The sequence below is a fragment of the Odontesthes bonariensis genome, chromosome 14, assembly GCF_027942865.1.
Source record: "Odontesthes bonariensis isolate fOdoBon6 chromosome 14, fOdoBon6.hap1, whole genome shotgun sequence".
Taxonomy (NCBI): domain Eukaryota; kingdom Metazoa; phylum Chordata; class Actinopteri; order Atheriniformes; family Atherinopsidae; genus Odontesthes; species Odontesthes bonariensis.
The window spans coordinates 27,403-168,493 of record NC_134519.1 but is presented as its reverse complement, the minus strand read 5'-3'; the positions used below and the strand labels follow the sequence as shown (position 1 = coordinate 168,493).

At 42.9% G+C, this 141,091-nt stretch overlaps 3 protein-coding genes and 1 pseudogene across 8 annotated transcripts; 2 read left to right on the top strand and 2 right to left on the bottom strand.

The window, feature by feature from the left end:
• Window positions 1-5,076: 5,076 nt before the first annotated feature.
• On the bottom strand, window positions 5,077-12,331 carry inhbab (inhibin subunit beta Ab). The gene is made up of 4 exons (XM_075482741.1): window positions 12,172-12,331; window positions 11,083-11,210; window positions 8,530-9,475; window positions 5,077-5,855 (listed from the first exon to the last, which is right to left on the bottom strand). Exons 1-4 carry the CDS (start codon window positions 12,329-12,331, stop codon window positions 5,077-5,079), a joined length of 2,013 nt encoding a protein of 670 aa, XP_075338856.1.
• A 12,949-nt stretch (window positions 12,332-25,280) lies between these two features.
• Window positions 25,281-33,544, top strand: LOC142398169 (polyunsaturated fatty acid lipoxygenase ALOX15B-like; annotated as a pseudogene).
• Window positions 33,545-39,178: 5,634 nt separating this feature from the next.
• On the top strand, window positions 39,179-106,371 carry amph (amphiphysin). 6 transcript variants are annotated; one of them, XM_075482439.1, is made up of 22 exons: window positions 39,179-39,296; window positions 82,320-82,400; window positions 82,616-82,670; window positions 82,748-82,842; window positions 83,456-83,551; window positions 83,628-83,735; window positions 83,875-83,960; window positions 85,936-86,011; window positions 86,176-86,258; window positions 86,755-86,893; window positions 92,749-92,859; window positions 92,940-93,023; window positions 95,318-95,344; window positions 95,636-95,659; window positions 96,421-96,663; window positions 99,099-99,140; window positions 99,393-99,893; window positions 100,247-100,291; window positions 102,096-102,146; window positions 104,838-105,026; window positions 105,107-105,208; window positions 105,304-106,371. In XM_075482439.1, exons 1-22 carry the CDS (start codon window positions 39,228-39,230, stop codon window positions 105,406-105,408), a joined length of 2,412 nt encoding a protein of 803 aa, XP_075338554.1. In that variant the 5' UTR covers window positions 39,179-39,227; the 3' UTR covers window positions 105,409-106,371. The 6 variants fall into 6 exon arrangements, with proteins under 6 accessions (XP_075338554.1, XP_075338553.1, XP_075338552.1 ...); XM_075482438.1 differs by having other exon boundaries at window positions 92,740-92,859; window positions 96,424-96,663; XM_075482437.1 differs by having other exon boundaries at window positions 92,740-92,859.
• A 657-nt stretch (window positions 106,372-107,028) lies between these two features.
• On the bottom strand, window positions 107,029-124,518 carry LOC142398658 (rho GTPase-activating protein 15-like). Its single transcript, XM_075482740.1, has 8 exons — window positions 124,425-124,518; window positions 112,595-112,806; window positions 112,456-112,527; window positions 109,597-109,737; window positions 109,059-109,145; window positions 108,491-108,589; window positions 108,237-108,372; window positions 107,029-107,234 (listed from the first exon to the last, which is right to left on the bottom strand). Exons 1-8 carry the CDS (start codon window positions 124,516-124,518, stop codon window positions 107,029-107,031), a joined length of 1,047 nt encoding a protein of 348 aa, XP_075338855.1.
• Window positions 124,519-141,091: the final 16,573 nt, after the last annotated feature.

The following is a 141,091-nucleotide window of genomic DNA, read 5'->3' as shown; positions in this document are numbered from 1 at the left end:
GGAACACGTTGGCTCTGAATGGAACTCTGTCATCCATCATGACTGTGAAAATGGCTGACATTGAGCCACAGTGCTTTAAATGGGAGCCCCCAATATCAGTCATCAAGCATCAACATCTGCCACAAACACTTACAACAACACATACATTTTTGTTTGTTTGTTAAGACTTTGCATACCTAAAACAATTTATTTTAAAATATAGCTGAATTTAGTGTAAAAGAGAAGATTTGTGATTTTGGTATAAATAAAACAATTTATTTGTTCTTTAAGTAGCTTGTTTATGGCGTTGGGATTCTGTAAGGGACCAGCCCCCCCCCCCAAAAAAACCCGAAAGAAACCCCCCGCGCACACGGCCCGGCCCCTGCCCCGCCCGAATCTCACTCCAAGCAAACTTGAAAACTTGAGAGCCCTGTTATGACCATGAAAAAGTTGCATAGTGACGCTTTAAACCAGTTTAGTGAGTGTCTGTCCACTGCTTAAACCAGTTAAACCAGTTTAGTGAGTCTCTGTCCACTGCTTAAACCAGTTCAGTGAGTGTCTGTCCACTGCTTAAACCAGTTAAACCAGTTTAGTGAGTCTCTGTCCACTGCTTAAACCAGTTCAGTGAGTGTCTGTCCACTGCTTAAACCAGTTAAACCAGTTCAGTGAGTGTCTCTCCACTGCTTACACCAGTTAAACCAGTTCAGTGAGTCTCTGTCCACTGCTTAAACCAGTTTAGTGAGTCTCTGCCCACTGCTTAAACCAGTTAAACCAGTGGTTTACACCAGTGTGAAGCTGCTGGGTGTGCTGGACAAACATTGCCTCAGAGTTTGAACGTTTCCGGCTGCAGTGAACTCTGATTGTTTGTTCAGTCCTTGAACAAACAGATCTGATTCCAGGTCAGTGAACTCCAAGTCGATCATCGGTCGGTTCACCGCCGGTCACTCGTACCGTCCTCATGTAGTTCACACGAAACTTTAACGGCAGAGAAGAGTGTGAGGATGTAGGTGATAATAATGATGAAGAACTTGGTTTTAGTGATGATGAGGATGATGATCATAAAGGCCACTGTGATCAGCAGAGACAGATCGGACCGTCATGGACCTTTATTAACTAACTGTGATGTGCATTAATTCGGAGGAGCGATGGTATCATGACCCCACAGGAAAATGCACCACATTCTACTCTGTCAAAGCTCAGTGGCTGGCACTTTCTCATCATACAGACTGCATTTAGAAGCAGGTGGAGGGGCCATCAGCAGGAGTTTAGATCATGTCACAGTTCCAACAGATGACCTGACGTAGCCCACCCTGGCACACCAGCTAACCTCCTCTGGAGTGAAATACAACAGACTGACCGTTATTCCAGGTTTGTTAAGATGCCCTTTAATAAAGAAAATAACACGAATGATCCAAAAACCTAATGAGCAACATGCAAAGTGTCCTGTTGAGCTGATGCTTTGGAAGTAAACTGTCCAGATGAGTCAAGGCGGTAGCATGGTTGCCGCGTCTGTCACGGCGGTGTCGCACCGTGACATCAAAATGACGTTTCAGGCATGGCGCTTCCCTTGAAAAGACGGCGCAGCGCGTTGTCGTGCACCAGTCGATTTTTGTAACTTGGCGGCGCCGAGCACAACGAACCGGATGGACCGATGTGAGACCGGCTCAGTCAGGAGGTGCGTTTGTACAGACAGCTGTACGAACCTGCAGTGAAACAGCACAGGGAGCATGTAAACTCCCAAAATTGGTTCACAGAGATGGGCAGAACTTTGGGGAAAGAGGGAGAGTTCTGTAAGAATGTGTGGAAGAAGCTACGGGACAGATACCTGAAGGCAAAGAAGAGGGCAGAGACTCTGTTGATGCCGGGGGCTTCAGACCTTTACCTCTATTAACTGAATTAAAAAATTAAAATGATCTGAAAACTGCAGCAGTATCATTAATTACAGTATTCCTGCTCTTGACAGCGGCATTGTTTTCTTCTCCACTTTCCTGGTTGTAGAGTAGAGGTAACCTTCACGTAGCAGCGCCACCTCTGTGACGGAGAAAATTGCAACTACTCGCGCAACGACTTGCGCCACTATATAGGGTCCTATGGCGGGCACGAACTCGTGACGTCATCAACACCGCTCGCGCGAGCAGATGCGGCAACCATGCTAGAGCCTTTAGGCTTCAGAGCTGTGCACAGCAGTTTAGCTGCTGCCCCTTTGGTCCTGACTGACATTATCGCAGCTTCAGATAAGACAAAAACATGTGCCACCATCTTTATGGACCTGTCCAAGACTTCTGACCCATTTTACTTTGGTTTCAGCTCATCGTGGGTACTGCTCAGTCAGAAAAGTTATCAATAACCAAAGGTGATCCAAAAGGTTTAGATTTAGGTCCGCTTACATTAAAAATGCACTTTAATAAGTCTGAATAGCTTTTTAATGACATGTAGATGATACAATCCTTCGCTGCCACCCCAGCAGTGGAAACACTACAGCAATCCTTTAATGTTCTTCAAACTGGGCTTAACAGTCAGAGTTCATGTTGTTCTCCAGAGACAGAGGAATGCAATAATTCTACCTCGGCTACCGACAGTCTGGTGTAGTAAATATGAGGGAGGGTCGCCGAGCCGATGTGGAGATGAGTGATGAAGAACTCTGCTGACACGGACTTAGTCGAACATAGAAATCTTTATTTCTGTCATCAGGTCCGTCTCGAATTTACAGAAAAGATGCATCTGATCTGGAGAGCGTCTCAGTTAGCAGATGGAAGACCCTCTGCCTTTTCGGGGGGGGGGGACATGCTTTTTAAAGGCAGAAACTCAACAGCCTGGGTCTTGTCCAGGCATCTAGCCAAGAGATAGTGTATGCGTACTCAAGGCCATACGTACAATTAGCCAATGAAATGTCTTTTCCTTCAAATCTTCCCTGATTTGGCTATGTGTTAACTGTTTACTTAAAACCTCTGCACTCCGTGACCGGTACGGCCCAGCGGATATGTACTCAGTGAACTCAAAAGAAGGCCCTTTCTCCATTTTCTCCACTGAGTCTCAGACACCTCACTGGTTTACAAACTAAGACCAAAACTTCAGAGTTAACCCTAACCCTAAGCCTAACTCTGGAGTAGCAGGGAGCCCGAAGCAAACACTCAGACTGTATGAGGAGAGCGGCTGATAAACAGAAAGAGGAAACCAGGAATCTGTGATGAAGCAGGAAACCAAAGATGAACCCAACAAACACCAGAAACATTGGTCCAGAATCTTATTATCGTAGTATTTTAATGACACTAAAACAGAACCAGAACCCTTCCTACCCCGGCCCGTCTTCCCAAAGTGGGTCAAAGTATGTTTGTGTTTCTGCTGTTTTATTTCTGAAACATTTGAGAGTTTAAAACTCTTCAGACATTTTCTGGTCAGATTTTAGCTCCAAACGTGTCACTGACCCCTGAGCAGAGGCCGGTCCCTGCCCAGAGTTTCATCACTGTGATAAGGGTTAGGGTATCAGCTCAGGGTATCAGCTCAGGGTTAGGGTAGGGTATCAGCTCAGGGTATCAGCTCAGGGTATCAGCTCAGGGTTAGGGTAGGGTATCAGCTCAGGGTATCAGCTCAGGGTATCAGCTCAGGGTTAGGGTAGGGTATCAGCTCAGGGTATCAGCTCAGGGTATCAGCTCAGGGTTAGGGTATCAGCTCAGGGTATCAGCTCAGGGTATCAGCTCAGGGTTAGGGTATCAACTCAGGGTATCAGCTCAGGGTATCAGCTCAGGGTATCAGCTCAGGGTTAGGGTAGGGTATCAGCTCAGGGTATCAGCTCAGGGTATCAGCTCAGGGTTAGGGTATCAGCTCAGGGTATCAGCTCAGGGTATCAGCTCAGGGTATCAGCTCAGGGTATCAGCTCAGGGTATCTCAGCACGTTCTCACTGAGTTCAGCTGGCCGGCTGTCAACAGGTCACAGCTCAAACATGCAGATCACACTTTGCTCTGAGCTCACGTTTTAGGCTGATTTCATGTTTCTGTTGGTGTGTAACTACCCAGAATTCCCTGTGTTAGGCTCAGGGGTTGTTTTTGAGTTTCTTAAATCCACTTGTTGTCTTGGCAGTGAGTTTGTAGGTCAGCGAACGGACAGAGAGTCTCTGAGCCAACGGACTGTGACTGCCCTGCCAAGGTCTAACTTTACCAACATCCCTTATCACCATGGGGAGCTCCAACAGCCAATCGGAGGGCAGAAAGGGTCCGAGGAGAAAATGGAGGAGCCTCTTAGTCTGACTCTTGTCCAGTTTTTACCTGTAAACAAAGAGGAGAGTGTCAGGTTCCTACATCACCGGGACTGCCTTTGTGAAAGTGTGAAAGCTCAGACCTGATCCTGGTCTCCAGAAAGCAAAGAGACAGAAGCTGTCCTCACTCTGGCTCTGAGAAGTCAGGCAGACATGTGCGACCCAGTCAGAACGGGACGTCTGGGATCAAACATGGACATGAAAACATGCCCAGAGGTTCATTTTGAACGCTTCGTCTTGTTGTAGTTCAGCTCCAAACAACATGAAGTCCCGTTGATCCCAAACATCCCAACGATTCATGCTTTAAAATGAGTTCAGGTGGTGGAATTCAACAGAAACAGACTTCAGTCCAAACACAGTTTGTTTAATAAAGAAACAAATAAATGATAGAAAGTTCACAATGAAGCATTTAAATAATTTAATTTAAATAAGTTGATTTTGTCTCAGTTCATTTAGATGTAACCAAACTTAAGCAAACTTTCATCATCAGAGTCGTTTTTGGCTCCTTCTTCTGAGCTCAAAAGTTTGAAAGTTTGTTAACTGAGCTTTTATATTTGCATTTACCTTATTTACTATTGCTGCTACACCAATAATAGTATTATTATTAATAATAATAAAAATAATGATAAGGTTTGGCTACGGTGCTGGATGAACATCAGAGCTTTTTACACAAGTTGAACCTCCAGAGAAGCTTTGTTAGCTCAGCCTGAAGCTTTTCGTGAGAACTGAAAATCCACCGATGATGAGGGATGAAGGGTCTGCTGCATAGTTTGTTCTCAGCTGGTTCCAATGTGGAAAAGCCCCCTCCCCATCAGAAACCCAACGGTCTGTAGCTGATGCGTGTTCAGGAGCAGCCGCACTCCTCCACCACCATGTCCCGGATGTCCTTCTTGATGACCTTCTGCTCCTGGTCGTAGTACAGCATGGACATGGCGCGCAGCCTGGTGGGCACGCAGCACGCCTTGCTGTCCTGAAACGGGCCGTAGCCCCTCATACGGTAATGGCTGATAACCGCCGAGTGAAAGGACAGCGACGAGCCGCCCATGTTCGCCATGTGGCTGGGACAGTCGCCCTCACAGTAGTTGGCATGGTAACCAGATGGGGCAATAATCCAGTCACTCCAGCCGATGTCTTTAAAGTTGACGTAAAACTGATGTTTGCAGCATATGTGAATATTCCCGTCGCACTCCAGACCGCGTTTAACGCGCCGCTGAGGCTCCTCCAGCGTATGTTGCAGCACCAGCTCCAGGAAAGTCCGGTGGGACTGGTTTGGTCCTTCTCCGCCGGCAGGGGGGAGGACGGGGGAGGCTCCCAGCTCAGCACACAGCGGGCAGGAGATGCGCAGTCTGAGCAGACTGCCTCCACCATCCAGCAGGCCCTGAACAGTGTGAGCGAGGCCAAGCGTGTGCCAGCCACTCCGACGGGTGTCCACTATCTTCTCTGAAACGCACTCCTCACCCTCAGCCTCTCCGTGGGGATGATGCAGCAGCCGCAGCATCACTTTGCTCTTTCCCCGGTTCACCTTTGACCTCTGCAGGAAGAGCCAAAGGTTTGCCTGTTCCACCACAGCAGAGACACCATCCTCCTTTAGAATGTCAAAGTCCACCGTGTCCGGGGAGTCTCCTGCAGCCCAGCAAAGCAGATGGTTAATGTTATACATACTCCACACAACACAACTCTGCTTCTGCCAGCTGAAGCTGTCAATCATCTGAGTTTAATGTAGAAATCCACCAGAAAAAGAAGAACTGATGGAGAACAACATGGAGGCTCTCCACAGTGATGAATAATTATAGAAATAATGATGAATTCTCGCTGACTCGCCCCATCAGACCCTCTGTGTTGCTGTTATTTGAATTAATGAACAAAGGAAATGGCTGACAGTGACAGCATGAATGGACCTTCTGCCTCTAAATATACTTCATATGCACATAGACACTAAAAAAAGAACAGGCCTGATTTCAGGGAATGTCATTAACGAGGTAGCCTTTATAGACCCCCCCCCCCCCCCCCCCCCCCCTCTGTCCTGTGCTTCCCTCTTTCAGAATAATTAAAGAGGCCCACATTGGTCTGAATGAAGACATTATTTACGGCCTGGGACCAGTTGGTATGCCCTCCACCACCCCACCACTTTGCCTTGTTAATCTTCGCTAATTTGGATGATTCACTCAGAGGCCTTTTTAATGACAGATTTCTCAGAAAAAAGACTGAAAACTATTTATAGCACAATGCTATTATACTCATTTCTGTAAGGAACCCAGAGTTAAGGGCCAGTCACAAGTCGATTCACATTAACACAAACAGACCAAGGGGTAAACTTTGAATACTTTCCAATCATCATCAACTTTCCATAATTAAACTGAAGCATTCAGAGACTCAGGCTGATCTCTGATGCCATCGATTGTTCAGGTGAAAATCTCAAACGTTAAAATGTATTTTCCTTTTCACCAGCGGAGACAAAGACAGAGGTTAGAATACAAAGCTGCAGCATTGGTCCCTGCAGGTGGGTCCCAGGTGGTGGAACTCAGGAATAACTTCAGAGGTTGTACAGGAGGTACAATACAAACACACAGTTTCAACTTCTCTGAGTCACTTCAGTAGATTTTGATATTTTTGTAACATTTAGACGAGTTGGACCTCATCATTACTTATCTGTTCAGTCTTTGGTCACCAGGAATGATTAAGTATGAAAGTTTGTCCACATGTTCAATATGTAATAGTTTCAGAATCCAGGCTTCAAAAGAAGAAGCAACCCAGCGAAACTGGGCTCATAAACTAAACCACGTATATTTAACTGCTAACTGTAACCATCAGAGGACACGAGTGAAGTAGAAAAGAAGAAGAAAAGCAAACGGAGGAAGTGTCACTATGTTCTAAGTTTTATGTTTTAGGTTACATTTTGGTTTCAGTTCATGTCTTAGATTTTAGTTCTGCCATGTTTTAGGCCACATTTACACATAGCCGGGTATTTAGAGAAACGAATATTTCCCCCCCTCCGTTTTCAATAATAACATCGTGCACACAACATCGTTTTCAAAAAACTTGTCATTTACTTCAACCCGCATAAATACGCCGTCAAGCGCAATTATAACTATGCCAAACCAGTGTAGGGAAAGGAATAAAGCCATGCAAGCCAATCAAAATCCTCAGAATCGACTGGGAATCTTGCCAATCTAAGTATGTGGACATATTGGCCCAATTCTTGGAGCAATGCCCGTCCGAGACCAACCAGGACTTTCCTCATGTGAAGGAGGAGATAACGCGAGCAAATATCACAACAAAACTGAAGGCAATAAGAGGGAAATATAGACAGTCAGTGGATACTGGACGCAGGAGCGGCCACGGAAGAGTGGTGCTCCTCTGTTTTGAACTGTGCGAGCAGGTTTGGGCTGGCAAATGCAATAAGGCCACAAACGTAAAAATTAGTAGAACTTTAACATCATCCATGATAATCCTGATCAGTAGCCAAACAAACTGTAAACATAAGGCGCTCGCATGACGTTAAGCATTTTCTGGCGCATAATGTGACGTTTAAGAACCTAAAACGCCGTTTCTCCCAGCTGACACGGCAACACATAACCGGCGTTATCAGAAAACTCCACTTTGGGCGGAGGTTTTAGAAATAATCGTTTTCTGTGATAAAAACGGGGTTTTGGTGTAAATGAGAGGCCAAACCGCAGGAAAATATCTGCGTCTTCCTATCGTGTAAACGGGGCCTCAGTTTCCCTTCACTTAGTTCATTCCCCACCAGCTGCACCCACTCACTAATCACTCAGTCCCTGTTTAGTTTCCAGGCTCCCCTGTCTTGTTGTTGGATCTTTTCGTTGTTTGCCATACCTTCCTGACCTGCTTGCCTTGTCTTCGTCCCCCCCTTCCAAGTTAAGTATTTATTCCATGCCATGCCTAGTTCTTTGTTTATTTTGTCATAATTGTTTTTTGAATCCGGCTCAGCCGCACCTTTGGTTTGCACTTTGTTTTTTGTGAATAAATCCAGTTTCCTTTTTTGAAAAGTCCACATCCGTGTCCTATCTTCACCTCACCACCCCCACCCTGACAGGAAGAAAGATTGAACTAATTCTCTTTCAACTCTAGTAGAGAACAGCGGAGCATTCTTCAGACCCCATTACTGATGTTAACCTCCTTTGGGGAGTTTTTCAATAAGTCAACCTTTAAATTGTGTTTTGTCTTATGAAAGTTTCACTTTTTAAACATTTTCAGTGACTGTTTAGAAGCTCAGACATTTGCCTTGTTTCACAGCTGACTGTACAAAATGTAGACAGACAAGTTAAATATTTCTTACCTGCCTCTCCAAAGGTAATTATTTCAGTCGGTGGTTCGGATGAAGTTGAGTCCCCGGAGCTCTTCTCCTGGATCTCTACGCTGCCATCTTCAGCCACTCGACCAAAGTGCAGCTTCTTGATCACATTAAGCAGAGCTGCACGAGGAACTGTTTGGGTCAGGTTGGGCCGGGCACTCAGGTGCAGCATGCTGAGAATGTGTCGCTTCACCGCCTCCACCATGTCACCCTGAGCTTCAGAGAAAGATGTGTTCCTCCTCAACTGAGAAAGAGAGCAAGATGGACACTCAGAAGATGGGGCCCCCTCCTGGAGCTGTGGGGCCCCCTCCTGGAGCTGTGGTGCCCCCTCCTGGAGCTGTGGGGCCCCCTCCTGGAGCTGTAGTGCCCCCTCCTGGAGCTGTGGGGCCCCCTCCAGCGGTGAAGAGACAGTCGGAGAGATGTCTCCGAGAAGCAGGAGAGGAACAAGGAAGAACGCAGCAAACCGAGGGAACATAATGATGTCTGTGGGAGGCTGACGCTTCAGCCGACAGTAGAGCCTCTCTGACTGTAGAATCGGCCGACGGTAGAGCCTCTCTCTGACTGTAGAATCGGCCGACAGTAGAGCCTCTCTGACTGTAGAATCGGCCGACGGTAGAGCCTCTCTGACTGTAGAATCGGCCGACGGTAGAGCCTCTCTGACTGTAGAATCGGCCGACGGTAGAGCCTCTCTGACTGTAGAATCGGCCGACGGTAGAGCCTCTCTGACTGTAGAATCAGCCGATGGTAGAGCCTCTCTGACTGTCCGATGGTAGAGCCTCTCTGACTGTAGAATCAGCCGATGGTAGAGCCTCTCTCTGACTGTAGAATCGGCCGACAGTAGAGCCTCTCTGACTGTCCGATGGTAGAGCCTCTCTGACTGTAGAATCAGCCGATGGTAGAGCCTCTCTGACTGTCCGATGGTAGAGCCTCTCTGACTGTAGAATCAGCCGATGGTAGAGCCTCTCTGACTGTCCGATGGTAGAGCCTCTCTGACTGTAGAATCAGCCGATGGTAGAGCCTCTCTCTGACTGTAGAATCGGCCGACGGTAGAGCCTCTCTGACTGTCCGATGGTAGAGCCTCTCTGACTGTAGAATCAGCCGATGGTAGAGCCTCTCTGACTGTCCGATGGTAGAGCCTCTCTGACTGTAGAATCAGCCGATGGTAGAGCCTCTCTGACTGTCCGACGGTAGAGCCTCTCTGACTGTAGAATCAGCCGATGGTAGAGCCTCTCTGACTGTCCGACGGTAGAGCCTCTCTGACTGTAGAATCGGCCGACGGTAGAGCCTCTCTGACTGTCCGACGGTAGAGCCTCTCTGACTGTAGAATCGGCCGACGGTAGAGCCTCTCTGACTGTAGAATCGGCCGACGGTAGAGCCTCTCTGACTGTAGAATCGGCCGACGGTAGAGCCTCTCTGACTGTAGAATCGGCCGACGGTAGAGCCTCTCTGACTGTAGAATCCGCTGATGGTAGAGCCTCTCTGACTGTCCGATGGTAGAGCCTCTCTGACTGTAGAATCGGCCGACGGTAGAGCCTCTCTGACTGTCGGATGGTAGAGCCTCTCTGACTGTAGAATCGGCCGACGGTAGAGCCTCTCTGACTGTAGAATCCGCTGATGGTAGAGCCTCTCTGACTGTCCGATGGTAGAGCCTCTCTGACTGTAGAATCGGCCGACGGTAGAGCCTCTCTGACTGAAGGTCAGAGTCTGACAGATGAAACTCTTTCTGGTGTTTGAGGAGATGGAACAGAACCAACAGGCAGCAGAAACTGAGCAGCAAGTGAAAGATCGTGTCCAGATGATGTGGTTGTGATGAGTTGAGGCCTTTTGGTGTGAAATGCTGGTCCTCTCTGGTCCTCTGTCTCTGCTGGTGCTGAAGGTCTGAGTTGAATGAACACTGTGTCAGGTCACTCTGCTCTCTCTCTGCTCCCTGACAGCAATTATACCTCTCTGCCCGTTTAATCCCTCCCTCCGTCCACAGAGGTATTTCCCTGTGAGTCACACACACTGTAACTCATGCACACACACACACGGAGTAAAATCTCAGAATATCTCAGGACTGTTTGTGGTGTTTCCTCCTGAATGAATGTCACGACAGAAGAGGAGGAAGGAGGGAAGAAGAGGAAGTGTCCCTGATTCATTCACACCACACAGATGAATCAGAGCAGCATCACCTCACGTGGAGGAGAAACTCTGTCGGTGTGAAATGAATTCATAGTTTGATGTTACAACCAGAATCCTGTGCAAGGCAGATGGAGAGCGTGCACGTGGCATCAGACCTTCTTCCTCTCACTCAGTGACATCAGCACGCCCTCTGCTGCTGAGAGGCAGGCGTTACAGCGTCCTCAGCACCTGGAACTGATTCACCCTTTCCACAGAGTTGGTTGGTGCGTCATCCTGAGCTCAAATATCTTTCAATCACTCAGCCAATCTTTATATGGAAATCTATTTTCATATAAAAAAAATATGCAGCAGAAAGGGCTTTACATAGGTAATAAAACGGCAAATACATCACCCAGATAGTCAAGTCCCCAAACCCACCAACAGGCCCCGGCGTCTGGGCCCCGGCGTCTGGGCCCCGGCGTCTGGGCCCCGGCGTCTGGGCCCCGGCGTCTGGGCCCCGGCGTCTGGGCCCCGGCGTCTGGGCCCCGGCGTCTGGGCCCCGGCGTCTGGGCCCCGGGGGTGTCAGGGTGAGATTGGGAAGGTAGGACACGGATGCGGACTTCAAAAGAAAACTGGGTTTATTCACAAAAAACAAAGTACAAACAAAAAGCGCGGCTGAGTCGGATTAAAAAAACCTAGCTGTGAAAAACAAACACAAAACTTAGCAAGGCATGGGATAAATAATTACTTAACTTAAGGTAGGTGACGAAGAACATGGAGTGGCACAGGAAACATGGCAGGTCAGGAAGGTATGACAAACAACAAAAAGATCCAACAACAAGACAGGGGAGACTGGAAACTAAACAGGGACTGAGTGATTAGTGAGTGGGTGCAGCTGGATGGGAATGAACTGAGTGAAGGGAAACTAAAACATGGCAGAACTAAAATTTAACACATTAACTGAAACCAAAATGTAACCTAAAACTTAAAACATAGTCCCATGGGCGTGACAGGGGGTGCCCTCTCTGTGCCTGGGGGTCTGGGTTTCCCTGGCCACGCCACGGCGTGGGTGGGTTGGTGTCGGGCCGGTTGCTCGGGGACCTCTGATGTGTCTGCAGGTTGTTTTGTTTTCAGGGGGTTGTGGGGGTGCTTTTCCCCGGCTGGGGGCAGCTTAGGTGGGCTTGGGTGATGGTGGGTCTCAGGTCCAGGCTGCTGCGACTGTTGTGACTGCGTCTTTTTAGTTTTTTTTCTTGTTTTCTTTATTTGTAGGGGCCCTCTGGCCCTGGACCTGGTGGACATCAGGACATATATCCCCCTCCCCCTCTCCCGTCTGGCTCCTGTACACAGCACACACTCAATACCTAGGGTTTGGGGGCAGGTGTGTTCTGTGGGGGGTAGTGGATGGGACCATGAAGGTGGTCCGCTTTGCTGCACTCTGCAGCCCCCCCGCCCCTGTTTTAATTACACCTTAGACATCACTCATTATCAGACACGGTGCCTCTCCCCGCTGCTCACGGCTTCACCCACCTGTGGGCACGTCTTGACTCCCGGGACACCTTGCCAGGGGCACTGGCCCACTACCCACAGTATGGGGCGGGGCCTCTGCTGGGGGGATTTGGGGATGCTTGGGCTCGTGGGGCCCTGGCTCATATCTGGGTGGATGCGTGGTTGTCCCTGTGGTGGGCATCCGGGGAACTGCACGCCACATCAGATTAAACAAACACTCTTAACTGGGGAAAAAGTGTGTAAATAACCTGAGTAAATGATGAATGCCACCCGTGCGTATTTAAGTGCACATGCACGAGGATAGTAGATTTGCATACTCCATGCCCAAATTGATACCATATAAGGCTGTGCTTCCTCTCTGCTGTGCCAGGAAGTGTTGAGTCATGAAAATGGCATCAAGGCGCAGAAAGAACAACTTTAGGGGCTCTGAGACTGAAGTTCTGCTTTCAGAGATCCAGAAAGAGCAACTTTAGGGGCTCTTAGACTGAAGTTCTACTTTCAGAGATCCAGAAAGAACAACTTTAGGGGCTCTGAGACTGAAGTTCTGCTTTCAGAGATCCAGAAAGAACAACTTTAGGGGCTCTGAGACTGAAGTTCTGCTTTCAGAGATCCAGAAAGAACAACTTTAGGGGCTCTGAGACTGAAGTTCTACTTTAAGAGATCCAGAAAGAACAACTTTAGGGGCTCTTAGACTTAAGTTCTGCTTTCAGAGATCCAGAAAGAACAACTTTAGGGGCTCTGAGATTGAAGTTCTGGTTTCAGAGATCCAGAAAGGACAACTTTAGGGGCTCTGAGACTGAAGTTCTGCTTTCAGAGATCCAGAAAGAACAACTTTAGGAGCTTTGAGACTGAAGTTCTGCTTTCAGAGTGCGAATGGATGATTGTCTCTGTGTGGCAAAAGTATATTTTGATGTTTCACTTTATACATGCTTCCATTAGGTAACATTATTAGACAGCATGGCATAAATTTCCATTGCTATGCTGATGATACTCAGCTGTACTTATCTATAAAACCAGATGAACCCAATAGGTTGGTCAGACTACAAGCATGTCTTAAAGACATAAAGACCTGGATGACTCAGAACTGTCTGCTGCTAAATTCAGACAAAACTGAAGTCGTTATCTTTGGACCTGAGCGCTTCAGGGAGAAATTGTCTAGCTATATAGTTACTCTAGATGGTATTTCCTTGGCTTCTAGTTCTACAGTGAGGAACCTTGGAGTTATTTTTGACCAGAACTTATCATTTGACTCGCATATAAAACAGGTTTCTAGGACTGCCTTCTTTCACCTTCGTAATATTGTTAAAATCAGGAACATCTTGTCTCAGAGTGATGCAGAAAAACTAATTCATGCATTTGTTACTTCAAGATTGGACTACTGTAATTCTTTATTATTGGGCTGTCCCACATATTCTCTGAAAAGCCTTCAGCTGATCCAAAATGCTGCAGCCAGAGTTCTGATGAGAACTAACAGGAGAGATCATATTTCTCCAGTTTTAGCTTCTCTTCATTGGCTCCCTGTTAAATTCAGAATAGAATTTAAGATTCTTCTCCTCACATATAAAGCTCTTAATGACCGAGCTCCATCATATCTTAAAGATCTCATTGTAAGATATTTTCCTAACAGAGCACTTCGTTCCCAAACTGCAGGTTTACTTGAGGTTCCCAGAGTTTCTAAAAGTAGAATGGGAGGCAGAGCCTTCAGTTATCAGGCCCCTCTCTGTGGAACCAGCTGCCAGTTTGGGAGGCAGAGCCTTCAGTTATCAGGCCCCTCTCTGTGGAACCAGCTGCCAGTTTGGGAGGCAGAGCCTTCAGTTATCAGGCCCCTCTATTGTGGAATAAGCTGCCAGTAAATGTCCGGGAAGCAGACACCCTTTCCACTTTTAAGACCAGGCTTAAAACTTTCCTTTCTGATAAAGCTTATAGTTAGGGATGGCTCAGGTGATCCTGAAACATCCCATAGTTAAGCTGCTATAGGCCTAGACTGCTGGGGGGCCTCATCTGACACACCTTTCCTCACTTTACTCTCTTTATGTATATGTGATATTATTGTGGTCATTAACTCGTGTTTCCCTGTTCCAACAGATATCCTTTGAATGGTGTTACAGTGCCCCCCCCCCCCCCTTTCTGTCTTCTCAAACCCCAGCTGGTCGAGGCGGATGGCCACCCTTCCTGAGTCTGGTTCTGCCAGAGGTTTCTTCCTGTTGTTATAAATTGGCTTTATTCTTAGACTTTATGTATTCATATTCTGTAGTTCTCTAGATAATCTATGTTCCTAGTTTGTACGGTACACTCTGCTCATACACCAACACTTTAAGATGACGTAGCGGGATAAAATAACTGGGTCAGATAAAGCGGCTCTTAGGACAGATAGGTCTGGTGCAGTAGATGCACGCCTGAAACAACTCACACACACACATCGTTTATCACATCCAAAGAACATGATGAAGACGGTGGATGGCCTGCTCACAGCATGAGTAAATATTCAATGATACGTTGTCAAGTGTAGGTACAACCTCTGAGATAAGGGTGAACATAAATATGAAATGTTTCCGGATTGCGGGACTTGGTCGGACGGATTTCATGCGAGAACTCTGTCTCTCCAAGTCCAGCGCTGATACTTGACCTGTGACCTCTAATAAATACTTTGTTTAACTTAAGACTGCTCCAACTTGTTCTTGGGCTTCCAATAAAAGAATCAGGCTAACAGCTGGTGCCGCGACCCCGTGAATTGGACTGACTCCGAGGGAGGACTGCCGGAGCTGATTGAGGGGGTCACTTTGTTCAGACAATTCGAGGCGCCCGAGAAAAAAAGGTGAGCAGAAAAACCTCTTATATATGAATATATGTGAAATTTCTGCACATTGGACAAACTAAATTAAGTTGTCTGAATTAAGATGTCCCCTGATCAGTAAAAATCAAAGCATAAATTTACTGTTTGTTTGTTTTATTGAGGGGTCACACGTAAAAGTATAAAACACATATTCTCACATAGGGAAAGAAAATAAGTGTCCTGCAAAAAGTTTAATTCGAACAAATAAAAGAAACCGTGTGAGAGGTTTTCTTCTAAATTGTTATCCTCATGGGAAGGGTCCGTAAACTTATCCACAGTGGTGGTCAGACTGACAAATCATAAAGGACACAGGGAAAGAGTTTTTAATGAAACTGTGGGGGTGGTTCGCCATTTGAAGAGATTTTTGCTGTGACAGAAAACAGATCTCAAGTGGTTTGTGCATTTTGGGGTTGGAATAGAAAAAGGGGGGAAGTAAGATAGGGTGTTTCAGAAATTGGTGAAGTAAAACGAGTGGTGGACTGGGAAATGACCCCGAGCGAATCAAGCGCACAGGAGTTTTAGAACTTGTGTAGAAGCTTCTTGATACGGGTCCTACCACTCGGGCACTGAGCCCTTCACCCATTCTGACTAACACGTGTAATAATATCTACATATGTCACAAATAATGATCAATGAGTGGAAAACATGTGAACCCGGCTCTTTGGGGTCGGTACTATTTGACACCTTGACGAGATGGAAAAAAAAGGTCCCAAAAGAAGAAGAAAAAAAGGGGACTGATAGGTTTGTAGATTGGACTAGAGAGATGCAAAAAAGAGGAATGTTTGGAGGATGCTGGGAAGGGGCTTCGCCGAAGCTGAGTGAGTTCAGTATCTTCTTAAAACAAGCAACCGGAAGTAAAGAACAAGCAGTAATACAGCTAAAAGAGGCAGGCATACTGCAAAGAGCGAGAGCAGATAGAGAAGAAAAAAAGGCATCAATATTTCTCGCGGACTGTCAGTGTTTTTTAGGTGAAGTCAAATTCTCCTGTCAGACACAGTCCTCTGCACAAATACAGCACCTCATACCAGCAGGGCCGCAATCTTCTCCAGGGACACATCCTGACACACAAAAAGATAAGACACCTCTACACAACATAACTGCAACCGAGGAAGATAAGACAACACTGTCTCCTCCTCCTTATGCTGAGGCCCGCAGGCTATTGGACGCTCTCCAGAAACAGATGCCTCAAACTGAACCAATTAAGTCAGAGGCACTAACCAACACTACACCTCCCACGATGGGTAATTTAGTGGTTGTTAAAAATGGCATACTGCAAACAGCTCCATTCCCAGGAGATACTAACTCTCAAACACAAGCAAAAGAGTATCTGAACACAACGACGCGACAGAGCACTAATCCATTCACCACCAGAACTCTGGAACCTCCGGCCTCAGAACATTCAAGTGATTCATTTGTAACGCGAACATGGGCTACACCATCTGAACCTGTCTACATAAATAGATCAGGGGATGCACATGGTGGTCCCACAGTACGTGATCTGACTTCCATATTCGAGCAAAGAAAACCGCTTGAACAGGTAAATCAGATTGACCGGTCACAAAGTCAGAATCTGCCACATGTCCCTGCTCAGAAACTGAGTAGTGGCAATATTCACTCTTGCTCAGACATCCGTCGGAATTATCATCAGATGCCATTGATAACGGCGACTACTAGTGATAGTCGCATTACCACCACATATAATCCATTCTCCTTGCAGGACACTGCAATGATTAAATCCCAGTTACCAGACATAAATAAAGGGGGGGCACCATGGATTAAGGCATTCTTGGGAGCATGTGCTGGAATAGTCCCAGCCCTGGGTGATTTCAGACGAGTATTTGCCTCATGCACGTCATTGGGCATGTTGACAGAAATTGAACGACACTGCCGAACTGATCTGGACCCAGACAGTACGCCCCTCCAGCAGCTTGTATATTTACTCTGGCCACAGATACGAGAGAAGTTCCCTATACATATGAGATCAGCGTAACTGTGCCGAATTCCACCTAATAGAAATGAGAGAGGGACAGCTTATTTGCTCCGGGTAAGAGAATTATGGCAGGATAGAACTGGCGAGGTTCCAGCCACAAGTGACTGGTGAGTTGCCACCCTAAAACATGACAACCCAGGGCTCAGACCAGGATGCAGAGTTGTAGTCTTACACACTTCTCTGCAGCTTCCCACCTGCTGCTACCCACCCAATCGATTAACACAAAAGGAGCAAATCCTCTTGTGCAAAAAGAAATTATTAAAACAAAAACTTTAACTGAACAAAAACATCAAACTATTAAATGTGGTTTGCTGAATATCAGATCTCTCCTTTCGAAGTCTCTGTTAGTGAATGAGTTGATGTGTGATCATCATATCGATATATTTTGTCTTACAGAAACCTGGCTGCAGCAGGAGGATCATGTTAGCATCATGTTAGCATCATGTTAGCATTAATGAATCATCTGACTGTTTAAATGTTCACGTTCCTGGAACCACAGGCAGAGGAGGAGTGGCAGCTATCTTCAGATCAGGGTTACTCATCAGTCCCAGACCCAAGATTAGTTTGAGCTCTTTTGAATCTCTGATTCTCAGTTTTTCCCAAAGTGGAAATCCCAGAAACCTCTTGTGTTTGTTGTTGTGTATCGTCCACCTGGCCCTTATTCTGAGTTTCTGTCTGAATTCTCAGAGTTTTTATCCCAGTTAGTGCTGAGTACAGATAAAGTCATTGTAGTGGGTGACTTTAATATTCATGTAGATGTTGAAAATGACAGCCTGAATATGAACTTTAATTCTATATTGGACTCTATTGGATTTTCTCAGAGTGTTCACGGACCGACTCACTGCCTTAATCACACCCTTGATCTTGTGCTGACTTATGGCATTGAGAGTGAACAGTTAACAGTGTTCCCTCATAACCCTGTCTTATCTGACCATTTTCTGATAACCTTTGAGTTTACATTACTTGACTATACAGTTTCTGAGAAGAAATTTACATATAGAAGGTGTCTATCAGAGGATGCTGTAACCAGATTTAAAGAATTAATTCCATCATCCTTTTCTTCACTGCCATGTGCAGATATGACAGAGGACGACTACATAAACTTTACTCCAGCAGCACTTGACTCTCTTGTTGACAGCACTATAGTTTCAATGCGTACAGCACTGGACAATGTTGCCCCTCTGAAAAGGAAGGTAATCAGTCAGAAGAGGCTGGCTCCTTGGTATAATTCACAGCTGCGTGCTTTAAAGCAGACTGCAAGAAAGCTGGAGAGACAGTGGCGTTCCTCTAATTTAGAAGAGTCTCAGTTAGTCTGGAAAGATAGTTTAACAATGTATAAGAAAGCCCTTCGTAAAGCTAGAACTGCTTATTATTCATCATTGATAGAAGAGAATAAGAATAATCCCAGGTTTCTCTTCAGCACTGTAGCCAGTCTGACTAAGAGTCCGAGCTCTGCTGAGCCAGGTATTCCTTTAACTCTCAGCAGTGATGATTTCATGAGCTTCTTTATTAATAAAATTGTTTCTATCAGAGAGAAGATTGATGGAGTCCTTCCCACTATTATCAGTGATGTATCATCAAGTACAGCAGCTTTAGAAGTATCTTTAGAACCTGATTTGTATTTAGACGGCTTCTGCCCAGTTGATCTCTCTGAACTAACAACAGCAATAGTCTCTTCTAAACCATCAACTTGTGTTTTAGACCCAATCCCAACCAGACTGTTCAAGGAGGTTTTCCCATTAATTGACACTTCCATATTGGATTTGATCAATCTGTCTTTGTTGACAGGATATGTTCCTCAGACTTTTAAGGTTGCTGTAATTAAACCTTTACTTAAAAAACCTACTCTTGATTCAGAAGTGTTGGCTCATTATAGACCTATATCCAATCTCCCTTTTATGTCTAAAGTTCTTTATAAAATAGTTGCAGCTCAGCTTTGTGATCACTTACACAGAAATAATCAGTTTGAAGAGTTTCAGTCAGGATTCAGAGTGCATCATAGCACAGAAACTGCACTGCTGAAAGTTACCAATGATCTCCTCTTAGCCTCTGATAGCGGACTTGTGTCTGTGCTTGTCCTGTTGGATCTCAGTGCTGCATTTGATACGGTCGATCACAGTATCTTATTACACAGACTTGAACATGTTATTGGGATTAAAGGAACTGCATTAGGCTGGTTTAAGTCATATTTATCTGATAGATTTCAGTTTGTTCTTGTAAATGAAGAATCTTCCTCACACACCAGAGTAAGTCATGGAGTTCCCCAGGGTTCTGTGCTTGGACCGATTCTTTTTACTTTATACATGCTTCCATTAGGTAACATTATTAGACAGCATGGCATAAATTTCCATTGCTATGCTGATGATACTCAGCTGTACTTATCTATAAAACCAGATGAACCCAATAGGTTGGTCAGACTACAAGCATGTCTTAAAGACATAAAGACCTGGATGACTCAGAACTGTCTGCTGCTAAATTCAGACAAAACTGAAGTCGTTATCTTTGGACCTGAGCGTTTCAGGGAGAAATTGTCTAGCTATATAGTTACTCTAGATGGTATTTCCTTGGCTTCTAGTTCTACAGTGAGGAACCTTGGAGTTATTTTTGACCAGAACTTATCATTTGACTCGCATATAAAACAGGTTTCTAGGACTGCCTTCTTTCACCTTCGTAATATTGTTAAAATCAGGAACATCTTGTCTCAGAGTGATGCAGAAAAACTAATTCATGCATTTGTTACTTCAAGATTGGACTACTGTAATTCTTTATTATTGGGCTGTCCTACATATTCTCTGAAAAGCCTTCAGCTGATCCAAAATGCTGCAGCCAGAGTTCTGATGAGAACTAACAGCAGAGATCATATTTCTCCAGTTTTAGCTTCTCTTCATTGGCTCCCTGTTAAATTCAGAATAGAATTTAAGATTCTTCTCCTTACATATAAAGCTCTTAATGACCGAGCTCCATCATATCTTAAAGATCTCATTGTAAGATATTTTCCTAACAGAGCACTTCGTTCCCAAACTGCAGGTTTACTTGAGGTTCCCAGAGTTTCTAAAAGTAGAATGGGAGGCAGAGCCTTCAGTTATCAGGCCCCTCTATTGTGGAATAAGCTGCCAGTAAATGTCCGGGAAGCAGACACCCTTTCCACTTTTAAGACCAGGCTTAAAACTTTCCTTTTTTATAAAGCTTATAGTTAGGTCTGTTGAATCTGATAGTGTGTCTGCTAGTGTGTCTTGTTCTGCCTCCACCTCTGGCACCCTCTATACTTTCATTACCCCCTACCCGAACCAGGGTTTGAATCCCATTCCCGCTTCTCTTACCTCTTTTATTTCTCCCCCTACCCGAACCAGGGTTTGAATCCCATTCCCGCTTCTCTTACCTCTTTTATTTCTCCCCCTACCCGAACCAGGGTTTGCATCCCCACCCCGCTGTGACTGGTGTGCAGTTGGTGAGAGGCTGAGGTAGCTTGTGGCTGTAAAAAGATGGTTGTTGTGGTGTGAGGAGCAGATCTATATAGGGAGTATAGGGAATTACTCACTGAGTCTGGTCCTTTATTTTATTATTTATTTTTTCGTTAGCACAAGTTTCTTGTGTTTACCTTGAATAGGGATGGCTCATGTGATCCTGAAACATCCCATAGTTAAGCTGCTATAGGCCCAGACTGCTGGGGGGCCTCATCTGACACACCTTTCCTCACTTTACTCTCTTTATGTATATGTGATATTATTGTGGTCATTAACTCGTGTTTCCCTGTTCCAACAGATATCCTTTGAATGGTGTTACAGTGCCGCCGTCGCGGTGGCCCCCTGCCCCCCTCCCCCCCCCCACCTCCCCCCCCTTTTTCTGTCTTCTCAAACCCCAGCTGGTGGAGGCGGATGGCCACCCTTCCTGAGTCTGGTTCTGCCAGAGGTTTCTTCCTGTTCAAAGGGAGTCGTTTCTCTCCACAGTCGCCTCAGGCACGCTCAGGCCGGGAGATTGGACCGAAAAACAAAAAGTTTTCAGTGCAATCTGTTGGTTTTCTTAGCTAGGAAATTGTTTTTGAATTGGCTCTATATGAACGAATTGGATTATTTTATGAATTATGATTATTATTAATTAATTGAATTCCAATTGGCTTGAATTGGACTTACTATCTAAGTGCCTTGAGATGACATTTGTTGTATTTGGCGCTATATAAATAAAAATGAATTGAATTGAATTGAAGTGACACCATTGAGATGCTGTTTAGAGGAGCAGTGGAAGCTTCACTCACTCCCTCTGTGCAATCTACGCTGAAAAAGGTGGTTGGACTAGCAAGCTTGACATATGCATTATGGGCTGCCCACGTCACTCAATACATTGATAATGAAATGGAAGAGCAGGAACAGGACAGAATGGATTTGGCTTCCCTTCAGGCACAAGTGGCAAAATCACAACTTAGAGACAAAATAGAAAAAGAAAAAAATCAACAGAGTTGGAGGCTGGGCCTAAGGTTTCTAACTAAAGATTGGCTAAATAATGAATCACACAGATTAAAAGCTCCAAACACTTTTTCAGATAACTGATAACCTCCAAGCTGCTCCATAATGTTCGGTTATCATCTTAAAGCAGTAAAGGTTAGCCGTTATTATTTTAGAGATCATATTAACATAACTCCAAAAATTTAGCTGATCTAAATAGGCCTCCTCTGCCTCTCTTCACCAATTCTGAGTTAATAGTGATCAATATCCATATACCATTTAACTATTTAACTGCAGCAGATCTATGAAACAATTAAAATGCTCTCTTAACAAAGCAGCAAAGTGCTTTATAGAGAGGTTTAAAATAGGTTAGATTATTAGGATATTAACAAAAACACAACAAAAGGCGCTACAGGCAGATATCACCAATAGCTTTCTTAAAGAGGAAAACTCTGAAAGACATTTAAAGACAGCTGCAGTGAGACCGATTCATAACAAGACAAGATAAGGTTTGTTTTTATGACGCATTTAAAAACAGCCACAGTGACCAGAGAGCCATACAAGAGAAACAATATATCAACACGATTAGCAGTTTCTAACCCTGCAGATAAATGATAATTGAATTAAACAGTATAGCATTGGATAGAATGGGTGAAATAGAAATAAAATTCTGTTTACAGTTAAAGAGATGCCACTCAACCATAGTAACAAACTGAGAATTTTAGAACATTTAAAATAATTAGAGGTCTGAGCCGCTCTGATTGGAAAAGGAAGATTAATCCGTTTATAAGAAAAGTTTTTGTGAGCTCAGCCGGCGCCCTGTTAAACACCTACATCAACATCAAGCAGCAGCTGCTCCAACTGGAAGGCAAGACAATGAAAAAGAGAAATAAGTCATTAAATGGCTTACAAGAGAAATTATTCCAATATTTGGGGTACCAGAAGTGATAAGATCAGACAATGGTGCTCACTTCTCTGATGAAGAACTAAGAGAAGTGGAACAGATGTTTGGAACTGGACATAAGCTCGGTGAAGTCTATCACCCAGCTTCACAAGGACGAATGGAAAGAGCAAATAAGAACCATCAAAAAGGCCCAACAAACTCTGTGCAGACACACAGTTAACTTGGGCTGAAGCTCTCCCTACGATGTTAATTAACCTGAGATTTACTCCAGATGCCACCATGAATGTTGTCAGGTTGTCCCACATGAGGCCTGGGCAGGGAGAGAAACTCTGTCCATTTACTACTGCACCAACAGGCTCACCCCCTGTTCTACCACAGTATGAAAACGTGTGTGAATAAGTGAAACAACTGAATAACACGGTGATGAGTATATCTCAACAGGTTACAGAAATGCTCACTAAGGAACAGGACCGCCATACTTCACCTGTTGAAGTAGGAAACTGGGTCCTAAAGACAGTCAACAAACGTGACTGGTCCTCTCCTCTGCGGACGGGACCAAACAAGGTAGCTGCAGCTACATCGGATTGTGTAAAGGTATGGTTGATAGGAGACAGACTGAGTAACTGGAGCCACAGGACTCGCTGTACTCATGCTCCAGATCCCACCAAAAGAACACTGACTGAGGAACCTCACCTACTGACAAAGACTGCATCACTGGGACTAAAACTCTGAACAGACCACTGACGATGAAAACAGTAAGAAAACACTGCGTTGGAGATTAGACTGTAGTACCACAGTGGCAGTAACATCAATGGTTACAATCGCTGCAATGCTCATTTTCATTCTCCGCCTGGGGTGGGAGAGTCGAACATGAAAAGCTCAATAGGCAAAGTTTCTGATTCAACTGGAGCCGGAAAAAACTTAATGCTAACCACAAACATTTCTGTCCTGCAGCAGAGAGCAGCACAGGAGCAGAAACTGCAGCGGAGATGTTCGGCAATTAATTACTTCTCAAGGGGTCCCAGAGAATTCTGTGTGGTGTTGTCGTCCGTTGTCTTTGTTTTGTGTTGTTTTGTGTAGTGTCTCTGTGTTGATGTGTTCTCTAAATGATTTGAAGTTTTTTCCACAGCAAAAGGAAATTGATGGTACTGAATTCTGCAGTAATGCTGCACAACACTGAGTTATATGAGCACACAAGGGTTATATCAACTGGCCAGTTGTTTTGTTTTGGGTTATTTTATTTTATTTTACTTTATTTTTATTTTATTTTTATTTGTTGTTTTATTTTATTTTGGTTGTTTTGGTTTTGGTTTGGGGGACATAAGGAAAATGATGAATTGGGCACTAGGACTGAACCTGTTCCCACTAGTGAGAACAGGAAAGACATGTCCTGAGTATAAGATACAGGGCAAATGAAAATTGCTCTGGTGTGCTGCATGATTGGTTCTCCGACTAATTATTAATCCACAGATTCAGAACCACTACAGGACTCACAGCCAAGCAACGGACAGGGAGTCCATCTGAAATTCTGGAAGGCCGTGCCCATCATGCCAAGATGATGGTTGAACAAGCACACAATCCTCAAGCACTGTCAACATAACACAGCGGAAATTCTCTCTTGAAATTGTCCTAAAAACAAGATTGGTTAGGGAAAAAATGTATTTGTTCATATGTTGTATTTCATGTAATCATTAAGCTGATTAATCATTGTGTGGGTATATGTCAACCAATCATTAGTATAACCATTGCCAGCGGGGTGACTCGGCTGTTTGGAGCGGGACCTTAGACACTGAACGGTAATGAGGTGGTCGGTCGCCAAGTGGAAACGGGGCCATTGGAGAATATTTCCTGGTTCAGCCATCGGGTTTTCCCTCCTATTCACTGCGAACGGTGGACGAGCCTGCTGGTAGTGTTAATTGCATATGCACTGTTTGAGTTTCAAGATGTTAGAAATTTTTTGTAGCGTCGTTATTTATTATTATGTGTTATGATGGTACTTATGGGTGAGCAGGGCCTTGACACTGCTCAAACCACATATAGTTTTCCACACAGAAGATGGGTTCGGGGCCACATACACACAGAATAATATAAATATTTATCCTTGCATACACATAGAGACGTGACACTTGTAGTTTTTAAGAAATGTGCTCATTTGCAGAGTTATAATCAGTGAGTTATGAAGGTCTTAACCCTCTCGGAAAGAGTTTCTGTTCCGAGCAAAATGATGAATGATGAATACTCCTGATAGAAAAGGGTTTGCTAACGCATTAGAATTGGTTCTTGGGCTTCCAATATAAAGAATCGGGCTAACACTGTTAAAAGGGAGTCGTTTCTCTCCACAGACATAAAAAAATCCAATTCGTTCATATAGAGCCGGCTCAGGCCGGGAGATTGGACCGAAACAGAAAAAGTTTTCAGTGCAATCTGTTGGTTTTCTTAGCTAGGAAATTGTTTTTGAATTGGCTCTATATGAACGAATTGGATTATTTTATGAATAATTATGATTACAATGAATTAAAGTCCAATTGGCTTGAATTGGACTTTATTATCTAAGTGCCTTGAGATGACATTTGTTGTATTTGGCGCTATATAAATAAAAATGAATTGAATTGATCCATCCATCCATCCATCCATTATCTTCCGCTGGTCCGGGGGTCGGGTCGCGGGGGCAGCAGCTTGAGCAAAGAGACCCAGACGTCCCTGTCCCCGGCCACTTCCTCCAGCTCTTCCGGGGGGACCCCGAGGCGTTCCCAGGCCAGCCGAGAAACATAGTCTCTCCAACGTGTCCTGGGTCTTCCCCGGGGCCTCCTCCCAGTGGGACGGGCCTGGAACACCTCACCGGGAAGGCGTCCAGGAGGCATTCTCACCAGATGCCCGAGCCACCTCATCTGACTCCTCTGGATGCGGAGGAGCAGCGGTTCTACTCCGAGCCCCTCCCGGATGACCGAGCTTCTCACCCTATCTCTAAGGGAGAGCCCAGACACCCTGCGGAGGAAACTCATTTCGGCCGCTTGTATTGGCGATCTCGTTCTTTCGGTCACTACCCACAGCTCGTGACCATAGGTGAGGGTAGGAACATAGATTGACCGGTAAATGGAGAGCTTTGCCTTCTGGCTCAGCTCCTTCTTCACCACGACGGGCCGGTGCAGAGCCCGCATCACTGCAGACGCCGCACCGATCCGTCTGTCAATCTCCTGCTCCATTCGTCCCTCACTCGTGAACAAGACCCCGAGATACTTGAACTCCTCCACTTGAATTGAATTGAATTGAATTTGGTCGTGAGGCAACAGTGATAATGACCGCACCACCATGCAGCCCAGTAAACTACAAAAAAATGATGTAAGATTCCAGGGAATTCCCAGCACATAGCTACAACTGGGTTTCTGGGATGGGAGGCTGCTTTTCAGGTTCACACATTTCAACAAATCATCATTGGAGATGTCCATTGTTCTGGAAGGATACTCCCACAAAACCATGTGTATTTAAAGAGACAGAGACAGAGGTGTTGCACCAAGCCTGAAGATCTCCAGAGGAACTTCTTGGTCTCATTAGCAGAGGTAAGAGAGATGCTTGTTATAAGGATTTCAATGAGCTGTGTTTGTGTCATAAATTCTGTGGCTTTAAACATCTTGGTTAATTTACTGATGACTGGCCTAATCAGTGCTGTTAATGTGTATTTTTACCCCCCCCATCAGGACTGATCAACTTTCGAGAGAGAACATGATGGATTACAAAGTGACTGTGTTCACTGGAAGTCGCTTCCTTTCCTTTACCATTGAACATCTCTACATTAAGCTGGTGGGCACCGATGGGGAAAGTGAGCGCACACAGTTCAAAACAGGCAAATCATTCATCCATGGAGCTGTAAGTCTGGAAGATCAAGCTCAATTTTTAAATGTTTCGAATGTTTCCTCAGTCTTGTACACTCACAAGCTCAGTCTCATGTTTAGCAACAGGATATGTGCAGCATGAGCAAAAATGACCCAAGAAGAAACCTCCAAGAAAATCATATTTGCTTCAGTGTGATCACATTGCAAATACATTTCATGTTCTCCACTGTTCTTGCAGTATGCTGATTGCTGATTACTCGGCTGTCACAGCTCAGCTCTCGCTTTTTAAATACACTTGATGTCTTGTCGTGTTTTCTAACAATGCTTTCACTTTGTTTAGGTCTCATCTTTTACTGTGTCCTGCCCCGCTTCCATTGGAAAACTGGTGCTGATTGAACTGGACAAAAAGCCTCTCTGGGTGTTTCTAGAAAACTCTTGGTTTCCTGACAAAGTGGAAGTGAAATCCCCTGAGGGACACAACTACAAATTTCCCATCTACCGCTGGATCACTGACAGTAAGGTGCACCGCTTCAGAGAGGGAACAGGTTTGTGAAACTGTGCCTGTCATAAAAAAGTACACATTAAAAAAAGAGCAGTTTCTATAAATCAGATAAATTCATCTTAACACACTTGACTTACTGACAGTTTTAAAACCTTGATCAGAAAAGAAATAAGTCCCATGCACTCAAAAGTAGAACAGGAAGAAGGTATTAAATAAAAAGCCTTTATTGACTTTGGCTAATCATTATAAAATGCCAACATGTTTCAACCACTTCCGTGGTCTTCATCAGGGCAAAGCAGAAGACAAAGAATGAACAACGGTTCAAACGGTTTAACCCCACCCCTGGATCAGGTGTATAATTAGTGTGCCACCAATTGTACCACGGAGACCACGGAAGTGGTTGAAACATGCTGGCATTTTATTATGATTAGCCAAAGTCAATAAAGGCTTTTTATTTAATACCTTCTTCCTGTTCTACTTTTGAGTGCCTGGGACTTATTTCTTTTCTGATCGTGGATTTCCCTACCCCAAGAGCACCACTTTGGACTGTTTGTGATACACCTGAGCGCCGGGTTGATTTCTCTCTTTAGTTTTAAAACCTTGTTGTTCTGTTTTTTTCAGCTCTGAGAGTCTTTGAAGATGACCATCATCTTGGCAGATACAGTCGACAACAAGAGCTTCAGGAGCGTAAAGAACACTATCGGTGAGAGCTCAGAGCTTTTACACTTTTCAGTGTTATGCACCCAGAGACAAACAAGAACACAAACCTCCTTAACCCTGGTTGGAGTAACTAAACTATCACATAACATTTTTAATCTGCCAGGATTTATTAAAACACATTCAAATATGTCTAAGAATTCAAGTGATTCATGATTGCATACTCAAAAATTCAACAACAGATACATTCTTTCCTCTTCGCAGCTGGGATGTGTACAAGGCAGGAATGCCACATTGCATGAAGGTAGATGACGTTCATTTGCTGCCTTATGAGGTCCGTTTTTCCTTCACCAAGAATGAAGAGTTTCTGTTGACTGCAGCCACAGGGTGAAATCATTATATTCTCTCCTATATTTTTCTACTCGTTCATCTTTTTACTTACCTATATATTATTTAAAGTGTCACATCAAAGTCACTGTTTTTCTTTTTCTCATTTTTCCAGAATGTTGGAGCTGAAGCTGGCGTTTTTGGCTAAATGTAAGCGCAATTGGACCAATATTGATCACCTTGATCAGGTGTTTTGGTGTAAACACACTCACATTTCAGGTACAATACAATTATTGTATGTTATGTAAATGTATGCATGTATAAACCGGTCAGCAACTACTTTAAAACCACTGAGGCGAAAACAACTGTATAACTTGATAGAAACTATGAAGGAGTTAGTTTCAATTGACAGAAAGTGAATTATACAATATTGAAAAATTGCAAGGGGCAGGAATGTGCATTTACAATCTTTTTTCCCAGATTTATAATTTTGTGCACCCACAGTTAGATACTGTAAATCGAGATCCAAAGACTAAACAAGAACAAAACTTTAAAAAGACAACAATTCTGTCGCCTTATTTCCTATATGAGGCTTAAATTCTTCCAATAATATGTGTGTGCATGGTCGAAAGAATATGTGAGGTGTGTACATTGTAACTGTACATTTTCCCTTTACAAATACCAGTATGTGTGCAGGAAAAGACACAAGTATGGATTTTATTTGTAGATATGATTCATGCATGAGACCCATAATACATGAGGCACACCGCATTCTGGTGTACACAATATTTTTCACACTGTTCAAGTACCTTCGTTGCTGTTTTGTTTATGACCCACCGAGCCAAAACAAGGGGTCAGAGTTTATACACCTACTGAAAAGGTGGTCACAGACTTAAATTGATGCGCGAGTGTAAGGGACAGCCAGCGTGGCGGAACATGTGGCCAAAGATATCTATGCTTTCATTAGTTTTTCCACATCATCATCTGTTGTGTGAATGTTGGCTGCTACAGATAAGCTACTATAGCACAGATTACTGATTAATTACCTCTTAGGTCAGAGCCTATGCTAATCCCTGACCACCGCTGAATGTACATACAAAGACATGTGAGCATCAGATCTAAACTGCACCATTGAGCAGCAAAGTTAAGGTGGTCTGGCTTAAGCACAGGGGCCCTAGTCTGACCCTTACTAAAACAGCACTGCTGACAGCCCTCTGTTTGGACAGGTGGTGCCGAGCAAGTGCTCAACCCCGCCCTTTTGGTGAAGTCAGCAGCTGCCAGTTTCTGTGCACGTAGTATTGCACTGTTAGTTCAGAGCTGCCGTGTTGTTGTTATTGGGGGCTTTCTACACACGCGCCTACTGGGATGATATTATCGACGCGCGCTGCCGCAGCAGCATCTTTACACGGAATTTGCTATTGCTGCTGGTAACATGGTTCGTTATTGCATATTTCAAAATACTAAAATGACATCTTATTCCTTTTGCAGACTATGTCCAAAAACATTGGAAGGAAGAAGCTTTCTTTGGCTACCAGTTTCTAAATGGTCTCAATCCAATGTTGATCCGACGTTGTAAAACCCTGCCCAGTAACTTTCCTGTCACTGATCGCATGGTCTTCCTCCATGGTCAGATTAGTTTGGCTGATGAAATGAAGGTGATGCCTCATACTGAAATGCATTGGACTGGAACTTTCTTTGCATCTAGTTGATACTTTAAATGTGCACTTTGCTAAATGAATGTGCTCACGCTGCAAATGTAATATCCAGATGGTAAAGAGCCAGAGCATTTCTCAATTTTCCATGAAATTCAAACAGAAAGGCAACATATTCCTGTGTGACTACAAGCATCTGGATGGAGTGAAAGCAAACACCATCAATGGAAAGCAGCAGTACTTGATGGCTCCACTCGTCCTGCTCCAAAAAACTCCCGATGATAAGCTGATGCCAATTACTATCTAGGTGAGATTAACACTCGGATACAGTACACTGTGGCTATTACTGATTCAGATTTATTATTATCAGAAATATTCAAGACGAGACATAAATGACAACAGTGTACACTGTCGCAAAGGAAACTGAGATGAAGCAACGTGTAAAGATGTATCAGTGCAACTGTCAGTTTGTCTTTCCAGATGTCAAACACCTGTAGCTTTACACACACACGCACACACACACACACACACACACACACACACACACACACACACACACACACACACACACGCACACGCACACACACACACATAATGATGTGTGTAGGAAAGTAGGACTGATGTTCTGAAGCTGTCAGTACCAAACACAAGCTTACAATAATAAAAGAAACACACAAGCACAGGGAAATCTTCTTCCTTTTTGATGACTATGCTGTATGTATGAATGACCCACATGTTCCCTCCTCCTGCAGCTGAAGCAGAAACCAGCACAGAAAAACCCGATCTTCTTCCCTACGGATTCTGAGTATGACTGGCTGCTGGCAAAGACTTTTGTGAGAAGTGCAGATTTCAGTGAACATCTGCTCAATGTTCACCTGCTGGCTGAGGTCTTTGCAGTCTCACTGCTGCGCAACGTGCCCATGGTGCACCCTCTCTACAAGGTAACTGAAGATGATGGGCCATCATGTCTCAGAATGCAAGTATTAGCAAATGTTTCACGCTGCTGGATGGTGTAGAAGCATGAAGACTTCAGTCGGGGTAAAAACACAGAGCACATGGAATAACAACTCACTGTGTTGCTAACAGAGTTCTCTTTTTCCTCAACTTCTCGTACCTCACACTCGCTACACTTTGCAGATCAACTTCTTGGCCCGAAAGCACCTAATATCAAAGGATGGTGTGTTCACTCAGGTAGGAGATACTTACTAGACAATACTCAACATTGTTTTTTGATTTTTCATTATGACAGAAAGTATTTGTCTTTAACTGTAATGGTACTATTCATTAGTTTTCAGCCTCTGGTGGAAAGAGTTTGGTCCCCATTCTGAGGAGATCATTGTCCTCAGTGACATACAGGTCCCTCTGTATCCCTGAGGACATTGCTGACCGTGGGCTGGAGGATGTGCCAAACTTCTACTACAGGGATGATGGACTCAGGCTTTGGGAGATCATCCACAGGTACTACAGACATCTCCCATTTTGTGTTGCATATAGGATGTGTATGATAGCAAAGACATATCATAGATACTTTATAATGCTAAATTTCCTAACATTCACAGGGATTAGTTATAAAATATATAACTAACCCTTTATCTATAACTAAAGAAAAGAAAAAAAGATATAGAATAGTTTGCTCTCACCACAGTGAATACAAGAACGATTTGATTCTGACCCACTCATACACCTTCATACACACTGTGAGCATCTGACTCCTCAGGCACATTTTGCATATAATTACAGTAAATACATTGAATACAGTTTAGAGTCATGATCAACTATAAAATATGATTGTAACTGCAGATGGTTATTTCTGTCTCTGACTGAAGTGGTCCTGAGTGAACATCATTAAACCTTAAAGTTCATGTTGTTGTCTTGTTATGTTTATGTTCATATTTAATTATTTGTACATTTACATTTACTGTAGCCTGACAAATGTAAATTACACTCAATCCATTATCTGTTTTGCATCTCACCCTGTATTATTTGTCATTAATTTTCTATAACTTTCAACAAAAATGAAACATAAAATTTTTAAATATTTGGTAATATTAAAAAAATTCTTAACACATTACTTTTTACTTAGACAATAATGGCATCTACTGCAAATGTGAAATGTATTTTACAAAATGTTTCCCTATCTCTTTAAGGTTTGTGAAGGGAATCCTCGGCTACTACTACAAGAATGATGATGAAGTCAGACGCGACTCCGAACTACAGAAGTGGATTTCTGACATTTTCGAACATGGATTTCTTTCCAAAGAAGAGACAGGTGGGTTTTTAAGAAAATCTTAAGCTTTGTTATAGTAACGATGCTTTGTGAGTGTATTAAGAAATGAATACACTTTTAAACTATTTAAACTTCAGTTGAGCTGTTTGAATGTCGTTAAGTGGTAAAGTTTATTCTTTCTCGTTTCCAGGAATTCCACAGAGATTTACCACTGTGGCTGAGCTCATACAGTTTGTTACCATGGTGATCTTCACTGGCTCAGCCCAGCATGCTGCTGTGAACTCTGGACAGGTAAAGAAAAAAATTCTTTTAAGAGACAAAAAAGCATGCAATACTGGACTCTTTTTCTTGGCTGATTTATAATGAGGATAATATTTTCTGTGATGTGAGTTTGTTGTACCAACATGCAAGCAGTTTACAAGTAGTGATAAAACTGTATTGCTGATTAAGGTCAAGTGGAGATTCCATTTGTTTGGCAGGCAAGATGAAAAGTCAGTGCATCATGAAATAAGTTTATTGCCAGATCTCTCTTTATTTGTACAAAATTTGAGAGGAAATCATCCAGTAGTTCAAACATTTCCACCTGGAACATGCTTGGCTGACTCACCAAGAGAGGTCAATCACATAAGTGATTGAGAGGATGCTACTAAAGTTAAACATAGCCAACTGTTTGGTCATTTAAGAGCAAAAACGGGTCAATAACACATATTTCTTATTTATTTACTGCAGTATGACTATGCTGGCTGGATGCCAAACCGCCCCAGCTCTCTGCAACTTCCCCCACCGACCGTGAAGGGTGAAGCGACTGAAGCCACAATGTTGAACACATTCCCGAACGTCAGTACAACAGTTCATATCATGGCCATTGTATTGGCTGCTCAGCAAGCAGTCCAGCGACTTCGTAAGTGTGCAAAACTTCAAGACAAATTACACTCTAACATTTACTGTATGTACAAGTTGTATCAAGAAAACTAATAAGATAAAAGCTTTTAGAGCTGCTAAAAGTATACTGCTTACCTTTAACAGCTCTACATTATAATCCAAAGAGCCTGTTTGGTAAATATTTTAATTTTTGTGACAAAAAAGAAAGAAATAAACATGTCACCCATCTCATCAGGTCCCTCTTGGCCATTACCCCGAAGACCACTTCAGTGAAGAGACTCCCCTTCGGGTTATAATGGACTTCCAAAAAGAGCTTAAGGGGCTAAGTGCAAGTATCAAGGACAGAAACAAAGATCTGGAAGTGCCATACACATACATGGATCCAGAGGAGGTAGAAAATAGTGTGGCTTTATAAGCAGAACAGGGTGGGACCACCACAACTGATTTCCGTCTAATCATTGATCACTATAGGTAGTTCACTAACCTATTTTCAAATCACTAGTAAGTCCGATGGTAACAGAAAGAAACAAATTTGTACAAAATTAAATGGGAAATTACTCTGCTTTACAATTTCAACATTTTCTGACAGAACTTTATGGTCTCACACACAGTTAAATATGTTTTACTACGTCAGAATGCTCACTTGTTGGATTAAATAGTTTTGTGTCATTTCTGTGATTTGATTGAATTTTTCTCAGCTGGGGCCTTTCTGTGTGGGGTCTACTCTCTTGTCTTTGTGGATTTTCTCTGGGTAAAGCAGCTTTCTCCCACAGTCCAAAAATATGCATTTTAGATTTAGCTGGTGATTTAAAAATGACTGCAAGAATGCAGGTTGTTTGTTTGAGTTATCCCTGTGATAAACTGGTGAACTGTCCAGGGTGTGCCCTTCCTTTCCCCCGTGCCCCAGCAGCTTAATTGTTTCAATACATTTTGCCGAAAAAAAGTAAATGTCTTGGGTCTGTGAATTTATGGGTGTGTTTATTTTAAAAAGGTACATTTTTGAGGTAGAACATAATGGAACATTACTGTCACTGTGGATGCAGAATTGTTTTCAAAGGAGGAGACAAGAAGGTAGAAAAATGTAAAAAAGTGTAAAAATGATTGTACCTTGGATTAGACAAATAAGCAGTCTCTTCTCCATGTTGTTCTTTGTAAGCACCCTGTGTGTATCGCATGTCACTAAATTGTTTCAATACATTTTGCTGAATAAAAGTAAATGTTTTGGGACAGTGAATATATGGGTGTGTTGTTTTTTTTAAAATTTGAGAACATAATGAGACACTTTGGGTGCAGAATTGTTTTCAACGGTAGAGACAAGAAGGTAGAAAAAGGTTTTTAAAAAAAGGTAGAAAAACTTTTTTTATCTGGGATTAGACAAATAAGCAGTGTCTGGAGTGTATCACATGTCTCACAAGCTTTCTTCACCAAGAAGGTGGTGTTGACTGACTAGGATAGAACTTCTTAAATGAGAACGAGGAATTAAAAAGGACTCCACACACTGAACACACTCCCAGTGAACGTAGAGTATGGCTGGGTCTCAGCCCCACCATTTCCTTTAATCTAATATCAGTTCTTCGGCTATAGTGGTGTTTAAAACAGGTTGTTCTCTGAGCAGTGGACTGACAGTCTCTGTATCTCATCTTTATATGCTGATTCAACTCCAACTGAGATGAGCCTAGCAACAGTTCTTTAGGTCAGCTCAATCATAGCTGCATTGTGCCCCTTTTTCCTTGACCTGAAGGAGACATTGTGAATTTCAAATTTTTCTAGACCTGGTCATTTGGACTTTCTTGTTGAGAAATGTCCAAATGCATTTATTGTTAGCAAAATTATCAGCACAGCATTGAATATTAAAAAATGCACAGTCACTGTGTACTCCTCCAGGTCCCCTTGATCAAATAACTGCCAGCCTGTGTTCCCTTTTAATAGGAAGAAACCTATGGCAGAACCAGACTCAGAAAGAGGGGCCAAAGTTTTAAGCCTTATCTTAAAGTTAGAGAGTGTCTGCTTCCCGGACATTTACTGGTAGCTGGTTCCACAAGAGAGGGGCCTGATAACTGAAGGCTCTGCCTCCCAAACTGGCAGGTGGTCCCACAGAGAGGGGCCTGATAACTGAAGGCTCTGCCTCCCAAACTGGCAGCTGGTTCCACAGAGAGGGGCCTGATAACTGAAGGCTCTGCCTCCCAAACAGGCAGCTGGTTCCACAGAGAGGGGCCTGATAACTGAAGGCTCTGCCTCCCAAACTGGCAGGTGGTCCCACAGAGAGGGGCCTGATAACTGAAGGCTCTGCCTCCCAAACTGGCAGCTGGTTCCACAGAGAGGGGCCTGATAACTGAAGGCTCTGCCTCCCAAACTGGCAGCTGGTTCCACAGAGAGGGGCCTGATAACTGAAGGCTCTGCCTCCCAAACTGGTAGCTGGTTCCTCAGAGAGGGGCCTGATAACTGAAGGCTCTGCCTCCCAAACTGGCAGCTGGTTCCACAGAGAGGGGCCTGATAACTGAAGGCTCTGCCTCCCAAACTGGCAGCTGGTTCCTCAGAGAGGGGCCTGATAACTGAAGGCTCTGCCTCCCATTCTACTTTTAGAAAGTCTGGGAACATCAAGTAAACTTGCAGTTTGGGAGCAAAGTGCTCTGTTAGGAAAATATCTTACAATGAGATCTTTAATCAAATCAAATCAAATCAAATCAAACTTTATTTATATAGCACCTTTCATACTAAAAAGCAGCACAAAGTGCTTTACATAATAAAATCAATAATCAAATCAATTCATGCATAAACTCACACACAACATCACACCGACAACCACACTGCACACATACCACCCCAACATGAGCAACATCAATATCAACAACAATAAACATCAACATCTGGCTTGACGCTGAAGCGAGGAAACGGTATCTTGGGGATCTCTCCACACCGGGAGCCGGCCCACCAATGACCACAGAGCCGCCACCACGGGGAACCGCCCGGATCAGGGCAGGCCGGCATCCACACCACAGCCAGGGCTGCAGTGCAGGATCCCCCAGCCCCCCCGAACCAGGGCGGTCCCCACAGTAATGACCCCACAGACCGAGCTGGCATAGTCCCCGGTGTGGAAGATCCCCATGAGGAAAAACACTGGATAAATAAGTGTATAATAAGTATATCATAAAATAATTTAAATAATAATAATTAATAAATAAATAAATAGATATTTTAAATCATGGATGAATAGATGTAAGTAAACTAAAACCAAACAAACAAAAATAAATAAATAAAATAAAATATATAATGATGATAAATTAATTAATTAATTAAATTCAGCTGTAAGCTAAACTAAAAAGGTAGGTCTTGAGCCTCTTTTTAAAACATCAACATTCTCTGCAGCCTGAGCTTCTCTGGCAGGCTGTTCCACAGATGAGGTCCATAATAGTGGAAAGACGTCTCACCATAAGTTTTTGTTCTAACTTTAGGAACAACTAAAAGGCCGGTACCAGAGGACCTCAGGGTCCGCGAGGGCTCATAATTTAAAAGCAGATCAGATAGATAAGAAGGCCCAAGACCATTAAGACATTTATAAACAACTAAAACAACCTTAAAATCAATCCTGAAATGCACGGGGAGCCAATGCAGCGATTTTAAAACTTGTGTAATGTGTTCCCGCCCTCTGGTCAGCACACGTGCAGCTGAATTTGTATTAATTGTAGGTAATGAATACTTTTTTTGGGAAGACCAGAGAGCAGGGCATTACAATAATCTATTCTACTAGAAATAAAAGCATGCATCAGACAGACTCTGGCAATATTTTTAAGATGATAAAATCCTGTCTGTGTTACATTTCTAATATGTTGGATAAAATCCAGCTCAGAGTCAAAAAGAACACCCAGATTTTTTACATGTTGAGAAGATTTTAAATTTTGTAGTTTGGGTAAAATAATCTCTCTCTTGTCTTCAGGACCAATAATTAAAACTTCAGTCTTCCCCTGGTTGAGCTGTAAGAAATTCTCTGCCATCAATGACTTTATATCTAAAATACAGTTTAAAAGAACGTTAACTGGTTCTAGGTCATCAGGAGACACGGCAATGTAAAGCTGTGTATCATCAGCATAGCTGTGAAAACTAATGCCATGTCTCCTGATGATATCCCCAAGTGGCAACATGTACAGATTAAAAAGCAATGGGCCTAAAATTGATCCTTGTGGAACCCCACACTTGATTTTATGAATTCTTGAGGAGCATGTATCCATACTTATAAAAAACTGTCGATCCGTGAGATAGGAGTAAAACCATTTAAGAACAGTGCCAGAGACACCCACCAGGCTTCTAAGTCTTTTTAATAAAATGTGGTGATCTACTGTATCAAAAGCTGCACTAAGATCCAGCAGCACCAGGACTGAAAGCTTCTGTGAGTCCATGTTACACCTGAGATCATTTACAATCTTTAAAAGGGCTGTCTCTGTACTGTGGTTCTTCCTAAAACCAGACTGATGTTTCTCAAAAATATTGTGTTTGTTTAAAAACTCATTTAATTGGATAAAAAACACTTTTTCTATAATTTTACTTAAAAACGGTAAGTTGGATACAGGTCGGTAATTATCAAGGATCTCGTGATCTAAATTGCTCTTCTTCAGAAGGGGCCTCACCACTGCAGTTTTACAGGCAGATGGGAAAACACCCGTCTGAAGAGAGCAATTTACAATATTTAAAAGCTCAAACTCAGAGAAATCATAAGATGTCTTTAAAAGAGATGTGGGAATGGGATCTAAAAGGCAGGTTGTTGGGTTTAGTTAAGATTTGATGGAGCTCGTTCAGGAAAATAATCTTCAATTCCATTCTGAATTTAACAGGGAGCCAATGAAGAGCAGCTAAAACTGGAAAAATATGATCTCTCCAATCTTGAAGTAACAAATGCATGAACTAGTTTTTCTGCATCACTCTGAGACAAGATGTTCCTGATTTTAACAATATTACGAAGGTGAAAGAAGGCAGTCCTAGAAACCTGTTTTATATGCGAGTCAAATGATAAATTCTGGTCAAAAATAACTCCAAGGTTCCTCACTGTAGAACTAGAAGCCAAGGAAATACCATCTAGAGTAACTATATAGCTAGACAATTTCTCCCTGAAACGCTCAGGTCCAAAGATAACGACTTCAGTTTTGTCTGAATTTAGCAGCAGACAGTTCTGAGTCATCCAGGTCTTTATGTCTTTAAGACATGCTTGTAGTCTGACCAACCTATTGGGTTCATCTGGTTTTATAGATAAGTACAGCTGAGTATCATCAGCATAGCAATGGAAATTTAAGCCATGCTGTCTAATAATGTTACCTAATGGAAGCATGTATAAAGTGAAAAGAATCGGTCCAAGCACAGAACCCTGAGGAACTCCATGCCTTACTCTGGTGCGCGAGGAAGGTTCTGAAACACAAAGTTGAGCTGCAACTACTTTTTCCAGAACTTTGGACAAAAAAGGGAGATTGGATATAGGTCGATGATTCACTTACACTTCTTTTAAGTAAATGTTTAATTAAGTCTGACTGATGATTTTAGTCCTCGGCCCGGGAAACCTCATGATTAAAAAAAAAAACATGACAACCCAGGGTTCAGACCTCTTCTGCTAAGGGTTGTGTTTTTCTGTTTTATTTTGTGTTTTATTTATTTTTTCCCCCCATTTTACTTAGTGTGTTCTTTTCTTGTGTTTTTCCACTTTATTTATGTTTTTTCTGTTTTATACACAGATTTGTCAGTTTTGTTTTGCTGTTTTGTGTTTTATTTATTGTGCTAATTTGTGGTTTTGCCCTTTTATTCTGTAGGTTTGTGTTTTCTCTTTGTGTTTTTTTTGTTTAGTCTTGTTTTTTTCAGTTTTACTATTTAGTTTATCTGTTATATCTTGTGTTGTTTCATTTCCGCTTTATTTAATGTTTTTTTTCTGTTTTATTTATTATTTTCCCGTCTCATTTGGTGTTTTCTTTTTTGTGATCGTTCTATTTCATTTTGTTGTTTTTCAGTTTTATTTATTTATTCATTTTTTGGGTTAGGGTTAGGGTGGTTCTTTGGTTTAATTCTGTGTTTTTTCTGTTTTGGTCGGACTAACTACAGAAAATAAACAGTAGATAATCAAATCATTTGAAGGACAATCCTGTGTTCGGATTATGATGATCTGAGCTGGTGTTTGTTGCATAAACCAGTCGGATCCTTCACCCTGCGACTTGCAGCCATTTGATTTGAGTTTGGAAAAAGAATGGTGGAATGCGTGAGAAGTTTGAATGTTTGAACGACAGTGGTTTCATGGTTAATGCTATGATGCCCCGTGGTGTCCATTTTGGGAAACTGCAATTAGTAGAGCAAATTTTATATGATGCTGTTTTTGAGGTTGTTCTGTGTTTCACATTGCACCATCTGTCTTGTTAAAGTCCTTTCTCTAATTTTCATTGTGTACAGTTGACCTTCAGATAAACTGTCACACAGGCAGCCTACATCTAACCTCAGAACAGAGCCGACAGCTTCAGCCCTCACAATAGGGAAGCAGGACAACAGGAAGGACTGCCTTCCATCACTCAGTATCTTACACTCTGCAGACTAAAGGAGTGAAAGTACTAAGGATGTTTTTGAACACATGTTTACATGTTTACATCCCTTCCTGCTTATTTACTTTGGGAGTGAACTTTAACCACAGCATGTATAATGTGCTCTGAGACATGAAAACTCGGTTTATGTGTTTAAAATTAAACACAGGAAATCAGGAAAAATGTCCAATCATCTGACTGCTGTGCGCTCAGCACCGCCCCTTTCACACACGCGCACCCCTCCCCCTCCAGTTCTCTTCTCTGGTAATCCGCCGCTCTCTGTGCAGTCATCATGGCGGAGATCAAAACGGGAATATTTGCTAAAAACGTGCAGAAGCGGCTGAACAGAGCCCAGGAGAAGGTAGGAGCAGCGGCCGCGGGGGGCCGGGGGCCGCGGGGACGGGGGAGGTGGAGATAGGACGGCGGGAGGTGGATGTGTGGCGGGTGGGAGGCTGTAGGCCTGTGCGTGTGTCTGTGTGTGACCGCATCAGGGTGGATGTTAGCACCAGTTAATCGATGATCGTGTGATAATCCTCAAACGATCGGTCCACAAAAACGGTCAAATACAGTGAAACCTACGGAGGGCGTGTTTAATGGCTGGAGCTTCTTTCAGCAGATTAACGCCTACATTATGTGACGTCACATGCAGGGAAAATGTAACACATGTTTTCAAGTTTTGACCAAACAGCAGAATCCTTCCAGCTGTACTATACAGCAGATGTGGGACATGTGGCTGATGTAGAGTATATTCTGATATTACATTTAGTTCTATTCAGATAAAATTAATTTATTTTTAAATATTTGTGGCAAATGACCGTGGTTCTGAAAGAGTGAGAACTGTCAGTGGTTCTGAAAGAGTGAGAACTGTTAGTGGTTCTGAAACTGTGAGAACTGTCAGTGGTTCTGAAACTGTGAGAACTGTTAGTGGTTCTGAAACTGTGAGAACTGTTAGTGGTTCTGAAACTGTGAGAACTGTCAGTGGTTCTGAAACTGTGAGAACTGTTAGTGGTTCTGAAACTGTGAGAACTGTTAGTGGTTCTGAAACTGTGAGAACTGTCAGTGGTTCTGAAAGTGTGAGAACTGTTAGTGGTTCTGAAACTGTGAGAACTGTTAGTGGTTCTGAAACTGTGAGAACTGTTAGTGGTTCTGAAACTGTGAGAACTGTCAGTGGTTCTGAAACTGTGAGAACTGTTAGTGGTTCTGAAAGAGTGAGAACTGTCGGTGGTTCTGAAAGAGTGAGAACTGTCAGTGGTTCTGAAACTGTGAGAACTGTTAGTGGTTCTGAAACTGTGAGAACTGTTAGTGGTTCTGAAACTGTGAGAACTGTCAGTGGTTCTGAAACTGTGAGAACTGTTAGTGGTTCTGAAACTGTGAGAACTGTTAGTGGTTCTGAAACTGTGAGAACTGTCCGTGGTTCTGAAACTGTGAGAACTGTTAGTGGTTCTGAAACTGTGAGAACTGTCCGTGGTTCTGAAACTGTGAGAACTGTCAGTGGTTCTGAAACTGTGAGAACTGTCAGTGGTTCTGAAAGTGTGAGAACTGTCAGTGGTTCTGAAACTGTGAGAACTGTTAGTGGTTCTGAAACTGTGAGAACTGTCAGTGGTTCTGAATCTGTGAGAACTGTCAGTGGTTCTGAAACTGTGAGAACTGTTAGTGGTTCTGAAACTGTGAGAGCTGTTAGTGGTTCTGAAAGTGTGAGAACTGTCAGTGGTTCTGAAAGTGTGAGAACTGTCAGTGGTTCTGAAAGTGTGAGAACTGTCAGTGGTTCTGAAACTGTGAGAACTGTTAGTGGTTCTGAAACTGTGAGAACTGTCAGTGGTTCTGAATCTGTGAGAACTGTCAGTGGTTCTGAAACTGTGAGAACTGTTAGTGGTTCTGAAACTGTGAGAACTGTCAGTGGTTCTGAAACTGTGAGAACTGTTAGTGGTTCTGAAAGAGTGAGAACTGTTAGTGGTTCTGAAAGAGTGAGAACTGTTAGTGGTTCTGAAAGTGTGAGAACTGTTAGTGGTTCTGAAAGTGTGAGAACTGTTAGTGGTTCTGAAAGAGTGGGAACTGTCAGTGGTTCTGAAAGAATGAGAACTGTTAGTGGTTCTGAAAGAGTGGGAACTGTCAGTGGTTCTGAAAGTGTGAGAACTGTTAGTGGTTCTGAAAGAGTGGGAACTGTCAGTGGTTCTGAAAGTGTGAGAACTGTTAGTGGTTCTGAAAGAGTGGGAACTGTCAGTGGTTCTGAAAGAATGAGAACTGTTAGTGGTTCTGAAAGTGTGAGAACTGTTAGTGGTTCTGAAAGAGTGGGAACTGTCAGTGGTTCTGAAACTGTGAGAACTGTTAGTGGTTCTGAAACTGTGAGAACTGTTAGTGGTTCTGAAACTGTGAGAACTGTTAGTGGTTCTGAAACTGTGAGAACTGTCAGTGGTTCTGAAACTGTGAGAACTGTTAGTGGTTCTGAAACTGTGAGAACTGTTAGTGGTTCTGAAACTGTGAGAACTGTCCGTGGTTCTGAAACTGTGAGAACTGTCCGTGGTTCTGAAACTGTGAGAACTGTCCGTGGTTCTGAAACTGTGAGAACTGTCAGTGGTTCTGAAACTGTGAGAACTGTCAGTGGTTCTGAAAGTGTGAGAACTGTCAGTGGTTCTGAAACTGTGAGAACTGTTAGTGGTTCTGAAACTGTGAGAACTGTCAGTGGTTCTGAATCTGTGAGAACTGTCAGTGGTTCTGAAACTGTGAGAACTGTTAGTGGTTCTGAAACTGTGAGAGCTGTTAGTGGTTCTGAAAGTGTGAGAACTGTCAGTGGTTCTGAAACTGTGAGAACTGTCAGTGGTTCTGAAACTGTGAGAACTGTCAGTGGTTCTGAAACTGTGAGAACTGTTAGTGGTTCTGAAACTGTGAGAACTGTCAGTGGTTCTGAATCTGTGAGAACTGTCAGTGGTTCTGAAACTGTGAGAACTGTTAGTGGTTCTGAAACTGTGAGAACTGTCAGTGGTTCTGAAACTGTGAGAACTGTTAGTGGTTCTGAAAGAGTGAGAACTGTTAGTGGTTCTGAAAGAGTGAGAACTGTTAGTGGTTCTGAAAGTGTGAGAACTGTTAGTGGTTCTGAAAGTGTGAGAACTGTTAGTGGTTCTGAAAGAGTGGGAACTGTCAGTGGTTCTGAAAGAATGAGAACTGTTAGTGGTTCTGAAAGAGTGGGAACTGTCAGTGGTTCTGAAAGTGTGAGAACTGTTAGTGGTTCTGAAAGAGTGGGAACTGTCAGTGGTTCTGAAAGTGTGAGAACTGTTAGTGGTTCTGAAAGAGTGGGAACTGTCAGTGGTTCTGAAAGAATGAGAACTGTTAGTGGTTCTGAAAGAGTGAGAACTGTCAGTGGTTCTGAAAGAGTTAGAACTGTCAGTGGTTCTGAATCTGTGAGAACTGTTAGTGGTTCTGAAAGAATGAGAACTGTTAGTGCTTCTGAATCTGTGAGAACTGTTAGTGGTTCTGAAAGTGTGAGAGCTGTTAGTGGTTCTGAATCTGTGAGAACTGTTAGTGGTTCTTAAAGAGTGAGAACTGTCAGTGGTTCTGAAAGAGTTAGAACTGTCAGTGGTTCTGAAAGAATGAGAACTGTTAGTGGTTCTGAAACTGTGAGAACTGTTAGTGGTTCTGAAAGAGTGAGAACTGTTAGTGGTTCTGAAAGAGTGAGAGCTGTTAGTGGTTCTGAATCTGTGAGAACTGTCAGTGGTTCTGAAACTGTGAGAACTGTTAGTGGTTCTGAATCTGTGAGAACTGTCAGTGGTTCTGAAACTGTGAGAACTGTTAGTGGTTCTGAAAGTGTGAGAACTGTTAGTGGTTCTGAAAGAGTGAGAACTGTCGGTGGTTCTGAAAGAGTGAGAACTGTCAGTGGTTCTGAAACTGCGAGAACTGTCAGTGGTTCTGAAACTGCGAGAACTGTTAGTGGTTCTGAAACTGTGAGAACTGTCAGTAGTTCTGAAAGAGTGAGAACTGTTAGTGGTTCTGAAACTGTGAGAACTGTTAGTGGTTCTGAAAGAGTGAGAACTGTTAGTGGTTCTGAAACTGTGAGAACTGTTAGTGGTTCTGAAAGAGTGAGAACTGTTAGTGGTTCTGAAAGAGTGAGAACTGTTAGTGGTTCTGAAAGTGTGAGAACTGTTAGTGGTTCTGAAAGTGTGAGAACTGTTAGTGGTTCTGAAACTGTGAGAACTGTTAGTGGTTCTGAAAGAGTGAGAACTGTTATTGGTTCTGAAACTGTGAGAACTGTCAGTGGTTCTGAATCTGTGAAAACTGTCAGTGGTTCTGAAACTAAGAGAACTGTCAGTTGTTCTGAATCTGTAAGAACTGTCAGTGGTTCTGAAACTGTGAGAACTGTTAGTGGTTCTGAAAGTGTGAGAACTGTTAGTGGTTCTGAAAGAGTGAGAACTGTCGGTGGTTCTGAAAGAGTGAGAACTGTCAGTGGTTCTGAAACTGCGAGAACTGTCAGTGGTTCTGAAACTGCGAGAACTGTTAGTGGTTCTGAAACTGTGAGAACTGTCAGTAGTTCTGAAAGAGTGAGAACTGTTAGTGGTTCTGAAACTGTGAGAACTGTTAGTGGTTCTGAAAGAGTGAGAACTGTTAGTGGTTCTGAAACTGTGAGAACTGTTAGTGGTTCTGAAAGAGTGAGAACTGTTAGTGGTTCTGAAAGAGTGAGAACTGTTAGTGGTTCTGAAAGTGTGAGAACTGTCAGTGGTTCTGAATCTGTGAGAACTGTTTGTGGTTTTGAATGTGTGAGAACTGTTAGTGGTTCTGAAAGAGTGAGAACTGTTAGTGGTTCTGAATGTGTGAGAACTGTTAGTGGTTCTGAAAGTGTGAGAACTGTTATTGGTTCTGAAAGTGTGAGAACTGTCAGTGGTTCTGAATCTGTGAGAACTGTCAGTGGTTCTGAAAGTGTGAGAACTGTCAGTGGTTCTGAATCTGTGAGAACTGTCAGTGGTTCTGAAAGTGTGAGAACTGTCCGTGGTTCTGAATCTGTGAGAACTGTTAGTGGTTCTGAAAGTGTGAGAACTGTTAGTGGTTCTGAAAGTGTGAGAACTGTTAGTGGTTCTGAAAGTTTGAGAACTGTTAGTGGTTCTGAAAGTGTGAGAACTGTTAGTGGTTCTGAATCTGTGAGAATTGTTAGTGGTTCTGAAACTGTGAGAACTGTCAGTGGTTCTGAAACTCTGAGAACTGTCAGTGGTTCTGAAAGTGTGAGAGCTGTTAGTGGTTCTGAAAGTGTGAGAACTGTCAATGGTTCTGAAAGTGTGAGAACTGTCAGTGGTTCTGAAAGTGTGAGAACTGTCAGTGGTTCTGAAAGTGTGAGAACTGTCAGTGGTTCTGAAAGTGTGAGAACTGTCAGTGGTTCTGAAACTGTGAGAGCTGTTAGTGGTTCTGAAAGTGTGAGAACTGTTAGTGGTTCTGAAAGTGTGAGAACTGTCAGTGGTTCTGAATCTTTGAGAACTGTTAGTGGTTCTGAATCTGTGAGAACTGTCAGTGGTTCTGAAACTGCGAGAACTGTTAGTGGTTCTGAAACTGTGAGAACTGTCAGTGGTTCTGAAAGAGTGAGAACTGTTAGTGGTTCTGAATCTGTGAGAACTGTCAGTGGTTCTGAAACTGTGAGAACTGTTAGTGGTTCTGAAAGTGTGAGAACTGTTAGTGGTTCTGAAAGAGTGAGAACTGTCGGTGGTTCTGAAAGAGTGAGAACTGTCAGTGGTTCTGAAACTGCGAGAACTGTCAGTGGTTCTGAAACTGCGAGAACTGTTAGTGGTTCTGAAACTGCGAGAACTGTTAGTGGTTCTGAAACTGTGAGAACTGTCAGTAGTTCTGAAAGAGTGAGAACTGTTAGTGGTTCTGAAACTGTGAGAACTGTTAGTGGTTCTGAAAGAGTTAGAACTGTCAGTGGTTCTGAAAGTGTGAGAACTGTTAGTGGTTCTGAATCTGTGAGAACTGTTAGTGGTTCTGAAAGTGTGAGAGCTGTTAGTGGTTCTGAATCTGTGAGAACTGTTAGTGGTTCTGAAAGAGTGAGAACTGTCAGTGGTTCTGAAAGAGTTAGAACTGTCAGTGGTTCTGAAAGAATGAGAACTGTTAGTGGTTCTGAAACTGTGAGAACTGTTAGTGGTTCTGAAAGAGTGAGAACTGTTAGTGGTTCTGAAAGAGTGAGAGCTGTTAGTGGTTCTGAATCTGTGAGAACTGTCAGTGGTTCTGAAACTGTGAGAACTGTTAGTGGTTCTGAATCTGTGAGAACTGTCAGTGGTTCTGAAAGTGTGAGAACTGTTAGTGGTTCTGAAAGTGTGAGAACTGTTAGTGGTTCTGAAAGAGTGAGAACTGTCAGTGGTTCTGAAAGAGTGAGAACTGTCAGTGGTTCTGAAACTGCGAGAACTGTCAGTGGTTCTTAAACTGCGAGAACTGTTAGTGGTTCTGAAACTGTGAGAACTGTCAGTAGTTCTGAAAGAGTGAGAACTGTTAGTGGTTCTGAAACTGTGAGAACTGTTAGTGGTTCTGAAAGAGTGAGAACTGTTAGTGGTTCTGAAAGAGTGAGAACTGTTAGTGGTTCTGAAAGAGTGAGGACTGTTAGTGGTTCTGAAAGTGTGAGAACTGTTAGTGGTTCTGAAAGAGTGAGGACTGTTAGTGGTTCTGAAAGTGTGAGAACTGTTAGTGGTTCTGAAAGTGTGAGAACTGTTAGTGGTTCTGAAACTGTGAGAACTGTTAGTGGTTCTGAATCTGTGAGAACTGTCAGTGGTTCTGAAACTGTGAGAACTGTTAGTGGTTCTGAAAGTGTGAGAACTGTTAGTGGTTCTGAAAGAGTGAGAACTGTCAGTGGTTCTGAAACTGCGAGAACTGTCAGTGGTTCTGAAACTGCGAGAACTGTTAGTGGTTCTGAAACTGTGAGAACTGTCAGTAGTTCTGAAAGAGTGAGAACTGTTAGTGGTTCTGAAACTGTGAGAACTGTTAGTGGTTCTGAAAGAGTGAGAACTGTTAGTGGTTCTGAAAGTGTGAGAACTGTTAGTGGTTCTGAAACTGTGAGAACTGTCAGTGGTTCTGAAACTGTGAGAACTGTTAGTGGTTCTGAAAGAGTGAGAACTGTTAGTGGTTCTGAAAGAGTGAGAACTGTTAGTGGTTCTGAAAGTGTGAGAACTGTTAGTGGTTCTGAAAGAGTGGGAACTGTCAGTGGTTCTGAAAGTGTGAGAACTGTTAGTGGTTCTGAAAGAGTGGGAACTGTCAGTGGTTCTGAAAGAATGAGAACTGTTAGTGGTTCTGAAAGTGTGAGAACTGTTAGTGGTTCTGAAAGAGTGGGAACTGTCAGTGGTTCTGAAACTGTGAGAACTGTTAGTGGTTCTGAATCTGTGAGAACTGTTAGTGGTTCTGAATCTGTGAGAACTGTCAGTGGTTCTGAAACTGTGAGAACTGTTAGTGGTTCTGAAAGTGTGAGAACTGTTAGTGGTTCTGAAAGAGTGAGAACTGTCAGTGGTTCTGAAACTGCGAGAACTGTCAGTGGTTCTGAAACTGCGAGAACTGTTAGTGGTTCTGAAACTGTGAGAACTGTCAGTAGTTCTGAAAGAGTGAGAACTGTTAGTGGTTCTGAAACTGTGAGAACTGTTAGTGGTTCTGAAAGAGTGAGAACTGTTAGTGGTTCTGAAAGTGTGAGAACTGTTAGTGGTTCTGAAACTGTGAGAACTGTCAGTGGTTCTGAAACTGTGAGAACTGTTAGTGGTTCTGAAAGAGTGAGAACTGTTAGTGGTTCTGAAAGAGTGAGAACTGTTAGTGGTTCTGAAAGTGTGAGAACTGTTAGTGGTTCTGAAAGAGTGAGAACTGTTAGTGGTTCTGAAAGAGTGGGAACTGTCAGTGGTTCTGAAAGTGTGAGAACTGTTAGTGGTTCTGAAAGAGTTGGAACTGTCAGTGGTTCTGAAAGAATGAGAACTGTTAGTGGTTCTGAAAGTGTGAGAACTGTTAGTGGTTCTGAAAGAGTGGGAACTGTCAGTGGTTCTGAAACTGTGAGAACTGTTAGTGGTTCTGAATCTGTGAGAACTGTTAGTGGTTCTGAATCTGTGAGAACTGTCAGTGGTTCTGAAACTGTGAGAACTGTTAGTGGTTCTGAAAGAGTGTGAACTGTCAGTGGTTCTGAAAGAGTTAGAACTGTCAGTGGTTCTGAATCTGTGAGAACTGTTAGTGGTTCTGAAAGAATGAGAACTGTTAGTGCTTCTGAATCTGTGAGAACTGTTAGTGGTTCTGAAAGTGTGAGAGCTGTTAGTGGTTCTGAATCTGTGAGAACTGTTAGTGGTTCTGAAAGAGTGAGAACTGTCAGTGGTTCTGAAAGAGTTAGAACTGTCAGTGGTTCTGAAAGAATGAGAACTGTTAGTGGTTCTGAAACTGTGAGAACTGTTAGTGGTTCTGAAAGAGTGAGAACTGTCAGTGGTTCTGAAACTGTGAGAACTGTTAGTGGTTCTGAATCTGTGAGAACTGTCAGTGGTTCTGAAACTGTGAGAACTGTTAGTGGTTCTGAAAGTGTGAGAACTGTTAGTGGTTCTGAAAGAGTGAGAACTGTCGGTGGTTCTGAAAGAGTGAGAACTGTCAGTGGTTCTGAAACTGCGAGAACTGTCAGTGGTTCTGAAACTGTGAGAACTGTTAGTGGTTCTGAAACTGTGAGAACTGTCAGTAGTTCTGAAAGAGTGAGAACTGTTAGTGGTTCTGAAACTGTGAGAACTGTTAGTGGTTCTGAAAGAGTGAGAACTGTTAGTGGTTCTGAAACTGTGAGAACTGTTAGTGGTTCTGAAAGAGTGAGAACTGTTAGTGGTTCTGAAAGAGTGAGAACTGTTAGTGGTTCTGAATCTGTGAGAACTGTCAGTGGTTCTGAAAGTGTGAGAACTGTCAGTGGTTCTGAATCTGTGAGAACTGTCAGTGGTTCTGAAAGTGTGAGAACTGTCCGTGGTTCTGAATCTGTGAGAACTGTTAGTGGTTCTGAAAGTGTGAGAACTGTTAGTGGTTCTGAAAGTGTGAGAACTGTTAGTGGTTCTGAAAGTTTGAGAACTGTTAGTGGTTCTGAAAGTGTGAGAACTGTTAGTGGTTCTGAATCTGTGAGAATTGTTAGTGGTTCTGAAACTGTGAGAACTGTCAGTGGTTCTGAAACTCTGAGAACTGTCAGTGGTTCTGAAAGTGTGAGAGCTGTTAGTGGTTCTGAAAGTGTGAGAACTGTCAGTGGTTCTGAAAGTGTGAGAACTTTCAGTGGTTCTGAAACTGTGAGAACTGTCAGTGGTTCTGAAAGTGTGAGAACTGTCAGTGGTTCTGAAAGTGTGAGAACTGTCAGTGGTTCTGAAAGTGTGAGAACTGTCAGTGGTTCTGAAACTGTGAGAGCTGTTAGTGGTTCTGAAAGTGTGAGAACTGTCAGTGGTTCTGAATCTGTGAGAACTGTTAGTGGTTCTGAATCTGTGAGAACTGTCAGTGGTTCTGAAACTGCGAGAACTGTTAGTGGTTCTGAAACTGTGAGAACTGTCAGTGGTTCTGAAAGAGTGAGAACTGTTAGTGGTTCTGAATCTGTGAGAACTGTCAGTGGTTCTGAAACTGTGAGAACTGTTAGTGGTTCTGAAAGTGTGAGAACTGTTAGTGGTTCTGAAAGAGTGAGAACTGTCGGTGGTTCTGAAAGAGTGAGAACTGTCAGTGGTTCTGAAACTGCGAGAACTGTCAGTGGTTCTGAAACTGCGAGAACTGTTAGTGGTTCTGAAACTGCGAGAACTGTTAGTGGTTCTGAAAGTGTGAGAACTGTTAGTGGTTCTGAAAGAGTGAGAACTGTCGGTGGTTCTGAAAGAGTGAGAACTGTTAGTGGTTCTGAAACTGTGAGAACTGTTAGTGGTTCTGAAAGAGTTAGAACTGTCAGTGGTTCTGAAAGTGTGAGAACTGTTAGTGGTTCTGAATCTGTGAGAACTGTTAGTGGTTCTGAAAGAGTGAGAACTGTCAGTGGTTCTGAAAGAATGAGAACTGTTAGTGGTTCTGAAACTGTGAGAACTGTTAGTGGTTCTGAAAGAGTGAGAACTGTTAGTGGTTCTGAAAGAGTGAGAGCTGTTAGTGGTTCTGAATCTGTGAGAACTGTCAGTGGTTCTGAAACTGTGAGAACTGTTAGTGGTTCTGAATCTGTGAGAACTGTCAGTGGTTCTGAAACTGTGAGAACTGTTAGTGGTTCTGAAAGAGTGAGAACTGTCGGTGGTTCTGAAAGAGTGAGAACTGTCAGTGGTTCTGAAACTGCGAGAACTGTCAGTGGTTCTGAAACTGCGAGAACTGTTAGTGGTTCTGAAACTGTGAGAACTGTCAGTAGTTCTGAAAGAGTGAGAACTGTTAGTGGTTCTGAAACTGTGAGAACTGTTAGTGGTTCTGAAAGAGTGAGATTTGTTAGTGGTTCTGAAACTGTGAGAACTGTTAGTGGTTCTGAAAGAGTGAGAACTGTCAGTGGTTCTGAAACTGTGAGAACTGTTAGTGGTTCTGAAACTGTGAGAACTGTTAGTGGTTCTGAAACTGTGAGAACTGTTAGTGGTTCTGAAACTGTGAGAACTGTTAGTGGTTCTGAAAGTGTGAGAACTGTCAGTGGTTCTGAAACTGTGAGAACTGTTAGTGGTTCTGAAACTGTGAGAACTGTTAGTGGTTCTGAAAGTGTGAGAACTGTTAGTGGTTCTGAAAGTGTGAGAACTGTTAGTGGTTCTGAAACTGTGAGAACTGTTAGTGGTTCTGAATCTGTGAGAACTGTCAGTGGTTCTGAAACTGTGAGAACTGTCAGTGGTTCTGAAAGTGTGAGAGCTGTTAGTGGTTCTGAAACTGTGAGAACTGTCAGTGGTTCTGAAAGTGTGAGAACTTTCAGTGGTTCTGAAACTGTGAGAACTGTCAGTGGTTCTGAAAGTGTGAGAACTGTCAGTGGTTCTGAAAGTGTGAGAACTGTCAGTGGTTCTGAAAGTGTGAGAACTGTCAGTGGTTCTGAAACTGTGAGAGCTGTTAGTGGTTCTGAAAGTGTGAGAACTGTTAGTGGTTCTGAAAGTGTGAGAACTGTCAGTGGTTCTGAATCTGTGAGAACTGTTAGTGGTTCTGAATCTGTGAGAACTGTCAGTGGTTCTGAAACTGCGAGAACTGTTAGTGGTTCTGAAACTGTGAGAACTGTCAGTGGTTCTGAAAGAGTGAGAACTGTTAGTGGTTCTGAATCTGTGAGAACTGTCAGTGGTTCTGAAACTGTGAGAACTGTTAGTGGTTCTGAAAGTGTGAGAACTGTTAGTGGTTCTGAAAGAGTGAGAACTGTCGGTGGTTCTGAAAGAGTGAGAACTGTCAGTGGTTCTGAAACTGCGAGAACTGTCAGTGGTTCTGAAACTGCGAGAACTGTTAGTGGTTCTGAAACTGCGAGAACTGTTAGTGGTTCTGAAACTGTGAGAACTGTCAGTAGTTCTGAAAGAGTGAGAACTGTTAGTGGTTCTGAAACTGTGAGAACTGTTAGTGGTTCTGAAAGAGTTAGAACTGTCAGTGGTTCTGAAAGTGTGAGAACTGTTAGTGGTTCTGAATCTGTGAGAACTGTTAGTGGTTCTGAAAGTGTGAGAGCTGTTAGTGGTTCTGAATCTGTGAGAACTGTTAGTGGTTCTGAAAGAGTGAGAACTGTCAGTGGTTCTGAAAGAGTTAGAACTGTCAGTGGTTCTGAAAGAATGAGAACTGTTAGTGGTTCTGAAACTGTGAGAACTGTTAGTGGTTCTGAAAGAGTGAGAACTGTTAGTGGTTCTGAAAGAGTGAGAGCTGTTAGTGGTTCTGAATCTGTGAGAACTGTCAGTGGTTCTGAAACTGTGAGAACTGTTAGTGGTTCTGAATCTGTGAGAACTGTCAGTGGTTCTGAAACTGTGAGAACTGTTAGTGGTTCTGAAAGAGTGAGAACTGTCGGTGGTTCTGAAAGAGTGAGAACTGTCAGTGGTTCTGAAACTGCGAGAACTGTCAGTGGTTCTGAAACTGCGAGAACTGTTAGTGGTTCTGAAACTGTGAGAACTGTTAGTGGTTCTGAAAGAGTGAGATTTGTTAGTGGTTCTGAAACTGTGAGAACTGTTAGTGGTTCTGAAAGAGTGAGAACTGTCAGTGGTTCTGAAACTATGAGAACTGTTAGTGGTTCTGAAACTGTGAGAACTGTTAGTGGTTCTGAAAGTGTGAGAACTGTTAGTGGTTCTGAAAGTGTGAGAACTGTTAGTGGTTCTGAAACTGTGAGAACTGTTAGTGGTTCTGAATCTGTGAGAACTGTCAGTGGTTCTGAAACTGTGAGAACTGTTAGTGGTTCTGAAAGTGTGAGAACTGTTAGTGGTTCTGAAAGAGTGAGAACTGTCAGTGGTTCTGAAACTGCGAGAACTGTCAGTGGTTCTGAAACTGCGAGAACTGTTAGTGGTTCTGAAACTGTGAGAACTGTCAGTAGTTCTGAAAGAGTGAGAACTGTCAGTGGTTCTGAAACTGTGAGAACTGTTAGTGGTTCTGAAAGTGTGAGAACTGTTAGTGGTTCTGAAAGAGTGAGAACTGTCAGTGGTTCTGAAACTAAGAGAACTGTCAGTTGTTCTGAATCTGTAAGAACTGTTAGTGGTTCTGAAAGTGTGAGAACTGTCAGTGGTTCTGAATCTGTGAGAACTGTTTGTGGTTTTGAATGTGTGAGAACTGTTAGTGGTTCTGAAAGAGTGAGAACTGTTAGTGGTTCTGAATGTGTGAGAACTGTTAGTGGTTCTGAAAGTGTGAGAACTGTTATTGGTTCTGAAAGTGTGAGAACTGTCAGTGGTTCTGAATCTGTGAGAACTGTTAGTGGTTCTGAATCTGTGAGAACTGTCAGTGGTTCTGAAAGTGTGAGAACTGTCAGTGGTTCTGAAAGTGTGAGAACTGTCAGTGGTTCTGAAAGTGTGAGAACTGTCAGTGGTTCTGAAAGTGTGAGAACAGTTAGTGGTTCTGAAAGTGTGAGAACTGTCAGTGGTTCTGAATCTGTGAGAACTGTTAGTGGTTCTGAATCTGTGAGAACTGTCAGTGGTTCTGAAACTGCGAGAACTGTTAGTGGTTCTGAAACTGTGAGAACTGTCAGTGGTTCTGAAAGAGTGAGAACTGTTAGTGGTTTTGAATCTGTGAGAACTGTCAGTGGTTCTGAAACTGTGAGAACTGTTAGTGGTTCTGAAAGTGTGAGAACTGTTAGTGGTTCTGAAAGAGTGAGAACTGTCGGTGGTTCTGAAAGAGTGAGAACTGTCAGTGGTTCTGAAACTGCGAGAACTGTCAGTGGTTCTGAAACTGCGAGAACTGTTAGTGGTTCTGAAACTGTGAGAACTGTCAGTAGTTCTGAAAGAGTGAGAACTGTTAGTGGTTCTGAAACTGTGAGAACTGTTAGTGGTTCTGAAAGAGTTAGAACTGTCAGTGGTTCTGAAAGTGTGAGAACTGTTAGTGGTTCTGAATCTGTGAGAACTGTTAGTGGTTCTGAAAGTGTGAGAGCTGTTAGTGGTTCTGAATCTGTGAGAACTGTTAGTGGTTCTGAAAGAGTGAGAACTGTCAGTGGTTCTGAAAGAATGAGAACTGTTAGTGGTTCTGAAACTGTGAGAACTGTTAGTGGTTCTGAAAGAGTGAGAACTGTCAGTGGTTCTGAAACTGTGAGAACTGTTAGTGGTTCTGAATCTGTGAGAACTGTCAGTGGTTCTGAAACTGTGAGAACTGTTAGTGGTTCTGAAAGTGTGAGAACTGTTAGTGGTTCTGAAAGAGTGAGAACTGTCGGTGGTTCTGAAAGAGTGAGAACTGTCAGTGGTTCTGAAACTGCGAGAACTGTCAGTGGTTCTGAAACTGCGAGAACTGTTAGTGGTTCTGAAAGAGTGAGAACTGTCAGTGGTTCTGAAAGAGTGAGAACTGTTAGTGGTTCTGAAACTGTGAGAACTGTTAGTGGTTCTGAAAGAGTGAGAACTGTTAGTGGTTCTGAAACTGTGAGAACTGTTAGTGGTTCTGAAAGAGTGAGAACTGTTAGTGGTTCTGAAAGAGTGAGAACTGTTAGTGGTTCTGAAAGTGTGAGAACTGTTAGTGGTTCTGAAAGTGTGAGAACTGTTAGTGGTTCTGAAACTGTGAGAACTGTTAGTGGTTCTGAAACTGTGAGAACTGTTAGTGGTTCTGAATCTGTGAGAACTGTTATTGGTTCTGAAACTGTGAGAACTGTCAGTGGTTCTGAATCTGTGAAAACTGTCAGTGGTTCTGAAACTAAGAGAACTGTCAGTTGTTCTGAATCTGTAAGAACTGTTAGTGGTTCTGAAAGTGTGAGAACTGTCAGTGGTTCTGAATCTGTGAGAACTGTTTGTGGTTTTGAATGTGTGAGAACTGTTAGTGGTTCTGAAAGAGTGAGAACTGTTAGTGGTTCTGAATGTGTGAGAACTGTTAGTGGTTCTGAAAGTGTGAGAACTGTTATTGGTTCTGAAAGTGTGAGAACTGTCAGTGGTTCTGAATCTGTGAGAACTGTCAGTGGTTCTGAAAGTGTGAGAACTGTCAGTGGTTCTGAAAGAGTGAGAACTGTTAGTGGTTCTGAATCTGTGAGAACTGTTAGTGGTTCTGAAAGTGTGAGAACTGTTAGTGCTTCTGAAAGTGTGAGAACTGTTAGTGGTTCTGAAAGTGTGAGAACTGTCAGTGGTTCTGAAAGTGTGAGAACTGTCAGTGGTTCTGAATCTGTGAGAACTGTCAGTGGTTCTGAAAGTGTGAGAACTGTCAGTGGTTCTGAAAGTGTGAGAACTGTCAGTGGTTCTGAAAGTGTGAGAACTGTCAGTGGTTCTGAAAGTGTGAGAGCTGTTAGTGGTTCTGAAAGTGTGAGAACTGTCAGTGGTTCTGAATCTGTGAGAACTGTCAGTGGTTCTGAAACTGCGAGAACTGTTAGTGGTTCTGAAACTGCGAGAACTGTTAGTGGTTCTGAAACTGTGAGAACTGTCAGTGGTTCTGAAAGAGTGAGAACTGTTAGTGGTTCTGAATCTGTGAGAACTGTTAGTGGTTCTGAAAGTGTGAGAGCTGTTAGTGGTTCTGAATCTGTGAGAACTGTCAGTGGTTCTGAAACTGTGAGAACTGTTAGTGGTTCTGAAAGTGTGAGAACTGTCAGTGGTTCTGAAAGTGTGAGAACTGTTAGTGGTTCTGAAAGTGTGAGAACTGTTATTGGTTCTGAAAGTGTGAGAACTGGTAGTGGTTCTGAATCTTTGAGAACTGTCAGTGGTTCTGAAACTGCGAGAACTGTTAGTGGTTCTGAAACTGTGAGAACTGTCAGTGGTTCTGAAAGAGTGAGAGCTGTTAGTGGTTCTGAATCTGTGAGAACTGTTAGTGGTTCTGAAAGTGTGAGAGCTGTTAGTGGTTCTGAATCTGTGAGAACTGTTAGTGGTTCTGAAAGTGTGAGAACTGTTAGTGGTTCTGAAAGAGTGAGAACTGTCGGTGGTTCTGAAAGAGTGAGAACTGTCAGTGTTTCTGAAACTGCGAGAACTGTCAGTGGTTCTGAAACTGCGAGAACTGTTAGTGGTTCTGAAACTGTGAGAACTGTCGGTGGTTCTGAAAGAGTGAGAACTGTCAGTGGTTCTGAAACTGCGAGAACTGTCAGTGGTTCTGAAACTGCGAGAACTGTTAGTGGTTCTGAAACTGTGAGAACTGTCAGTAGTTCTGAAAGAGTGAGAACTGTTAGTGGTTCTGAAACTGTGAGAACTGTTAGTGGTTCTGAAAGAGTTAGAACTGTCAGTGGTTCTGAAAGTGTGAGAACTGTTAGTGGTTCTGAATCTGTGAGAACTGTTAGTGGTTCTGAAAGTGTGAGAGCTGTTAGTGGTTCTGAATCTGTGAGAACTGTTAGTGGTTCTGAAAGAGTGAGAACTGTTAGTGGTTCTGAAAGAGTTAGAACTGTCAGTGGTTCTGAAAGAATGAGAACTGTTAGTGGTTCTGAAACTGTGAGAACTGTTAGTGGTTCTGAAAGAGTGAGAACTGATAGTGGTTCTGAAAGAGTGAGAGCTGTTAGTGGTTCTGAATCTGTGAGAACTGTCAGTGGTTCTGAAACTGTGAGAACTGTTAGTGGTTCTGAATCTGTGAGAACTGTCAGTGGTTCTGAAACTGTGAGAACTGTTAGTGGTTCTGAAAGTGTGAGAACTGTTAGTGGTTCTGAAAGAGTGAGAACTGTCGGTGGTTCTGAAAGAGTGAGAACTGTCAGTGGTTCTGAAACTGTGAGAACTGTTAGTGGTTCTGAATCTGTGAGAACTGTCAGTGGTTCTGAAACTGTGAGAACTGTTAGTGGTTCTGAAAGTGTGAGAACTGTTAGTGGTTCTGAAAGAGTGAGAACTGTCGGTGGTTCTGAAAGAGTGAGAACTGTCAGTGGTTCTGAAACTGCGAGAACTGTCAGTGGTTCTGAAACTGCGAGAACTGTTAGTGGTTCTGAAAGAGTGAGAACTGTCAGTGGTTCTGAAAGAGTGAGAACTGTTAGTGGTTCTGAAACTGTGAGAACTGTTAGTGGTTCTGAAAGAGTGAGAACTGTTAGTGGTTCTGAAACTGTGAGAACTGTTAGTGGTTCTGAAAGAGTGAGAACTGTTAGTGGTTCTGAAAGAGTGAGAACTGTTAGTGGTTCTGAAAGAGTGAGAACTGTTAGTGGTTCTGAAAGTGTGAGAACTGTTAGTGGTTCTGAAAGTGTGAGAACTGTTAGTGGTTCTGAAAGTGTGAGAACTGTTAGTGGTTCTGAAAGAGTGAGAACTGTTAGTGGTTCTGAAACTGTGAGAACTGTTAGTGGTTCTGAAAGTGTGAGAACTGTCAGTGGTTCTGAAAGAGTGAGAACTGTCCGTGGTTCTGAATCTGTGAGAACTGTCAGTGGTTCTGAAACTGCGAGAACTGTTAGTGGTTCTGAAACTGTGAGAACTGTCGGTGGTTCTGAAAGAGTGAGAACTGTCAGTGGTTCTGAAACTGCGAGAACTGTCAGTGGTTCTGAAACTGCGAGAACTGTTAGTGGTTCTGAAACTGTGAGAACTGTCAGTAGTTCTGAAAGAGTGAGAACTGTTAGTGGTTCTGAAACTGTGAGAACTGTTAGTGGTTCTGAAAGAGTTAGAACTGTCAGTGGTTCTGAAAGTGTGAGAACTGTTAGTGGTTCTGAATCTGTGAGAACTGTTAGTGGTTCTGAAAGAGTGAGAACTGTTAGTGGTTCTGAAAGAGTGAGAACTGTCAGTGGTTCTGAAAGAATGAGAACTGTTAGTGGTTCTGAAACTGTGAGAACTGTTAGTGGTTCTGAAAGAGTGAGAACTGTTAGTGGTTCTGAAAGAGTGAGAGCTGTTAGTGGTTCTGAATCTGTGAGAACTGTCAGTGGTTCTGAAACTGTGAGAACTGTTAGTGGTTCTGAAAGTGTGAGAACTGTTAGTGGTTCTGAAAGAGTGAGAACTGTCGGTGGTTCTGAAAGAGTGAGAACTGTCAGTGGTTCTGAAACTGTGAGAACTGTTAGTGGTTCTGAATCTGTGAGAACTGTCAGTGGTTCTGAAACTGTGAGAACTGTTAGTGGTTCTGAAAGTGTGAGAACTGTTAGTGGTTCTGAAAGAGTGAGAACTGTCGGTGGTTCTGAAAGAGTGAGAACTGTCAGTGGTTCTGAAACTGCGAGAACTGTCAGTGGTTCTGAAACTGCGAGAACTGTTAGTGGTTCTGAAAGAGTGAGAACTGTCAGTGGTTCTGAAAGAGTGAGAACTGTTAGTGGTTCTGAAACTGTGAGAACTGTTAGTGGTTCTGAAAGAGTGAGAACTGTTAGTGGTTCTGAAACTGTGAGAACTGTTAGTGGTTCTGAAAGAGTGAGAACTGTTAGTGGTTCTGAAAGTGTGAGAACTGTTAGTGGTTCTGAAAGTGTGAGAACTGTTAGTGGTTCTGAAAGAGTGAGAACTGTTAGTGGTTCTGAAAGTGTGAGAACTGTTAGTGGTTCTGAATCTGTGAGAACTGTTATTGGTTCTGAAACTGTGAGAACTGTCAGTGGTTCTGAATCTGTGAAAACTGTCAGTGGTTCTGAAACTAAGAGAACTGTCAGTTGTTCTGAATCTGTAAGAACTGTTAGTGGTTCTGAAAGTGTGAGAACTGTCAGTGGTTCTGAATCTGTGAGAACTGTTTGTGGTTTTGAATGTGTGAGAACTGTTAGTGGTTCTGAAAGAGTGAGAACTGTTAGTGGTTCTGAATGTGTGAGAACTGTTAGTGGTTCTGAAAGTGTGAGAACTGTTATTGGTTCTGAAAGTGTGAGAACTGTCAGTGGTTCTGAATCTGTGAGAACTGTCAGTGGTTCTGAAAGTGTGAGAACTGTCAGTGGTTCTGAAAGAGTGAGAACTGTCCGTGGTTCTGAATCTGTGAGAACTGTTAGTGGTTCTGAAAGTGTGAGAACTGTTAGTGCTTCTGAAAGTGTGAGAACTGTTAGTGGTTCTGAAAGTGTGAGAACTGTCAGTGGTTCTGAAAGTGTGAGAACTGTCAGTGGTTCTGAATCTGTGAGAACTGTCAGTGGTTCTGAAAGTGTGAGAACTGTCAGTGGTTCTGAAAGTGTGAGAACTGTCAGTGGTTCTGAAAGTGTGAGAACTGTCAGTGGTTCTGAAAGTGTGAGAACTGTCAGTGGTTCTGAAAGTGTGAGAGCTGTTAGTGGTTCTGAAAGTGTGAGAACTGTCAGTGGTTCTGAATCTGTGAGAACTGTTAGTGGTTCTGAATCTGTGAGAACTGTCAGTGGTTCTGAAACTGCGAGAACTGTTAGTGGTTCTGAAACTGTGAGAACTGTCAGTGGTTCTGAAAGAGTGAGAACTGTTAGTGGTTCTGAATCTGTGAGAACTGTTAGTGGTTCTGAAAGTGTGAGAGCTGTTAGTGGTTCTGAATCTGTGAGAACTGTCAGTGGTTCTGAAACTGTGAGAACTGTTATTGGTTCTGAAAGTGTGAGAACTGTCAGTGGTTCTGAAAGTGTGAGAACTGTTAGTGGTTCTGAAAGTGTGAGAACTGTTATTGGTTCTGAAAGTGTGAGAACTGGTAGTGGTTCTGAATCTTTGAGAACTGTCAGTGGTTCTGAAACTGCGAGAACTGTTAGTGGTTCTGAAACTGTGAGAACTGTCAGTGGTTCTGAAAGAGTGAGAGCTGTTAGTGGTTCTGAATCTGTGAGAACTGTTAGTGGTTCTGAAAGTGTGAGAGCTGTTAGTGGTTCTGAATCTGTGAGAACTGTCAGTGGTTCTGAAACTGTGAGAACTGTTAGTGGTTCTGAAAGTGTGAGAACTGTTAGTGGCTCTGAAAGAGTGAGAACTGTCGGTGGTTCTGAAAGAGTGAGAACTGTCAGTGTTTCTGAAACTGCGAGAACTGTCAGTGGTTCTGAAACTGCGAGAACTGTCAGTGGTTCTGAAATTGCGAGAACTGTTAGTGGTTCTGAAACTGTGAGAACTGTCGGTGGTTCTGAAAGAGTGAGAACTGTCAGTGGTTCTGAAACTGCGAGAACTGTCAGTGGTTCTGAAATTGCGAGAACTGTTAGTGGTTCTGAAACTGTGAGAACTGTCAGTAGTTCTGAAAGAGTGAGAACTGTTAGTGGTTCTGAAACTGTGAGAACTGTTAGTGGTTCTGAAAGAGTTAGAACTGTCAGTGGTTCTGAAAGTGTGAGAACTGTTAGTGGTTCTGAATCTGTGAGAACTGTTAGTGGTTCTGAAAGTGTGAGAGCTGTTAGTGGTTCTGAATCTGTGAGAACTGTTAGTGGTTCTGAAAGAGTGAGAACTGTCAGTGGTTCTGAAAGAGTTAGAACTGTCAGTGGTTCTGAAAGAATGAGAACTGTTAGTGGTTCTGAAACTGTGAGAACTGTTAGTGGTTCTGAAAGAGTGAGAACTGTTAGTGGTTCTGAAAGAGTGAGAGCTGTTAGTGGTTCTGAATCTGTGAGAACTGTCAGTGGTTCTGAATCTGTGAGAACTGTTAGTGGTTCTGAAAGAATGAGAACTGTTAGTGGTTCTGAAAGTGTGAGAACTGTTAGTGGTTCTGAAACTGTGAGAACTGTTAGTGGTTCTGAATCTGTGAGAACTGTCAGTGGTTCTGAAACTGTGAGAACTGTTAGTGGTTCTGAAAGTGTGAGAACTGTTAGTGGTTCTGAAAGAGTGAGAACTGTCGGTGGTTCTGAAAGAGTGAGAACTGTCAGTGGTTCTGAAAGAGTGAGAACTGTCGGTGGTTCTGAAAGAGTGAGAACTTTCAGTGGTTCTGAAACTGCGAGAACTGTCAGTGGTTCTGAAACTGCGAGAACTGTTAGTGGTTCTGAAAGAGTGAGAACTGTCAGTGGTTCTGAAAGAGTGAGAACTGTTAGTGGTTCTGAAACTGTGAGAACTGTTAGTGGTTCTGAAAGAGTGAGAACTGTTAGTGGTACTGAAACTGTGAGAACTGTTAGTGGTTCTGAAAGAGTGAGAACTGTTAGTGGTTCTGAATCTGTGAGAACTGTTAGTGGTTCTGAAAGTGTGAGAGCTGTTAGTGGTTCTGAATCTGTGAGAACTGTCAGTGGTTCTGAAACTGTGAGAACTGTTAGTGGTTCTGAAAGTGTGAGAACTGTCAGTGGTTCTGAAAGTGTGAGAACTGTTAGTGGTTCTGAAAGTGTGAGAACTGTTATTGGTTCTGAAAGTGTGAGAACTGGTAGTGGTTCTGAATCTTTGAGAACTGTCAGTGGTTCTGAAACTGCGAGAACTGTTAGTGGTTCTGAAACTGTGAGAACTGTCAGTGGTTCTGAAAGAGTGAGAGCTGTTAGTGGTTCTGAATCTGTGAGAACTGTTAGTGGTTCTGAAAGTGTGAGAGCTGTTAGTGGTTCTGAATCTGTGAGAACTGTCAGTGGTTCTGAAACTGTGAGAACTGTTAGTGGTTCTGAAAGTGTGAGAACTGTTAGTGGCTCTGAAAGAGTGAGAACTGTCGGTGGTTCTGAAAGAGTGAGAACTGTCAGTGTTTCTGAAACTGCGAGAACTGTCAGTGGTTCTGAAACTGCGAGAACTGTTAGTGGTTCTGAAACTGTGAGAACTGTCGGTGGTTCTGAAAGAGTGAGAACTGTCAGTGGTTCTGAAACTGCGAGAACTGTCAGTGGTTCTGAAATTGCGAGAACTGTTAGTGGTTCTGAAACTGTGAGAACTGTCAGTAGTTCTGAAAGAGTGAGAACTGTTAGTGGTTCTGAAACTGTGAGAACTGTTAGTGGTTCTGAAAGAGTTAGAACTGTCAGTGGTTCTGAAAGTGTGAGAACTGTTAGTGGTTCTGAATCTGTGAGAACTGTTAGTGGTTCTGAAAGTGTGAGAGCTGTTAGTGGTTCTGAATCTGTGAGAACTGTTAGTGGTTCTGAAAGAGTGAGAACTGTCAGTGGTTCTGAAAGAGTTAGAACTGTCAGTGGTTCTGAAAGAATGAGAACTGTTAGTGGTTCTGAAACTGTGAGAACTGTTAGTGGTTCTGAAAGAGTGAGAACTGTTAGTGGTTCTGAAAGAGTGAGAGCTGTTAGTGGTTCTGAATCTGTGAGAACTGTCAGTGGTTCTGAATCTGTGAGAACTGTTAGTGGTTCTGAAAGAATGAGAACTGTTAGTGGTTCTGAAAGTGTGAGAACTGTTAGTGGTTCTGAAACTGTGAGAACTGTTAGTGGTTCTGAATCTGTGAGAACTGTCAGTGGTTCTGAAACTGTGAGAACTGTTAGTGGTTCTGAAAGTGTGAGAACTGTTAGTGGTTCTGAAAGAGTGAGAACTGTCGGTGGTTCTGAAAGAGTGAGAACTGTCAGTGGTTCTGAAAGAGTGAGAACTGTCGGTGGTTCTGAAAGAGTGAGAACTTTCAGTGGTTCTGAAACTGCGAGAACTGTCAGTGGTTCTGAAACTGCGAGAACTGTTAGTGGTTCTGAAAGAGTGAGAACTGTCAGTGGTTCTGAAACTGTGAGAACTGTTAGTGGTTCTGAAAGAGTGAGAACTGTTAGTGGTACTGAAACTGTGAGAACTGTTAGTGGTTCTGAAAGAGTGAGAACTGTTAGTGGTTCTGAAAGAGTGAGAACTGTTAGTGGTTCTGAAAGTGTGAGAACTGTTAGTGGTTCTGAAAGTGTGAGAACTGTTAGTGGTTCTGAAACTGTGAGAACTGTTAGTGGTTCTGAAAGAGTGAGAACTGTTAGTGGTTCTGAAACTGTGAGAACTGTTAGTGGTTCTGAATCTGTGAGAACTGTTATTGGTTCTGAAACTGTGAGAACTGTCAGTGGTTCTGAATCTGTGAAAACTGTCAGTGGTTCTGAAACTAAGAGAACTGTCAGTTGTTCTGAATCTGTAAGAACTGTTAGTGGTTCTGAAAGTGTGAGAACTGTCAGTGGTTCTGAATCTGTGAGAACTGTTTGTGGTTTTGAATGTGTGAGAACTGTTAGTGGTTCTGAAAGAGTGAGAACTGTTAGTGGTTCTGAATGTGTGAGAACTGTTAGTGGTTCTGAAAGTGTGAGAACTGTTATTGGTTCTGAAAGTGTGAGAACTGTCAGTGGTTCTGAATCTGTGAAAACTGTCAGTGGTTCTGAAACTAAGAGAACTGTCAGTTGTTCTGAATCTGTAAGAACTGTTAGTGGTTCTGAAAGTGTGAGAACTGTTAGTGGTTCTGAAAGAGTGAGAACTGTTAGTGGTTCTGAATCTGTGAGAACTGTTATTGGTTCTGAAACTGTGAGAACTGTCAGTGGTTCTGAATCTGTGAAAACTGTCAGTGGTTTCTTAAACTGCGAGAACTGTTAGTGGTTCTGAAACTGTGAGAACTGTCGGTGGTTCTGAAAGAGTGAGAACTGTCAGTGGTTCTGAAACTGCGAGAACTGTCAGTGGTTCTGAAATTGCGAGAACTGTTAGTGGTTCTGAAACTGTGAGAACTGTCAGTAGTTCTGAAAGAGTGAGAACTGTTAGTGGTTCTGAAACTGTGAGAACTGTTAGTGGTTCTGAAAGAGTTAGAACTGTCAGTGGTTCTGAAAGTGTGAGAACTGTTAGTGGTTCTGAATCTGTGAGAACTGTTAGTGGTTCTGAAAGTGTGAGAGCTGTTAGTGGTTCTGAATCTGTGAGAACTGTTAGTGGTTCTGAAAGAGTGAGAACTGTCAGTGGTTCTGAAAGAGTTAGAACTGTCAGTGGTTCTGAAAGAATGAGAACTGTTAGTGGTTCTGAAACTGTGAGAACTGTTAGTGGTTCTGAAAGAGTGAGAACTGTTAGTGGTTCTGAAAGAGTGAGAGCTGTTAGTGGTTCTGAATCTGTGAGAACTGTCAGTGGTTCTGAATCTGTGAGAACTGTTAGTGGTTCTGAAAGAATGAGAACTGTTAGTGGTTCTGAAAGTGTGAGAACTGTTAGTGGTTCTGAAACTGTGAGAACTGTTAGTGGTTCTGAATCTGTGAGAACTGTCAGTGGTTCTGAAACTGTGAGAACTGTTAGTGGTTCTGAAAGTGTGAGAACTGTTAGTGGTTCTGAAAGAGTGAGAACTGTCTGTGGTTCTGAAAGAGTGAGAACTGTCAGTGGTTCTGAAAGAGTTAGAACTGTCGGTGGTTCTGAAAGAGTGAGAACTTTCAGTGGTTCTGAAACTGCGAGAACTGTCAGTGGTTCTGAAACTGCGAGAACTGTTAGTGGTTCTGAAAGAGTGAGAACTGTCAGTGGTTCTGAAAGAGTGAGAACTGTTAGTGGTTCTGAAACTGTGAGAACTGTTAGTGGTTCTGAAAGAGTGAGAACTGTTAGTGGTACTGAAACTGTGAGAACTGTTAGTGGTTCTGAAAGAGTGAGAACTGTTAGTGGTTCTGAATCTGTGAGAACTGTTAGTGGTTCTGAAAGTGTGAGAGCTGTTAGTGGTTCTGAATCTGTGAGAACTGTCAGTGGTTCTGAAACTGTGAGAACTGTTAGTGGTTCTGAAAGTGTGAGAACTGTCAGTGGTTCTGAAAGTGTGAGAACTGTTAGTGGTTCTGAAAGTGTGAGAACTGTTATTGGTTCTGAAAGTGTGAGAACTGGTAGTGGTTCTGAATCTTTGAGAACTGTCAGTGGTTCTGAAACTGCGAGAACTGTTAGTGGTTCTGAAACTGTGAGAACTGTCAGTGGTTCTGAAAGAGTGAGAGCTGTTAGTGGTTCTGAATCTGTGAGAACTGTTAGTGGTTCTGAAAGTGTGAGAGCTGTTAGTGGTTCTGAATCTGTGAGAACTGTCAGTGGTTCTGAAACTGTGAGAACTGTTAGTGGTTCTGAATCTGTGAGAACTGTCAGTGGTTCTGAATCTGTGAGAACTGTTTGTGGTTTTGAATGTGTGAGAACTGTTAGTGGTTCTGAAAGAGTGAGAACTGTTAGTGGTTCTGAATGTGTGAGAACTGTTAGTGGTTCTGAAAGTGTGAGAACTGTTATTGGTTCTGAATCTGTGAGAACTGTCAGTGGTTCTGAAAGTGTGAGAACTGTCAGTGGTTCTGAATCTGTGAGAACTGTCAGTGGTTCTGAAAGTGTGAGAACTGTCAGTGGTTCTGAAAGAGTGAGAACTGTCCGTGGTTCTGAATCTGTGAGAACTGTTAGTGGTTCTGAAAGTGTGAGAACTGTTAGTGCTTCTGAAAGTGTGAGAACTGTTAGTGGTTCTGAAAGTGTGAGAACTGTTAGTGGTTCTGAAAGTGTGAGAACTGTCAGTGGTTCTGAAAGTGTGAGAACTGTCAGTGGTTCTGAATCTGTGAGAACTGTCAGTGGTTCTGAAAGTGTGAGAGCTGTTAGTGGTTCTGAATCTGTGAGAACTGTCAGTGGTTCTGAAACTGTGAGAACTGTTAGTGGTTCTGAAAGTGTGAGAACTGTCAGTGGTTCTGAAAGTGTGAGAACTGTTAGTGGTTCTGAAAGTGTGAGAACTGTTATTGGTTCTGAAAGTGTGAGAACTGGTAGTGGTTCTGAATCTTTGAGAACTGTTAGTGGTTCTGAAACTGTGAGAACTGTCAGTGGTTCTGAAAGAGTGAGAGCTGTTAGTGGTTCTGAATCTGTGAGAACTGTTAGTGGTTCTGAAAGTGTGAGAGCTGTTAGTGGTTCTGAATCTGTGAGAACTGTCAGTGGTTCTGAAACTGTGAGAACTGTTAGTGGTTCTGAAAGTGTGAGAACTGTTAGTGGCTCTGAAAGAGTGAGAACTGTCGGTGGTTCTGAAAGAGTGAGAACTGTCAGTGTTTCTGAAACTGCGAGAACTGTCAGTGGTTCTGAAAGTGTGAGAACTGTTAGTGGTTCTGAAACTGTGAGAACTGTCGGTGGTTCTGAAAGAGTGAGAACTGTCAGTGGTTCTGAAACTGCGAGAACTGTCAGTGGTTCTGAAACTGCGAGAACTGTTAGTGGTTCTGAAACTGTGAGAACTGTCAGTAGTTCTGAAAGAGTGAGAACTGTTAGTGGTTCTGAAACTGTGAGAACTGTTAGTGGTTCTGAAAGAGTTAGAACTGTCAGTGGTTCTGAAATTGTGAGAACTGTTAGTGGTTCTGAATCTGTGAGAACTGTTAGTGGTTCTGAAAGTGTGAGAGCTGTTAGTGGTTCTGAATCTGTGAGAACTGTTAGTGGTTCTGAAAGAGTGAGAACTGTCAGTGGTTCTGAAAGAGTTAGAACTGTCAGTGGTTCTGAAAGAATGAGAACTGTTAGTGGTTCTGAAACTGTGAGAACTGTTAGTGGTTCTGAAAGAGTGAGAACTGTTAGTGGTTCTGAAAGAGTGAGAGCTGTTAGTGGTTCTGAATCTGTGAGAACTGTCAGTGGTTCTGAAACTGTGAGAACTGTTAGTGGTTCTGAATCTGTGAGAACTGTCAGTGGTTCTGAAACTGTGAGAACTGTTAGTGGTTCTGAAAGTGTGAGAACTGTTAGTGGTTCTGAAAGAGTGAGAACTGTCGGTGGTTCTGAAAGAGTGAGAACTGTCAGTGGTTCTGAAAGAGTGAGAACTGTCGGTGGTTCTGAAAGAGTGAGAACTGTCAGTGGTTCTGAAACTGCGAGAACTGTCAGTGGTTCTGAAACTGCGAGAACTGTTAGTGGTTCTGAAAGAGTGAGAACTGTCAGTGGTTCTGAAAGAGTGAGAACTGTTAGTGGTTCTGAAACTGTGAGAACTGTTAGTGGTTCTGAAAGAGTGAGAACTGTTAGTGGTTCTGAAACTGTGAGAACTGTTAGTGGTTCTGAAAGAGTGAGAACTGTTAGTGGTTCTGAAAGAGTGAGAACTGTTAGTGGTTCTGAAAGTGTGAGAACTGTTATTGGTTCTGAAACTGTGAGAACTGTCAGTGGTTCTGAATCTGTGAAAACTGTCAGTGGTTCTGAAACTAAGAGAACTGTCAGTTGTTCTGAATCTGTAAGAACTGTTAGTGGTTCTGAAAGTGTGAGAACTGTCAGTGGTTCTGAATCTGTGAGAACTGTTTGTGGTTTTGAATGTGTGAGAACTGTTAGTGGTTCTGAAAGAGTGAGAACTGTTAGTGGTTCTGAATGTGTGAGAACTGTTAGTGGTTCTGAAAGTGTGAGAACTGTTATTGGTTCTGAAAGTGTGAGAACTGTCAGTGGTTCTGAATCTGTGAGAACTGTTAGTGGTTCTGAATCTGTGAGAACTGTCAGTGGTTCTGAAAGTGTGAGAACTGTCAGTGGTTCTGAATCTGTGAGAACTGTCAGTGGTTCTGAAAGTGTGAGAACTGTCAGTGGTTCTGAATCTGTGAGAACTGTTTGTGGTTTTGAATGTGTGAGAACTGTTAGTGGTTCTGAAAGAGTGAGAACTGTTAGTGGTTCTGAATGTGTGAGAACTGTTAGTGGTTCTGAAAGTGTGAGAACTGTTATTGGTTCTGAATGTGTGAGAACTGTCAGTGGTTCTGAAAGTGTGAGAACTGTCAGTGGTTCTGAAAGAGTGAGAACTGTCCGTGGTTCTGAATCTGTGAGAACTGTTAGTGGTTCTGAAAGTGTGAGAACTGTTAGTGCTTCTGAAAGTGTGAGAACTGTTAGTGGTTCTGAAAGTGTGAGAACTGTTAGTGGTTCTGAAAGTGTGAGAACTGTCAGTGGTTCTGAAAGTGTGAGAACTGTCAGTGGTTCTGAATCTGTGAGAACTGTCAGTGGTTCTGAAAGTGTGAGAGCTGTTAGTGGTTCTGAATCTGTGAGAACTGTCAGTGGTTCTGAAACTGTGAGAACTGTTAGTGGTTCTGAAAGTGTGAGAACTGTCAGTGGTTCTGAAAGTGTGAGAACTGTTAGTGGTTCTGAAAGTGTGAGAACTGTTATTGGTTCTGAAAGTGTGAGAACTGGTAGTGGTTCTGAATCTTTGAGAACTGTCAGTGGTTCTGAAACTGCGAGAACTGTTAGTGGTTCTGAAACTGTGAGAACTGTCAGTGGTTCTGAAAGAGTGAGAGCTGTTAGTGGTTCTGAATCTGTGAGAACTGTTAGTGGTTCTGAAAGTGTGAGAGCTGTTAGTGGTTCTGAATCTGTGAGAACTGTCAGTGGTTCTGAAACTGTGAGAACTGTTAGTGGTTCTGAAAGTGTGAGAACTGTTAGTGGCTCTGAAAGAGTGAGAACTGTCGGTGGTTCTGAAAGAGTGAGAACTGTCAGTGTTTCTGAAACTGCGAGAACTGTCAGTGGTTCTGAAAGTGTGAGAACTGTTAGTGGTTCTGAAACTGTGAGAACTGTCGGTGGTTCTGAAAGAGTGAGAACTGTCAGTGGTTCTGAAACTGCGAGAACTGTCAGTGGTTCTGAAACTGCGAGAACTGTTAGTGGTTCTGAAACTGTGAGAACTGTCAGTAGTTCTGAAAGAGTGAGAACTGTTAGTGGTTCTGAAACTGTGAGAACTGTCAGTGGTTCTGAAAGAGTTAGAACTGTCAGTGGTTCTGAAAGAATGAGAACTGTTAGTGGTTCTGAAACTGTTAGAACTGTTAGTGGTTCTGAAAGAGTGAGAACTGTTAGTGGTTCTGAAAGAGTGAGAGCTGTTAGTGGTTCTGAATCTGTGAGAACTGTCAGTGGTTCTGAAACTGTGAGAACTGTTAGTGGTTCTGAATCTGTGAGAACTGTCAGTGGTTCTGAAAGTGTGAGAACTGTTAGTGGTTCTGAAAGTGTGAGAACTGTTAGTGGTTCTGAAAGAGTGAGAACTGTCGGTGGTTCTGAAAGAGTGAGAACTGTCAGTGGTTCTGAAAGAGTGAGAACTGTCGGTGGTTCTGAAAGAGTGAGAACTGTCAGTGGTTCTGAAACTGCGAGAACTGTCAGTGGTTCTGAAACTGCGAGAACTGTTAGTGGTTCTGAAAGAGTGAGAACTGTCAGTGGTTCTGAAAGAGTGAGAACTGTTAGTGGTTCTGAAACTGTGAGAACTGTTAGTGGTTCTGAAAGAGTGAGAACTGTTAGTGGTTCTGAAACTGTGAGAACTGTTAGTGGTTCTGAAAGAGTGAGAACTGTTAGTGGTTCTGAAAGAGTGAGAACTGTTAGTGGTTCTGAAAGTGTGAGAACTGTTAGTGGTTCTGAAACTGTGAGAACTGTTAGTGGTTCTGAAACTGTGAGAACTGTTAGTGGTTCTGAAACTGTGAGAACTGTTAGTGGTTCTGAAACTGTGAGAACTGTTAGTGGTTCTGAATCTGTGAGAACTGTTATTGGTTCTGAAACTGTGAGAACTGTCAGTGGTTCTGAATCTGTGAAAACTGTCAGTGGTTCTGAAACTAAGAGAACTGTCAGTTGTTCTGAATCTGTAAGAACTGTTAGTGGTTCTGAAAGTGTGAGAACTGTCAGTGGTTCTGAATCTGTGAGAACTGTTTGTGGTTTTGAATGTGTGAGAACTGTTAGTGGTTCTGAAAGAGTGAGAACTGTTAGTGGTTCTGAATGTGTGAGAACTGTTAGTGGTTCTGAAAGTGTGAGAACTGTTATTGGTTCTGAAAGTGTGAGAACTGTCAGTGGTTCTGAATCTGTGAGAACTGTTAGTGGTTCTGAATCTGTGAGAACTGTCAGTGGTTCTGAAAGTGTGAGAACTGTCAGTGGTTCTGAATCTGTGAGAACTGTCAGTGGTTCTGAAAGTGTGAGAACTGTCAGTGGTTCTGAATCTGTGAGAACTGTTTGTGGTTTTGAATGTGTGAGAACTGTTAGTGGTTCTGAAAGAGAGAGAACTGTTAGTGGTTCTGAATGTGTGAGAACTGTTAGTGGTTCTGAAAGTGTGAGAACTGTTATTGGTTCTGAATGTGTGAGAACTGTCAGTGGTTCTGAAAGTGTGAGAACTGTCAGTGGTTCTGAATCTGTGAGAACTGTCAGTGGTTCTGAAAGTGTGAGAACTGTCAGTGGTTCTGAAAGAGTGAGAACTGTCCGTGGTTCTGAATCTGTGAGAACTGTTAGTGGTTCTGAAAGTGTGAGAACTGTTAGTGCTTCTGAAAGTGTGAGAACTGTTAGTGGTTCTGAAAGTGTGAGAACTGTTAGTGGTTCTGAAAGTGTGAGAACTGTCAGTGGTTCTGAAAGTGTGAGAACTGTCAGTGGTTCTGAATCTGTGAGAACTGTCAGTGGTTCTGAAAGTGTGAGAGCTGTTAGTGGTTCTGAATCTGTGAGAACTGTCAGTGGTTCTGAAACTGTGAGAACTGTTAGTGGTTCTGAAAGTGTGAGAACTGTCAGTGGTTCTGAAAGTGTGAGAACTGTTAGTGGTTCTGAAAGTGTGAGAACTGTTATTGGTTCTGAAAGTGTGAGAACTGGTAGTGGTTCTGAATCTTTGAGAACTGTCAGTGGTTCTGAAACTGCGAGAACTGTTAGTGGTTCTGAAACTGTGAGAACTGTCAGTGGTTCTGAAAGAGTGAGAGCTGTTAGTGGTTCTGAATCTGTGAGAACTGTTAGTGGTTCTGAAAGTGTGAGAACTGTTAGTGGCTCTGAAAGAGTGAGAACTGTCGGTGGTTCTGAAAGAGTGAGAACTGTCAGTGTTTCTGAAACTGCGAGAACTGTCAGTGGTTCTGAAAGTGTGAGAACTGTTAGTGGTTCTGAAACTGTGAGAACTGTCGGTGGTTCTGAAAGAGTGAGAACTGTCAGTGGTTCTGAAACTGCGAGAACTGTCAGTGGTTCTGAAACTGCGAGAACTGTTAGTGGTTCTGAAACTGTGAGAACTGTCAGTAGTTCTGAAAGAGTGAGAACTGTTAGTGGTTCTGAAACTGTGAGAACTGTTAGTGGTTCTGAAAGAGTTAGAACTGTCAGTGGTTCTGAAATTGTGAGAACTGTTAGTGGTTCTGAATCTGTGAGAACTGTTAGTGGTTCTGAAAGTGTGAGAGCTGTTAGTGGTTCTGAATCTGTGAGAACTGTTAGTGGTTCTGAAAGAGTGAGAACTGTCAGTGGTTCTGAAAGAGTTAGAACTGTCAGTGGTTCTGAAAGAATGAGAACTGTTAGTGGTTCTGAAACTGTGAGAACTGTTAGTGGTTCTGAAAGAGTGAGAACTGTTAGTGGTTCTGAAAGAGTGAGAGCTGTTAGTGGTTCTGAATCTGTGAGAACTGTCAGTGGTTCTGAAACTGTGAGAACTGTTAGTGGTTCTGAATCTGTGAGAACTGTCAGTGGTTCTGAAACTGTGAGAACTGTTAGTGGTTCTGAAAGTGTGAGAACTGTTAGTGGTTCTGAAAGAGTGAGAACTGTCGGTGGTTCTGAAAGAGTGAGAACTGTCAGTGGTTCTGAAAGAGTGAGAACTGTCGGTGGTTCTGAAAGAGTGAGAACTGTCAGTGGTTCTGAAACTGCGAGAACTGTCAGTGGTTCTGAAACTGCGAGAACTGTTAGTGGTTCTGAAAGAGTGAGAACTGTCAGTGGTTCTGAAAGAGTGAGAACTGTTAGTGGTTCTGAAACTGTGAGAACTGTTAGTGGTTCTGAAAGAGTGAGAACTGTTAGTGGTTCTGAAACTGTGAGAACTGTTAGTGGTTCTGAAAGAGTGAGAACTGTTAGTGGTTCTGAAAGAGTGAGAACTGTTAGTGGTTCTGAAAGTGTGAGAACTGTTAGTGGTTCTGAAAGTGTGAGAACTGTTAGTGGTTCTGAAACTGTGAGAACTGTTAGTGGTTCTGAAACTGTGAGAACTGTTAGTGGTTCTGAAACTGTGAGAACTGTTAGTGGTTCTGAATCTGTGAGAACTGTTATTGGTTCTGAAACTGTGAGAACTGTCAGTGGTTCTGAATCTGTGAAAACTGTCAGTGGTTCTGAAACTAAGAGAACTGTCAGTTGTTCTGAATCTGTAAGAACTGTTAGTGGTTCTGAAAGTGTGAGAACTGTCAGTGGTTCTGAATCTGTGAGAACTGTTTGTGGTTTTGAATGTGTGAGAACTGTTAGTGGTTCTGAAAGAGTGAGAACTGTTAGTGGTTCTGAATGTGTGAGAACTGTTAGTGGTTCTGAAAGTGTGAGAACTGTTATTGGTTCTGAAAGTGTGAGAACTGTCAGTGGTTCTGAATCTGTGAGAACTGTTAGTGGTTCTGAATCTGTGAGAACTGTCAGTGGTTCTGAAAGTGTGAGAACTGTCAGTGGTTCTGAATCTGTGAGAACTGTCAGTGGTTCTGAAAGTGTGAGAACTGTCAGTGGTTCTGAAAGAGTGAGAACTGTCCGTGGTTCTGAATCTGTGAGAACTGTTAGTGGTTCTGAAAGTGTGAGAACTGTTAGTGGTTCTGAAAGTGTGAGAACTGTTAGTGGTTCTGAAAGTGTGAGAACTGTTAGTGGTTCTGAAAGTGTGAGAACTGTCAGTGGTTCTGAAAGTGTGAGAACTGTCAGTGGTTCTGAATCTGTGAGAACTGTCAGTGGTTCTGAATCTGTGAGAACTGTCAGTGGTTCTGAAAGTGTGAGAACTGTCAGTGGTTCTGAAAGTGTGAGAACTGTCAGTGGTTCTGAAAGTGTGAGAACTGTCAGTGGTTCTGAAAGTGTGAGAGCTGTTAGTGGTTCTGAAAGTGTGAGAACTGTTAGTGGTTCTGAAAGTGTGAGAACTGTCAGTGGTTCTGAATCTGTGAGAACTGTTAGTGGTTCTGAATCTGTGAGAACTGTCAGTGGTTCTGAAACTGCGAGAACTGTCAGTGGTTCTGAAAGAGTGAGAACTGTTAGTGGTTCTGAATCTGTGAGAACTGTTAGTGGTTCTGAAAGTGTGAGAGCTGTTAGTGGTTCTGAATCTGTGAGAACTGTCAGTGGTTCTGAAACTGTGAGAACTGTCAGTGGTTCTGAAAGTGTGAGAACTGTCAGTGGTTCTGAAAGTGTGAGAACTGTTAGTGGTTCTGAAAGTGTGAGAACTGTTAGTGGTTCTGAAAGTGTGAGAACTGTTAGTGGTTCTGAAAGTGTGAGAACTGTCAGTGGTTCTGAAACTGTGAGAACTGTTAGTGGTTCTGAAAGTGTGAGAACTGTCAGTGGTTCTGAAAGTGTGAGAACTGTTATTGGTTCTGAAAGTGTGAGAACTGGTAGTGGTTCTGAATCTTTGAGAACTGTCAGTGGTTCTGAAACTGCGAGAACTGTTAGTGGTTCTGAAACTGTGAGAACTGTCAGTGGTTCTGAAAGAGTGAGAGCTGTTAGTGGTTCTGAATCTGTGAGAACTGTTAGTGGTTCTGAAAGTGTGAGAGCTGTTAGTGGTTCTGAATCTGTGAGAACTGTCAGTGGTTCTGAAACTGTGAGAACTGTTAGTGGTTCTGAAAGTGTGAGAACTGTTAGTGGCTCTGAAAGAGTGAGAACTGTCGGTGGTTCTGAAAGAGTGAGAACTGTCAGTGTTTCTGAAACTGCGAGAACTGTCAGTGGTTCTGAAAGTGTGAGAACTGTTAGTGGTTCTGAAACTGTGAGAACTGTCGGTGGTTCTGAAAGAGTGAGAACTGTCAGTGGTTCTGAAACTGCGAGAACTGTCAGTGGTTCTGAAACTGCGAGAACTGTTAGTGGTTCTGAAACTGTGAGAACTGTCAGTAGTTCTGAAAGAGTGAGAACTGTTAGTGGTTCTGAAACTGTGAGAACTGTCAGTGGTTCTGAAAGAGTTAGAACTGTCAGTGGTTCTGAAAGAATGAGAACTGTTAGTGGTTCTGAAACTGTTAGAACTGTTAGTGGTTCTGAAAGAGTGAGAACTGTTAGTGGTTCTGAAAGAGTGAGAGCTGTTAGTGGTTCTGAATCTGTGAGAACTGTCAGTGGTTCTGAAACTGTGAGAACTGTTAGTGGTTCTGAATCTGTGAGAACTGTCAGTGGTTCTGAAAGTGTGAGAACTGTTAGTGGTTCTGAAAGTGTGAGAACTGTTAGTGGTTCTGAAAGAGTGAGAACTGTCGGTGGTTCTGAAAGAGTGAGAACTGTCAGTGGTTCTGAAAGAGTGAGAACTGTCGGTGGTTCTGAAAGAGTGAGAACTGTCAGTGGTTCTGAAACTGCGAGAACTGTCAGTGGTTCTGAAACTGCGAGAACTGTTAGTGGTTCTGAAAGAGTGAGAACTGTCAGTGGTTCTGAAAGAGTGAGAACTGTTAGTGGTTCTGAAACTGTGAGAACTGTTAGTGGTTCTGAAAGAGTGAGAACTGTTAGTGGTTCTGAAACTGTGAGAACTGTTAGTGGTTCTGAAAGAGTGAGAACTGTTAGTGGTTCTGAAAGAGTGAGAACTGTTAGTGGTTCTGAAAGTGTGAGAACTGTTAGTGGTTCTGAAACTGTGAGAACTGTTAGTGGTTCTGAAACTGTGAGAACTGTTAGTGGTTCTGAAACTGTGAGAACTGTTAGTGGTTCTGAAACTGTGAGAACTGTTAGTGGTTCTGAATCTGTGAGAACTGTTATTGGTTCTGAAACTGTGAGAACTGTCAGTGGTTCTGAATCTGTGAAAACTGTCAGTGGTTCTGAAACTAAGAGAACTGTCAGTTGTTCTGAATCTGTAAGAACTGTTAGTGGTTCTGAAAGTGTGAGAACTGTCAGTGGTTCTGAATCTGTGAGAACTGTTTGTGGTTTTGAATGTGTGAGAACTGTTAGTGGTTCTGAAAGAGTGAGAACTGTTAGTGGTTCTGAATGTGTGAGAACTGTTAGTGGTTCTGAAAGTGTGAGAACTGTTATTGGTTCTGAAAGTGTGAGAACTGTCAGTGGTTCTGAATCTGTGAGAACTGTTAGTGGTTCTGAATCTGTGAGAACTGTCAGTGGTTCTGAAAGTGTGAGAACTGTCAGTGGTTCTGAATCTGTGAGAACTGTCAGTGGTTCTGAAAGTGTGAGAACTGTCAGTGGTTCTGAATCTGTGAGAACTGTTTGTGGTTTTGAATGTGTGAGAACTGTTAGTGGTTCTGAAAGAGAGAGAACTGTTAGTGGTTCTGAATGTGTGAGAACTGTTAGTGGTTCTGAAAGTGTGAGAACTGTTATTGGTTCTGAATGTGTGAGAACTGTCAGTGGTTCTGAAAGTGTGAGAACTGTCAGTGGTTCTGAATCTGTGAGAACTGTCAGTGGTTCTGAAAGTGTGAGAACTGTCAGTGGTTCTGAAAGAGTGAGAACTGTCCGTGGTTCTGAATCTGTGAGAACTGTTAGTGGTTCTGAAAGTGTGAGAACTGTTAGTGCTTCTGAAAGTGTGAGAACTGTTAGTGGTTCTGAAAGTGTGAGAACTGTTAGTGGTTCTGAAAGTGTGAGAACTGTCAGTGGTTCTGAAAGTGTGAGAACTGTCAGTGGTTCTGAATCTGTGAGAACTGTCAGTGGTTCTGAAAGTGTGAGAGCTGTTAGTGGTTCTGAATCTGTGAGAACTGTCAGTGGTTCTGAAACTGTGAGAACTGTTAGTGGTTCTGAAAGTGTGAGAACTGTCAGTGGTTCTGAAAGTGTGAGAACTGTTAGTGGTTCTGAAAGTGTGAGAACTGTTATTGGTTCTGAAAGTGTGAGAACTGGTAGTGGTTCTGAATCTTTGAGAACTGTCAGTGGTTCTGAAACTGCGAGAACTGTTAGTGGTTCTGAAACTGTGAGAACTGTCAGTGGTTCTGAAAGAGTGAGAGCTGTTAGTGGTTCTGAATCTGTGAGAACTGTTAGTGGTTCTGAAAGTGTGAGAACTGTTAGTGGCTCTGAAAGAGTGAGAACTGTCAGTGTTTCTGAAACTGCGAGAACTGTCAGTGGTTCTGAAAGTGTGAGAACTGTTAGTGGTTCTGAATCTGTGAGAACTGTTAGTGGCTCTGAAAGTGTGAGAACTGTCGGTGGTTCTGAAAGAGTGAGAACTGTCAGTGTTTCTGAAACTGCGAGAACTGTCAGTGGTTCTGAAAGTGTGAGAACTGTTAGTGGTTCTGAAACTGTGAGAACTGTCGGTGGTTCTGAAAGAGTGAGAACTGTCAGTGGTTCTGAAACTGCGAGAACTGTCAGTGGTTCTGAAACTGCGAGAACTGTTAGTGGTTCTGAAACTGTGAGAACTGTCAGTAGTTCTGAAAGAGTGAGAACTGTTAGTGGTTCTGAAACTGTGAGAACTGTTAGTGGTTCTGAAAGAGTTAGAACTGTCAGTGGTTCTGAAATTGTGAGAACTGTTAGTGGTTCTGAATCTGTGAGAACTGTTAGTGGTTCTGAAAGTGTGAGAGCTGTTAGTGGTTCTGAATCTGTGAGAACTGTTAGTGGTTCTGAAAGAGTGAGAACTGTCAGTGGTTCTGAAAGAGTTAGAACTGTCAGTGGTTCTGAAAGAATGAGAACTGTTAGTGGTTCTGAAACTGTGAGAACTGTTAGTGGTTCTGAAAGAGTGAGAACTGTTAGTGGTTCTGAAAGAGTGAGAGCTGTTAGTGGTTCTGAATCTGTGAGAACTGTCAGTGGTTCTGAAACTGTGAGAACTGTTAGTGGTTCTGAATCTGTGAGAACTGTCAGTGGTTCTGAAACTGTGAGAACTGTTAGTGGTTCTGAAAGTGTGAGAACTGTTAGTGGTTCTGAAAGAGTGAGAACTGTCGGTGGTTCTGAAAGAGTGAGAACTGTCAGTGGTTCTGAAAGAGTGAGAACTGTCGGTGGTTCTGAAAGAGTGAGAACTGTCAGTGGTTCTGAAACTGCGAGAACTGTCAGTGGTTCTGAAACTGCGAGAACTGTTAGTGGTTCTGAAAGAGTGAGAACTGTCAGTGGTTCTGAAAGAGTGAGAACTGTTAGTGGTTCTGAAACTGTGAGAACTGTTAGTGGTTCTGAAAGAGTGAGAACTGTTAGTGGTTCTGAAACTGTGAGAACTGTTAGTGGTTCTGAAAGAGTGAGAACTGTTAGTGGTTCTGAAAGAGTGAGAACTGTTAGTGGTTCTGAAAGTGTGAGAACTGTTAGTGGTTCTGAAAGTGTGAGAACTGTTAGTGGTTCTGAAACTGTGAGAACTGTTAGTGGTTCTGAAACTGTGAGAACTGTTAGTGGTTCTGAAACTGTGAGAACTGTTAGTGGTTCTGAATCTGTGAGAACTGTTATTGGTTCTGAAACTGTGAGAACTGTCAGTGGTTCTGAATCTGTGAAAACTGTCAGTGGTTCTGAAACTAAGAGAACTGTCAGTTGTTCTGAATCTGTAAGAACTGTTAGTGGTTCTGAAAGTGTGAGAACTGTCAGTGGTTCTGAATCTGTGAGAACTGTTTGTGGTTTTGAATGTGTGAGAACTGTTAGTGGTTCTGAAAGAGTGAGAACTGTTAGTGGTTCTGAATGTGTGAGAACTGTTAGTGGTTCTGAAAGTGTGAGAACTGTTATTGGTTCTGAAAGTGTGAGAACTGTCAGTGGTTCTGAATCTGTGAGAACTGTTAGTGGTTCTGAATCTGTGAGAACTGTCAGTGGTTCTGAAAGTGTGAGAACTGTCAGTGGTTCTGAATCTGTGAGAACTGTCAGTGGTTCTGAAAGTGTGAGAACTGTCAGTGGTTCTGAAAGAGTGAGAACTGTCCGTGGTTCTGAATCTGTGAGAACTGTTAGTGGTTCTGAAAGTGTGAGAACTGTTAGTGGTTCTGAAAGTGTGAGAACTGTTAGTGGTTCTGAAAGTGTGAGAACTGTTAGTGGTTCTGAAAGTGTGAGAACTGTCAGTGGTTCTGAAAGTGTGAGAACTGTCAGTGGTTCTGAATCTGTGAGAACTGTCAGTGGTTCTGAATCTGTGAGAACTGTCAGTGGTTCTGAAAGTGTGAGAACTGTCAGTGGTTCTGAAAGTGTGAGAACTGTCAGTGGTTCTGAAAGTGTGAGAACTGTCAGTGGTTCTGAAAGTGTGAGAGCTGTTAGTGGTTCTGAAAGTGTGAGAACTGTTAGTGGTTCTGAAAGTGTGAGAACTGTCAGTGGTTCTGAATCTGTGAGAACTGTTAGTGGTTCTGAATCTGTGAGAACTGTCAGTGGTTCTGAAACTGCGAGAACTGTCAGTGGTTCTGAAAGAGTGAGAACTGTTAGTGGTTCTGAATCTGTGAGAACTGTTAGTGGTTCTGAAAGTGTGAGAGCTGTTAGTGGTTCTGAATCTGTGAGAACTGTCAGTGGTTCTGAAACTGTGAGAACTGTCAGTGGTTCTGAAAGTGTGAGAACTGTCAGTGGTTCTGAAAGTGTGAGAACTGTTAGTGGTTCTGAAAGTGTGAGAACTGTTAGTGGTTCTGAAAGTGTGAGAACTGTTAGTGGTTCTGAAAGTGTGAGAACTGTCAGTGGTTCTGAAACTGTGAGAACTGTTAGTGGTTCTGAAAGTGTGAGAACTGTCAGTGGTTCTGAAAGTGTGAGAACTGTTAGTGGTTCTGAAAGTGTGAGAACTGTTAGTGGTTCTGAAAGTGTGAGAACTGTTAGTGGTTCTGAAAGTGTGAGAACTGTTAGTGGTTCTGAAAGTGTGAGAACTGTTATTGGTTCTGAAAGTGTGAGAACTGGTAGTGGTTCTGAATCTTTGAGAACTGTCAGTGGTTCTGAAACTGCGAGAACTGTTAGTGGTTCTGAAACTGTGAGAACTGTCAGTGGTTCTGAAAGAGTGAGAGCTGTTAGTGGTTCTGAATCTGTGAGAACTGTTAGTGGTTCTGAAAGTGTGAGAGCTGTTAGTGGTTCTGAATCTGTGAGAACTGTCAGTGGTTCTGAAACTGTGAGAACTGTTAGTGGTTCTGAAAGTGTGAGAACTGTTAGTGGCTCTGAAAGAGTGAGAACTGTCGGTGGTTCTGAAAGAGTGAGAACTGTCAGTGTTTCTGAAACTGCGAGAACTGTCAGTGGTTCTGAAACTGCGAGAACTGTTAGTGGTTCTGAAACTGTGAGAACTGTCGGTGGTTCTGAAAGAGTGAGAACTGTCAGTGGTTCTGAAACTGCGAGAACTGTCAGTGGTTCTGAAACTGCGAGAACTTTTAGTGGTTCTGAAACTGTGAGAACTGTCAGTAGTTCTGAAAGAGTGAGAACTGTTAGTGGTTCTGAAACTGTGAGAACTGTTAGTGGTTCTGAAAGAGTTAGAACTGTCAGTGGTTCTGAAAGTGTGAGAACTGTTAGTGGTTCTGAATCTGTGAGAACTGTTAGTGGTTCTGAAAGTGTGAGAGCTGTTAGTGGTTCTGAATCTGTGAGAACTGTTAGTGGTTCTGAAAGAGTGAGAACTGTCAGTGGTTCTGAAAGAGTTAGAACTGTCAGTGGTTCTGAAAGAATGAGAACTGTTAGTGGTTCTGAAACTGTGAGAACTGTTAGTGGTTCTGAATCTGTGAGAACTGTCAGTGGTTCTGAAACTGTGAGAACTGTTAGTGGTTCTGAATCTGTGAGAACTGTCAGTGGTTCTGAAACTGTGAGAACTGTTAGTGGTTCTGAAAGTGTGAGAACTGTTAGTGGTTCTGAAAGAGTGAGAACTGTCGGTGGTTCTGAAAGAGTGAGAACTGTCAGTGGTTCTGAAACTGCGAGAACTGTCAGTGGTTTTGAAACTGCGAGAACTGTTAGTGGTTCTGAAACTGTGAGAACTGTCAGTAGTTCTGAAAGAGTGAGAACTGTTAGTGGTTCTGAAACTGTGAGAACTGTTAGTGGTTCTGAAAGAGTGAGAACTGTTAGTGGTTCTGAAACTGTGAGAACTGTTAGTGGTTCTGAAAGAGTGAGAACTGTTAGTGGTTCTGAAAGAGTGAGAACTGTTAGTGGTTCTGAAAGTGTGAGAACTGTTAGTGGTTCTGAAACTGTGAGAACTGTTAGTGGTTCTGAAAGAGTGAGAACTGTTAGTGGTTCTGAAACTGTGAGAACTGTTAGTGGTTCTGAATCTGTGAGAACTGTTATTGGTTCTGAAACTGTGAGAACTGTCAGTGGTTCTGAATCTGTGAAAACTGTCAGTGGTTCTGAAACTAAGAGAACTGTCAGTTGTTCTGAATCTGTAAGAACTGTTAGTGGTTCTGAAAGTGTGAGAACTGTTAGTGGTTCTGAATCTGTGAGAACTGTCAGTGGTTTTGAATGTGTGAGAACTGTTAGTGGTTCTGAAAGAGTGAGAACTGTTAGTGGTTCTGAATGTGTGAGAACTGTTAGTGGTTCTGAAAGTGTGAGAACTGTTATTGGTTCTGAAAGTGTGAGAACTGTCAGTGGTTCTGAATCTGTGAGAACTGTTAGTGGTTCTGAATCTGTGAGAACTGTCAGTGGTTCTGAAAGTGTGAGAACTGTCAGTGGTTCTGAATCTGTGAGAACTGTCAGTGGTTCTGAAAGTGTGAGAACTGTCAGTGGTTCTGAAAGAGTGAGAACTGTCTGTGGTTCTGAATCTGTGAGAACTGTTAGTGGATCTGAAAGTGTGAGAACTGTTAGTGGTTCTGAAAGTGTGAGAACTGTTAGTGGTTCTGAAAGTTTGAGAACTGTTAGTGCTTCTGAAAGTGTGAGAACTGTTAGTGGTTCTGAATCTGTGAGAACTGTTAGTGGTTCTGAAACTGTGAGAACTGTCAGTGGTTCTGAAACTCTGAGAACTGTCAGTGGTTCTGAAACTCTGAGAGCTGTTAGTGGTTCTGAAAGTGTGAGAACTGTCAGTGGTTCTGAAAGTGTGAGAACTGTCAGTGGTTCTGAAAGTGTGAGAACTGTCAGTGGTTCTGAAAGTGTGAGAACTGTCAGTGGTTCTGAAAGTGTGAGAACTGTTAGTGGTTCTGAAAGTGTGAGAACTGTCAGTGGTTTTGAAAGTGTGAGAGCTGTCAGTGGTTCTGAAAGTGTGATAGTTGTCAGTGGTTCTGAATCTGTGAGAACTGTTAGTGGTTCTGAATCTGTGAGAACTGTCAGTGGTTCTGAAACTGCGAGAACTGTTAGTGGTTCTGAAACTGTGAGAACTGTCAGTGGTTCTGAAAGAGTGAGAACTGTTAGTGGTTCTGAATCTGTGAGAACTGTTAGTGGTTCTGAATCTGTGAGAACTGTCAGTGGTTCTGAAACTGTGAGAACTGTTAGTGGTTCTGAAAGTGTGAGAACTGTCAGTGGTTCTGAAAGTGTGAGAACTGTTAGTGGTTCTGAAAGTTTGAGAACTGTTATTGGTTCTGAAAGTGTGAGAACTGTCAGTGGTTCTGAATCTGTGAGAACTGGTAGTGGTTCTGAATCTGTGAGAACTGTCAGTGGTTCTGAAAGTGTGAGAACTGTCAGTGGTTCTGAAAGTGTGAGAACTGTCAGTGGTTCTGAAAGTGTGAGAACTGTCAGTGGTTCTGAAAGTGTGAGAACTGTCAGTGGTTCTGAAAGAGTGAGAACTGTTAGTGGTTCTGAAAGAGTGAGAACTGTTAGTGGTTCTGAAAGAGTGAGAACTGTTAGTGGTTCTGAAACTGTGAGAACTGTCAGTGGTTCTGAAAGTGTGAGAACTGTTAGTGGTTCTGAAACTGTGAGAATTTTCAGTGGTTCTGAAAGTGTGAGAACTGTTAGTGGTTCTGAAAGAGTGAGAACTGTTAGTGGTTCTGAAACTGTGAGAATTGTCAGTGGTTCTGAAAGTGTAAGAACTGTTAGTGGTTCTGAATCTGTTAGAACTGTTAGTGGTTCTGAAACTGTGAGAACTGTTGGTGGTTCTGAATCTGTGAGAACTGTTAGTGGTTCTTAATCTGTGAGAACTGTCAGTGGTTCTTAATCTGTGAGAACTGTCAGTGGTTCTGAAAGAATGAGAACTGTTAGTGGTTCTGAAACTGTGAGAACTGTTAGTGGTTCTGAAAGAGTGAGAACTGTTAATGGTTCTGAAACTGTGAGAACTGTTAGTGGTTCTGAAAGTGTGAGGACTGTCAGTGGTTCTGAAAGTGTGAGAACTGTCAGTGGTTCTGAAAGTGTGAGAACTGTTAGTGGTTCTGAGAGAGTGAGAACTGTTAGTGGTTCTGAAAGAGTGAGAACTGTTAGTGGTTCTGAAAGAGTGAGAACTGTTAGTGGTTCTGAAAGAGTGAGAACTGTTAGTGGTTCTGAAACTGTGAGAACTGTCAGTGGTTCTGAAAGTGTGAGAACTGTTAGTGGTTCTGAAACTGTGAGAACTGTCAGTGGTTCTGAAACTGTGAGAACTGTTAGTGGTTCTGAAACTGTGAGAACTGTTAGTGGTTCTGAATCTGTGAGAACTGTTAGTTGTTCTGAAAGAGTGAGAACTGTTAGTGGTTCTGAAAGAGTGAGAACTGTCAGTGGTTCTGAATCTGTAAGAACTGTTAGTGGTTCTGAATCTGTAAGAACTGTTAGTGGTTCTGAAAGAGTGAGAACTGTTAGTGGTTCTGAAAGAGTGAGAACTGTCAGTGGTTCTGAAAGAGAGAACTCTCAGTGGTTCTGAAAGAGTGAGAACTGTCAGTGGTTCTGAAACTGTGAGAACTGTCAGTGGTTCTGAAAGAGTGAGAACTGTCAGTGGTTCTGAAACTGTGAGAACTGTCAGTCGTTCTGAAAGAGTGAGAACTGTCAGTGGTTCTGAAACTGTGATAACTGTCAGTGGTTCTGAATCTGTGAGAACTGTTATTGGTTCTGAAACTTTGAGAACTGTCAGTGGTTCTGAATCTGTGAGAACTGTCAGTGGTTCTGAATCTGTGAGACCTGTCAGTGGTTCTGAAAGTGTGAGAACTGTCAGTGGTTCTGAAAGAGTGAGAACTGTTAGTGGTTCTGAAAGTGTGAGAACTGTCAGTGGTTCTGAAACTGTGAGAACTGTTAGTGGTTCTGAATCTGTGAGAACTGTTAGTGGTTCTGAAAGTGTGAGAACTGTTAGTGGTTCTGAATCTGTGAGAACTGTTAGTGGTTGTAAAAGTGTGAGAACTGTCAGTGGTTCTGAAAGAGTGAGAACTGTTAGTGGTTCTGAATCTGTGAGAACTGTCAGTGGTTCTGAAAGAATGAGAACTGTTAGTGGTTCTGAAACTGTGAGAACTGTTAGTGGTTCTGAAAGAATGAGAACTGTCAGTGGTTCTGAATCTGTGAGAACTGTTAGTGGTTGTAAAAGTGTGAGAACTGTCAGTGGTTCTGAAAGAGTGAGAACTGTTAGTGGTTCTGAAACTGTGAGAACTGTCAGTGGTTCTGAAACTGTGAGAACTGTCAGTGGTTCTGAAAGTGTGAGAGCTGTTAGTGGTTCTGAATCTGTGAGAACTGTCAGTGGTTCTGAAAGAGTGAGAACTGTCAGTGGTTCTGAAACTGCGAGAACTGTCAGTGGTTCTGAAACTGCGAGAACTGTTAGTGGTTCTGAAAGTGTGAGAACTGTTAGTGGTTCTGAAAGTGTGAGAACTGTCAGTGGTTCTGAAACTGTGAGAACTGTTAGTGGTTCTGAAAGAGTGAGAACTGTTAGTGGTTCTGAAAGTGTGAGAACTGTTAGTGGTTCTGAAAGTGTGAGAACTGTTAGTGGTTCTGAAACTGTGAGAACTGTTAGTGGTTCTGAAAGAGTGAGAACTGTTAGTGGTTCTGAAAGTGTGAGAACTGTTAGTGGTTCTGAAAGTGTGAGAACTGTCAGTGGTTCTGAATCTATAAGAACTGTCCATGGTTCTGAAACTGTAAGAACTGTTAGTGGTTCTGAAAGAGTGAGAACTGTTAGTTGTTCTGAATCTGTGAGAACTGTTAGTGGTTCTGAAAGAGTGAGAACTGTCAGTGGTTCTGAAAGAGTGAGAACTGTCAGTGGTTCTGAAAGAGTGAGAACTGTCAGTGGTTCTGAAAGAGTGAGAACTGTCAGTGGTTCTGAAGCTGTGAGAACTGTTAGTGGTTCTGAATCTGTGAGAACTGTTAGTGGTTCTGAAAGAGTGAGAACTGTCAGTGGTTCTGAAAGAGTGAGAACTGTTAGTGGTTCTGCAAGAGTGAGAACTGTTAGTGGTTCTGAAAGAGTGAGAACTGTCAGTGGTTCTGAAAGTGTGAGAACTGTCAGTGGTTCTGAATGTGTGAGAACTGTTAGTGGTTCTGAAAGAGTGAGAACTGTTAGTGGTTCTGCAAGAGTGAGAACTGTTAGTGGTTCTGAAAGAGTGAGAACTGTTAGTGGTTCTGAAAGTGTGAGAACTGTCCGTGGTTCTGAATGTGTGAGAACTGTTAGTGGTTCTGAATGTGTGAGAACTGTTAGTGGTTCTGAAAGTGTGAGAACTGTCCGTGGTTCTGAAAGAGTGAGAACTGTCCGTGGTTCTGAATGTGTGAGAACTGTTAGTGGTTCCTAAAGTGTGACAACTGTCCGTGGTTCTGAAAGTGTGAGAACTGTCAGTGGTTCTGAATTTATAAGAACTGTCAGTGTTTCTGAAACTGAGAGAACTCTCAGTGGTTCTGAATGTGTGAGAAGTGATCCTGATACCTAAAAAAGCGAAAAACTGATGTGATTAATCCTTCAGGTTCTGCAGAAGCTGGGGAAAGCAGATGAAACCAGAGATGAGCAGTTTGAACAAGTGGTCATCAACTTCAAGAGACAGGAGGTGAGGGATGCTTCACCTCTTTGTTGTTCTTCAGGTTTCAGATGAATGATGACAGAGAAAAGGTTTCAGGAACTTAGTTAGTTTACAGGTCTTATCTTCTGGGATCTTTCTGTCTCAACACTGATGTTCATCTTTGACCAACATGAACTCAGCTGCAGTTAAAAATCCACCCTGTCAAATGCCTCTGTTAACTAACGAGCTGTGTCTCCTGTCAGTCTGAAGGATCCCGGCTGCAGAGGGAGATGAAGGCCTACATGGCGTCCATTAAAGGTGACTCTGTTTGGTCTGCCTGTACATCTTACATCACCCTTTGTCAGTCAGCTGATCGTCTGATGTTCTTTACACAGGGATGCAGCAGGCCTCCATCAACCTGAGCCAGTCTCTGCACGAGGTGTACGAGCCGGACTGGCACGGAAAAGACGACGTCCTGACCATCGGAAAGGTAAGGGTTGGGGTTAGGGTTAGGGTTAGGTGTTAGGGTTTTTACTCAGTGGCTCCCCTCCTACGTAACGTCCCAGTTCAGACTCCTGTTCAGTCACCATGGAGTTTGGTAAAGGTGCCAGGGGGGTGCACTGTCGCTCAGGACCCGGCTGGTGGCTGCTGCGTGTACTGGAATGGTCTTGGAGTAACTCAGGAGGCCGTGGGAAACTTTTCAAGTGGGTGTGATAGACACAGGGTCCATATCGGTGTGTATTATGTGCTGTAAGGGGGGGAGATGAGAGTGGAGTACGGGAAGTCGTGGGTGCAATCGGGATTTTGGATAAAATTATGAAAATTCATATTTGGACATTAATATTTCCTAAATGTGTCTTGGAGGGTTTTGACTTGGGTTTAGGGCCTTAGTCCTGTGACCTTAGGTTTAGGGTAAGTGGCAGAGAAAGGTTATAACCAAGGGAGGTCGTGGGTCTAATTAGGGTTTAGGAAAAAAACTTTGAAAAATGAAAAATATATCTAATACATTTTTTAGGGTCTGGATGGATGTGCTGATGTGTGGGTGGAGCCTCTGTGGTTTTCCTGATGCAAGTCTTTGCTTTATGTGTCTGTGTTTCCTGTAGGACTGCGATGCATTGTGGGAAGACTTCCATAACAAAGTGGTGGACTCCACCCTGCTGAACCTGGATGCGTACTTGCAACAATTTCCAGACCTCAAGGTAAAAACAAAAAGATTTTTTTCTGGTTAAATAATAAACAGGAAAGGATAATAAAACGACGTGTGGGGACTTTCAGACTCGAGTGGCAAAGAGAAGTCGGAAACTCATTGACTTTGACAGCGCTCGTCATCATGTGGAGACTCTGCAGACGTCTGGGCTGAAGAACGACCGCAAAATAATGAAGGTGAGTCTGTGGTTGGACCCCATGGAGAAAAGTAAGAGACATTCTTTCATTCTACCTGTGCTGGTGTTTTTCTTCGTGTTTTTATGCTACCCATTCAGAGACTATGAGTGTTTGTTGAGTTCATAGCTTGTGTGTGCAGGCAGAAGACGAGTTGAAAAAGGCTCAGAGAGTCTTTGATGAGCTGAACGTTGGTCTGCAGGATGAACTGCCGACGCTCTGGGATCGGTGAGTCGGACCAGACACACCTGTTTAAGCTACGCTACAGGTAAACAGGAAGCCATCCCAGCAGTCATCATGATCCGTAAGGCCCTGCCTTTCAGCAAAGGATAAACTCCCGTTCTTACCTGTCGTCAGTTAGTCAGAACAGAATGTGATGTTTTATTTTCCTGAACTCTGCTTTGGCATTAGAGACTCTCCTTTTTAAACCCTGCTGCCTCCTGGTTTGATGAGGCGTTTTAAGCAGCCTGTCTTTATGTTTAACAGCAACAGCAACAGTGAAGGGAAGGATAGGGTTAGGACCAGGGCCCAAATGGAAATCCATTGCATATATATAAAAATATGAAATGTATAATCGGCCATATATCAACAAGCACCTGCACCTCCTCACGACTCCACATCTGCCAACAAGACACTTTCCGACTTTTTCTCCGTTTACCTCTGCTTCTTTAATTTTGTGCTGTTCGCTTGGTTTTCTTATCCCCCAATACACTGCCCTCTATGTCACTTCCTCTATTTATGTTTATGCATTTAGCAGACGCTTTTATCCAAAGCAACTTGCAATTGAAAAAATATATAACATTACAGTTAACACCAAAGCTAACAATAAGCTACATAGAAGGAAACCACCAGTCAGACTCTGTCAGAGGGGACAGAGATAGAGAGCAGACATGGAGGGAAGTTCAGGGTCAGTGCAGGATAGGAGAAGCTCTCTGAAGAGCTGGGTCTCCTACAGTTTCTTGAAGATATTCAGGGACGCTCCTGTTCTGGTAGCACTCGGTAGGTCATTCCACCATCCTGGAACGACACATGAAAAGAGTCTGGATTGTCTTAAAGGGACAGTTCGCCTCTTTAACATGAAGCTGTATAACATCCCATATCAGCAACATCATTTATGAACATCTTCTTACCCCCTGCTGCGCCCTGTGAGCAGAGTTCCAGCCTCGTTTTGGTGTTGATGAAGGTAGTCCGGCTAGTTAGCTGGGGTTTAAAAAATAAAGCGTCTCGCTTCTCAGAACAATATGCGTTCAACAGAGTAATACATTTGCATCACAAAATGGTTCTACAGGAAAAAGTCAGACCTCACAATCGCTTGGCCCTATTTTCTCTCCCTTCGTATCACTGCCTGCGGCCGCACCTGTTACAGTGTTTGCTGCTCGGAACCCGGGACTGCTCGGTCTGCACAGCAGGCAGTGGTTTCTTGTTTCTAGCTACCATTGATGGAGCAAGAGATAGGGATTCAGTTTGGATGCAGATGCTGTGGTGTGTGGTTGGTTTGGCTGGAAAGACAAGCAGTTCAGTTTTAGAGAGGTTTAGTTGGAGGTGATGAGCTTTCATCCATTTTGATATGTCATAGAGACAGTTTGAGATTGGTGCTGAGACCGTGTGGTCGTCAGGTGGGAATGACAGATAGAGCTGGGTATCGTCAGCATAACTTTGGTATGAGAAGCCATGTGATGGGATGATCTGGCCCAGTGAGGTGGTATATATGGCAAAGAGAACAGGTCCCAGTTCTGAACCTTGGGGGACCCCTAGGTATCTCGCTGGATAGTCTGTTTACATTTCCCACTGTAAGCAAACTACACCAGGGTTCACTTGTAAGCGAACTGAAACCCCCGTTTTCGGGTGGACCGTTTTTGGTCCACACCAGAGCTCGGATGAGTGTTCACACTCTGAAGAAACGAACTCTGGTCTGTCGAAAGCCGACCAAACACCTCTGGTGTGAAAGCACCCTAACTCTCATTTTGGCTTCTTCCTCGAGGTAATAACCATCCCAGCTGTTTGAATTCATTACATACAGCATGTTTGGAAGTGCTGTATGACCCTGTGTGCACAGCATTAAAGACTAAAGACGATTATCTCCAGCCCAAAAGATTCCAGCCCCCTGTATTGCTTTGCCTCTTGGTGCTGAAGACATCAGAGCATCTGCCCAAGAAAACCCTCCTAAACGTTTTAAACCAGGTTTTGGTTTTCTGTTCTGCAGTCGGGTTGGCTTCTACATCAGCACCTTTAAGAATGTCACAAGTCTGGAGGCAAAGTTTCACCGGGAGATCTCACTGGTGAGTTTTCTACATTGATCTTCTTTTAAGTAAACCAGAAAATCAATCAGACTGGCCAACAGACTGATCACAGACATCAACAGCGTGACCAATAAGGTTATTACTGGACAACAGAACTCATACTCATGGACTGAAAAGCAATTTGTTTTCGTCTTGTATTCCAGGTGTGCAGGGAGCTGTATGAAGTGATGACCAAACTAGCTGAACAGCACTCTGACAAAATGTTCACGATCCAAGGAGCACCGAGGTAATCACAAGCTTTTACTGCTTTTCATCATAAAACAACGGCATAGTTTTTATGAAGGTGTTCAGGTTTCTGTCGGTGAATTGACTAACCCTAACCCCATTGTGTTGTATTAGATGTGTGTTTGTGAATGTGTTAGTCTGTCTAAAGAGTTGGGCATTCAGTGATAATTTGAGGTGATTTCTTTGACAGAAACCCGCAGTTTATGTTAAACACTAATTTATGTAGTTTATGTATCTTAGAGTTATATAATATTACACTGTGAGGCTGGGAAACAGGTTTATGAAGTCTGTTATTACATTTCTTTTCTTTTCAAAGGACATTTCAGAAACTGTGCTCCCTACATTGTTCATTAAAGATTAAAACAGCAATATGGGATTTTATTTTTAATCACTTGAGATCATTTAAATTGGTAATAAAGACCTGTATGAAGGTGTGTTGATAAAACCTGACACTGGCCAGTCAATCAGAACCGGGTGGTTTCTGTCATGTTCCTCAGTGATTCAGGACCACTGCGTCTCGCAAGAACCCCCTCACCACCAGAAGATGAGAGTCCACCCGAAAGCCCAGATGCTGGCTCGAATCACATGCTCCGCCCCGTCTCACCTGGACCACCACGCCCTAAATCCCCAATACAGGTAGCAGTAGATGTAGCTCAGTCCAGATCCATACAGATGGATCTGATCCAAACTGGATCTATGTCGATCTGAATAAATGTAATTCTCTATTTGATATAAATGTAGACAATCTAATTACATAAGTAATTAATAATGATTATAGATAACAGTGAGGGATGAGTGATAACTGATGAACAGAAACCAAGCACTTGATAGATTATAGCAGAGAATGATAATTATTGACAGTGATTGATGAAATTGATAACTGAAGTGGACATCGTTATTGAAAGGCTGTATGTGTCTTTGACTGAAATTCACGGTAACTCTCTGTTTTCTCTTTTTTGCTCACTTTTATCTGTGATGGGTGAGTGAACCTGTAACTCTGTCTGTGCTGACTGAATGTGCTGTTGTATCAACCCTAACAGTCTGTAGTTAGAACTCTGCCTGCAACCTCCTTAGCTGTTTGTGTGGTGTGTGTGGTTGTGGATCAGTTCACTCAGGTGATGCTGGTTCTGGTTCTGGTGTGTCACAATAACCCAGAGCAGCCTGCAAACTAAAGAAACTGTGAAGCCCCTCCCAGCTGAAGAAACTTTATCTGCAACAAAGACCAGAAGAAACCACAGAAATGTGATGTATTGTTCAGGGTCTGTCAGAAAAACTGTGGACTCAGTCGCATGTAACAAATGTAGTCTTTTTGTAGTTTTGGAGGCGAGGTTATCTGAATTGGAAGCTCGGCTCTGCACTGTTGAAAATTAACCGATAGCGAACCAGGTCCCTTTAGCCAGTGTGGAGCCACCTAGCGCAGCTAGCTCCATTAGCCGCCCCCAAGCAGAACCCGAGCAGCCGGGATTACAGGGTGGCTGGTTCCACAGAGAGGGGCCTGATAACTGAAGGCTCTGCCTCCCAAACTGGCAGCTGGTTCCACAGAGAGGGGCCTGATAACTGAAGGTTCTGCCTCCCAAACTGGCAGCTGGTTCCACAGAGAGGGGCCTGATAACTGAAGGTTCTGCCTCCCAAACTGGCAGCTGGTTCCACAGAGAGGGGCCTGATAACTGAAGGCTCTGCCTCCCAAACTGGCAGCTGGTTCCTCAGAGAGGGGCCTGATAACTGAAGGCTCTGCCTCCCAAACTGGCAGCTGGTTCCACAGAGAGGGGCCTGATAACTGAAGGCTCTGCCTCCCAAACCGGCAGCTGGTTCCTCAGAGAGGGGCCTGATAACTGAAGGCTCTGCCTCCCAAACTGGCAGCTGGTTCCTCAGAGAGGGGCCTGATAACTGAAGGCTCTGCCTCCCAAACCGGCAGCTGGTTCCACAGAGAGGGGCCTGATAACTGAAGGCTCTGCCTCACAAACCGGCAGCTGGTTCCACAGAGAGGGGCCTGATAACTGAAGGCTCTGCCTCCCAAACTGGCAGCTGGTTCCACAGAGAGGGGCCTGATAACTGAAGGCTCTGCCTCCCAAACTGGCAGCTGGTTCCACAGAGAGGGGCCAAAGCGACTTGCAATTGAAAAAATATATAACATTACAGCTAACATCAAAGCTAACAATAAGCTACATAGAAGGAAACCCCCAGTCAGACTCTGTCTGAGGTGACAGGGTAGAAATAGAGTGCAGACATAGAGGGAAGTACAGGGTCAGTGCTTGGATAGGAGATGCTCTCTGAAGAGTTTCTTGAAGATATTCAGGGACGCCCCTGTTCTGGTAGCGCTCTGTAGGTCATTCCTCCATCCTGGAACGAGTCTGGATTGTCTTCAGCATGGTGTAGGCACAATCCTGTGACGGCCAGAGTGACCAAGTCATAATGTAAGCCTTTGCAAGAGCATTCAAGTAGATGGGAGCCGTTCCATCAAGCACTTTGTAGGCTAACATCAGGGACTTGAATCTGATGCGGGCGGCTAAGGGCAGCCAGTGGAGCTCAGTGAACAGAGCGGTGATGTGTGCTCTGTTAGGCTGATCGAAGACCAGACGCGCTGCCGTGTTCTGGACCATCTGCAGAGGTTTCACAGCACAGGCTGGGAGAGCAGTTAGGAGAGCAGTTAGGAGACCAGTTAGGAGAGCAGTTAGACCAGTTAGGAGACCAGTTAGGAGAGCAGTTAGACCAGTTAGGAGACCAGTTAGGAGACCAGTTAGGAGAGCAGTTAGACCAGTTAGGAGACCAGTTAGGAGAGCAGTTAGACCAGTTAGGAGACCAGTTAGGAGAGCAGTTAGACCAGTTAGGAGAGCAGTTAGACCAGTTAGGAGACCAGTTAGGAGAGCAGTTAGACCAGTTAGGAGACCAGTTAGGAGACCAGGCAACATGATCTTTAATGGTCAGATGGTCATCAATCATCACACCCAAGTTTCGAGCTACCTTTAAACAAGAGATAGGGATTCAGTTTGGATGCAGATGCTGTGGTGTATGGTTGGTTTGGCTGGGAAGACAAGCAGTTCGGTTTTAGAGAGGTTCAGTTGGAGGTGATGGGCTTTCATCCTCTGTGATGCCCATGCTAGAGAGGATGGACAGAAGGATTCTGTGGTTTACAGAGTCAAATGCAGCCAATAGGTTGAGCAGGATGAGTACTGAGGACTTAGCTGTCGCTCTGGCTTCTTTTTAGGCTTCTGTCACAGCCAACAGAGCCGTTTCAGTGGAGTGTCCACTTTTAAACCCAGATTGGTTTGGATCAAGGAGGGAAGGTTTCGTGAGATATATTCTGTGACCTTAAAGACCGCTATTCAATGGTCTTAGACAGAGACGGGAGGAGAGAGACCGGCCGATAGTTCTCCACTTGAGTTGGAGGCAGGTAAAGTTTCTTGAGCAGCGGTGTAACCCGAGCTTGCTTGAATGTGGTCGGAAATGTACTCGATGTCAGTGAAATATTAATCACTCGTGTGACCGCTGCAGTTACTGTAGGAGCAATGGACTGGAAAAGATTAGTAGGTCTGTGTCTGAGTCAACATTCCCTCACAGGAATGTTAATGGGGCATCATAACATTTTAAGTTCAACATTAATCCACTGGAGTTAACTACAGACCGAACCGAGGAGTATCTGAGCCAGCAGTTTTAAATTAAAGTGTGTGAGTGTTGTTTGGGTTAGTTGTAGTTTATATCAAGATAAAGGAACCATCTTTGGGTTCAGGTTAGTTGTAGTCAGTACGGGGTAAAGGAACCATCTTTGGGTTAGGGTTAGTTGTAGTCAGTACGGGGTAAAGGAACCATCTTTGGGTTAGGGTTAGTTGTAGTCAGTACGGGGTAAAGGAACCATCTTTGGGTTCAGGTTAGTTGTAGTCAGTACGGGGTAAAGGAACCATCTTTGGGTTCAGGTTAGTTGTAGTCAGTACGGGGTAAAGGAACCATCTTTGGGTTAGGGTTAGTTGTAGTCAGTACGGGGTAAAGGAACCATCTTTGGGTTAGGGTTAGTTGTAGTCAGTACGGGGTAAAGGAACCATTATTGGCATGTCTCTCTGTGTGTAGCATAAAGCAGACAGTAATAATAAAACTCTGTGAACCCAATCTGTACCTGTACTCTGATGAAAGTGAAGACTCCTGGGTAGTTGGAGCACTGGGTGGTAAGGCTGGGTGACCCATCAGTTGAGCAACTGGCAGTCAGCAGTCTGTGTGCACAGGTGTGTGTGGCTGGGAACAAGCAGGGATTATTTTGGTTATTAATGACCCTCATGTGAACATGCTATATGAGATAAGTATGACAGTTCCAGATGGGCACCATGCTTGCTGGTCTTTTTAAGCAGTAAAAAAGTAGTCTCGTAAGGCATTACTCCATATTTTTGATAAGCTGTATTGGCTTTGTTGTTGGAAAACTTACCTTAGATCTCTACATCATGGTCAGAGTTGCAGGCAGTAGAATGTCGTATGGACAACACACAGTTGGTCAACTACCAACATGATAATAAGAGGACTCTGAGACAGTCCAGATCCAGACCTCTCTGTCCACAAGAGTTCTAAGAACAGCTCATATAGGCAAGGCAAGGCAAGGCAATTTTATTTATAGAGCACAATTCATACACAGGGCAATTCAAAGTGCTTTACAGCTACATAAAATCACAAGAAGGCAATAAAACCATTAAAAATGAATAAAAAAATAAAAGAAAGAAATTAAAAAAGAAAGAAATTTAAAACCCATTAAAATAATCATTAAGTAATTAAAAAGTGAAGAGTGCAGATAAAACACTTTCAGGTGTCATATGCACAGCTAAATAGAACTGTTTTCAGCCTGGATTTAAACATTGTCAGAGTTGAGGCCTGTCTCACATCTTCTGGAAGACTGTTCCAGATTTTAGGAGCATAAAACTGAAACGCAGCCTCACCTTGTTTAGTCCTGACTCTGGGCACCAGCAGGAGACCCCTCCCTGAGGCAGGAGACCCCTCCCTGAGGTTCTCAGAGCCCGAGTTGGTTCATATGGCTCTAACATGTCAGAGATGTACTTTGGCGCTTGACCATGAAGAGACTTGTACCCAAGCAGAGCTGTTTTAAAGTCTATTCTCTGAGCGACAGGAAGCCAGTGCAGAGACCTGAGCACTGGACTAATATGGTGGTATTTCCTGGTTCTAGTCAGGACTCGAGCAGCAGCGTTCTGGATGTACTGCAGCTGTCTTACTGCCCGTTTAGAGAGCCCAGTGAGCAGGCCGTTACAGTAGTCTAACCTGCTGGAGACAAACGCATGGATCAGTCTCTCTAAGTCTGGTTTAGACACTATTCCTTTGATTCTGGCAATGTTTTTTAGATGGTAAAAAGCTGCTGATGTTACTGATTTAATGTGGCTGTTAAAGTTCAGGTCTGAGTCCAATATTACCCTGAGATTTCTAACTTGATAGTTAGGTTTTAGAGAGAGAGTCTCAAGGTGACTGATAACACTTTCTCTTTGTTTCTGTGGGCCACAGACAATGATTTCAGTTTTGTCTGAGTTTAGCTGGAGGAAATTGTTTTGCATCCACACACTGATCTGTTCAATATACTGAGGAGAACCCTCGAGCTTCAGGTTGCGGTAGAGAAGTTTGATTCTGTTCAAAGGAAAGTTTAGTTTATATACATTAGCCGTCTGGATATGATTCACTCAGAGTGTTTCAGTGTGTTAGATATGTGGACAGAACCTAAGGCCTGCCCAATGTGCAGCGACTGACTATGTTTCTGTTTTGGAGGCTTTCGAAGGTAGATCAGATGTCTTCCTCAGTCATCATAGCCTGATCACAGCAGATATCTGTTCGGGCCGACAGTCCCTAACCCTGTCCACTCTTCTGATATGTGTGAGCTCCATCACAGTTCCCTTCAACATTGGGTCTTGTAATCAGAGCTTACTGCACACTCATCAAAAATGAATCATTTGTTAGGAATTTGTTAGTGTGTATGTTGAAGGTTTCAGGAACTAAATCTGGTGCTCCATCCTGTTCATATTTTTACAGTTTGTACACTCAGGTGTTTGAAGTAAAGGGCCCCATTTGTTTATCATTGTCTCTCTTTTCACACGGCTGTCTTTGAATTGGTAGTTTTCAAGCACCTTCAGTGGATGATTTGTGTTTTAAAGGGTAAGCTACTGTTTTAAAACTGTGATCATGGAGGATGTAGTAAAATTGTGGGGCATAAATTGCACCCCTGCAGTTGTAATTGTTTTTGAGAGCCAGTTGAGCCTCCTTACTTCAGAGACTCAAACCCTTACCAGCTTTCTTGATAAAGGGCCCATTGTTGTTTGTCTAAATGTTGTCTGACAGTCAACATAATCGCTGCTGTAGTAGTTAATGGGGCTGTTGTTTGACAGTTTGGTTTTAGCTACCTTGCAAACGTTTCCCCGCTTGTTACTGCTCCTTTCTCTTGTACTCTGTTCTCTACCTCCTCTTTTGTGAACTGATTTGTTTAAAGAGCTCTTCATGTCTTTTGGCAGCTTAAAAAGGGGCCACCAGTGCCTCCACCCCCAAAGGCCACACCCACCAAGGAGGTGGCTGAAGAGCAGATCATTGACCTGTTTGGTGGAGATTTTCTACCTGCACCCTCGCCATCTCAGGTCTGAGTCAACACAAATGCAAACAGATACTGTCCAGGTGTTCACCTGTTCACTGGTTTTCATTCTGTTACTGCCCACAGCCCAACGAACGACCAGGAGAATCTCTTCTCGATATGGACTTTGATTCTTTCCAGCCAGATGAAAGTGTTTCACCCATACCACAGGTGCTACTCACTATATGTCAGCTGAATCTTACACATCTGAACACTTTTAACAAAACAATGTGAGCAGCACAAACTCAAACCAACAAATGTCATCTCAACGTACTTCAAAGATACTGTCCAATTCTTCCTAAATATGTGTCTTAAACGTGACTTTAGCATAGGGCTGCGGACTGAAAAACACAATGGGACTACAGCCTGAAGTCTTATCTAGTCCCACTTCAAATTTGACTGTAATACAACAAAAACTGAGTATTTTGTACAGGTGTTTCTAAGGATAGGACCAGGTGTGCCAAAGTTGTGCCAAAGTTGTGCCAAAGTTGTGCCAAAGCTGTGCCATTTGGAGAGCCTTGGGAAAAAAGGCTGCCATTCCTGAACGCTTCAACATACAGTCATGATCTTGGGCTCCAATGAAAGGTTACACTTGGGACTTTCTTATCCCACATCCAGATCCTCTGTTGGAATTACTGACAAAGAGTATCAGAAGCACAAACACATTTTGTCTACAACCAGAGCTTTGTGCATACAATAAAAGTCCAAACAAATAGTTTGTTCTAAATGCAATTAGTTTATATACATAAATAATGACATAACAAACCACACTGAACAGTATTTACAATTTGTATTGACATTTTTTGCTGTTGGCAACATGCCAATCATTGTAGCGGTCTCTGCCTGGCACAAAGCACAGGGGAACATCACATGTGGCACACTTCACAGGAGTCTTGGTCTGGCAGTGTCTGCACCTCAAGCATCCAGCTGTGCTGCGTCCTGATATGTGCACAGGCTTGTGATGACTGGCAAGAAATGGTCCAGATTCAGTTGTGGTGGTAGACCCCGTCTCTGCTTACTCCAAGGCTAAGGTCTCCCTGAATGCCTTCTGGTGCAAAGGAACCTCACCTCTGCTTCTGCCATGTTCTTTGTGCAAGATGCATTCACAAAAGCAACGTCCATGAAGTGGAACAAGAAAGTCTACTTCTGTGTTTTGTGCAAGACCTTCAATTATCCTATCAGGCCATCTGATAGGTCGAGTCCCCCCATGTACCTAAAAGTGCAGTTGGAAAAACAAAGAAGGAAAAATCATATCAAAATATGTCCTGCACACAAATGATTACATTTCAAAAGGTTTTTACGTCCGTTTAGCCATGTTTTAGAAAAATAAACGAATAAAATGCAGAATCTGAAATTACGCACGACGATTCGTATTTTGCAACTCAAGAAGCTCGACTATTTCTCTGCGACGCTTTTTACGGGTTACATTTTCCATATATGGAAGAAGAGACCACCCCTCAACCTGAATACCGATTTGTTCAGAATTTCACGAGCTATTCAATGCGCCACTTCAAAGTAAAATCCACCGAAACTGGTTCAAGCCGCACACATAACAATAGGGGCAGATACTTTTGACGCATCAGTGAGTAACTGACTATTGTGCCCCAGTAGACAGGGTAAACAGTTATCTATTGGAGCAAGTAAGAAGTCATTCAAAAGCTAAAAGACCAGAGCTGTTTCGGTATGACGTCGGGGCTAATGCATGCATGCTAACTTCAGTTAGCATACATGCATGCTAACTGAAGTTATGACCGAGAATGTGTGGAAAAATATGCTTCTGACAGAAATTCTGAAAGTTTTCTGCCGCAGACTTTGTGTCTTTGTGGGCGAAAGACTTGTTGTAGACTAACTATTTTACTTGAGCACATTTACTGGACCCTTGCCAACGTAACAGAAACGTTTTTGTTGGAGTTGTATCTTTTCTTAGAATACTGTGAGGCTTTATAGGTGACTTTGACACTTTTTTGTATTTGCGACTGGTTTTACATAAGTGTTTATTGTGTCCACAGTTCTGATGGTATCTTGGATTGTCATTGGAATCGCAAGACCCTTAGCTTTCCAACGGCATATAACATATTTAGGTACATATAAAGGGGGGCTGAGGAATTGCCCGTTAAGGGGTTGAAGAAACTGGGCAGAATACTGGGCAGCCTGGAGTATAGAGCGGTACATCAGAAATGAACAGTTCTCTGACTCATCTGAATCATTGTCTGCAGGAGACGGGTGACTTTTCTGCTGATCACCTGGTAATGAATCGGTTTTCTCACTGTTTTATACATATATGCATCACCTAAAATCTAAAAGTCAACAATGGAATGTTTAATATCCGAATGCTCATCTAAATCCCACCTAATCTAACCCCGAATCTGTTAAAGTCGTCAGGATATGTTCTTGGTTTCCCTTGTTTGGATGTGTTTTATTGACATGATGAAGGTCATTAACAACATGTGCTCTGCTCCTTTCAGACAGCTGTACCTTGGGACATGTGGTCGGTGAGTAACTGTGTGTCAGGATAGAAGTTAATCATGTAATTGTGATCTTTGCACATCAGGTTCCGTCTACACTTGAAAAGTACAAGTAAATGAGTAATAAAATGTTAGATTATAAAATAAATACATTAGTTTACGCACACTGTTGATGCACAATCATGAGAGGTTTTATCGTCTACTAAAATATCATTTTTTTTTGTAAACAGAAGCCAACATATTTTCTAAAAATGAAATGATAAAAGCAACAGATGGGCATGTTTTTCTGAAGCATCTTCTACTGTTTTCTTTTTTAAGGCGGACGCCCAGACTGCTCAACCTGTAAGTACCCAAAGAAACACGTTCCTTTGAAAGTCTTTGCTTTTCTGTCGGATTTATTGTATACATGTACACACATATCAACCCACCAGATAACTTTTGACCAACTCCTGTTATTTTAAACATTTTATATCAATTAGAATCAAGGAAATGAAAATATAAATCTAACCTCTCACTTCATTTGGCATTGGACCTGTTTTAAAGGATAAATCTTGGACTTTTTAAATCTGGCACAGATGTTTTTAGGGGCAGCTGACAGGCTCAAATTGTTATTATATATATTGGTGTATATATGCATATTATGAGAACAATTTAGTTTGATGCTTCTTTCCACTTATTGGAACCAGATTATATGGAAGAACAGCTAAAGAGAGAATGAGGAGTGGAACAGGGATGGAGCCAGCTGACCCAAGTTTTGCTCTGCAGCTGTGAACGAGCTGATTTTTCTCACTCCAATCTTCACTTGTTTTGTGTCTCTCAATCATTTGCACCAAAGTTTGAGCATGTGTTAAAAACATCACAGAACTTTCCGTGAAGCACAAAGATATAACTGGTCAACAAAATGTTTTGGTTTCATGCCAACTTTTCCTAACCCTAACCTTTGAGAATATATTTTGAATACAAAACAAATAATCTCTTACCCAAAAAGGGAAACTATACAAGCTCTCCAGCTTTACATTGTTAAGATCTGCCACTAATATTATGCTCTTTCTGTTGTGAAGGAGGGTTTCAAACTTTAACCCTCAATTTCCTGCATTTCCCAGCAGGCTGCAGATGCTGGCTTTGTTGCTGACTGGTCTGCTGACTTTGGTTCAATGTCAACGAATGGAGATGCTGCTTCCACAGCTAAAGCCCCCGTTGTCCCTGAGCCTCCTGCTGAGCTGGGAGGGGAGCAGGGCGGGACCCATGGTGGGGCTCAGCCCTCCTTCCAGGCAGAGGCCTCGCTGCCAGTTGGAGACACAACTACACCAATTCAGGACAGTGAGCCCGCAGCAGATGGAGATGAGGTTAGCAGCTGGGAATCTCAAATTAACCCAAACCTTCATCCCTCTGCAACTAGGAGTGATGAAGATGAGCGTGGGCAGTCAGATGTAGGCAGTGAGAGAATGGGGCTGGAAGACCGTAGGAAGTCTGCACCAGGACTCAAATTCACCAATGAGTATGGTGAGGAGATGGAGGACCGCACAGAGAACAGAGCAGACAAGCGGTCCAGGTCTCTGGATGGTTCAGGCTCTGAGTATGAGACTGCTGAGGAGTGGGGTGACACCGGTCAGGGGGGGGGCTGGATGAGTGCTGATGATGACATTTCATATGAAGATCGTTCACAGGTGAACGCCTCCGAGGGGGGTGGAGCGGAGAGTGTAGCGTTTGATTCAGATCCCTTTGCAGAAACAAAGGAAGGAGGTGCGTTTGATTCAGATCCCTTTGCAGAAACAAAGGAAGGAGGTGCGTTTGATTCAGATCCCTTTGCAGAAACAAAGGAAGGAGGTGCGTTTGATTCAGATCCCTTTGCAGAAACAAATAAAGGAAGTGCGTTTGATTCAGATCCCTTTGCAGAAGCAAAGGAAGGTGCGTTTGATTCAGATCCCTTTGCAGAAACAAATAAAGGAAGTGCGTTTGATTCAGATCCCTTTGCAGAAACAAATAAAGGAGGTGCGTTTGATTCAGATCCCTTTGCAGAAGCAAAGGAAGGTGCGTTTGATTCAGATCCCTTTGCAGAAACAAATAAAGGAGGTGCGTTTGATTCAGATCCCTTTGCAGAAGCAAAGGAAGGTGCGTTTGATTCAGATCCCTTTGCAGAAACAAAGGAAGGTGCGTTTGATTCAGATCCCTTTGCAGAAACAAATAAAGGAAGTGCGTTTGATTCAGATCCCTTTGCAGAAGCAAAGGAAGGTGCGTTTGATTCAGATCCCTTTGCAGAAACAAATAAAGGAAGTGCGTTTGATTCAGATCCCTTTGCAGAAACAAATAAAGGAGGTGCGTTTGATTCAGATCCCTTTGCAGAAACAAAGGAAGGTGCGTTTGATTCAGATCCCTTTGCAGAAACAAATAAAGGAGGTGCGTTTGATTCAGATCCCTTTGCAGAAACAAAGGAAGGAGGTGCGTTTGATTCAGATCCCTTTGCAGAAACAAAGGAAGGAGGTGCGTTTGATTCAGATCCCTTTGCAGAAACAAAGGAAGGAGGTGCGTTTGATTCAGATCCCTTTGCAGAAACAAATAAAGGAGGTGCGTTTGATTCAGATCCCTTTGCAGAAACAAAGGAAGGTGCGTTTGATTCAGATCCCTTTGCAGAAACCCAGTTTGGAGACAAAGGGGGTGGTTTTGAATTTGATCCATTTCCTGAGACTTCAGGGGAAGGTGGGGTTGTGGGCATTGGGGATGGAAGAATTGGGTGGGATGCAGATCCTTTTGCCAACAGCTACCCAGCGGCCTGCCCGGGGACTGAGGATCCTGTGTCCATTACTTTGTCCCCCCAAGCTGTTAATGAGAGCAGTGGCTTCTACTCCACAGTCACTCAACAAAACTCCATCTGTGGAAGAGCAGAGGGAAATAAAGAAGTTAATATGCCAAGAATTCACAAAGAACCCGAAAATTCAGACATGTCCGAAGACGAGGCTGCAAACCGGAGATTGGGAAAGTTATACCAAGAGCTAGATACAGAAAAGGAAAAGGTACCCAGCTTCCTCCTATTTCCAGTTTGATAGATTAGTATAGAGTAGACTAGAGGTCAATTCAGAGCCTCCCCTTCCCACCCTCGCTCAGACGCAAAGTGAAAGTAAATGTCTGGGATCCCAGCCTGAATTCCTCCTGCCTCTCTTCCTCCAGTACTTTAATGTCCTCAGCTTACTCTATGGCTTAGGGTTAACCCCAACCCATCTATCTATGTATCCATCTATCCATCTATTTTAGGGTCATCTCACCGAAAAGGTTCAAATCTTAGTACGTGTGTCTGGAATGTAATTTAGGTGACCGTAATGGATTTGAACAGGTTATTTCTCTTATTTGCAGCCATTGAAACATTAAATTAATCTCTTAGTTGCAGATTTTCAGTCCATGGGGAGAGATGAGGTGCTAATTTTGTTTCCACTAACTTTATAAAGATAAATGTTTTCATAGTAACTTATGTTACTGTTCAGACCTCCATTAACATGAACTGGTTTATTCTTAGTCAGACCTTCCTGATTCAGAATAAAAACACAGCAAGCAGACACAGATCATAGTAGAACTGGAGTTTTTAAAAGTAGAAACAATTGTCCCAGTTTGTCTCTGACGTCTCCTCTCTTGGTGATTCCAATATTACAGTCATTATCCTTATATCCTGTGTCTTAATGCTCCTTAATTAGTCTTCCATGTATTTGTGAATACTCATTAGTTCTGTATTTCTGAATCCAGATTATTGGTTCTAACTTTTTTTTCTCCCTCTAATGCATTTTTCCTGAAGGACGCTGCTGCCCCACCATTCTTTGCCAATTTTGATAATATGGTGAGTTTTTTTTATCATTTATTTCAGTGTTTATTATAGTTTTGCTCCACTCTGCTGTCATCTTCTTATCCACGTAACTTATCTCAAAGTGTGATCTGATTTAAGGTTGGATTAGTGTTTGTGAAAGCTTGTTTGAGTAAGAGAAAAGTCTTTAGAAAAATCTACTGATTGAGTTTATACAAAAAGAGGCTTAAAAGTCAAAAAGGCTTATTTGATCTACCTTAGAATTTATCAGCTGTTTCTTTGCAAAAGAAAAACATAAACAGTGAGGTTCCCGGGGCGTCAGAAAAACAAGCTGCTGGACAAACAGAAGCAGCTGATGACCAAAATGAACCTCGTGTTACTCCTACCGGAGGAGAGGAGCATGAAGGTCCACCAACTCCTGCTGGTGAGGACTCTATAAAGCTACTTGTGGGACCAGAGGCGGAGGCTCCCCCTGCTGGTGAGGCAAAGGAACCTGAAGCTCCCCCTGCTGGTGAGGCAAAGGAACCTGAAGCTCCCCCTGCTGGTGAGGCAGAGGAACCTGAAGCTCCCCCTGCTGGTGAGGCAAAGGAACCTGAAGCTCCCCCTGCTGGTGAGGCAGAGGAACCTGAAGCTCCCCCTGCTGGTGAGGCAAAGGAACCTGAAGCTCCCCCTGCTGGTGAGGCGGAGGAACCTGAAGCTCCTCCTCCTGGTGAGGCGGAGGAACCTGAAGCTCCTGCTCCTGGTGAAGAAGACAAAGGTTTTTACTGTCCCAGGGAGGAGAAAGCACTTGTGAGTGGACATACTGATTAACTTAACACTTCTGCCATCGGCATGATGATCATCATCATCTGTACCATGATTATCTGCCATCACCTTCAGCATTATTCTCACGTCATATCATCAATATCTTCATCATGTTCTCATCATCGCCATTATCTAGATCAATGTCATCAGTACCCTTCTAATCATATCCATAGATATTCCTGAGATCTCCATCTTTTTGGTTTTCAGCTTTTCTTAATTGGTTTTGTCACCGTCATGATTATTTTTCATATTCATTTAATTATCATTCTTGTCACAACCATCACAAGCAGATTTAAATCTTGAAATTTTAAATTGACAATCAAAGTTTCTGTCCAAAGGCCACAGCTGAAAGTCCCGACTCTGAGAGGGCAGAGCTTGGTGAGGTATGCTCGCTCTGTTTCTTCTTCCCTTTTTGTCTTATTTACTTACGAGAAATGATGGTTCTTTAAAACCTTTTGTCAGCCGCAGTTAAAGAAATGAATCCATTGTAATGTATGTGCTGGTGGATTTGAATTCTTTAACACAAAAACAGTTTTCTGCCTGTCAGGGTGAGGGTTAGGAGTTGTTTGTTGTTCTGATCATTGATGGAGTTAACTTTACAAAACCTGAGGGCTTGAACAGCCGGGTTCCTGTGGGCTCTGGTTAATATTTAAAGATGCTTAAACTCATCCATGACACAGTATCATAGCAGATGTGCCCATACAGCAGTTCAAAGTTTTGCCAAATTTTATTGGACACTGGATTCACACTTCCAAGATAAGTGATCATTGTGACTTTATTGTTATTTGTAAGCACATTTTCTAAGTCCAAACCACCTCTACTTCAATGCTAACTGGATTGCACTTGTGCATGTTTAATGTTTTTTTGTAATCAGTGAACAAGTGATCTGAGGGATTAGCATCCTATGTGATCATGTTCATAATGATTTGGCAGCTTCACAACTAGATGTAACTCATGCTGAACACTCCACAATTATCTAAAGCCTTTTAAGATGTATGCAATCATTTAAAGAGCGCAACTATTAATGAAGCGTTATCAGGAATACTGAAACCTGGATGGAAAAAGAGCTACCATGAATCCATTTTCTCTGGAGCTACAAACTTCCTGAAATGCCCAGAAGTACAATGTGTAAAACTCCCACAGAAACAGCTGAAACACAACTCTAACTGAGATGTACAAACTGAAGAATCAAATGGTTTTGTGGCCAGATAAAAGGAGACAGATTTTTAGCAGCATTGGTTAATATCACTGAGGATTAGCCACTTGAACTTTTTAAGGAAGGAATAGATATTAGCTCCCAAAGTTTTTTTTCAAGCAGTGGTACAGGAAGAGATCTGTGATGATGGTTTCAATAGGCCATGATTTCCATGCAGGACGATGCTCCATCAAATGCATCCAGGTACTGCATGGCTGCCAGCCAAGTTCTTAAAATGTCTGATAATGATTTGGATACCTCCCCCTGCCTTTAAACATGTGGAGAAGTTGCATGCCATTCTTAACAGTGAGATTTACAGTGAAGGAAGACCACATGCCTCTTTGTGTGGCTGTGAGAGATGGTTCAGAGAAGGCGATGATAATGATAAAACTGATCCAACCCTTTCATGGATGGAAGGCTCATTATAAAATAGGAAAAGACTTATAGTGTAAAATGTAGCTAAAGGATGAAAAGTCTTCATGTACATTTTACGTTATGGTGGAGTTTGGATATAGTTGTGTAATAATTTTTCTCGGGTATATTTAACCTCACTTTTCCTTTGATAGGCTGTCTGGTTTCAGGTTAATTTTCTTTCTTAGATTGTGGGTAACATTAGTTCAAACTACAAATTAATCCCAAACAGTTTAGGTTGTTTTAAAATACAGTAGAAAGTGGAAAGTATACAAAAAGTTCATGTGTGTTAAGACTGAATTAAAAGCTCAAATATATCATTAAATTCCTGTCAAATTATACATTTCACAGCCTGAGTGAAATTTGAGTGACATAGCCATTTCACTGAGTGGACAAGTCATTATTTCCTTACGAGTTTTTACTTCAAACCAAATGTTAGTACTCCATGTTGAATCAAAGCATCAGGAAATTGGACACTGCTTCAAACTGACATGTGTTGGGGAAATTCCATGTAATGGGGAAAATAAGTGTTTTATAATGTTAAATGTGTTCCTCTCATTCACATATTGATCTGCCAACAGATTCCTCCCATTGAAGAGAGCAAAACATCTTTCGATGAAGCATTCCCATCGGTAAATATGACATCATTAGTAACTTGTACCAATACTGACAGTCAGTGCAGCAAATCATTCAAACTATGAAAAATCTCAAGGTTTCAAAGTTTTAGTGTCTTAAAAAAATAATAACAAACAAGTGAGAAACACTTAGTTTATACCACTCAAAAATAATCTGTCTGGCAAGGAAAAATATTTTTAACACATTTTATGACTACATACAGTGGGGAAAATAAGTATTTGATACACCACCGATTTTTCAAGTTTCTCTACTTACAAAGAATGGAGACGTCGTAGGTACACTTCAGCTGTGAGAGGCAGAATCTAAAAATAAATCCAGAAAAATTCCATTGTATGATTATTAAATAATTAATTTGCATTTTTTGCATAAAATAAGTGTTTGAAACAATAGAACTTAATATTTGGTACCCTGGACCCTTTGGTCAGGCGTTTCCTGTAGTTCTTCACCAGCTTTGGCCCACTCCTCCACCCAGATCTTCTCCAGATCTGTCAGGTTTCGGGGCTGTTGCTGTGCAACATGGAGTTTCAACTCCCACCAAAGGTTTTCTATTGGGTTCAGGTCTGGAGTCTGGCTGGGCCCCTCCCGGACCTTGAAATGCTTCTTACGGATCCACTCCTCAGTTGCCCTGGCTGTGTGATTCGGGTCGTTGTCCTGCTGGAAGACCGAGCCAGGACCCATTTTCAATGCTCCTACTGAGGGACGCAGGTTGTTGCCCAACATCTCGTGATACATGGCCCCATCCATCCTCCCTCAGTACGGTGCAGTCGTCCTGTCCCCTTTGCAGAAAAGCACCCCCAAAGCATGATGTTTCCACCCCCATGCTTCACGGTTGGGATGGTGTTCTTGGGATTGTACTCATTTCTTCTTCCTCCAAACACGGCGAGTGGAGTTTATACCAAAAAGTTCTGTTTTGGTCTGATCTGACCACATGACCTTCTCCCATGCCTCCTCTGGATCATCCAGATGTTCACAGGCGAACCTGAGACGGGCCTGGACATGTGCTGGCTTGAGCAGGGGGACCTTGTGCGCCCTAAGGGATTTTAATCCATGACGGCGTGGTGTGTTACCATGGTAACCTTTGAGGCTGTGGTCCTAGCTCTCTTCAGGTCATTGACCAGGTCCTCCCGTGTAGTTCTGAGCTGATCCCTCACCTTTCTCATGATCGTTCTTACTCCACCAGGTGACATCTTGCATGGAGCCCCAGTCCGACGGAGATTAACAGTCATCTTGAGTTTCTTCCATTTTCTAATAATTGCACCAACAGTTGTTTCCTTCTCACCGAGCTGCTTGCCTATGGTTCTGTATCCCACCCCATCCTGGTGCAGGTTGTCTAAGCTGTCCTGAGACAGCTCTTTGGTCTTGCCCACTGTGGAGAGGTTGGAACTGATTGATTGCGTGTGTGGACATGTGTCCTTCAAACAGGTAACAAGTTCAAACAGGTGCAGTTAACACAGGTAAAGAGTGGAGGATAGGAGGGCTTCTTAAAGACCAATTAACAGGTCTGTGAGAGACAGAATTCCTGCTGGTTGGAAAGTGATCAAATACTTATTTTTTGCAATAAAATGCAAATTAATTATTTAACACATTGACTCCCAAGTCACGTAAAACTACGTTTTTACTGCCCATGCGTTGGCTCCCAAACCGTAAAAATACGTTTTTACGGTTTTTTTATGGATTCTGAATCTATACATTCTAATGCACATTCTGTGTGATTTTTGTAATTATGTGATGAACAGAACTGACACAGATGGCAGTCAAAAACTGGTGTCATCATCTGGACATTTTGATCATTACGCCAATGGCTTTGCGTCAACTCAAGAACAATTGTGATAACGCTGCATTGATTGTTGTGCATTTCCGCATTTTGTCCAATCGCACGTGTCGGTTTCCAGAGGGTGGCGGTAAAGTAACATAAACAAACAACAAGAAGGAGAAGAAGACACGCGACAAGTCTAAGGAGGCGGTCTTATGAACAGGTTAGCTTAGCTTAGCTTTGCAACGTGCTGCGATCACACTTGGAGGGAAAGGGAAGCCGATATCTCAGTTTGTTGTTGATTTTGGTGGATACCCGCCTTGGTTTAGCTAAGGATAGCTTGCTAATGGCGGCACCTAGAGACACGCAGTTTTGACCCACAAAGAGTTTAAAGTATCAGCTTTCAAACGAGCCATAACATGTTTCAGTGGCCCTATCACATAATATGCTGTGACTGTACAAAAAACGTAAAAAAATGGTTTAGAACGCTGGGATTCTTCGACATAATTCCGTAAACACCGCCGGTATTCAATGTGTTAATAATCATACAATGGGATTTTCTGGATTTATTTTTAGATTCTGTCTCTAACAGTTGAAGTGTACCTATGATGAAAATGACAGACCTCTCCATTCTTTGTAAGTGGAGAAACTTGCAAAATCGGCGGTGTATCAAATACTTATTTTCCCCACTGTAGTTGTGTCCTTTAGGAATTTTTTGACAATAATTTCTCAATATATTTGTAGGCACAGATCCCCTCTGAAAGTTGATTATTTTTTTGTCTTTTGAAAATTTTGAATAAGTGGATCTTTAGCTGTTATTAATCCATAATTGTTTAATACTGTTTAAATTCTTTCAGATTTATTAAAATGATTTTATTGTGATGAATGTGAATGACCATGTCTGTTTAGGATAAATGTTGCCTGATGTCTGCAGGAGAAGATGCCGATTCCCAGTGTCGTGATTGAACCTGCTTCAAGTAACGAAGGTGATGACGATCGTGATGCTGACATAATCTCTCCTACGACTATCAGTGACAATGGCGTGGCAACTCAAAGCCAAATCATCAAACACATGAGTCCATCGGGTGGAGTGTCAGGACTTCCTGATGACTTTCTTTACAAGGTGGGTCTTCTTGCTGACAATTAATTATTCAAAGCTGCTAATTCAGATGATGTTATATGGGATATTTTTATTTTCTGTAGGTAGAGACCATGCATGACTTTGAGGCTGCAAATGCTGATGAGCTTGAACTGAAAAGAGGTGATATTGTTCTGGTGGTTCCGACTGCTTCGGTGGAGGATCAGGTAAGAGCCAGATAAAAATCTAGTTATTATAGATGAGCAGTGTTAAGGAAGGAGAGTCGGTGTGATCATAATACATATGTATTTCTTTGTATCAGGATGCTGGCTGGCTCACAGGGATGAAAGAAAATGAGTGGTCAACACTTGGAGTTGGTGCTCATAAAGGACTTTTCCCTGAAAACTTCACCCAGCGTTTGGAATAAGAAGCTTGTTTTTGGTGGAAATGACAGAGTGATACTCAGAAATATGCGTAAAGCAGTGAAGTCAGCATGTAGCCAACCTATTACCTGAATAATTTCCACAGCCTGCTTCACCTGTCTGCTGGACATCATGACGGTTCTCTGGTAGATCAAATTCTAACGCAACTAACAGACATTAGTTGTTTTGCCAGCAGATTATTTACAAGCATGATGTAATAATTTGTTCTACCTTTCTTTAGCAATTGAATCTTTTCCTGTTCAGAAGAAAAAACAAAAAAAACCTGATATATGGTTTATTTGAAGTGTTGCAATCTCCACGTATTCACACTAGTAAGAGTCTGAAGTCTTTGCAAGAACCAGTAACCCTGACTAAAAAAAAAAAGAGGCTGTATTTACTTTCTCCCACGTTTCTGTGGAATGTATAGCGCTGTGATCTGTTTCAGTGTTCTGGGGCTTAACAAAAAGTTTCTTGGTCTTGCTCAGACATATCGTTACTGTTAACCTTGAATCATTGTTAGTGCATTTCTGTTATATCATTGTTATGTGTGTTGATTGATTTGTGATTCATATAATGAATTCATACAGTGATGAGTGTAGCTTTGTTTGTAAGGAGAATAATAATATGAATTATCTGTACATTAGTAAATAAACTAGTGTCCGTTTATCATGAAATTTAAATCATTTTGAGAATTAATTGTTTCCAGCTGAAAATTAAACTATATTCAAAATTGAAGATATATGAATCATCCCAATACAATCACATTAGTGATTTTGTTTTATGTTATTTTAATCCAATATGCAATGTATGTTATTTTGAAGGACCTCACATACCACGTTTTAATGGAGATTATTGAATAGGATGTTACTTGCTGTGGTAGCAAATTCTAGTTGTAAGTGTAGATGTCTTGTGATGTTAATGCCATAAACATTTATGTGAAGACAAATAAATCCGACTTAAACTTCAAACTGTGAAAGTGTTGCTATATTCCCAAATGTGTTTTATATGAACAAATTCTCCATATTTTTTAAACAAATTTCCTAGGGTTAGGGTTAGGTTTTGCGAATTTTCACTCAGTGGCTCCCCTCCTACGTGACTGTTCAGTTCAGACAGAGAGGAGGTGAGTGGAATTTGGGAAGTCGTGGGTGTAATTAGGGTTTTGGGGAAAAATTATGAAAATTAATATTTTCTTAATGTTGCTTGTCGGGCTTGATTTAGGGTTAGGGATTTAGCCCTGTGACCCTTCGGGTTAGGGTGAGTGGCAGGGAAATGTTATAACAAGGAAGGTCGTGGGTGTAATTAGGATTTTGGGAAAAATTATGAAAATTAATATTGTCTAAATGTGGCTTGTAGGGTTTGACTTAGGGTTAGAGTAAAAGAGTTAAGTAAAAGAACTTAGAGAAGGATGACAGGAGGTCATCAATGATACCCCAAGTCGTCGTAAACCTCTCTGAACTGTCAGTGATGCTATTGGTCCAAACGTTTGTCACACCCTCTCCACTTTGAAGATAGATTTGTGATTTAAAGCTCCCCCAGATGGGTTTACATAAACAAGTTTTAAATTATACATTAGATGTCAAAGACATGAATATAATAAATATTGCACAGTGAGGTACAGGAACTGTTCAGCAACCTGAAGCCACCTGTGAAAAGGGTGCTGGAGACATCTTTATTAAATGTTTAGGAAAGCAGGAACCTTTGATGAGGCCTTTCTCTTGTAGCGTCTTCATGGATGGACGTCTGATGATGAACTTCTTCAATCTGTTCTTCACTCCGTTCTTGTCTGCGCTGTCTGAGGCGCTGTGCTTCAACTTTGAGCTGCCAAACATATCTTCCAAAGAATATTAAACATTAAATAAGCTGAGTTGCTCATCACTTATTTTCAACACAGCGACAGTAAATGCATCTGAAAAAGTACAAATGAGCCACATATTCTGAAATGCCTGCTTCTTTGAACATCCAGCTGTTGTGAAGCAACAGGACTAATTTTCTGCTGTTTACCTGCTCACAGAGACGCTCCAGATTCTCTTTGTATGATATCATGTTCTGTAGATGATGGAATATTAAAATTCTTCACTCTTTTAAGTTCATAAACATTTTTCTGAAGTTTATTCCAAGTTAATAGACAGTTTAAAAAAAAAAAAAAACCCTGCTCATCTTTACTTCTGAGTCTCTGCCTCTCCAAGGTGCTCTTTTTATAACCAATCATGCCACTGACCTGCTGCTCATGAACCTAATTCTTTCAAAATTAGGTTATTTTGGTTAAAATTCTTTTCTCTGTCTGTTTCTTTGTATTACCACTTACTTTTCTTGCCTTTTCTTGCTCTCGTCCAAACATTTTTGAGACTTGTTGCAGCCATCAAATTCAAGATGAGCCAATATTTTTCATGAAATGTTAAAATGAAATGTTCAACTGATCTATTCACATTTTCACAACTGTCACATGGAGGTTATTTAAGAGGAAAAGCTGCACACAGTCATCTTGTAGCTGCAAATGCTGCAGCACATCATATTCACTCTTGTCAATTTAGATAGATAGATAGATAGATAGATAGATAGATAGATAGATAGATAAATACTTTATTCATCCCAATTTGGGAAATTGTTTTGTTGCAGCAGCATACAGTAAACAGTAAAAGATATGAAAACAATTAAAGTAGTATAAACAAGCAAATTGAATAAAATAAAATAAAATAAAATGAAATGAAATGAAATGAAATAAAATAAACTCTGTGTAACATAGAATAGATTACATAATAAAACATTTTTATCACTGGGGTCAACATAAAGTTTAGTAATTAATTCCAACTAAAGTTGGTTTGGAAGCACTCACTGATGGATCGTCTGTGGACCGGGTTTCTCTGCTTGGTGTTGGGGGAGGCAGATCCATATCCAGGCAGGGAGCTGTGTCTGGGCAAGAACTCCGTACTGTTTGCCCTCCGCAGAGGAAAACTTTTGTCTTCTGTAGTCTGAGGAGAAGATTGTTATAACCAAGCACAGAAAGACATTTACTTGACTCGTTTTGGTAAATTGTCCTTCAAAAAGACATTGAATTGACAATTTTTACTGTTTTGTGTGATTTCTTACTGAGGAATCAACCGTCTTTCTGATGGCATCATACCATCTGCTGGCAGTGGAGTAACTGTCATTCTGGACGAGGTATTCACATCCTGTGTTTGTTGTAATCTATGACAGATGAAGTTGATGAGTGGAACTGGATTTATTCTATTTATTTATTTAAAAAGGGAATGTTTAAATTTGTTCTTGTTGCCATTTGATGCACCGTACCAGATTATGGCTCTAGGCTAAAGAACAAACCACCAGGCTAACAAACAAAAATTTAAATAATGAAAATAATTCATAGCACATCAAGGTATGCTTTTCAAACAAAGTAACTCATGACAATGTTGTCAGTAAGTGCAGCGCTGAGTTTCTTGAACACGGACCCAGAGCTACGAGGGTTAGGTCCTTTTTATCCCCCTTCAAGTCCTCACATCAAAAAGTTGTCTGTTGCATTGATTAATGACTATTACAAAGAGTTTATTAAATATTGTGCATGTCAGTGGGTGATGAAGTGTGAAGTAGTAGCCGTGCAATGGCTTCAATACAAGATGTGACATCACAAGTCCAATACTGAGAGTTTTGCATTCCTTACCTGAAAAACGTTCTTGCTGGATTTCTCGGTCGTCCACTCAATAATAGCTCCACATAGCTGAACCACATCTGTCTTAACTCCTGGTTTCTGAACACAGAGACAGTGGACATAAGGTTAAAGGTCATGTGGATCCCAGAAGTGTAAGATGTTATCAGTGTAGAGCTAAAGAAACAGATATAATGCATTATAATAATGAACAGTAGACATGAAACATGGGTCCCTGCTGGCTCTGATGAACCCAGAACAGAATTTTAAATCCTTGTCCTCACACATAAAACCCTGAATGACCAAGCTTCCCTGTATCTTAGACATGGTTTGGTCTCGTGGAAAAACGGGAGAAAGTGTTAAACCAGAAAAATGAGTTTCCATGTTGTTGAAGATGAAATCGTATCGTTTTCACTTCATGTTTCTGTGTCAGAATTGCTTTTCAATAACTTTGTGTCCCTTCCCCAAACATTGTGCTTTTCCTCTCAGTAGGTTTTCCGGTTTATTGTTGAAATGGGTTTGTGAACTGAATCTAAATGACTTATTTTCATACCACAGCAGTTTCTTGTTTTTCTTTATAGAACAGTAGCTGGTCTGAGGTCAGCACTGTCCACATCGAAGCCCAGTTCTTCCTCTGTTGCTTACAGCCCTCAGAGATTTTAGCCACATTCAGGTGTTCACCTTTCAGATCCACCTGGAAATAAACAGCAACAATGAACTTCTAAATGTATTCAAACCACTTCACTGTGTAAGATGTGTTTTTTTTCTCATGGTCACAGCCCCTAAAGCCCCTTTCTTCTTTCCATTCATCCATCGATCCATATATGTTCTATACCCTCCTTATAGAGTTCAGGGTCGTTCCTTCTGCCCTTATTTTTTTTTTATTTGGCGTGTTCCTTCTTCTTGATGCTGCTTTCATTTAGGATTGCTACATCTTGCTAATATTTCTGCTTTGTTGTAACCTCCTTTTCTTATTAAATAATTTGATCTTATTATGTTTTATGGGACACTGTTTATTCTTTTTTTTAGGAAGATTTAGAATTTGTGGTTGAGATATTTGCTGTGTTTTATGTTATTCATTTTATAGCAATTTTTTTCTTTTTTTTTTTCTTTTAAATGTGGTCTATAGATAACAAATTCTGCTCCTCAGCACCAAGGCCTGGAAGTCCAGTCTGAACTGAAGTATAAATGCAGCCAAATACAGAAATTAACCAAAAAAAAAAAAAAAAAAAAGAAAATAATAAAATAACAAATAGATAAATAAATAAAACTCTATTCAGGTACTAGTACAATAGCTCAACTGTCACCACCACAATGACCCAAAGATAAAAACAGCTGACACACCACTGTGATTACTTCAGGAAGAGTTTTTGGGAGAATAAAAAAAAAAAAAATCTATTTGCACTCATTTCTAAATAGGCCTATCTAGAATAAAATTAACATCAACAACACAAGTTTTAGTGAGGTGTCTCTGAAGTAACTGAACTTTGAAAGAATATTAAATATTCTTTATATTTTCTGTTTGATCATCTGACACATCTGTACAACAGTGATTCTGATAAAAGTGTACCATTTATCAAAGTAAAAGCATGTTAATAAAAACAGCAATAAATACTTTGAAAAGAAGAGCCAACAAATAAGTAATGTGGTTACATAATCATTAAAAACTAGTTACAAAGTTATATTTCATACTATATTATTTTAGTTTGGGTTAAAACATGTTGATATATGCAAATTCTTGTAATTTACGTTTTAAAAATGGGTTAAACTCTTATTTTGAAGGGCACGTCGCTGCGTGACCCTTGCGGCAATCAACAGCCAAACAGATTGTTTAAGGTTTGTTTCCAGGCAGACAGAAGGAGACACAGGTAAATGCGAGGTGCTGCAGAGGAGAAAAGGAATAAAATAAGAGTAAAGTCATCAAAAATCCTTCACTAAAGGTGTTGATGCTTTTCTATCCAAGTCATGCTTTTGGACATTTGAACTTGGATCAGAGGACTTGGTAAGTGCAAATCATGGATTTTATTTTCTTTTGACGATATTTGTGAAAAGTAATTGTAAATTCATGCAAACGGAAAGCTAAGTAGTACATTTCTGTTATTTTCACTAAAGATGGTGAATATTTGGTATATTTTGAGACTTTGTTGGTCAATGCTACTGTCCGCCAATTTGGCGCCGTCTTAAGAAGCAGCAATTAAGACTGGAAATGGACTTTTTCCTATTTTAGACCATCCTAACGTCTTATTTTAAGAATTTATATTTATTTTATGTTGTTTATGTTTGCCCGACTTAGGTTGTGATGAAGAACTATTTATATTAAAGGCAAATTTGAAAATTTGAAGAACGTGCTAGATCCAAGATGGCGGACCTTGTGTTAACTGTGTGAGCCGGGAGCGATGCGCCCTCTGCCGGATGTTACCTGGTTTGCATCTGATCAGGTAGGATTTATCCTGGTTTGCATCTGATCAGGTAGGATTTATCCACATTTTACAACAAAAAACCAAAACAGTGGATTCAGGATAAGAACAGGACTGCTAATTCTGGAACAAAGTATTAGTTGACTCAACAGGAAAAGACTTTTATTCTGTGGTTATCGGGTTGTTCAGTCTTTTGGTGGATTATTTTTAGTTGTGTACGTTTTTTAAATTTAATTTTTTTTTAATGACCATACATGATTATATTGTGAAAGGTATTTTTACAGTACAACTGAATTGTTTGTTGTAAAAAACAAACAAAGGTATGGTTGAAATTCAAAGGTACCAATATTGAACTTGAAATGAACTTGAAATAAGAGAATACTTTAACTTAAACAACAAAATAGAAGTTAACTAACCAATAGTTGAACTAAAACTAAATGAAACTAAAGGTTGTAACCTATTAGGATAAAACGAAATGAACTCCTGTTAAATCTAACTAAAAGGTTTAAACAAATAAGGGGATTTATTTCATGCTCAATGTTTGTATGTATGTGTGACTGCTGGGATAGGCTCCAGCCCACCCGCGACCCGATCGACGGATTCAGCGGTATAGATAATGGATGGATGGATGGATGTTTGTATGTTTCCTGTCTGCATTAAAAATAAATGGTCTTCTTCCTTTAAAGTTGCTTCTTCCTCCTGTAGTGGAACCTAGTTTATTCAATATTGGTCCATAGAAGATTATTCTACTACTGTTGTATGCTAGTAAATACTATACATCCCATTTCCTGTAAGTAACCTTCGGAGGTGCTACACTATTGTTTGAGTCCTAATACAATAACATGAAAAATGACTGACATTAGATCAAATATAAGAAAGAAGGTGAGCGAAGTTGAAGGATTTAATGTTGAAAGGCCCAACTCAACCTGTAAAGAGACTTGGGCTCTTAGTAATCATGAGAAAAATCTTGGTACTCATTAAAGTTTTGCACCTACCAGTGGTTCAAATGTGGCAGCTCCTGCAACAACAACATTGTGTTGAGACTGATTCCTGCGATGCCGAGAGATCTGAGAAACAAAATTAAATTACAAGCTGAATTGTAAGGGTGTACGATAGTGTTTGGGCTCTACATACAGGTTTCTGAGGAAGGTCTGCCTCCTGCAGAACCATTGACTTGGACTGACTGAGGCGATCTCCGGGGCTCTGAGAGTTCTTTATACGCATCTGTACTGGGCCCTGTGCTACTGAGCTGCGATGGGGAGGTGGAATCAATGGCACTTGTTTCACTACACCCTGAAGATTTGTTATTCTGTGAGCAGACAAACCAAAAACAAGGACTGAAAGATCTGTAAATAGAATTTTATTGGTTGAGTTAGTGCAGAGATACTCATTGTGCGGCTCCTCCAGCTTTAATTGGTGGCTCACACTCGCATAGCAGCTTATAACAATATGGTATAGGGCTGGGCGGTTCTGGAAAAAATGAGTATCACGGTTTTTTTGATAAAAAAATGATATCACGGTTTTCTGCACGTTTTTTTTTTAAACAAATTTAAATCTTTATTTAACTCAAATCCAAAGTCAATTTCTGCTATTATTCAGTTTGCTTAACAAAAATATTTAACATAAAATACAGCATGACTAATACGGACAAGGCTGTTTTGTTAATGTGCAATGTGCACAATGTCCATGGCTATAACCTCCATGAAGTTTACCTAGAACAGATATTCACACATTCTGTTAGCCAGAACACCTATAAAATAAAAAATAAAAAAGCACAGAAGACCCATTTACTTCTAAAATGAACTGCAATGAACTATATGAAGTTCACCTACAACAGGCATTTACACACACTGTGTTATCCAGAACACTGTAATAAAAACAGAGAAGACCCATTGACTGAACTATTACCAACAATTCTGACAAAAATGGGGAAATTATTCTGAACTATTAATTTGGGCGACAGTGCCGCAGACATCTCCACAGGAGGAGAGAAAGGAGGCCTCTGATTGGTCAACTCTACATCCGCTCTACACTTTGCGTATTTCCGGTTTGCTAACCGGCTAATGGTGACGCTAACCGTACTAACCGTGACGATTCTTTCGCTTCTCTGCCAGCTCCAGTAGTAGCAATATTTCTTCTATTTCTAGATCGATCAGCTGCATCTCAATCAAAGTGCGCATTCGTCCAGTCGCCATTGTTGTTGAATGACCTCGTAACCGTAACACCCACAATTCTAGCTTTTTCGTGATTGTCCCTCTTTCGTTGTGGCGTGGGATTTACATAGCGCAGACAGCGCTTCAAAAGTAGGCATAAATCAAAAATAACTGTGTCGTGTCTGCGACAAGCTCACTGTGACACACTGCTGCGAGAGTATACACGGCCCTTTACGCGGCTCGTTATAAAAAAAAAAAAAAAACAGAACAAAACCGTCTCTCATCAAAAAGCGAACCTTGTGTAGGTGTGAACCGAGATCACGGTTTTTTAACGGTATACCGCCCAGCCCTAATATGGTAACAATAACAGACAGCGAATACTGCACAGTATTAAGTATTTTTATTAAGTTAGCATTTTTGTAGTATTAAGTATTTTCATTAAGTATTAATGAAGGCTTAATGGTGTTTCCTAAAGGGGGCTCACTGTTAAACCTGGCAATGCAGCCCGCTTAAACCACCTCACCCCTGACCGCAGTGCATGCTAGCTCCTTTAGCCAGCGCGATATGCAGGCACAATGGATCGTTTTTTAATTAAAGGGCAAAAACCAGCACAAAAACCATGCTCATCCTGAATGTCTCACTATGATTACAAGAACAAACAACAAATACAACATGAAGAAAGTCGAGGACATGCACGCCAGCTTCCGCTCATCCCAGTATTAAGGTAAATGTGGTCTGAATTGAAAATGTATTGTCTGTGTTGTTTCTTTTTTTGTGTGATGTTTTATATGTAGAAATGCATATTTGCAAAAGGGGACTCAGTATGTTGTGGTAAAAGTGGCTCTTTCCTTGATGTTGCTCTGCCAATTTGGCTCTTGTGAAATAAATAGTGAGTATCACTGAGTTAGTGGCACAGTTGTAAATATGTGCACAGTTTGAGTGAGCGTGCAGCAGGCTCAGAGGAAGTGTTTGTTAGAAGGTGTGAAAGGGTTCTTATTGTACATTCATATTGATCATAGCATTTTTGCTTGGGTTTGATTTTACCTTAAGAATCTGATTTGTGGTGTTGCACAATGTATTTTTCTGTGCTCAAAGTTTCCCATAGCTTGCTCAGAAATGAGGCACAAATAGAACCCCCTGCATATCACAGTCTGAGTACCAGAGGCATTAGCTGTGGAGGTAAAGACCTGAGCTCAAGGTCTGGCTCAAGTCTGAACCATTGCATGCCTGGATAGCTGGTGACAGGGACTGATGGCGAATTTACCAACTTCTCTGTCTACATGTTTCAGTGTCCTTGGAAAAAATGTCAAACCCCACATCCCCCCTTAATTAGTTCCTCACCTTTAAGTCACTTTAGATAAAAGCAAGTGCTAAAACAATGTAATGTTAAACATGAATGATCACTTGGTGTAGAAATTTTGAACTGCGTAACATGGAGGTAAAGTAAGTGTGGTCCAACTTCTCTTGGTGAGTTGAGCTCCTAAAACTATCAGCAGGGCTTCATCTTCAGACAGATTTCCAACAGTTTATGAGCATTTCTAAACATTTTTGTAAAGGATGGGCTCCAGCCCCAAACAACCAATATAAATATTTCCAGCTGTTCAATTTGCTCCCATACCAATTTGTTAGATTGCTTTGATGCCCTTTCAGATCAAATTTGACCTACCTATTGTAAATATTCAGAATTTTCAATAAGTCCTAACATAACTGAAGTCAATTCAATTCAATTCAGTTCAGTTTTATTCAAAAAGTACCAAATCAATACAATGTCATCTCAAGGAACTTCAAAGATACAGTCCAATTCAAGCCAATTACAATCCAATTACTTACTGTTTTATCCTGGGTGGTTTGTTGTCATGGCCCATTTATATTGATGGAATCATCCTTTGTATTTTATAGTAATGGTTAATAGTTTAAAAAGTGTCTGAGTGTCTTAAGTCTGAATACTGAAGTTGAACTTTAATATCAGTTCAAGGAGACATGACTAAACGATGTAGTGCCTGACACTTTGAATTATTAAGTGCATCCATTAGTGTCACAGTGTTTTATAGATAGTGAATGGCAAGGTTAAAACTTATTGGCTTCTTTGTATCCTTAATCTAAATGACAGAAAGGTGACAGAACAACCCTGTGTAGTGCTTTATGACCAACCTATCCAACATATCTTCATCACTTTTTATATTTGCTTCTTGGTGGTTTTTAACAAAACAGTTGACCTTGAGACCTCTTTTATTTTATTTAAATGATTATTTTGCACAAGGTTATGTCACGCATGATGTCAACACTGCAACAGTTGGGTTTTTGTTTAAATTTATCACGTAGCTAAACAGAACTTCATTAATATCTATAGCCTTACATTGTCAACACGTTAGAAAGATAGATGGTATGGTTTTTAGCGTGATCCTTATTCCTCTTCATGTTTGTTTAATTGTTCAGGGTAAATTATTAGATCAAGTTCCATCTGGAAACTCTGAAGACTGTTGTATCTTTTTGATTTTTAGGTTCCTGTTTGCTACTTTGATTGCTCAACTATAGTTACATAACATTCTTCCCTCTAAAAGCCGACTACTAAGAAACCCCGGCAAAAACTCAGTTCATTTCAAAGTAATTAAGATTTAAAATATAAACAAAACAGATTAGCAAAATGATAAGAGGAAAAACACAAGTCCAACATCTTACTGGTTCACGATGGTATCTTAACATGTCGCCTGGTCGATTTAACGGAAAACACTAGCTCTAAAAGGCAGAATAGGCCAAGCTAATAAAATCAAATCCCTATCTGGACCTTGAATCAGTAATGTGTGTTTAACTGGCATAAATGCAACAGTATTACAAGAAATATAACAGTTTCAGGACTATTAATAACTTCTGCTGTCATGATCTATGAGTTTAGGGTTTTTCTTCACTTTACTACTTGCTACTTAGTTAACTTCCTGTTTTATTTTGTAATATTTACTTCCTGTTTTACACCTGTTTTTCCCTCTGTGTTTTTACTACATGGTTTTCAGTTGTTCCTTGTTGGATCATTTCATGTTGCTTTCCATGTTCCACAGTTTGTTTCCTGTAGATTCTCAGCTTCCAATATTAAATAATTTAGGATCAATTGCCAGCTATGCCTTAACTAACCCTTTACTAACCCTGACACCTCATTAATGTAATTTAATAATTAAATGACACGTTGTGTTTATCAATAGTTAAATACTCTAAGAAAAGACAATATTTGAAATCTGACGTAAGTCCATTAGAAAAAAGGTTTGGCAGTCAGAGTAAAATATACTTTCATTGACTTGAGAGCCTTTATTGTCATTGTACATTACAGCACAACAGATTTCAAAAGTGCATTGTCACTGGGTACATAAATACAATACTAATGAATAAATACAGGAATTCAAATATCTTCAATACTGACTTCGAAGTTTTTGTTCTATCATTTAATTAAAAAGCAATAATTGTAAAATAAGTCTGAAGCTGTTTTCTCTATTTCTGGCTTACAAGACTGAGCAGGAGGTCCAGTAACTGCGTGGAAGGTTTGATTCTCACTATTCTCTGTCCTGCAGTGTCAATGGGCAACATTAACCCCATCTGTAACCCTACCCTAAATGTGATCCTAGCTAGGGGTGCAACGGATCAAAAAACTCACGGATCGGATAATTTTTCGGATCAGCAAAAAAAAATAGACAAGACAAATAAACATGTTTTGTCTTTTTGTTTATTAACACTTTTAAATTATTAAATTGAAATATATAAAATCAACTTAAAGTGCACAATTAACATCTTCTTTTCAACATAATCAAAGAAAAACAACTTAAAGTGCAACATAAAAAGGCATATCTCCTTCCTTTAAACATGGACCAATGACCATTAATAAAAAACAACTTAAAGTGTAAAATAATAAGAAGGCACATCATCTTCCTTGAAACAAGAGCTTTATGAGAGTGACATAAATCCTACGTCCACATCAGACCAGGATGCAGAGTTGTAGTCTTACAAACTTCTCTGCAGCTTCCCACCTGCTGCTACCCACCCAATCAATTAACACAAAAGGAGCAAATCCTCTTGTGAGGAAAAAAAAAAAAAAAAAAACTTTAACTGAACAAAAACATCAAACTATTAAATGTGGTTTGCTGAATATCAGAGCTCTCCTTTCCAAGTCTCTGTTAGTGAATGAGTTGATTTGTGATCATCATATTGATATATTTAGTCTTACAGAAACCTGGCTGCAGCAGGAGGATCATGTTAGCATCATGTTAGCATCATGTTAGCATTAATGAAGCAACTCCCTCTGACTGTTTAAATGTTCACGTTCCTGGAACCACAGGCAGAGGAGGAGGAGTGGCAGCTATTTTCAGATCAGGGTTACTCATCAGTCCCAGACCCAAGATTAGTTTGAGCTCTTTTGAATATCTGATTCTCAGACCGACTCACTGCCTTAATCACACCCTTGATCTTGTGCTGACTTATGGCATTAAGAGTGAACAGTTAACAGTGTTCCCTCATAACCCTGTCTTATCTGACCATTTTCTGATAACCTTTGAGTTTACATTACTTGACTATACAGTTTCTGAGAAGAAATTGACATATAGTAGGTGTCTATCAGAGGATGCTGTAACCAGATTTAAAGAGTTAATTCCATCATCCTTTTCTTCACTGCCATGTGCAGATATGACAGAGGACGACTACCTAAACTTTACTCCAGCAGCACTTGACTCTCTTGTTGACAGCACTATAGTTTCAATGCGTACAGCACTGGACACTCGTAAAGCTAGAACTGCTTATTATTCAACATTGATAGAAGAGAATAAGAACAATCCCAGGTTTCTCTTCAGCACTGTAGCCAGTCTGACTAAGAGTCCGAGCTCTGCTGAGCCAGTTATTCCTTTAACTCTCAGCAGTGATGATTTCATGAGCTTCTTTATCAATAAAATTGGGGGTTAGGAGAAGAAAGAGGTAACTCTGACGCCGAAGGTGTCAGAATTAGGTGCACGGTCCATCAAAGTTCCTGCAACTGAACGTCCCAACCCCTCAAATGACCTCTGATGGGGACACAATAGTCCTCCTAAGGAGGCAAATAAAGAATTATTTTATTTTATTAGGGTGGGTAATAAATAAAGAAAGATATTAAAAGTTAGGGCCCCCCCTGGTAAGGGTTAGGGCCAAGCCTAGGGTCAGGGCTAGGGCACCCCTGGTTAGGGTTAGGGTAAGGGGGTTAGGGTAAGGTGTATGTAATCTATCTCGATAGTTCCCCCCGAGGCATCCATCGATACTCACGGTTTGGTATAGAGAACTAAAGGCAAGGCACTGGCCGGCGCTTGTCAACATGACCTCTCCTCGCTTAGCATTACTATTTTGAGTCGAAATAATCATCCAATTTGTTACATTAATACGGAACTAAGACTAACGCATATGTCTGTAAGAATAATAATATTAATGTTTTGTTGATACTCCCTGAAAACCTTGAAGCAACAGAGTTCAACTCTTCGTGGTAGCCGAGCTAACCACGGCTGGATATGTCATGGTGTTTCAGGGGTCAAGGTTATATGTGAATAAGACGTCTAGATAGTGTATTTTAAGACGAGAATTTTAGAAAAATTGGAGTCGACCATATAGGTCAAGGTCGGTGTCAGTCTGGTGTCAGAGATTTTTCTCAAATTGGAGACAGGTCAACAGATCTGTTGTCCAACTTGAGATCCTAGTCAGTTAGTTTAAAGCTAAATTTGAGACACATCATCAGTGGTGGACCCCGGGGTCATCAGGTGTTTCGGCCATTACCACCAGACACCCTCGCCCGAGGGAGGCCCAGACGGGAGTGATCATGTCCCGCTGTGTGTCCCTCGCCCAATTAGATTCCTCCCTATTGGAAGTCGGTTGAAGAGCGGTAGGTCAAGTGGTTTGTAGTCGATAGTCGGATAGTGTGCAAAGTGGGAAAGAAAGGTTAAGAAATGAGACGGCATGAGTCGAAAAACGGAGACCGAGGTAAGTAATTCTAAGGTCAGTAATTCGATTAAGCTCAGCATTAAGGTTAGTTTTAAGTGACCCAAGACAACTCCAGTTTCCCAGAGGCCAGGTAAGGCGTGTGTGGTGCGGCATGTGCTGCTGCGTGGGCGGGGCTAACCCCCATAGAAAACTGAGCCACGATTAAGGTCCTGCCGCTCCAGACCACCACACCCTGCGTGCTGTTCCTAGAATCGGAACCCAGGGGGGCCGCATACTTACCCCCCAACCCGCATGGACCATTTGTTAACACCGCATGGTTGCCCTGGTCCAGCCGATTGAGGCTGAAGAGCCGAGGTACTCTCCCCACCCAACCTTAGGGGAAGGGGGAAACCGGGTAAGCCATGCGAGCACAGCTCCCCGGAATCTCCCAGATCCCCGTGCTAAGTCAAAGGCATCCCCACCAGGGAGAGACAGGGGCCAGCCGCGACAGAGCGCTGCCTCCCCAGGCCCCCCAGGATACCTCGACCAGCTTGTGCTAAAGAGAGTCCCCCCCAGGAATGACCAGGACCAGCCACGACTAAGCGTTGCCTTCCCAGTCCCCCTAGGAGAAGGAAGGAACCAGGCCAGCCATGCAAGCATTGCCTCCTGGAACCCCCAAGACTCCCATGCTAACCCAAAAAGCAATATCCTGTGCCCCATACACCGCACGACTACAGGAAATGCTGCCAAAAAGAAACCATTTCCTGTGCCCCATACACCGCACGACCCCAGGAAATGTTGGATCTTATTTGTGAATGCTGACCGGCCGTCAAGATCCGACGAACAACGGCTCAGCATCAGCCCCTTATACTGGGAAACCGTAACATCGGTCACGGTTCCGAGTGGTAAAACTACCCTCTTGGTTTGGCGAAAAATCGAGCTCCGTATTCGGGATCGTGGCGTTTGTCCGATCGTTTTAAGTGTCTATATGTGACGATACGGTAAAAATTGACCGAGTAAACTTGAAATTAAAATTCCTTATATTCTGCAAAGCATTCTGGTCCGTTTTAACCGAACCCGGAAGTAGTTTGCATTGCATTATGGTCCCGTTTTCTCTATTTTGGTGTTAAAATGTTCAGAACGTGATTTGTTCTGAACAAAATAGAGATTCATAAACTAGAACGTCCGACGATCGAAAAACTGTATCACATGTGTAATTTTAACACATATCGTGAAAATTTATCATGCACCATGATAAAGGTTAATCGCTCTAGCGTATAAGATCCCCCAGCCGTATTGTCAGGCATGCTATGTTTTCGGATCAGATTAAGAATCCGATTGATCCCCGAGTGGGTCCGACTCTCCGAGGAGAGTCCCCGCCCCCGGCTAACAGGTCAGGGGTGGGCCCCGGCGGGATCACCTTTCCCCTCTAACTGATCAGGGGTGGAGTTGTTAAAGGAAATCTATCTATATTATTGTGGGGGGTTGTTTTTGGTTAGGGTTAGGGTGAGGTTAGGGTTAGGGTAAGGGGTTAGGGTAGGGTTAGGGCGTGGGTCTGGAGCTATCCTCCCGTGGGAGGAAGAAGGTGCGCGGTCCTGCGACCCTTCGAACCTCCCGCAACCCTGGTCCCATGATGGTTGGCAGGGACGCCTGCGTCTCCTGCCGTAGTGGACCGGTGTCCAATCATACATGTTTGTTATTTTTTTATTCTTTTTTGTTTTTTTATTCTTTTTTGTTTTTTTGGAATAATTTAATCAAAATTGGGATTTAAATTAAACAAAACAAACAACCAAGGGAGGGTTTCCAAAACTGGGAAACAGTAAAATTTAAAAATAAACAAATAACCAAGGGAGGGTTTCCAACTGAAACAATAAAAAGTTTTCCCCAAAAAAAATGTGTTTTGTTGTTTTTCAACGTGCTTGTTTTTTTACTTTTTCAAGTTTTTGTTTTTTTTGTATTTTTAATTTTTATTATGTTTTTGGTCTTTTTATTTTTTTAAAACTGAAATAAAATAAAATAAAAATGTGCCCGTCGCGACGTTTCGACCTCTAATAGGTCTTCTTCAGGCTGGGCACGAAAAGTTCGTTGCTTCCGCTGTGGCTGTGAGATGTTTCCCCTTCGAAAGCCAGAGCTGGAATGAAGGAGATGTCCTGCTCTCCTCCTTTTATACTCCGCCCCTACTTTTTGGGCGGGAAAAGCTTCCAGTAGACAAAGGGACGAATAATATGAATTTTTAACCCCTGTTTTGCACCATTTATTATTTTTAGAAAAAATGTTTTTAAATTAAATTTGTATTAAGTCAACCCTCCTTTAATTTGTAATGTAATTTAATTCCTATTTATAACCCATTAATTGTTTTTAATCCATTAATTTTTAATAAATGAGGTTTAACCCATCAAATATTATTTTTATTCAATTAAATTGGTTTTAGCACTGTTTTGATTAATGTTATAATTATTAATTTTTAAATTTTTAAATGTTTTTTAATTTTTTAAATTATTAAATCATTAATAATAGTCCCAATTAGGGTTAAGGCCGCTACTCTCTGTGGGGTTAGGTTTAGGGTTAGTGCCAGGTCCAGGTATAAGGTTAGGATATGGTTGGGGCTAGGTTAGGGTTAGGATTAGGTTAGGGTTAGGATTAGGTTAGGGTTAGGATTAGGTTAGGGTTAGGGCTAGGATTAGGTTAGGGCTAGAGTTAGGATTAGGTTGGGGCTAGGAGTAGGTTAGGGTTAGGGCTAGGATTAGGATTAGGTTAGGGTTAGGGCTAGGATTAGGATTAGGTTAGGGTTAGGGCTAGGGCCAGGATTAGGTTAGGGTTAGGGCTAGGATTAGGTTAGGGTTAGGGCTAGGATTAGGTTAGGGCTAGAGTTAGGATTAGGTTGGGTTAGGGTTAGGGTTAGGGTAAGGGTTAGGGTTAGGGTTAGGGGTAAGGGGACAAAACCCCGAACGGCACCCCCCTGCCATTAGGCCATATGGCCATAAGTCCTGATAGGAAGGTAGCAGAGACCAGAGACACATATCCCCGGATTCAGCAGGACAGGGGCTATCCACTGACCTTTGAACCATGGGGGGTGGAGCCACGGGGGCGGAGCTACGACCGGAAACAACTTTGTTTTGCTTATATCTCAGGAACGGAAGGTCGTAGAGACACGGGGACAAGTCAGGCGTGTTCACAAGGGTCGAATTATGTCTGACGGAAGTGACTTCCGAGTCTCTAGGAGCTTTCGTTCCAAAGGTATTCAACAAAAACCGTTTCGCCATTGAAATGAGTGGAACGCGATTTTCTCGAAGTTCTTAGAAGTCCCACAGCCAAAAAGGACCCTGGGGAAAGTTGTTAGGAGCACGTTTCAGGCCATTTGGAGTCATTTGGTACCTATTTTGGAGACATGATTTTTGACAAAATACTTCATAAATTTTACAAAATTTTGGGTTAGGGTTAGGGTAGGGTTAGGGTTAGGGTTAGGGGTTAGGGTTAGGGTTAGGGTTAGGATAAGGGGCGAAAACCCCGGATGCCGGACCCCGGCATAAGCTTAAGAGGCAATGATTCCTGATAGGAAGGTGACAGAGACAAGATACACACATCCTCGAATTCAGCAGGACAGGGGCTATCCACTGACACAAGAACCATTGGGGGCAGAGCCACGGGGGCGGAGCTAAGACCGGAAACAACTTTGTTTTGCTTATATCTCAGGAACGGAAGGTCGTAGAGACACGGGGACAAGTCAGGCGTGTTCACAAGGGTCGTATTAAGTCTGACGGAAGTCACTTCCAAGTCTCCATGATCTTCCGTTCCCGAGATAATTGGCAGAAACTGTTTCCGCATTGAAATGAATGGAACGTGATTTTCGCAATAAGTTCCTAAGTCCCACAGCCAAAAAGGACCCTGGGGAAAGTTGTTAGGAGCACGTTTCAGGCCATTTGGAGTCATTTGGTACCTATTTTGGAGACATGATATTTGACAAAATACTTCATAAATTTTACAAAATTTTAACCAAGTCCCACAGTCAAAAACCCTAGTTGCAGGGTTAGGTTAGGATAAGAGCTGAGTGCCACTTTGGAAATCAATATTCATCACCCTTAACAGTGATTCATAGCTCCGAAACTTAGGGTTAGGGTTAGGGTAAGGGTTAGGGTTAGGGTTAGGGTAAGGGTTAGGGTAAGGGTTAGGGTTAGGGTTAGGATTATAAGAATTTAGAAATTCTGTCGCCGAAGGCGACAGAATTTTGGTGCACAGTCCGTCTCTGGCCCGAATCATGGGTCCCTTCACCCCCAGCGTCCAACAAAAAAGGAAAATGAAACTAAAGAACCAAATAAATATTATGAAAATCATATGGGTCTCAAAAGTGCTCCAAAATAGAAATGTCAGACTCTCATATCTCCCTTTTTATGTTCCCTGTGGGTTTGAGGTTAAAGACCTGTTTAGATTAGAGTTAATTGTGGTTAGGGTTAAATTTAGGGTCAGATTGGATGTATATAGGATTGTAATCTGGTTAGGGTTAGGTTTAAATAAAAATAGGGCTTGTAGAGCAACACGGTTGGGTTTAGGGCTTAGTTTTGGGATTAGGGCTAGTTCCCCGAGTGGTTAGGGTTAGGGTTTGTGACTCGGTAGGGCTTATAGGTCCAATTTAATTAGGGTTAAAGGGGTTAGGGTTAGGGCTCGTCCCCCGAATGGTTAGGGTTAGGGTTTTGGGACTAGATGAGGCTTATAGTCAGTGTGGTTAGGGTTGAAGGGGTTAGGGTTAGGGTATATTCCCCGAGTGGTTAGGGTTAGGGTTTAAGGGTTAGGGGTTAGGGTTAGGGTTAGGGTTAGGGTAGGGTTAGGGTTAGGGTTAGGGTTAGGTTGGGGAACTTGAGGCCTCCTCCCGTAGGAGGAGGGGGGAGCACGGTCCTTCCCACCCCAAGAACCCTCATAATCCCGGCTGTTGGTAGGCTGGCGGTGGCGTCTCTGGCGGCCCCTGCCATGGCGTACCACTGTCCATTGGTTGGACATGTTCAAAAAACAAATGCGAAAAGAAAAGAAAGGAAAAGAAAATAAAGTTTTCCGCAAACAACTAAAGGAGGGTTTCTTAAAAGCGAAACAGTGCTTAAAATGATATAAATGGGAGAAAAAAAATTTTTTTTAAAAAAGAACAAAAGGAGGGTTTCCTAACTTAGGAAACTATCAATGCGGATTTTTTTGTGTTTTTTGTTTTTAAAGATTTTTTTGGTATTTTTCAAATTTTTAGACTTTTTTTTGTATTTTTTATTTTTCGGAAAAGAAATGGTGGACAAAACTCGAAAAATAAATTTATATGGTCAAAATATGTGCCTGTTCGTGCAACGTTTCGACTCCTGTTTGAGTCTTCATCAGGCCAGGCACAAGAGCTGAATGAACTCTCCCCTTCCTGCTGCTCCTTTTATAGTGCAGCCGAGAAAGGGGCGTTTCTGCTCTGAAATGAAATGCTGTTAGTGGGGTTTTTTTTCAACTGTATTAGGTCAATGAGTGTAATGTGATAAAATGTGTTTTTAACTTATGTATATATAATAAAGTGTTCTGAAACCAGTTGTGTGGAAAAAATTATTTTTAATGTTGTTTTTGTTTTGTAATTCACTGTGTGATAGGTAAGTGTGGTTTTTTTTATTTTTTTTGTATTATTTTTTTCTTTTTTTCTTTTTTTCTCTTTTTTCAGGCATAAAGGTAAGTACAAATATTTTTTTCAGGGATAAAGGTAAGTAAAAAAATTTTGTTTTCTTTTTTCAGGGATAAAGGTAAGTAAAAAAAATTTTTTTTCCGGGTTAAAGGTGAGTAGGGATTTCTAGGTATCAGATGAATAATAAATTTGGAGGTAAGTAGGTATTTATTTTTAATTATTTTTGTTGATGGAGGTAAGTATTTTTTTTCTTTTTTAGGAACATGGAGGTAAGTATTTGTTTATTGTTGTTAGGGTTGAGGTTATGTTAGGGTTAGGGTTAGGGCCTAGGTTAGGGTTAGGGTTAGGGCCTGGGGTTAGGGTTAGGTTTAGGTTAGGGTTAGGGTTAGGTTAGGGTTAGGGCCTGGGGTTAGGGTTAGGTATGAGAATTCTGTCTCGATAGTTCCCCCCGAGGCATCCAACGATACTCACGGTTTGGTATAGAGAACTAAAGGTAAGGCACGGGCCGGCGCTAGGGTTAGGGTTAGGGTTAGGGTTAGGGTTAGGATAAGGGGCTAAGGGTTAGGGTTAGGGTTAGGGTTAGGGTTAGGGTTAGGGTTAGGGTTAGGGTTAGGGTTAGGGTTAGGGGTTAGGGTTAGGGTTAGGATAAGGGGCAAAAACCCCTTATGCCGAACCCCGGCATAAGCTTAAGAGGCAATAAGTCCTGATAGGAAGGTGGCATAGACAAGATACACACATCCTCGGATTCAGCAGGACAGGGGCTATCCACTGACACAATAACCATTGGGGGCGGAGTCAAGGGGGTGGAGCTACGCCCGGAAACAACTTTGTTTTGCTTATATCTCCAGAACGGAAGGTCGTAGAGACATGGGGACAAGTCAGGCGTGTTCACAAGGGTCGTATTATGTCTGACGGAAGTCACTTCCGAGTCTCTACGACCTTTCGTTCTGAAGATAATCGGCAAAAACCGTTTCCTTATTGACATGAATGGAACGCGATTTTCGCAAAAAGTTCCTAAGTCCCACACCCAAAAAGGACTCTGGGGAAAGTTGTTAGGAGCACGTTTCGGGCCATTTGGAGTCATTTGGTACCTATATTGGACACATGATTTTTGACAAAATACTTGGTCAATTTTCCAAAATTTTTACCAAGTCCCACAGTCAAAAACCCTAGTTCCAGGTAAGTATTACGTACACAAGCACTCCCCTATGCCCGGTTAGGGTAAGGCATTGTTAGGGTTAGGGTTAGGGTAAGGCATTGTTAGGGTTAGGGTTAGGGTTAGGGTTAGGGTAAGGCATTGTTTGGGTTAGGGTTAGGGTTAGGGTTAGGGTAAGGCAAGAGTGCCACTTCAGAGGGTCTAATTCGGAACCCTTAACAGTGATTCATAGCTCCGAAACTTTGGCTACCCCCCCATTTTCGGGGACGCTCTATCTAGCAGTACCAATGAATAAGGGGTGGGAACTTCCGGTCCGGAGTTATTAGCCAATCACGTTAAAACGCCTATATCTCCTGAACGGAAGGTTGTAGAGACCTGGGGACAAGTCAGGCGTGTTCAGAAGGGTCGAATTATGTCTGACGGAAGTCACTTCCGAGTCTCTACGAGCTTTCGTTCGGGAGTTATGACGCAAAATGTAGTCGCTGAGCGCCACCTTTGACGTGGTGATTCAGTACCCTTAACAGTGATTCACAGCATCGAAACTTCGGCTACCCCCCCATTTGTGGGCCCGCTGAATCTCACAGTACCAATGAATAAGGTTTTGGACCTTCCGTTCCGGAGATATAGACGTTTTAACATTCTTGTCACTGATTGGCCCATAACTCCGGAAGTGAATGTCGTAGAGACTCGTGGGGGGTACCATTGGAAAGCCCATGGCCAAATTATGTGGGACGGATCAACTTTCCAAATCTCTAGGACCTTCCGTTCGGGAGTTATTCAACAAAAACCGTTTCCCCATTGAAATGAGCGTAGTGTGGCTTTAATTTTTTTTCAATAAGTCCCACAGCCAAAAGGGACCCTGGGGAATGTTGTTAGGAGCACGTTTCAGGCCATTTGGAGTCGATTGGTACCTATTTTGGAGACATGGTTTTTTAACAAAATGCTCATGATAAAATGTATTTTCCATAGGAAATGCATGGGACCGCATTTGGTGGAAAGGTTGTAAGCTATTTTGTCCAAAAAGTTGTGATTCAGTAGCATAAACAGTGATTATAGTCAATAACTTTTAACAGGTAAAGTGCAACAGCCGGCCAGAGAGACTGCCGGTGGAGTTACTGAGTGAAGGCTCTGCAGCTCCTTTATTCCCAGCACCCTGATGAGGCAATGAGCTCCACCTGTGTAGGCTCTCCACCAAGATCCTCACTGGAAGAGATGCATCACTCGCACTCACATTTACACACACACACAGGACTCTGACATGCATGGGAATAGTTTTCAGTGCAATCTGTTGGTTTTCTTAGCTAGGAAATTGTTTTTGAATTGGTTCTATATGAACGAATTGGATTATTTTATGAACTATGATTATTATTAATGAATTGAATTCCAATTGGCTTGAATTGTACTTACTACGTGCCTAGAGATGACATTTGTTGTATTTGGCACTATAAAAATAAAAATGAATTGAATTGAAAAATGGGAATGCACTTGGTGGAATTGTTTGTTGCCAAAATCGTGCCTGTGTAATGTTGTTAGGATGTTAAGTTCATATCTTTTGATAGGAATGTGCTAGAGACATGAAACCAACGTCTACGGATAGCTGAGGGCCTTATCTGTCCAACCATATAAGGTCCGACGGCACTTTCGTACAGTAAGTGGGTATGGCGTTGGAAAGAAAGGCCGACAATGCTGTATTTCGGAGACTGTGAGTGTGGGAAACCCACACATGTGATTGTGCAACTATTTGGACTCTTTGGTCGTGACCTGGTGGTCCTGTGTACTCTGGGGATTGGGTCTATCCAGCTGGTCTACTGCTGTTTGGTACGGCAGCAGTAGACCAGCTGACTAGACCCAATTCCCAGAGTCCACAGGACCACCTAGGCATGTCAAATTTAATTTAACTTTGTTTTCTCCTTTCCAGGTCTTTTTTTCCGGTTCCAGGTAAGTATAACGTACACAAGCACTCCCCTATGTCCGTCCCCATTGTTGGGTAAGGGGACAAAACCCCGAATGTCACCCCCCTGCCATTAGGGTGCCATACTTCAGAAGGGTTTAGGAATAAGGGGCAAAACCCCGGATGCCGGACCCCGGCATAAGCTTAAGAGGCCATGATTCCTGATAGGAAGGTGACATAGACAAGATACACACATCCTCGGATTCAGCAGGACAGGGGCTATCCACTGATCCTCGAACCATTGGGGGCGGAGCCACGGGGGCGGAGCTACGCCCGGAAACAACTTTGTTTTGCTTATATCTCCGGAACGGAAGGTCGTAGAGACACGGGGACAAGTCAGGCGTGTTCACAAGGGTCAAATTATGTCTGACGGAAGTGACTTCCGAGTCTCTATGATCTTTCGTTCCAAAGTTATTCAACAAAAACCGTTTCGCCATTGAAATGAGTGGAACTCGATTTTCTCGAAAAGTTCTAAAGTCCCACAGCCAAAAAGGACCCTGGGGAAAGTTGTTAGGAGCACGTTTCAGGCCATTTGGAGTCAATTGGTACCTATTTTGGAGACATGATTTTTGACAAAATACTTGGTCAATTTTCCAAAATTTTCACCAAGTCCCACAGTCAAAAACCCTAGTTCCAGGTAAGTATTACGTACACAAGCACTCCCCTATTCCCGGTTAGGGTAAGGCATTGTTAGGGTTAGGGTTAGGGTAAGGCATTGTTAGGGTTAGGGTTAGGGTTTGGGTTTGGGTTAGGGTTAGGGGTTAGGGTTAGGGTTAGGGTAAGGGTTAGGGTTAGGGTAAGGGTTAGGGTTAGGGTTAGGGTTAGGATAAGGGGCTAAAACCCCGGATGCCGAACCCCGGCATAAGCTTAAGAGGCAATAAGTCCTGATAGGAAGGTGGCATAGACAAGATACACACATCCTCGGATTCAGCAGGACAAGGGCTATCCACTGACACAATAACCATTGGGGGCGGAGTCAAGGGGGCGGAGCTACGACCGGAAACAACTTTGTTTTGCTTATATCTCAAGAACAGAAGGTCGTAGAGACACGGGGACAAGTCGAGCGTGTTCACAAGGGTCGTATTATGTCTGACGGAAGTCATCTCCGAGTCTCTACGACCTTCCGTTCCGAAGATAATCGGCAAAAACCGTTTCCGCATTGAAATGAATGGAACGAGATTTTCTCAAAAATTGACTAAGTCCCACAGCCAAAAAGGACTCTGTGGAATATTGTTAGGAGCACGTTTCAGGCCATTTGGAGTCATTTGGTACCTATTTTGGACACATGATTTTTTGAAAAAATACTTGGTCAATTTTCCAAAATTTAGGGTTAGGGTTAGGGTTAGGGTAAGGGTTAGGGTTAGGGTTAGGGTAAGGGTAGGGTTAGGGTTAGGGTTAGGGTTAGGGTTAGGATAAGGGGCTAAAACCCCGGATGCCGGGTTAGGGTTAGGGTTAGGGTTAGGGTTAGGGTTAGGATATAGGGCTAAAACCCCTAAAGTTAGGGTTAGGGTTAGGGTTAGGGTAAGGGTAGGGTTAGGGTTAGGGTTAGGGTTAGGGTTAGGATAAGGGGCTAAAACCCCGGATGCCGAACCCCGGCATAAGCTTAGGGTTAGGGTTAGGGTTAGGGTTAGGGTTAGGGTTAGGTATGAGTAATCTATCTCGATAGTTCCCCCCGTGACATCTGTCGATGCTCACGGTTTGGTGTAGAGAACTAAAGGCAAGGCACTGGCCGGCGCTTGTCAACCAGACAACCTCTCCTCGCTTAGCATTACTATTATGGCTCGAAATAAACATCCGATTTGTTACACTAACACAAAACCCAAGTCCATCTCGTTTGGAAGACGTATCATAAGGTTTGGATTACTGGTATATTGAGACTCCCTGAAAGTACTGAAGCAACAGAGTTCAACTCTTCGTGGTAGCCTAGCTAACCACGGCTGGATATGTCATGGTCCCTCAGGGGTCAGGGTTTATTTGTGAGTGTTATGTCCTGATAGTTTCCATCGTGGCGACTGACGCTGTGTACGGTTAAACTGGTGAATCGAGGGTAAGGTCCGGAGTGGAGAATGTCATATGGACAGATTATTTCCGGCGCAAACTTTTTTATATATGGTTGAGACGGGTTTGAAGAGTTAAGACGGAACGACGTGTTATTGTAAGGGTGAAATGATTGAGTTTGGAGACGAGAACTGAGAAGAATTGGAACTTACTGTACAAGTCTAGGTTGGTGTCAGAGAGTCATTTATGGTAGAGAGAAGTCAGTCGAGTTATTGTTGAGTTTGAGGTCACAGTAAGGTGGTCTCAAACTTGGATTATTTTGACACATCATCAGTGGTGGACCCCGGGGTCTACGGGTGTTTCGGCCATTACCACCATACACCCTCACCCGAGGGAGGCCCAGACAGGAGTGATCATGTCCTGCTGTGTGTCAATCGTCCAATTAGACAAATGTTTATTGGAAGTCAGTAGGGTAGGTGGTTCGTAGTTTATTGGTCAAGAAGTGTGAGGAGTGGAATTGAAGGTGGTTATTAGGGACGAGACGGCGGTAGTCAACGATTGGAGACCGAGGTAAGTAATTTAAGATTTTTGTCTTATTTTAGGGTTATTAAAAGTTGAACGGGACTAATCATTTGAGACTGTTTTTTACGAAGCGTTATTAGAGGCCTATGTAAGGTAAGTATAAAAAAGTGAGATTAAATGCCGTTTTTTAGGGGGCGCGTTGGGGTTGAGTTAAGTATCAATCTTGTAAATCACGGGTTACGGGATAAAAGAAATAAGTTTGAACAGTATCCATGTTTAAAAGTTAAGTCTTAAAATAAGTATAACCCGTGCTATTACAGGTGGACGCAAGTACTTGGAGGAGTTATAAGTTTTGTTGCATCCACGTCCTAATCACTCGAGTTAGGCTAAGGGATGGAAAGACTAGGTCCCGGTGCATCCACGGCCTAGCCACCTAAGTCGGGCTAGGGGATGGAAGGTGGGGAACGGGGAGATGGAGGAGCTATGGTCCCGGTGCATCCACGGCCTAGTCACCTAAGCTGGACTAGTGGATGGAGAATTTAGGGTTAAGAATGGAGAAAGGAACCAATTCAAGTCTTTTAAAGGCCAGATTGGACGTGTGTGGTGCGGCATGTACTGATGCGTGAGTGGGGCTAATCCCCATAGAAGACTGAGCCACGATTAAGGTCCTGCCGCTCTGGACCACCACACCCTGCGTGCTGTTCCTAGAGTCGGAACCCAGGGGGGCCGCATACTTACCCCCTGACCCGCATGGACCATTTGTTAACACCGCTTGGTTACCCTGGTCCAGCCGATCAGGGCTGAAGAGTTGAGGATCAAACTCCGGTGGTTACTAAAGAGAGTCTCCCCCAGGAATGACCAGGACCAGCCACGGCCGAGCGCTGCCTTCCCAGTCACCCCAGGGGAAGGAAGGAACACGGCCAGCCATACAAATATGGCCTCCGGGAACCCCCAAGACTCCCATGCCAACCCAAAGGTATCCCCAACAGGAAGACCCAGGACCAGCCACGACAGAGCGTTGCCTTCCCGGCCAACCAAAGGGTTAAAGGGGGGTCCGGAGCCAGCCGCGACCGAGCGCTGCCTCTCCAGATCCCCTAAAATACCCCTAACAGCTATGTTAAAGAGAGTCCCTCCCAGGAATGACCAGGACCAGCCACGACCGAGCGCTGCCTTCCTAGTCACCCCAGGAGAAGGGCGGAACCAGGCCAGCCTTGCAAGCATTGCCTCCTGGAGCCACCCGGACCCTCATGCCCACCCCAAGGTATCCCCAGCAGGAAGAGCCAGGACCAGCCACGACAAAGCGTTGCCTTCCCGGTCAACCAGAGGGTTAAAGGGGGGTACAGAGCCAGCCGCGACAGAGCGCTGCCTCTCCGGACCCCCCAAAATACCTCCAACAGCTATGCCCAGGAAAGTCCCCCCCAGGAATGACCAGGACCAGCCACGACCGAGCGCTGCCTTCCCAGTCACCCCAGGAGAAGGAAGGAACCAGGCCAGCCGTGCAAGCACTGCCTCCTGGAGCCAACCAAGACTCCCATGCTAACTCAACAAGCAATTTCCTGTGCCCCATACACCGCACGACTACAGGAATTGCTGCTGAGCTGTGCTGAAAAACCAATTCCTGTGTCCCATACACCGCACGACCTCAGGAAAGGTGAGTAAAATGTACAATTTCCTGTGCCCCATACACCGCACGACTACAGGAAATGTGTTTGAATGCTCGAGTAGGAACTTACCTTTGAAAGTTGACCGGTCGGCAGGATCCGAAGAACAACGGTCTAGCCTCAACCCTTTATGCGACGAAATTTGTACCAGCGTTCGCGGTTGTGGGTGGTAAAACATACTTAGATGTGGTAATAAAAGTCACCCGTTGGGTTCGACGCATGATCGGGTTTCATATTTGGGTTCATGGCGGTCAGTCGATTATTTTGATATATGATATATATGTGGTGATGTGGTAAAAATTGGACAAAGAAACTCAGAATTAACTTTTTTATTGGTTGCAATGCATCATGGGACGTGACCCTTAAACCAGGAAGTGACCTGCATTGCATCTTGGTCCAGTTTACTTTATTCTAGTGTTGAAATTTGCCAAAATTTGTAATTTTTCGTGAATAAAGTGGAAATACTTTGGTTTAAATGAACCGACGGTCGAAAAGTCATATTATACGTGTAATTAGAACCCGATTGGATGATAAAACTTAAGAAAAACCATACTTTTTAACGTATGCATTTTCATCCGTTTTGGTCACCGCGATCGAATTTACTTATCATCTAATATAACCCTGCAGTGTGTTTTGGGGGGGCTAACATGCTTTCGGACCTTTTTCAAGAGTCTGATTGATCCTTAACCGGATCTGATTCTCCAAGGAGAGTCTATGCCCCCGGTCAATAGGTCAGGGGCGTGTCCCGTTGAGACCGTTCCCCCTCTCTGATTGGCTCGGGGCGGAGTTGTTCAAAGAAATATGTCCATTTTTTATTTTTATATATTTCTGAGTTATGGTAGTATCCAAGTTTCTGAATGGAACTTTGTCTGGGTTTTGGTTGGCTCACAGGTCCCCCAAGACAACCAGCAAGGGGCGGACTCGAAGAGTCCTAGTCCCATGCTAGCCGGTTGGAAGGTGGGACCTCCCACCCCCAGACATCCAGTCAGAATCTATATTAAGCAAGTTTACCAAAGTAAAGGTTTTAGCTCGGGGGGGGGGGGGGGGGGGGGGGGGGGGGGGGTTTAAAGTTTGGGATTTTAGAGAGAGAAAGAGAGAGAGAAGGAGACACACCGAGTGGTTGGAGTTAGGCGAGGGGGCCTGGTGTTTAGGGTTAGGCAGGGGGAACAAAAGGTTAGGGTTAGGGCTAGGGTGGTTCAGGGTTAGGGTAAGGGTTCGTGTAGGGAAGGATTAAAATCTTTTAAAGTCCCTTGGAGAAGGAGACCGAAGAACCGAGAGGTTAGGGGGCCTGGTGGTTAGGGTTAGGCAGGGGAACTAGGGGTTAGGGTTAGGGTTAGGGTAGGGTCAGGGTTAGGGTAGGGTAGGGTTGGGATTAGGGTTCGGGTAGGATAAAAGTCTAAAGAAAAAGATTGGAGATCCAAGTGGGGTCAGGATTAGGCGAGGGGGCTTGGTGGTTAGGGTTAGGCAGGAGGAACTAGAGGTTAGGGTTAGGGCTAGGGTAGGGTCAGGGTTAGGGCAGGGTTTAGGGTTTAGGGTAGGATTTTGGAAAGAAATTGAAGAATCAAGTGGTTAGGGTTAGGCGAGGGGGCCTAGTGGTTAGGGTTAGGCAGGGGGAACTAGAGGTTAGGGTTAGGGCTAGAGTAGGGTTAGGGTTAGGGTAGGGTTGGGGTTAGGTTTTAGGGTAGGGTAGGATTGGAAAGAAATTGAAAAATCGAGTGGTTAGGGTTAGGAGAGGGGGCCTAGCTGTTAGGTTTAGGCAGGGGGAACTAGAGGTTAGGGTTAGGGCTAGGGTAGGGTCAGGGTTAGGGCAGGGTTTAGGGTTTAGGGTAGGATTTGGAAAGAAATTGAAGAATCAAGTGGTTAGGGTTAGGCGAGGGGGCCTAGTGGTTAGGGTAAGGCAGGGGGAACTAGAGGTTAGGGTTAGGGCTAAAGTAGGGTTAGGGTTAGGGTAGGGTTGGGGTTAGGTTTTAGGGTAGGGTAGGATTGGAAAGAAATTGAAAAATCGAGTGGTTAGGGTTAGGAGAGGGGGCCTAGCTGTTAGGTTTAGGCAGGGGGAACTAGAGGTTAGGGTTAGGGCTAGGGTAGGGTCAGGGTTAGGGCAGGGTTTAGGGTTTAGGGTAGGATTTGGAAAGAAATTGAAGAATCAAGTGGTTAGGGTTAGGCGAGGGGGCCTAGTGGTTAGGGTAAGGCAGGGGGAACTAGAGGTTAGGGTTAGGGCTAAAGTAGGGTTAGGGTTAGGGTAGGGTTGGGGTTAGGGTTTAGGGTAGGGTAGAAATTGAAGAATCGAGTGGTTAAGGTTAGGCGAGGGGGTCCAGTGGTTGGGGTTTAGGCAGGGGGAACTCGAGGTTAGGGTTAGAATAAGGTTAGGGTTAGGGTAGGTTTGGGTTAGGGTTAGGGTTAGGGTTAGGGTTAGGGTTAGGGTAAGGGTTAGGGTTAGGGTTAGGGTTAGGGTTAGGGTTAGGGTAGGGTTAGGGTTAGGGTTAGGGTAAGGGGTTAGGGTTAGGGTTAGGGTTAGGGTTAGGGTTAGGGTAAGGGGTTAGGGTTAGGGTTAGGGTTAGGGTTAGGGTTAGGGTTAGGGGTTAGGATAAGGGGCTAAAACCCCGGATGCCGAACCCCGGCATAAGCTTAAGAGGCAATAAGTCCTGATAGGAAGGTGGCATAGACAAGATACACACATCCTCGGATTCAGCAGGACAGGGGCTATCCACTGACACAATAACCATTGGGGGCGGAGTCAAGGGGGTGGAGCTACGCCCGGAAACAACTTTGTTTTGCTTATATATCCGGAACGGAAGGTCGTAGAGACATGGGGACAAGTCAGGCGTGTTCACAAGGGTCGAATTATGTCTGACGGAAGTCATCTCCGAGTCTCTACGACCTTTCGTTCCCGAGATAATCGGCAAAAACCGTTTCGCCATTGAAATGAGTGGAACTCGATTTTCTTGAAAAGTTCCTAAGTCCCACAGCCAAAAAGGACCCTGGGGAAAGTTGTTAGGAGCACGTTTCAGGCCATTTGGAGTCAATTGGTACCTATTTTGGACGCATGATTTTTGACAAAATACTTGGTAAATTTCCCAAATTTTTTACCAAGTCCCACAGTGAAAAACCCTAGTTCCAGGTAAGTATTACGTACACAAGCACTTCCCTATGTCCGGTTAGGGTTAGGCATTGGGTTAGGGTAAGGGTAAGGGTAAGGGTTAGGGTTAGGGTAAGGGTAAGGGTTAGGGTTAGGGGTTAGGGTTAGGGTTGGGGTTGGGGTTAGGGGTTAGGGTTAGGGTTGGGGTTAGGGTTAGGGTTAGGGTTAGGATAAGGCAAGAGTGCCACTTCAGAGGGTCTAATTCGGAACCCTTAACAGTGATTCATAGCTCCGAAACTTTGGCTACCCCCCCATTTTCGGGGACGCTCTATCTAGCAGTACCAATGAATAAGGGGTGGGAACTTCCGGTCCGGAGTTATTAGCCAATCACGTTAAAACGCCTATATCTCCTGAACGGAAGGTCGTAGAGACCTGGGGACAAGTCAGGCGTGTTCAGAAGGGTCGAATTATGTCTGACGGAAGTCATTACCGAGTCGCTACGAGCTTTCGTTCGGGAGTTATGACGCAAAATGTAGTCGCTGATCGCCACCTTTGACGTGGTGATTCAGTACCCTTAACAGTGATTCACAGCATCGAAACTTCGGCTACCCCCCCATTTTAGGGCCCGCTGAATCTCACAGTACCAATGAATAAGGTTTTGGACCTTCCGTTCCGGAGATATAGACGTTTTAACATTCTTGTCACTGATTGGCCCATAACTCCGGAAGTGAATGTCGTAGAGACTCGTGGGGGGTACCATTGGAAAGCCCATGGCCAAATTATGTGGGACGGATCAACTTTCCAAATCTCTAGGACCTTCCGTTCGGGAGTTATTCAACATAAACCGTTTCCCCATTGAAATGAGCGTAGTGTGGCTTTAATTTTTTTTCAATAAGTCCCAGAGCCAAAAGTGACCCTGGGGAATGTTGTTAGGAGCACGTTTCAGGCCATTTGGAGTCGATTGGTACCTATTTTGGAGACATGGTTTTTTAACAAAATGCTCATGATAAAATGTATTTTCCATAGGAAATGCATGGGACCGCATTTGGTGGAAAGGTTGTAAGCTATTTTGTCCAAAAAGTTGTGATTCAGTAGCATAAACAGTGATTATAGTCAATAACTTTTAACAGGTAAAGTGCAACAGCCGGCCAGAGAGACTGCCGGTGGAGTTACTGAGTGAAGGCTCTGCAGCTCCTTTATTCCCAGCACCCTGATGAGGCAATGAGCTCCACCTGTGTAGGCTCTCCACCAAGATCCTCACTGGAAGAGATGCATCACTCGCACTCACATTTACACACACACACAGGACTCTGACATGCATGGGAATAGTTTTCAGTGCAATCTGTTGGTTTTCTTAGCTAGGAAATTGTTTTTGAATTGGTTCTATATGAACGAATTGGAATATTTTATGAACTATGATTATTATTAATGAATTGAATTCCAATTGGCTTGAATTGTACTTACTACGTGCCTAGAGATGACATTTGTTGTATTTGGCACTATAAAAATAAAAATGAATTGAATTGAAAAATGGGAATGCACTTGGTGGAATTGTTTTTTGCCAAAATCGTGCCTGTGTAATGTTGTTAGGATGTTAAGTTCATATCTTTTGATAGGAATGTGCTAGAGACATGAAACCAACGTCTACGGATAGCTGAGGGCCTTATCTGTCCAACCATATAAGGTCCGACGGCACTTTCGTACAGTAAGTGGGTATGGCGTTGGAAAGAAAGGCCGACAATGCTGTATTTCGGAGACTGTGAGTGTGGGAAACCCACACATGTGATTGTGCAACTATTTGGACTCTTTGGTCGTGACCTGGTGGTCCTGTGGACTCTGGGGATTGGGTCTATCCAGCTGGTCTACTGCTGTTTGGTACGGCAGTAGTAGACCAGCTGACTAGACCCAATTCCCAGAGTCCACAGGAGGGTTAGGGTTAGGGGGTAGGGTTAGGGGGTTAGGGGGGGTTAGGGTTAGGGTTAGGGTTAGGGTTAGGGTAAGGGTTAGGGGTTAGGGTTAGGGGGTTAGGGTAAGGGTTAGGGTTAGGGTTAGGGTTAGGATAAGGGGCAAAAAGGGTTAGGGTTAGGGTTAGGGTTAGGGTTAGGGTTAGGGTAAGGGTAGGGTTAGGGTTAGGGTTAGGGTTAGGGTAAGGGTTAGGGTTAGGGTAGGGTTAGGGTTAGGGTTAGGGTTAGGGGTTAGGGTTAGGGTAAGGGGACAAAACCCCGAATGGTACCCCCCTACCATTTGAGAACCATCCTTCAGATGGCCATAAGTCCTGATAGGAAGGTAGCACAGACTAGATACACATATCCCCGGATTCTGCAAGACCAGGGCTATCCACTGATACTCGAACCTTTGGGGGCGGAGCCACGGGGGCGGAGCTACGACCGGAAACACCTTTGTTTTGCTTATATCTCAGGAACGGAAGGTCGTAGAGACACGGGGACAAGTCGAGCGTGTTCACAAGGGTCGTATTATGTCTGACGGAAGTCATCTCCGAGTCTCTATGACCTTTCGTTCCGGAGATAATCGGCAAAAACCGTTTCCGTATTGAAATGAATGGAACGCGATTTTCTCAAAAATTGACTAAGTCCCACAGCCAAAAAGGACTCTATGGAATGTTGGGTTAGGGTTAGGGTTAGGGTTAGGGGTAGGGTTAGGGTTAGGGTTAGGGTTAGGGTTAGGGTTAGGGGACAAAACCCCGAATGGTACCCCCCTACCATTTGAGAACCATCCTTCAGATGGCCATAAGTCCTGATAGGAAGGTAGCACAGACTAGATACACATATCCCCGGATTCTGCAAGACCAGGGCTATCCACTGATACTCGAACCTTTGGGGGCGGAGCCACGGGGGCGGAGCTACGACCGGAAACACCTTTGTTTTGCTTATATCTCAGGAACGGAAGGTCGTAGAGACACGGGGACAAGTCGAGCGTGTTCACAAGGGTCGTATTATGTCTGACGGTTAGGGTTAGGGTTAGGGGGTTAGGGTTAGGGTTAGGGTTAGGGTTAGGATAAGGGGCTAAAACCCCGGATGCCGAACCCCGGCATAAGCTTAAGAGGGTTAGGGGGTTAGGGTTAGGGTTAGGGTTAGGGTTAGGGGTTAGGGTTAGGGTTAGGGTTAGGGTTAGGGTTAGGGTTAGGGGGTTAGGGTTAGGGTTAGGGTTAGGGTTAGGGGGTTAGGGTTAGGGTTAGGGTAAGGGGACAAAACCCCGAATGGTACCCCCCTACCATTTGAGAACCATCCTTCAGATGGCCATAAGTCCTGATAGGAAGGTAGCACAGACTAGATACACATATCCCCGGATTCTGCAAGACCAGGGCTATCCACTGATACTCGAACCTTTGGGGGCGGAGCCACGGGGGCGGAGCTACGACCGGAAACACCTTTGTTTTGCTTATATCTCAGGAACGGAAGGTCGTAGAGACACGGGGACAAGTCGAGCGTGTTCACAAGGGTCGTATTATGTCTGACGGAAGTCATCTCCGAGTCTCTATGACCTTTCGTTCCGGAGATAATCGGCAAAAACCGTTTCCGTATTGAAATGAATGGAACGCGATTTTCTCAAAAATTGACTAAGTCCCACAGCCAAAAAGGACTCTATGGAATGTTGGGTTAGGGTTAGGGTTAGGGTTAGGGGTAGGGTTAGGGTTAGGGTTAGGGTTAGGGTTAGGGTTAGGGGACAAAACCCCGAATGGTACCCCCCTACCATTTGAGAACCATCCTTCAGATGGCCATAAGTCCTGATAGGAAGGTAGCACAGACTAGATACACATATCCCCGGATTCTGCAAGACCAGGGCTATCCACTGATACTCGAACCTTTGGGGGCGGAGCCACGGGGGCGGAGCTACGACCGGAAACACCTTTGTTTTGCTTATATCTCAGGAACGGAAGGTCGTAGAGACACGGGGACAAGTCGAGCGTGTTCACAAGGGTCGTATTATGTCTGACGGTTAGGGTTAGGGTTAGGGGGTTAGGGTTAGGGTTAGGGTTAGGGTTAGGATAAGGGGCTAAAACCCCGGATGCCGAACCCCGGCATAAGCTTAAGAGGGTTAGGGGGTTAGGGTTAGGGTTAGGGTTAGGGTTAGGGGTTAGGGTTAGGGTTAGGGTTAGGGTTAGGGTTAGGGTTAGGGGGTTAGGGTTAGGGTTAGGGTTAGGGTTAGGGGGTTAGGGTTAGGGTTAGGGTTAGGGTTAGGGTTAGGGTTAGGGTTAGGGTTAGGATAAGGGGCTAAAACCCCGGATGCCGAACCCCGGCATAAGCTTAAGAGGCAATAAGTCCTGATAGGAAGGTGGCATAGACAAGATACACACATCCTCGGATTCAGCAGGACAGGGGCTATCCACTGACACAATAACCATTGGGGGCGGAGTCAAGGGGGTGGAGCTACGCCCGGAAACAACTTTGTTTTGCTTATATATCCGGAACGGAAGGTCGTAGAGACATGGGGACAAGTCAGGCGTGTTCACAAGGGTCGAATTATGTCTGACGGAAGTCATCTCCGAGTCTCTACGACCTTTCGTTCCCGAGATAATCGGCAAAAACCGTTTCGCCATTGAAATGAGTGGAACTCGATTTTCTTGAAAAGTTCCTAAGTCCCACAGCCAAAAAGGACCCTGGGGAAAGTTGTTAGGAGCACGTTTCAGGCCATTTGGAGTCAATTGGTACCTATTTTGGACGCATGATTTTTGACAAAATACTTGGTAAATTTCCCAAATTTTTTACCAAGTCCCACAGTGAAAAACCCTAGTTCCAGGTAAGTATTACGTACACAAGCACTTCCCTATGTCCGGTTAGGGTTAGGCATTGGGTTAGGGTAAGGGTAAGGGTAAGGGTTAGGGTTAGGGTAAGGGTAAGGGTTAGGGTTAGGGGTTAGGGTTAGGGTTGGGGTTGGGGTTAGGGGTTAGGGTTAGGGTTGGGGTTAGGGTTAGGGTTAGGGTTAGGATAAGGCAAGAGTGCCACTTCAGAGGGTCTAATTCGGAACCCTTAACAGTGATTCATAGCTCCGAAACTTTGGCTACCCCCCCATTTTCGGGGACGCTCTATCTAGCAGTACCAATGAATAAGGGGTGGGAACTTCCGGTCCGGAGTTATTAGCCAATCACGTTAAAACGCCTATATCTCCTGAACGGAAGGTCGTAGAGACCTGGGGACAAGTCAGGCGTGTTCAGAAGGGTCGAATTATGTCTGACGGAAGTCATTACCGAGTCGCTACGAGCTTTCGTTCGGGAGTTATGACGCAAAATGTAGTCGCTGATCGCCACCTTTGACGTGGTGATTCAGTACCCTTAACAGTGATTCACAGCATCGAAACTTCGGCTACCCCCCCATTTTAGGGCCCGCTGAATCTCACAGTACCAATGAATAAGGTTTTGGACCTTCCGTTCCGGAGATATAGACGTTTTAACATTCTTGTCACTGATTGGCCCATAACTCCGGAAGTGAATGTCGTAGAGACTCGTGGGGGGTACCATTGGAAAGCCCATGGCCAAATTATGTGGGACGGATCAACTTTCCAAATCTCTAGGACCTTCCGTTCGGGAGTTATTCAACATAAACCGTTTCCC

What these genes read in the sequence shown, in the direction of transcription:
- amph (XM_075482437.1), top strand. Translation starts at nt 39,228, where the DNA reads ATGGCGGAGATCAAAACGGGAATATTTGCTAAAAACGTGCAGAAGCGG. An exon ending in TTGCCAATTTTGATAATATG is followed by an intron (nt 99,141 to 99,392) that starts GTGAGTTTTTTT and finishes TCTTTGCAAAAG; the next exon opens with AAAAACATAAACAGTGAGGT. An exon ending in AGAGGGCAGAGCTTGGTGAG is followed by an intron (nt 100,292 to 102,095) that starts GTATGCTCGCTC and finishes ATCTGCCAACAG; the next exon opens with ATTCCTCCCATTGAAGAGAG.
- inhbab (XM_075482741.1), bottom strand. Translation starts at nt 12,331, where the DNA reads ATGCCCACCACAGGGACAACCACGCATCCACCCAGATATGAGCCAGGG. An exon ending in GAGTCAAGACGTGCCCACAG is followed by an intron (nt 11,211 to 12,171) that starts GTGGGTGAAGCC and finishes CCCGGGGCCCAG; the next exon opens with ACGCCGGGGCCCAGACGCCG. An exon ending in AATTACCTTTGGAGAGGCAG is followed by an intron (nt 5,856 to 8,529) that starts GTAAGAAATATT and finishes GCTGGGCTGCAG; the next exon opens with GAGACTCCCCGGACACGGTG.
- LOC142398658 (XM_075482740.1), bottom strand. Translation starts at nt 124,518, where the DNA reads ATGTCCAACCAATGGACAGTGGTACGCCATGGCAGGGGCCGCCAGAGA. An exon ending in CAGACCTTCCTCAGAAACCT is followed by an intron (nt 112,528 to 112,594) that starts GTATGTAGAGCC and finishes TTTGTTTCTCAG; the next exon opens with ATCTCTCGGCATCGCAGGAA. An exon ending in AAAAACAAGAAACTGCTGTG is followed by an intron (nt 109,146 to 109,596) that starts GTATGAAAATAA and finishes CTCTGTGTTCAG; the next exon opens with AAACCAGGAGTTAAGACAGA.